Source organism: Dipteris shenzhenensis, chromosome 5, assembly GCF_047967505.1.
Source record: "Dipteris shenzhenensis isolate YYH24624 ecotype China chromosome 5, Dip_SZ_1.0, whole genome shotgun sequence".
Lineage (NCBI taxonomy): Eukaryota > Viridiplantae > Streptophyta > Polypodiopsida > Gleicheniales > Dipteridaceae > Dipteris > Dipteris shenzhenensis.
Window position 1 is genome coordinate 2,795,169 of NC_141600.1, and position 133,731 is coordinate 2,928,899.

General features: G+C 43.0%; 2 protein-coding genes and 1 pseudogene across 3 annotated transcripts; 1 reads left to right on the top strand and 2 right to left on the bottom strand.

Annotated features, from left to right (window-relative positions):
• Positions 1-12,773: 12,773 nt before the first annotated feature.
• LOC147901494 (putative pentatricopeptide repeat-containing protein At3g13770, mitochondrial pseudogene) lies at positions 12,774-16,854 on the bottom strand (annotated as a pseudogene).
• A 35,523-nt stretch (positions 16,855-52,377) lies between these two features.
• Positions 52,378-106,421, bottom strand: TIP1 (Ankyrin repeat family protein with DHHC zinc finger domain-containing protein). Of its 2 annotated transcripts, none has more exons than XM_087374351.1 (13): positions 106,006-106,421; positions 105,755-105,895; positions 79,330-79,442; positions 79,083-79,162; positions 78,602-78,765; positions 78,374-78,512; positions 78,140-78,239; positions 75,736-75,793; positions 62,287-62,364; positions 62,093-62,191; positions 55,265-55,343; positions 54,840-54,988; positions 52,378-53,523 (listed from the first exon to the last, which is right to left on the bottom strand). In XM_087374351.1, the coding sequence occupies exons 1-13, from the start codon at positions 106,267-106,269 to the stop codon at positions 53,119-53,121; spliced, it is 1,869 nt and encodes a 622-aa protein (XP_087230477.1). In that variant the 5' UTR covers positions 106,270-106,421; the 3' UTR covers positions 52,378-53,118. The 2 variants fall into 2 exon arrangements, with proteins under 2 accessions (XP_087230477.1, XP_087230476.1); XM_087374350.1 differs by having other exon boundaries at positions 78,602-78,768.
• Positions 106,422-128,878: 22,457 nt separating this feature from the next.
• PCB2 (NAD(P)-binding Rossmann-fold superfamily protein) lies at positions 128,879-130,375 on the top strand. Its single transcript, XM_087374880.1, has one exon. The coding sequence runs from the start codon at positions 128,900-128,902 to the stop codon at positions 130,097-130,099; it is 1,200 nt and encodes a 399-aa protein (XP_087231006.1). The 5' UTR covers positions 128,879-128,899; the 3' UTR covers positions 130,100-130,375.
• The last annotated feature ends 3,356 nt before the right edge of the window (positions 130,376-133,731 follow it).

The following is a 133,731-nucleotide window of genomic DNA, read 5'->3' on the forward strand; positions in this document are numbered from 1 at the left end:
GATAGTTGTTTCCTGAATAACTATGCATCTTGTTGTACCAAGCCCATGGGGCTTGCTTGAGATCATCATTGCCCTATTTAACTTGCACACTAAATGCTCAAATCCTTTTTCCACAAATCCTTTCACTTGTCTGCTTACAGTTCTCCATTAAGGAATGTAAACTTGACATTCATCTGATGCAAGTGTAACCCCATACTACAAGTAAGAGAAAGAATAAGGACCAAGACAAAGAATGAGGTGGATTGTCTTCATCCTTGTGATCGATGCAAAAGCGTCCTCATAGTCAAAGCCCTCTTATTGAATAGCATACCATTTTGCTATTAATCTTGCCTTATATTGTCTTTATGCTTGACCTTGTGGGTGGTTCCACCAACTCCCAAGCTTCATTTTTCAAAATGCCATTATATTCTTCTTCTAGGGCATCAACCCATTCCTCATTCTATTTCATCTTAAAAGTTGACAAATTCTTTAACCTGTGTCATGCAACATCCATAAACTATTTGCATTCTTCTCGATTTAATGTTCTTGACAACGATTTCTATTTCATCGACTAATTTCTTTGCCCACCTCGACGCTTGTTTGGATGGTGTAGATTCTTGGCCCTACCAGCCATGAAATGCATTTCCTAGCTAAGAATTTGCAAAATATCTAGAAGATGCTCCCCCATTCTATTGACTACTCCTATTCACACTAGGTATCATGTCATCAAATATTCCACATTCTATGGATGTTTGAAAATTTGCATCTCTAGCATTGTCAACCACTTGTTGGTTTGCTCTTCCATTTGATTCCTCATAACCATGATGGTAATATCTTGCTTTAACTTATTAAACACCACATCATAGGAAGCAAACATTTTATGAGTTGCCAGATTGTACGACTTATAAGCTTTATGATCCTCTACATACCCAACCAAAATGCACACCTCACTCTTGGAACCAAACTTACCTCTCTTGACCTTTGACACATGAGCATAGGAAATTGATCCAAAAACTTTGAGATGCTAAAAATTTGGCTTATGTGTCCATGCTTCCTCTAGTGTCATATCATGTAAAGCATTAGTAGTGGACTGCTTCAACAAATAAACCATTGTGCAAACTACTCTACCCAAAAATTGTTAGACATGTCCTTTGTTTACATCATATTCCTTGCATACTCAAAAATGTTGTAGTTCTTCCTTTTCAATACTCCATCTTGCTACTGCTATATTTTAGGCAAGGAATACTCTCTCCATATTTCTGAATGCTTGTAAGACCTATTAAATTATTTAGAGACATATTCTTCTCTATTGTCGAATTGAAGGCATTTGATACAACAAGTAGATTAGGTTTATACCACATAGTCTTGATCTCTTTAAACTTATCAAGCAATTTAGACCTTTGCTTTAGGGTGTAGAATAATATCTTTCTAGTATACTTATCAATAAAAGAGACAAAATATTTGCTACCACCTAGTGATGGCATATTGGTCATGTGGTCATGTACTCTATAATATTACTATGCACCCGCTCCAATCACCTCTTGCCTCTAGTGGCCTAACCCTTGGGAAAATATTCTCTCTTTTTTTTGCCATAAGGTATCCTTCAAACAAATCTCCCTCTCTCATAGAGGGCAGTCCATTGACCATGTTCTTGTGTTCAAGCGACTCGATGGATTTAACGTGAAGATGTCCATATGTGGTGCTACAATTGAGAGTTTGTATGCAATCATGAAATGCCATGCTCTTTGTTGTTCAAAGGTTGCAACCGTCTACTTGTAATGGATGCCATATCTCAATCCATGTCCAATGATCTCTTCCAAGTAAAGAATGCCACCTTCTTGTCATCAAGAGAACCTAGATCTTCTGATCAACACATTGTATAATTGACATCAGATTCATGGCCAAGTCTCAGCACATAAAGAATGTAACAATGGATTTTATGTTGTCATGTGGAAGTTGAACTAGTATGTTACAAATTCCTTTAATTGGAAGTGGATGATTGTCTCCGAGATGAACATCTAGAACTCCTTGATTGGATCATGTGTTCTGACCCAATCACATCGACAACACACATGTTGTGATGCACTTGAGTCCACTATCCAAACATCTTGGACAATTTCCTTTGTTACACTCAAAGCTAGGCACAATTAAAGTCATTGAGATGTCCACGGCCTTTGCATGACCCCATGTTTAGCTTTCAACTTGGTATGATAATCTTTTTCCCCCCCATTAAAATGTCGAGCATATTAAAAGACAGGGTGCCAAGCCCAAAAAAGGCCCTTCTTACAAAAGGTGGCCAACAATGGGCTACCAGCCCTAGGCCAACATTGCACACGGTAGATTTGCCTTGATAGAAGGAGATAAATGCCTATCTGTGATATGCTATGACTAATGAGATCATATTTAGAACCAAAAATCAACTAAGGTCTCTCAAGTTAGCCTTGATTGAGACAAGGAAGTGGAAGGCCAACTGCTAAGAACATGATCTAAAATAGCATGTAGGAGATCTTCACCATCCATTAAAGCAAACTGCAAATGGGACTTTCAATAGAGCGCCAATCTACATGGTGCGGGTTCCAAATATCAGTCTAGTTATTACTTCCTTTCTTAAACATATTACAGGCCCTAGGAAGATCATGCCACACAATTACTTTGCCACTCGAATGAGCAGTTCTACTCTACCCTATTCCTTCCATAAGACAAGCATTTCCATGCAAGCCCCTTTGACCTTTCCATGACAATTAATTTTCCTAGCCGCTACCAAACCAGCCATTACATCTGAATATGCTATAAAACTAAGAAATTTGACACCAGTTTATCATATCAAGATAGTCCTGGCTAGCTTCCTTATTCAATGTTAGTCATAAGAACATAGGGGAAGGTATACAAGTCCTAGAAAAATAGAATTAATAAATAAAAGGTTAGAGAGGATGGAAAAAATGAAGACTAGAGTATATTAAAGCACACAATATAGAGGTAATGTAAGAAAAAGGAATAGGGCAAGGTAACAAATAAAATATGGGTAAATTTCTTTTAATATTATGATAAAATTTAGGCTTTATAAATGAAAAGCTTAGTAAGGGGAGGAGAAAAAAGGGAGGGTTAGAGAAGTGAACATGTGGCTAGAAAGGTTAGAAGTTTGATTAGTAAAGAAGCTAAACATGATATATACAAAAGAGGTATTTATAAAGAGTTGATGTAGTTGATCTAAAAAAAAGTAAAATTATAGGATTTAAATTAAAAATTCCATGGTAGAACCTTTGTACAAAACCTCAACCAGTAATGCTGATACCTGTACCGCCATCCAAAAAGTTTAAGTTAGTACCAAAACAAAAAGGGTATCGATCTCCAAAGTAAAGTAAAAGAATAAATAAGGAAAAAACACATGGATAGGACAAATTCCTAGATCCTCACTCGCATTTTGCTTACAGTACAACATGAACATAAAGGAGAATGTCCACATGTCATAACCATAGATGTGGAATACCATATGTATAAGTGAATATCTCCTAACCCTATCTGTGGAGCATCATGTACATAAAAGATAATGTGCATATAAGAGAATGTACATATGTAAAAGAAGGAGCGTATATAAGAGGACAAGTCATCTTTATGCATATAAGGGAGTATGTCATAACCCTACATATATAAGAGAATATGCCATAGGTTTACGAGAGAAATTCCACCTTTTTTTGGAATGGAAAGCCACATATGCAATCCACCTTTTATTATAATGGATAGGCAATTCTTATATGAGGGGGAATGTTCCACTAATCCATATAATGTTTTGCCATGCAATGCATGCAAAGTTTGTAGAGCACATTTGCACATAAAGGCTTTGCATGAACTCCCATGCAAGGTATATATACCTCTATAATGGACCATCAACCCTATATATAAGAAGCTAAGAGCATGCAATTAGGCTGCTTGTGCCATCGCCAAGGATTATCTGAAGAAGAGGATTACCCATAGTATCCAATGAACATCTCAAGCTCAAGATGGGGACCTAAGATTAGCCAGTGTGTGTACATGCATGGGCTTTTTAGCTTGCCATTGTTCCGCACATCGCTTAAGAGGCGATAATCCCATAGTCCATAAATGTGTTACCTTGCATGGTAGCAAGACCACTCCTACCCTGAATGGCCACCCAGGTGCATCTAGTTCGCCACATAGCCTAAAGGAACACTAGGGAGCACCTTGCTTAAATATTTTAGCAGTGCATTGGGTATATAGAGATTGATCGTGTCAAACGTATACTTGACCACACTATATGTATATAAGAGCACAGAGTGGTAGAGAATTTTGTGGAGCACATTATGGCGCAGTTTGTGTAAGAGGTTGTGAGCTGAGATCTCTCCTGAAATATCACACCTAGAGTTTGAAGTTACTATGCATGGCCTAAGAGTCTCTCAGGTAGAACCCCCATCCGTAATATGTATACAAGCTGGGTTTGGCCTTGAATTTTTGTTAAAATATTATGACAAAAATTAGGCTTTATAAATGAATAGCTTAGTAAGGGGATGAGAAAAAGGGGGGGTTAGAGTAGTGAAAATGTGGTTAGAAAGGTTAAAAGTTTAATTATAAAGAAAGGGGAAAAAGGGGGTTATAGTAGAGAGGGGGGTTGGAGTAGAAATTTTAATTAATGAAATTTATGAAAATAAACAAAAGAGGTAAGGAGGGGTAGAAGGGGGTAGAATTAAAAAGAAAAAGAGGGATAAGTAAAAGAAGAAAAGGGGCGGGGAGGGTAATGCTCAATAGTGAAAGTACCTATGAATTAGTGAGTGGTCCATGAAGGAAAGGGTCATGGCTGATGACACAATTGATGATTATGGCTAGGAGCAGTGTGTAAATGTGGTAGATTTTTTATTGGGTAGCAAAGGAGGAGTGAGGAGTGTTGTGGGCTAGGAAGTGAGGAGTGTTGTGGGAGTAATCAGTCGGGTAGTGGGGGGGTGGGTTTTGGTTGGGTGGGGCAGTTAGAGAGAGTAGTCAGGGGAATCTGAGGGAAAGTAGTGTAGTTACGGGAATTTTAGGAACATAGTTAGAGTGGATGAGGAGTGTAGTTAGGAGTATAGTTAGGGAGTTAAAAGGGTTAATTAGGAAGTAGTTAGGAGGGGGGGTTAGTTAGGAGTTATACTTAAGAATAGAGAGATAGTTAGTTTAGTTAGTTTAAGAGTTAGTGAAGTTCAATGAAGTTTAGAAGTGTAACATAGTTAAGGAGTGGAGAGAGAGAGAGAGAGAGAGAGAGAGAGAGAGAGAGAGAGAGAGAGAGAGAGAGAGAGATAATTTAGTTAGTTTAGGAGTTAGTGAAGTTCAATGAAGTTTAGACATGTAACATAGTTAAGGAGTTGAGAGAGAGAGAGAGAGAGAGAGAGAGAGAGAGAGAGAGAGAGAGAGAGAGAGAGAGAGAGGGGGGGGGGGGGGGGGGAGAGGGAGAGGGAGAGAGAGAGAGAGAGAGAGAGAGAGAGAGAGAGAGAGAGAGAGAGAGAGAGAGAGAGAGAGAGAGAGAGAGAGAGAGAGAGAGAGAGAGAGCAGAGAGAGGGGGGGGGGGGTAAGTAGACAAGGAGCAAGAGGTGAAGAAAGAGGGGGGCTAGGTAGAGAAAGAGGGAAAAATTGGAGAAAGATGCAGAGATAAAGGTTACAATTAGAAAGAGTAAAGGGAAAGGGGGTAAGGATAGAATGTGTGTGTGTGTGTGTGTGTTAGAAAAGTTGCTTCTAACACATGATGACATATACACATGATTGCATGCATGAAATATTAAACATGCATGAATCTATGAAACAATTTAAGCTACTAATGCAAAAGTGCATGCATAATATTGGCAATGTCTCAACGAATGCAAAAGTGCATGCATAATATTGGCAATGTCTCAACGAATGCAAAAGTGCATGCATGCAGCATGATACAATATTCATTTTACACATGCATTAGACATGCAAGCAAATTAAAAAACTCTACTTGTGCATTTGAAAAAACTCTAAATGTGCAATTCCCTTTGGGAGATTCCAGGCACTTGCATCTAAGGAGTAGTCCTCTCTACCCTTACCTTATGGGTACAGGAACTAGGAATCTCTCCTTAGGCTAGGCCTAGGGTAGAGAAGAATATTACCTTTGAAATCAAAAGCAAGTGAAAAGAATTGGTACAGTTATACCAATTCTATCGCCATTGTTATTAGTATAAGTAATGTTGGTACAATGCTTAGTACTATTGGTGGTAATACTAATTTTACTAGTAGTAGGTCTTCATTTATTGGTGGAAATATGAATAATATCCATTGATAATATGCTTATTACTATCGGTAATACCAATTTTAACAGTGGCAGGGCTTCATTTGCTAATGCTAAAGTTCATAATATATGTGTGATAGTTCTCAACCAATTTACTATCAATATTAATAGTTTTATTGGCAATAATTAGACATTTGCCCTTCGATTCTTTTATGTTACCAATAGTAAGAGAACTTGTATTGATGGTAGTAGACAAAATATGTAAAATTGAAAAAATGGCATAGATGACAACCCAAAAAGCAATAGTGTTAGGGATTATGTAGACACCCCTTCTACTGATGGTAGTAAACACTATACATACAATTAAAGAAATGGCATAGATGACAACCTAAAACAAAATAGTGTTAGGGAATATTTACACAAAAAAAGGGCATAGATGATAGTCCATAACAAATACTATTAGAAGACGGTATGAGGAGGTATCAAAAGACTTTAAGGTCCATTTTGGGAGGGCAAATCAAAGGAATTCCACCGTGTATACCCTCATAGCTTTGTCCACTACAACAAAAGTTCTCAATAAAATAGTAAAAATATTTAATATCACATTGATTTGTATGTGTGCCTTATTTGCACTATTCATGGTATATGCGCCCTCCTTCTATTGGAGTTTAACATTTTAGGACATTGCAAGGTGGTGGCAATCCACCTTAACATGGGCATTTGAGTAGACAAGGATCATGTGTGTTTAGATCTAAGGAGGAGAAATAAGAGGCATGGACCTAAAATAGAACATAAAGTAAGGAGATGAGCCTACATGCATGTAGATGCAAGGACTTACATTGTCATGACAAGTGATAGAGGATGCTTACAGCTTAGAAGACGATTGTGGAAGATGATCTTGAGGATGAGGGTGGAACACAAGGATGAATGGTGTTTCAAATCCAAACAAATACTCATGTAGGCTTAGGTAGACCTCAGCCTTACTCATGATGCCAACTACAAGTCATTTGTGCCAATTTCTCTAGCATGATTGTGAATCACTAGGCTTGAATAACACTATGCTTGTGGATACATGCATAGAAACATGCTTATAATCAAGTCCTACCTTAATTGAATGCAAATTATGTAGATATACTCACTTTTATGCCAATCACATTTAACTAGGTTGCTCAATGGCCTTTGATAAAGAACAAATCTTTGATTGAATCATGAGACTTTTCAACTTTTAAGGTTTCATTACATCCCCAAGCAAAAGAGATGCCAAGGGTGGCCCCATCAGGGCCATTGGATTGAGCTCTCATTAAGATGTGGCACTTATATTACATGCATTGAGCACTTGGATGATGTGAAGAAAACAAGCTTCAGAAGGACATGCTATTGTTAGAACTACTATATTACTTTTCTCACTACTAGGTTGCTTCTTGATTATTTCTCACTATGCTCACTCCTTAATTATTGCTCACTATTGACTTGCTCACTAGTAGTTGCTTCTTGATTGTTACCTCCCTAAACTAAGGATGCAAAAGTTCTCCTTCAGGTTCTCCCCCCTTTGGTATCTCATGGTGATATAGCTATATCTAATTGTTTTGTTGCAATTATTTCTAAAGTTTCTAAAAATATTGAGCAAGGGTCCTTCAAGGTATCCCTCTAGCCTCCACTTCACAAAGTTGTGAGAATTATATATGTAAGCTATTAAGAGCTAACGTAATCATGTGCGATCAAGAGCTTAGATAATCTCTTGCATTATCAAATGTAGTCCCATAGCAAAGGAATTGTGCATATTTTGTCGATAAAACACACATTGAAAGTGCTCTAATGTGGTGGATCTCTGCCAAATCTATGTTCACACTATACTTGGTGACTCTCTACATGATTTAAGTCTGCACTATGTGTGGATATCAAGATTTCTTGCAATGACTAAGGTCTTCTCATTATCCTTTTGTAGTTGCTCTATAATATTCATATTTTTAAATGTTCCACGTGTTAATTGTACATGTGAGGGCAAAATATGGTAGATCACTTCACTTTGCAAGATAGCCAATAGGTTGGCGTGCAATAATTATGTTGGCACCTATAACTATGATTATGCTTAAGATGGACAACTAAATTCCACCTACCTTGAGAAATGACATGTGCCACCAAGATGCCTTGAAAGACATGCTAGCATAAATTTGATCAATTTATGCAAAAATTAACTTAAATTTGCAAATGAGGTAGATGATTTGGGCCACAAACTAATTCAAAAACAACATTGAGATGTGAATTTTTTCGATTGTTGTTTGCTTAATCATGTATAAAGAAATTATGCCTCCTTATTGAAAGTATTTATGAAGAAAGTATTAGCAACAAGGGCAATATGTGGTTCTCTTTGTCATCTAACCAAAAAGAAGGCAAAAACAAGCCCCTCCATGAAGGATCCCTCATAACCAAGATGAGCCAAGGATGAGCAATGATTCTTAGGTAATGCAAAATTGCTCTAGTCGGTTAATTCGGCTACTCAATTGGTTTACTATCATTATGATGATTTCTATTATCAATTGGAATTGATAGCAATAAGAATTTATAAATCACATTCTCCTTGTCATATAATTTGGATCTATTCATTCACACCTTGATGTATTGATATCTATGCCCTAGATTTTTTTTGAGATGGGATTGAACTATATTATATGAATCACGTATCAATAACATAATTTGCAAGGTGGTTGATTTCTAGCAAGCTAGCCTAAAATTTAATAGGATGTTGTCAGTCCATCATCGTAAGGATGGGATTCAAAATCATCTAAGGGAAGAATATCATGGATGGTGTGTGTAGGAAGAGTTATTAGTGCCCAAGAATCTCAAGAAAGCACCTATAATACCCCTTGAAGATATGCACGAACGAAGACCTTGGTTTGCAAGAAGGTGGTTACTGTTATGAGAATTAATCTTTACATTGGTTGTACATTTGAGAGTTTTTGTTGGTTTTGATAGAGGACAATGGATTGTAATGGGACTCATAATATACTATCTCAGTTCTCTAGTATGTACCTTTAAGAGCCTTTAGTTGATTTTGAAAGAGCTAGAGAATTGGAAAGTATTTGCTGAATTTTGTAATGAGAATAGAGTACTAGCTCCATTCTACAAGTTGTAAATTTGAGGAATTTTAGTTTATTTTGAAGAACAAAGGATTGCTAGTTGTTATTGTTTTGCAATGAGAATTTAGTACATTTTAGGTTGTAAAATATACATGCATAAATTAGTTGATGCCGCTAGGTAATAGGATCAATTCTACAAGTCAGTCACAATAGAGCTAGCTTAATGCTCCTTGATGACTTTAAGACACCTCCAAGATGTGCTTGTGCGTGTCAATATACATTTTGAAGATTCTTTTGCACTTCTTCCCCCAAAGTACACCTTTCTAAATACATGAAAGGAAACATTGTTTGACCACACCCAGTGTTATCTAATTATTCCTTATACTTGAGTATCTTCTTTTCTTTAAAAAATATAAAAATGGTATGTATGCTTCTCAAAGTTAATATATAAATTGGTATTTATCATAGTATCATGAAGATGGTGTAGGGAATGCTAGTGTACACTTTGTTTTTTTTTTAAATGAGTAATTTTTCACAAAGACACATGTATCAAAGAAACTAGAAAGGCACATATCCTATTTGCTCATTCTTACAAAATGTAAAAAAATTTATACCCTACCTCCAAGGACATTCATTGAACATGCAATACGTTTTTTCCAAATAATGTGAAATCTTAAGTTTAGAATGTCACAGTATATGCAAAATATAATCATGAATCTACATGGGCTAGTTGCCGAGCAAGCTTGCTAAGTTTGTACCACTAGGTCGGTTGTGTAGCAAAAGAAGCAAAAGTAGGCAACCTAAACTAGCTACATGGACTAGATGGCCAACATGTTCCATTTAGTGATATTAGAAAGCGTTCACATTGATAACACACATCTACAAATAAGGCCTCCTATTGTAAAATTCTTATTGATAATCATAATCCTCTTTAATCATAGCCTTTCATTTGCCTCCTAGCTTTGATCAACATTTCTAGTTAAAAACTCATATCCTCTAAGTGTAATATTCTCTGGAGTGATCCTCAAAGATTGCACTAAGTGTAAATAGTCTCGTTATATTTACATGTCAACATAAAAAAACACTTTATTTTATTCAGACACAAGGAATCATTGGAAACCTCATGAAGTGCATATGATCCCAGGTCATCAAAGTTAACTCTAGCCTCTATGAAGTTCTAACACAACCTTGTCAACTCATGATAAAAGTACAACATGGGCTGATGGTTCCTACCTTTAAGAAATTTAGGTTCATTAGAGGATAGTGCTAGTGAAGGTAAATCTCCACTGCCATCCCATACAACAATAGGAACACAAAGCTCTTTTCATACAATGATTGGATTTTTTGTCAAAATACTTTAAAATGTGCACACCACAAGAACATGAATCTACTTCAATTGTGGCATAAACAAAATTCCTCTAGGGTTAGCAAAACTTCCTTTGCTAGAAAAAGTAAGTATATGCTAATTCTAATGCAAGATCACAATCCATGGGACTCTCTTTGCGAAATTTGGGAACAACCTAATAGAAATAGGGTGGCGCTTTTTCACGCAGAAAAAAAGGGGTGGCTCATCACTATTAAATCTATATGTGTACATGTATATGTTTGTATGTATGTATGTATAAAGCTCCACACTTACCGTGGTGGTACCCAAAGACAACCCCATAAAATATCGTTTTGATGATACTTTTACTCACATATTCCAGACTACCATGCTGAAAATCTTGCAGAAAGGCTCCTCTACACGTTACACTTAGTGAGATCTTTTGAAGCCAGGATTGTTGTGACCCTGATGGGTGAGAATTGTAAATTTTATGCCTCACCTATATACCCTTTAAGATTCCTTTTTTTAATCCTTTTAACTTGAGATTCTTTGAGTCCAAAATACCATCAATTCATTACATATAGGACTACTAGAATGCGGCCTACCCCTTATGATTTTGCATGACCTACCTTTAGCGGGTCTTGTAAATTGTTACCATGGCCACTATGCGCATGTGTATGTTTTTGCATGTTACATGTGTATGTGTGTTGCATACACGTATACATATGTGTACGTGTGTGGTAGTCCTAGCGCTTGTGGTAGTTATGAGTCCATAAAAGTCAAGAGTCCAAGGGTGGTAATCCAAGAGGCAATAATAGTCCAAGGGTCCAAGGGCCGCACGTAATCCGAAGGCAATGACAATCCAAGAGTCCAAGCGCAGCACGTAGCATAGTCCAAGAGCCCATGGTAGTCTAAGAGTCCAAGGGTGGTAGTCCAAGAGCCCATGGTAGTCTAAGAGTCCAAGGGTGGTAGTCCAAGTGCTTGTGGTAGTTCAAGGGTGGTAATCCAAGAGCTTGTGGTAGTCCAAGACCTCATGCTCGTCTAAGAGACCAAGGGTAAAAGTCTAAGAGTTTGTGGTAGTTCATGAGCCCATAAAAGTCCAAGAGTCCAAGGGTGGCATGTGGCACCATTTCCTAAGCTCTTCGCCTCCTAGCTTCCACATATCACTAACCCAAACTCGTTTTTTTTTTTGTCCGTGGGTAATTGGTAGGTAGGTAGGTAGATAGATAGATAGATAGCAGCCAAGCAAATCCATCTCCCACTGCTAGATATCCCAAATTCTCCTATGGAGACACATGTAGCTTTGGTTTTAACTCCCCACCTGTCAAGCGATAGAGTGGTCGGTTGTTGACCGAGTGATCATAGGTTTGAATCCCACGTGGGGAGATTCATCCATTTCTAGTAGGATAGAAGATAGTCTAGATGATGTACCTCCCTTCAATAGGAAACTGTTGCGGCATGCAAAAAACTGACGAGTCAAAAAACGTCGCTTCGCGTTCTATTCCCAATCTATGGAGCAAAGCAAAGATTATTGGTTGTATTTTTCTTGCTTCCTTGGCGGAGACTTCCGAGAACTAAAATATAGACAATTCCATCTCCGAAGTAACCGCTGCACTTTGCCTCTAATGCTTTTGTTAGATTCCCACTCCTGAGCTTTGCTTGACTACTAGAATGTATGGTTAATGATTTCCATGTGTACAAGAGACTTCATAAGGGCTCTAATGCTATCAAAGTCTCTGCAAATGTCCCATCCAAGGCAAGATTACTCGACTGATTAAGTCTAACATCTTGTGAGTCCATCGTGCTTGGTATACAATGTGGCATTAGTGTAATCATTGACCTCAAAGATGTGTTTTCTAAATAGGTTACGCACTCTTGTTCTTGCTAGGCAAGGTAAAGCTTTGTGCTCTAGGGTACGCCTTAATAGTTATTTGACCCTGGCTTCTCGGTTTTCAATCAACGCTTATTGCAGTCATTAGAACCGCTTAATGCTGCATGTAATGAATCGACTTCTCATTGAACTAGCTTTGGACTTTCATTACAAAAAAACAACTCCCTAGCAAAATCTATTTCGAGTGTCTCCTTTGGAAGACATTTTTTATAATTGTGGACACATTAGCTTCCATGACGAATCAATGCGCACACTTTTATTGTTGTAGCCCTTTTTGCTTCTCTTATGCACTTTTCAAAAACAAAAAAGCCCTTTGAACAGAGGAAAGGAAAACCTTCTTGCTCTGGCTAAGCCAGGTGAGGCAGCACTTTGTGCTACGACTCAGTTATCTTTCACAGGGCCCTTAAAAACTACATACTGCCCTTCGAGAATGGAGTGCAGCACAAATTTCTGCATTAAGAATGAAGGTGGTTATCGTTTACCAATACTGCTCAGTCTAGGTTAAGAACATAATTTGTTTTTTCTCGAAGGGGAAAGGAAAGCTTTCTTGTTAGCTCAGAAGGTGCAGTTAGTTCTAAGGGCTCAGACTTCTCTGAGGGGCCATCTTTATCCTTGATTGCGGCCCAAGTAAGATCAAAGCTTTTAATTGGTGCCTTACCAACAATCTCCACATGAACAAACACCATCGTGCATATGATGAAAGCGATTGGCATCTCTAATTACAATTTTACGTTCAGTAATTTTTGATATTAACTTGATGGCTGCATGACAGTCTATGCAAATCTGAAGATTCTTGGTTATAAGAAGAGCAGTTCCAGCAGGTGTGCTAAGAAGTCCAAAAGCAATAGCGAGCTTCTCGCTGTGAGTGCTGACCTTATGTTCCTTTGATTCATCAGCATTATAATACAGCAAGTTTGTGTCAGGCACAAACCCAGCCTCCTCCATCTGCGCACTTAATCTCTGCAGCTCAGCATAGAGCTTCTCTTGAGCATGCAAAGAATTGTCTGTAAACCGATGCACACTTCCGTTCACCTCTATCAGACTATGACCACTCTGCATCTTGAGACCCTTATCCCTGAACAGACTCATTATCTTTGCTGCACTCTCCTCCTTCCCAGCGGCAGAATAAATACTTGATAGAGTTATGTGAGCTGCAGCATTATCCGGATCCATTTCAAGTACATGCTTTGAAGCACGTTCTGCTCGCTCTACATCATTCTGGTACCTGCAAGCACCGAGCAAAGCATTGAATGTTGAAATGTTTGGTTGAAAAGGCATGCCATGAATCAAGCGTTCTGCCTCAGCCAACAGGCCTGCCCTCCCAAACAAGTCAATCATGCAAGCATAATGGTTCACTCCTGGTGAGATTCCGTGTTTCTGAGTCATGGTGGAAAAGTACTCACGACCCTCATTCACCAGCCCAGAATGGCTACATGCGGCAAGAATACTGACAAAGGTGACTTCATTAGGCCTGACTCCTTCCCGCTCCATTAGCTTGAAGAGTCTAAGTGCTGTCTTCACCAGCCCATGCTGGGAGTACACTGCAATCAAAGACGTCCATGACACCACATCCCGCTTGGGCATCATGTCAAAAACCCTGTGTGCATCTGCTGGGCTGCCACATTTTCCATACATACTGAGAAGAGCATTATTTAATACTACATCTAGCTCAAATCCACAGTCCAAAATGCAGGAATGCATCCGTTTACCTTCTGCCAAAGCTGCACATGTGGCACATGCATCAAGAGCACAGGCAAAGGTAATCTCGTTTGGCTTTGTTACTTGCTGCATCCGGTTGAACAACTCTAATGCCTCCTTGCCTTGCCCATGCTGAGCATACACAGAGATCAAAGCTGTCCATGAAACAACATCTCGCTCTGGCATCCTTTCAAACACTCTACGTGCTTTTTCTGGGCTGCCACAATTCCCATACATTTTCAGTAGAGCATTCCCTACCATAGCATCCATCTCAAATCCACTGTCACAGATCAAAGCATGCAGCTGTTCACCGTCAGCTAAAGCTGCAGGGCTGGCACAAGCATCAATAATGCTAATAAATGTTCCTCTGTTAGGCTTTATGCCTTGCTGCTGCATTTGGTCAAACAGTTGAAGTGCCTCTTTGCGGTTTCCATGCTGAGCATACGCTGCAATTATCACGTTCCATAAAACCAGATTTCGTCCTGCCATCCTGTCAAATGTTTTCCGTGCATCCTCAATGCAGCCACACCTGCCATACATGTGTACGAGAGCAGTCCCAACAACAGCATCAGACTCGAACCCCATTTCCAGGATGCGCCTGTGCATCAACTCACCTTCTGCAAGTGCTGCACTGCGAGCACAGGCATCAAGTGTACTGACAAATGTCACCTTGTTCGGCTTTATTTTCTGCAATTGCATGTGGTTGAAAATCTGGAGGGCCCTCTTGGCTTGTGCATCACGAGCATACATGGCTATCATGGCATTCCATGAATAAAGATCCCGCTCAAGTAGTTCATCAAATATCTTTTGTGCATCTTCTAGCCTGCCACATTTACCATACATTGTCATAAGAGCAGTCCCAACAATGACATCCCTCTCAAATCCATTGTCCAGGATGCATGAATGAATTCGCTCACCCTCGGCTATTGCAGAAGAGCTTGCACATGCGTCCAGAGCGCAAACAAATGTGACCTTATTTGGTTTGATGCTCTCTCTTTGCATTTGTGTAAAGAGTCGTATGGCCTCCTTGCTGTGGCCATGCTGTGCATAGACTGCAATCATGGTATTCCATGAGACCACGTTGAGTTGACCCATTTTGTCAAACATTCGCCTTGAATCCTCCAGCTTGCCACATTTGCCATACATGTTGATGAGAGTATTCCCCACAGCAACATCCTGCTCAAATCCACTGTTTGAGATGAGGCTGTGCATCCGCTGACCTTCAGCTATCCTTGCACAGCTGGCAATAACATTGAAAATGCAAACAAAGGTGACAGCATTTGGTTCCATCCCTTCCTGCCTCATTTGTTCAAAGAGTTGGAGGGCCTCCTTAGCTTGCTCTATCTGGGCATGCACTGAAATCATAGCTGTCCAAGTAAATACATCCCGTTCCGGCATTCTATTGAAAATTCTTAGTGCATCTTCAGGGCTGCCACACTTTCCATACATTTTGACAAGCGCTGTCCCCACGGTAATATCTGCCTCAAAGCGAGAGTCCTCAATGTGTTCATAGATTCGTTTGCCTTCAGTCAAAGCGGCCGGATTTGCACATCCAGCAAGAATGTAAACAAATGTAAACTTGTCCGGTTTGATTCCTTCCCGCTCCATTTGATCAAAAAGACAAAGAGCTTTCTGAGTATGCCCATGCTGGGCACAAGCTCTGATGATAGCATTCCACACGGCAGCATCCCGTTGGCTCACATTATCAAACGAAGCTAGAGCATTTTCCAGAGCTCCACATCGTCCATACATTTGGACGAGAAGCCCGCCAATGAAACTGTTTCGCTCGAGTCCGCTCTTGATAATATGGTCATGGACGAGCTTGCCTTCACCTAATGCCTTCGCATTCCCACAAGAACGCAGAAGAAAAGCATAGGTACCAAAATCGATTCGAGAGTCGGGACGGTGTAACTGATCTAGAGTCTCCTTCCATGACAATTGCTTGAGAGGTGCTCCTTCCGAAATTGCCGTCACTGCATGCGCAGTCTGGTTTAAAGGAGTGCCATCCAGAGCCGTTGATAGTCTTCGCCCGTGCACCTTGTTTACCATGCCGTCTGTTTGATGGGGTTTGCTGGTTAGGCAGGTTCTGAGTACCCATTTCTCACCCATACAAGATCGGCGTCCTCTATCCCTCTCCTCTGGAGATTGTTCTACTTCCACACGTCATGGTCCCTGGGTCATTTATGACCCGCAAACCTATAAAATTCCAGCAGTCTGGAATTCAGACTGCAGAATCCTAGGTGTTAGCCTTGCAAACATTCCTACATCAAAGATTCTAGGGGAAGAGTTCCCCAAAGGCCATAACTTAAGCAAAGACTTTTGGTTGTCATTTTCAGCAGAAAAGGCTCCCTGGCGCTTGCTATCGAGGACGCTGTTAGATCACACAAGGCAAGATCGTCCGGTAGCTACGGAGGACCATTGTTCCAACTCACTCTGCTCAACAGCCCGCTTTCTACATTAGGCAAGCTCCTTTTCTCGCATGAGAATTGGCCAGCTTCTTCCTGAAATTTCAGCAGCCCCTTTTCGCTCGCTGGGCATACAAGAAAATGCGTCTACACATTGTGATCGCTCGCTTGGCAGTGCATGCGAGCTTGCTCTTAGAGGCCCTTCCCGCACCAGCCAATGGCGCTGGGGAGCCCTATTGGCCATGGAGATTGAGAGCAGGTCCCCCTCCTAAAAGTAAGCAAAGACACCTTGTTGCAATAAATGTGGAATTCCTTTTTCTTATATTGTCCATCCCATGCTCAGCACTAGCGTTACGCGTCAACAAATATGGAGCACAACTTTCCCAAACCATGCAAGTTACTCTACACATCCACCCATGCAACATGTCCAAAACAAACCCTCCTACATAATGAACCTTGAGAGAGCACAAAGGGGCACGAAATGAAACATAATATAGCATTGAAAGGAGCAAATTTGAAATATTCTCTTTGAAACCATCGAATTTTAAACATTCTCTTTGATAAGACACCCATCCATAACTTCGTAATGGTTGAACTAAAACAACAATCATTGCATGTTTGAAATCAGCAATTTTCACATGAATAGCCCCAAAAATCCATGGCTAAAATGCTTTCCTTTCATGGATGTAGCCACACTAACAAAACCACCCCTGTGCCCATTTGCCTATAAGAGTCCATACAGGCTACTAAGCGATCCAAAGTCTAAGCCATATCCTTGAGCCCTACTAATCCTAATAACTCCCCATTGCTAGGCATGTTCTTTCTATCCATCCCTCCCTCCCACTCTCATCTCTTTTCCTTCTCATTGATGTTGCAACTACAAGTATCAAGACTGTACAGTGAACATGAACTCCTTTGTAGCACTAGCACCCATTCATGTTGTAAGTATGAGACTATATAGTGAAAACGAACCCCTTTGTAGCACACATTCTTTGCACCTCCATGCTAATTAGATTCCAAGGGAAGGAGAGCTTGTGTGTGGGGGGAAATCCACATGAGGTCACCACTGCTTTGCATTGCATCCACCCCCACCTAAGTCTCCCCAAGAAGCCTGCCAAACCTACGCCCCTCCCAACCAAAGTTCCCACCCTTGAATCTACCCAACTATCCTCTCCTCCCATTGCTTCCATTTATCTTAAGCTTTTCAATCTTCATGTGTCATGTGCCTCCCATTTCTTACTGGCATTGCTTCCCTCCCATGCACCTACCTGTTCTTCACGCTTGTTGCTACCCACGGGCACTTGAGAATAATTAGCCATTTTTGTTCTTGCCCTTGCATTGCGCTACCCATATCCCACCTTGTCTTCTACTACTTGTACTTGTTGCTACCAAAAGCTTAACAAATTGCATCCTAGGAGTAGTGTTTTTCTACGGAGACCCCCCTTGAAAAGAGCACCTAATTGGGCTATGTTGAAAGTTAGATGAGTGTTCAAGATAGAAGAGGGAAAGATGGAGGATGGAGGACCACAAATGTAGAGTCAACACATAAGATGGCATTGATTATCATCTTCATTAAAGGGAAGGCTAGAAGGGATCCACACAAAGCAAACAAGGTACCACGTATCTTATAGGCTCCCCACATCTCCATAACCTAATCCGAATTCAATCCATGATCCACATCAACCAATCACATTGATGTAGATTTGCAATCCTCTAGTCACCTTGATGTACAAATCTCAACACACCCCTCAATACAAAACGGGTAGATATTGCACTAACATTAGGTGATAAAATTAGGAGGAGTCTTTATGAAATTACAGGCTTATTTGGGTTATTTACGGAGACATGGTATTAGTAGTACATGCGACCAAAAAGAACTAGAGAAATGTATATGACAAAGAAGAACAAGGCTCCCTTCCTCCTTTTTAGTAGTACACTCTCTACTAAAGTGGCCTCCTTTTTAGTGGTACACTCTCTACTAAAGTGGCCTTGCTTGCCATATTTCCACATTTCTTAAGCATAGGGTGCTTCTTGCAGCATTTAGCTTTCGTGTGCCCTTTCTTTTTACAGTAAGAGCATTTAAAAGAAGTGAATTTAGTATAAATACTTCATTGGAGACGTTTGTACCCTTTCTTGTGTGCTTTGTGTGGATCACTTCTAGCCTTCTCTTTGATGAAGGTTATACTCAATGCCATCTTATGTCTTGACTGTACATTTGTGGTCCTCCATTCTCCATCTCTCCCTCTCCCATCTTGTAAGCCTTCTATGTGCTTCCTTGTTGAGAAAAAATGATAGTGCAGCAACTGCTGCCTCGTTTGTCTCTTTTATAATAGTGTGGTTGCTTGGACTTATACACCGCTAAAGATGCATTGAACACCACCTTTCTATCTCATACCGGCTATCTATGCTAAGCCTTTAATCGATTGAGATATTATAAGTTTCAAATGAAATTTGTCACACCTTGGCAGGCATATTTCTCAATGTGCACTACAGTAATAAGCTCCAAAGTTAAAGAACAAAGACAAGCAACAACTTTTGAGTAGCAACGACATTGGACTAGTAGTAGTAGCTGTGACTTTGAGACATTTAAGCACACTAGGCTTATAGGCTTCCAAGCCTCCATTACCCAATCCAAATCTTGTCCATTATCCCCATCAACCAATCATCTTGATGTAGATTTACACCCCTATAGTCACCTTGATGTGTCCTACCATCTTCACACTTGAGAAATTATGGCCTAAAATGGCGACTATGCTCTAAACTTTGTGGAGAAAATTAGTCATAACGCCATAAAATTCTTATTTTGATGCATCTAACTTTATTAAATGATGCAAAAAACATGATCAATATCTAAATCATTCCTTACCATTCGATTTGATATGCTACATGACCCAATTTGGGATTCGTCAATCAAAAGTGATATGTTGTCAAATTTTCGTTGTTTTTAGCAATCAACAAAGATTTTTCACACAAAAAAAGTGAATTGCCATGGTTGCCCAACTTTTTGTCCCAAACCCAAATGAGTGCCTAATTTTCTAAAATTTTCATTTTAAAAAAACACTACATAGGAGCTGCAAGAGTTCCATGAAGGGTCCATAGGGTAGCAAAGAAGGTAATCGACATACCCACATTCTCCTCATCAACCATGTGCTCCATGATTGCACTAGCCACATTGCCCCATGTCCCCCCCTGTTATTACACGTGGAATGCATGGGCTACCCTTTTCATTTGCCAAAGTCTCCCAAGAGAAGGGTCAAGATATACGGCCAATATCCTGCATCCATGATTATGACAATGGTGCATCATTAAGAGAGTGCGTTCGATGTATTGAACTACCACTTCTACTATCAATGCATAATGAGGGAAGAACCCACAAGCAAATGCAACATCCAAGCACCATCCATAGTTGGAGGAGGAGGCACTATTATAATGTTCTTTCAATATGGAAAAGCAAGCATGGAGTGTCTCTACCCATAAGGAGGTTCACAGTAGTTGAAATCTATAAAAACATATCTCTTTCAAAAACTGAGTATCGAGGAAAGGATGGTGGGATTGTTTTTAGAAAAGGTATCCCAACCTATTAATTCAAAGTGGTCAAAAGATTAGACACGTCATAGGATATGCACTTAAGGTCAAAGGTTGTGAGAACACTGCATGATAATCAAAGCTCTTATGTGACACACATTAGTATACCCTTGTAATACATGAATGCTAATGAGATTGGATTGTTAAGGTGGCACAAACTCCAAGATCTTAATGTCATGGAGATAGCTAGAGAGAGATGGGCGTTGGACATTCTCTATTTGGATTTGGCCATTGGTTGTGTCTAGCCAAGTGGCAATTGAAGCATTTCAAAACCCCAAAGTGAAGAACTTGGAGCTTGCTAGCATTGTATCTAGGGACCTAATAGCAGCATGCACAAGCACCAACACTTGAGTTGGTGTCAAGAGCAACGTATGCAATCCCTTATCCCAACACTATTCTAGTTGCAAGTCTCTCACGTGAGAGCATGACATTGTGTGAAGGTGCAAGGAGGAGCTTGCTTGCCAAGACTTTGCAATAGGACACCCAATCAAGAAGCAACCACTATTGGAGATTGGGGACCTCCCTCCACTAGTGTTGGAGGTTGAGGACCTCCCTCTATCAATGTTTGCATTGGAGGAAGGTGAGAGCTTTCTTTTAGTGACCTTTTAGCATTGCAACCATTTGGGGAGGCTAATGATCTCCCTTCAACATTAGCTACAGCCCAATGGAGCACACAAGAGACATGAGCCGTATTGAGTGCACACTTGAGTGGATTTGAAGGGGAATCAATCTAGACCTTAAGTAGTTAGGGTTATGGCCCCTAAGTAGCTCAATATATGTAGTGGCCAACTAAGGCCAATTGTGCAAGCAAAGGGATCCGAAGCAATCCTAGCCACCATGTAAGGGTCCAAATTGGGTGGGGGGTCCCATTCTCTAGTTGTAAATGTCCTTAGGTAGTCCTAGATCAAGGACATGCCAAATTCTAATGACCTACATTACAAAGTCATGTGTTTTCATCATATGGAATGCTTGAGGTGCTTTTTGAGAGCCTGAACAAAAGATAACATGTTGTTGCCACCCCTTTATTTAAAAGGGTATTGCTTCCCATGTTTTACCTTCACTAACATTTTACTTTTAAATTCCATGAAACAATAAGAAATTTCTTCCATACGACCTTAAGATATGTGATAGAGCCACCAACATCACCTTTCAAGGTGGAGGCCACATGTAGCTCAAGTATTGCACATTCTTGGCATGGGATAGTATGTAAGCCTATTTTTGTTAAGGGAGACTACTATCACCAAGAGTCCAAATGGGTGGTAAGTTCAAACATATTTGTCCAAGAAGCCAAAGCCTTCCACACCTATGTGCCTCATTGAATTATGTTTGTGAACCAATGCATTATTCCTACCTCACATAAGACAAATGGATTTCATGGGTATACAAGGTAACTCTACCAAGGTGTCCATCAACACTTGCCCTTATTCATATCCAGATTTTGATTATCATGATCCTACTAGATGTTTTGGAGCCAAGGTGGTTCTTCACATGCATTGATGCCCAATGCTTAAAATTCTGTTTTGCCTAGTTTGCAAGGCAATCTTTTAAGGTCATCACCCTTTACCAAGATGTTTCTCATATTTCTGGGCCATCTTAGCCTCGTTTGACTGGCAATGCCCCTCTCATATGTAATTTTCTTTGCATTTTACAAGGATCATTAGCCGTTCCTTTCCTGAACCACAATGATTCCGTTTTTTTCCTTTTAATTTATAGCATCTAGCCCTTGATTCTTCTTTTTCCCTTTTAATTTACACCATCTAGCCCTTGGTTAACCAAAATAAATAAATCATATGATATTAACTACTATATCACGTGAATGCAAAAATGGTCATTACATTAGATCCAATAAGCTTAATTAGTCAAAACGATTTTTTCCCGAAGGATAAACAATTCCCCTTTCACCGCTTGTACTAATCCTCTTATTTTGAGGACACCCATGATAATTGTTGTTGCATATCATAAATGTCAAAGGTAGGCTGAGGAACAACTTTGCCGAGAATTCACCACCATCTTCCATTATCTAAATGCAATTGCCCCAATTCATCCCCTACCATTTCAAAGCCCTATGACTATAACTCTCGAACAGATGCTTCTAATGTTTAGTCATGAATTCTCTCTCTCTCTCTCTCTCTCTCTCCCCCCCCCCCCCGAACTATTAGATGAGCTCTTCATGTCTCTCCTCAGTTGTCTAGTCACATTGGCCCCATAGATAGCATACGTAGGTCCAGTCACACGAGAGGGGGTGGGGTGATTGACTAATAGACAATTAGGGGATTCTTCTTGGTGTTTGCTCCCCCCGTTGTGGGTTTCTCTTGTAGTTATAGCATGATGTACTACTTTTATTTCTCGTCACAGGCATCAACCTTGGGTAGAGGAGCCCATTTAAATGGCCCTACCCATAGGTTTCATTGTATCTAGTTTCTTTGAGTCTCATAGACCCTTTGGTCTTTTGTAGACATTAATAAACTCTCTCTCTCTCTCTCTCTCTCTCTCTCTCTCTCTCTCTCACACACACACACACACACACACGCGTGCGCGCACACACACACACACACATACACACACACACACACACACACACACACACACACACACACACACACACACACACACACACACAAAACGTCCCTCCCAAGTTGTCATAACCAAGCAAGTAATTTACAATAGATTCAACATAGTCTATTTGTGATTGATTGGTTCAAGTTTTAAACCATGCAAAGAAGCCATGTAGTTAGATGATTTTTGTGCTATGTGCATTCTGTAAAGTAAGAGCCTTTTAAATGCACTAATAGCAAAACTTGTGCCCCAATTCAGCACCTACCATTTCAAAGCACTTGGACTATGACTCTCGAATGGACGCTTCTAATGTTTTGTCATGAACTCTCTCTCTCTCTCTCTCTCTCTCTCTCTCTCTCTCTCCCCCCTCCCTCCCTCCCTCCCTCCCTCCCTGCCCCCCCCTCCCCCCCTGTCTCTCTCTCTCTCTGTCTCTCTCTCTCTGTCTCTCTCTCTCTGTCTCTCTCTCTCTCTCTCTCTCTCTCTCTCTCTCTCTCTCTCTCTCCCCTCCCGAACTATTAGATGAGCTCTTCATGTCTCTCCTCAGTTATCTAGTAGTGTTGGTCCCACAGATAGCATACACATGTCCAGTTACTCGAGGGGGGGGTGATCTACTAATAGAAAATTAGGGGATTCTTCTTGGTGTTTGCTCCCCCCTTTGTGGGTTTCTCTTGTAGTGATAGCATGATGTGCTATTATTTCTCGTCATAGGGGTTAGCCTTGGGTAGAGGAGCCCATTTAAGTGGCCCTACCCATAGGTTTCATTGTATCTAGTTTCTTTCAGTCTTATAGACCCTTTGGTCTTTTGTAGACATTAATAAATGATCTCTCTCTCTCTCTCTCTCTCTCTCTCACACACACACACACACACACACACACTTACTATTCCTTTTTTCCTTTTGACCATACTAATTTACTTTTCCTTCCCTTTATAATCCGTCGAAAACCCTTTTAAACTACCTCTCTCTCTCTCTCTCTCTCTCTCTCTCTCCATATCCAGAATTGTTCCTAATTTACCCCCCTCTCTTTTCTCCCTCCTAATTTTCCCTACGTTTTCCTAATTTCCCCCAAAATTTTCCTATTTTCTGCCCAATTTTCTCCTTATTTGTTCCTAATTTTTTCTCCTAATTTTTTATATATTTTTCCTATATTCCCTTTTTCCCTAGTTGCCTTTTTTTCCCTTAATTTCTCAATTCTCCCTAATTATTTCCATTATTTCCTGATTATTTGCTAGTTTCTTCCTAAATTTTCCGCTTACTCTCTATTTTGTTCTAAGTTTCTAGTTTCCTCTTAAATTTTCTCCTAGTTTCTTCTAATTTGTTATTCTGTATCTTCTTCTTATTTTTCTCAATTTATTTTTCTCGTAATTTCTTTTAATTTTTTCTTATTATGATTTTACTTTTTCCTTGTTTTCCCCTATTTACTCAATTTATTCTCTATTCCTATAATTTATCCTTAATTGATTTTATTACTTTCGCTTATTTTTATTATCCTTCATTTTTTCTATTTCCTTTCTCATTTTCTCATGATTCTTATTATCCTTCATATTTTCTAGACTTGTCTCTCCCTAATTTTTCATTTTCTTCTTAAATTTTCATGATCTTATTTTTTCCTATCATCCAATTTTTTTGAAACTTTTTTATATTTATTTCTCTTCTTCATCCCCTATTTTAATTTCCTTTCTAAATTCCTTTTATTTTCGTTATTACTTTTCCTTTCTTAGTTTTTCCCTAATATCCTTAAATTTTTCTTGTATTTATTCTTATTTTCACTTTTTCCTTTCTTATTTGGTGCCACTTGATTTCTTCCTTTCATTTAAATATATAAACCAAAAATCCCTTTAAAACTCCCTATTTTTTAGTATTTTCTTATATTTTCCAAATTAAAATTTTCTAATCTAAGCCGCTACCTTATAATCCTAATCTATTCCTATTCTATCCCGTCCAAAGCCCTGCCGTTTCATTTCATAACTTTCCATCTTTCTCCTCGATTTCTCCCATTTTCCCCTAACTTTTCCCATTTTCCTATTTCCTCCTAATTTTTTTCGCATTGTCCCTTCTTTCCCGCAATTGCTCCATTTTTAAATTATTCTGAATTGCTCTCCCTATCTAAAACTCCACCAAACCCACCTAACCTAACCCAACTGCCTTTGAGTCTTCCCATTCCTAACTCTCCGACTACCTTGGATCTTTGCCTCCCTAGCCACTCCCCTACCCTTACCTATATAGAACCCCCCTACCTGACTACGTGGCACACCCCCCCTTGACCGCACCCCCCCTCCCTTTGTATTCTACGCAACCCCTTGACTTTCACATCCCCCGTCAGACTAAACCAGCTCTCGACCTCCTCGATTCTCCCATCCCTTTGCTATTTAAACTCCTCTCTTATGACACTTTCCTCCTAAGCCCTCACCATTAAGTGCTCCATCTCTCTTATGCTCTAGCAGTACCTGCTGCAAGCATTGCCTATGGCCTACTTTATTGCTCCCTTGTGGGCTTGCATTGTCCTCTCTGCATCGTTGGGCTTTGTCTCCTGGCTGTACTCGTGTTTCAACCACCTTATAGCTCCCTTAATGCTGAATCCGGTGCATTAACACCAATTGCAAATCCCCTTGCCTAAACTGGATACTGTGTGGCTCAGAGCCCTTCTCCAACACGAACTTCTCGTCCCCCGTGCTGTCATTCTTCTCTCTCCCCCTTGCACACGTGATCCGTGCTAACTGTTAGCTCCCCCTTCATCAACTTTTGCCTTCCATGTCACCACCCATGGACTCTCAGGTTTTTTTTGCTTTCTTATTTGTAAATTATTTCTCCCCTTGCCCCCCCCCTCTCGCTTTCTACTTATTTCTTCCCCCCCTCCCCTTACTTCTCCTTTATATTCTACTTCATACTCATTTCCCTTCCTCGTGCTATTTAAACCCCCCCACCCCCCCTCTTTGTCTTTACCCCCCAGCTTATTTCTCCCTCACCTCTCTTTTTCTAAAGTTTACCCTTATATTTTCCCTCTTGTCTATTTCCCTTTTCTTCCTCTTTTTCTCTTGTTTTCACTTCTTATAATTCCCATCCCCTTATCATTTCCCCGTAAAACTTTGGACTTACTCTAGGTTCCCAATTTATTTCTCTACTTGTGTTTCTCCTATCCCTCTTATTTTTTCTTACAGTTTTGCAAGTACTATTAGCCTAATTTTCATCTTAAGCAATGGATCTATAACTCATTAACCTATTGACTGAACTTTACCATTATTTTTATCCTATCTTATGATTTATTAGCCTATCTACTACACTTTACCATCTCTTTTAGCTTAGCTTATGACTCATCAACCTATCTTTTGCCCTAGTTACCTATGTTTTACCAACCCTCACAATTCTTTTTGGCTATCTAACTAAATCCTTTCCCCCTTCTACCTATGTTAATACTACTACCTAGTCACAGTTTGTCTTACCACTACCTATCACACTCCTCTTACACTGTTCTCCCCATCCACACACCTACATTCTTTTACCCTATTGCCTTATCACACCTTTACATCTGTCTCACTAACTATGTGCTCTATTACCCCCTTGTGTTATTACTTCCACAACTCCATTACCCTCCTCAAACTTTATGGCCTCTAAACAACCCCCCCCCTCCTTTTTTTTTTTTCTTCCATGTTTTTCTCTCCTCCCCCCACTCCTTTTAGTTACACCCTCCTACATTGGTCCATTTTTTCACCACCATAATCCTTAATTTCACTCTTGTTCACCCATACTACCTAATGCCCTTACGTGTATTTAACATAATTGTCCACTTACCCATATATCTATTAAACCAATTTGGTTCCATACTGTTTTACGTACCGCACTCAAGTACTTTTCTATTCCTTGTCCATTACTTTGAATTGCACTTCGCAATACTGCTTTTTCTCTTCGGGTAGATAGTAGGTCATCACACGAGGTGATGACCTATTGTCTCACCTAGTGTGTTGTATCCTACTTGGGCAAAGGTGGGTACACACACACACACACACACACATACACTTACTATTCCTTTTTTTCTTTTGACCATACTAATTTACTTTTCCTTCCCTTTATAATCCTTTGAAAACCCTTTTAAACTACCTCTCTCTCTCTCTCTCTCTCTCTCTCTCTCTCTCTCTCTCTCTCTCTCTCTCTCTCTCTCTCTCCTCCCTCCCTCCCTCCCTCCCTCCTCTCTCTCTCTCTCTCTCTCTCTCTCTCTCTCTCTCTCTCTCTCTCTCTCTTTCTCGCTCCCTCCCCCCCTTCTCTCTCTCTCTCTCTGTCTCTCTCTCTCTCTCTCTCTGTCTCTCTCTCTCTCCCCTGTTGAACTATTAGATGAGCTCTTCATGTCTCTCCACAGTTGTGTAGTCGTGTTGGTCCCAGAGATAGCATACATACATCCAGTCACTCGAGGGGGGGGGAGTGATCGACTAATAGAAAATTAGGGAATTCTTCTTGGTGTTTGCTCCCCCCTTTGTGGGTTTCTCTTGTAGTGATAGCATGATGTACTATTATTTCTCGTCACAGGCATTAGCCCTAGGTAGAGGAGCCCATTTAAGTGGCCCTACCCATAGGTTTCATTGTATCTAGTTTCTTTTAGTCTCATAGACCCTTTGGTCTTTTGTAGACATTAATAAATGCTCTCTCTCTCTCTCTCTCTCTCTCTCTCTCTCTCTCTCTCTCTCTCTCTCTCACACACACACACACACACACACCCACACATACACTTCCTATTCATTTCCCCCTTTACATTTACTTTAACTTTTTTTTCCCCCTCCCCCCCCCCCCCCCTTTTTCTTTAATGTTTCCCATTAGCATTTTCCCTTAATAAATTTTCTCCTATTTTTTTATTTTTTTTCTCCCTAATTTCCTTTTTATTAATTAAAACTCTCCCTTTTATTCCTTATTTAATTCTCTTTGGTTTTTTCTCACTCTTTGATTAAAGTTCCACCCAGTTAAAAAACTCCTAAACTATTCCTAACCCCCTTTAGTTTAAAGTCCCTAAACTCAACTAAATTATCCATTAACTACCCCTAAAAAAAAAACCCCCTCATTTTTCCCTTAAAATTTTCCTAAATCTCCTAATTTTTAAATTTATAAAAAATTCTCTTACTTTCCTTAAATTCTCTCTTATTTTCCTTTAGAAAAATTTATTCTTTATTTTTTTGGTTTTATAAGCCAATTTTTCCTTTTCTCTCATTTGTTCGCTTTTTACTCTCCCTACCTAACTCTACTAAACTGGTCGAACCAGCCCTCCCCCCCCCTCCCTCTTCCCCCCTTCCTTAACTAATTTACCTTGCTATCCGAACTATTACTCTTCCCCGCCCCCCAAACCATTCCCTCTCTCTCTCTCTCTCTCTCTCTCTCTCTCTCTCTCTCTCTCGCTCTCTCTCTCTTGTCACTCTCGTTGCCTTCTTCTCATCGCTCTCTCTCTACTACTCCCAATGGACCCTAGCAAAGAAGCTCGGATAGCATACTTGGAGGAGCTGTACCATCAGTATTATGATATGAAGGATGGGTAGGTAGATGTACCATCACTCCTTGGGGCGCATTTGTGTCCCTCCACACACATCGAGGGTGAGGATCATTCTGACTAGGACAAGACCAATCGTAAAATCCTAGAGGATTCTATTGAGGAGATGCTGAGCTACATGTAAGAGGAAGGCCACATGCCCAAGGAAGCTCCTTGGAGTAAGGAGCAAAAGAAAAAAGAGGTGAAGGATAAGAAGAATAAGAGAGATGACATAGGAGAGGGTAGCACTTCATCTAAGACCAAACGATGAAGAATGCAATTACAGTTTATAGAGTGCTCCGATTTGGAGAATGTAATTACAGCTTCTAGTATATAAGAGGGAGCCCTCTCTTGGATATTTGTTGTAACCCCTCTTGGATATTTGTTATACTCTATGATGACATTATGTTGTATCCCTCTCTTTGTTATTTGCTATGCTGTATGAAAATAAGAGAAAGAGAGGGGGGAGAAAGAGGATGTAAAAACAAGAGAAAGGGGAAAGAGAGGAGTGAAGGAAAAGAGAGGATAGAAGAGGAAAAGAGAGGGGAAAAGAGAGGATGGAAGAGGAAAGAGAAAGCATGTGAAAATAAGAGAAAGTGGAAAGAGAGGAGTGAAGGAAAAGAGAGGATAGAAGAGGAAAAGAAAGGGGAGAAAAAAGAGAAGAGGTAGAAATAAGAGAGGGCAAAAGAGGGGAAAGAGAGGTAAGAAAAGAGAGGAGAAAATGGGGGAGAAGAGAGGAGAAAAGAGAGGAGAAGAGAGGGGAGAAGAGAGGAAATAAGAGAGGGGAGAAAAGAGAGGAGAAAAGACGAAAGAAGAGAGGAAATAAGAGATGTCCTCCTTGCAGCTATTTTCCTCCTCCTTCTCCAGGTTTGTTTTTGCGAGGATTCGATCCAACATCGTTTTCAGATAGAACAAAAGGATTCCAAAGCCTTTTGGGTATGCCATAGATTCGTAGTAGGTGGATCGGTTATAGAGTTTGGACTGGCGTATAGAGTTTTGGGGCTAGATTTTGTAATGGGCTCTTAGTTGTGTCTGCACTACACTTAAATATGGAGAGAGTTCATTGAGCCCAACCTTCTCATTCTTTAGTTTCATGTTAGTTGTCTAATCTGAATCTTTCATCTCACATTAGTTGCCTAATCGAAATCTTTTGTGGTACAGTAGTTCACTAATCGAAATCTTTCAGTCTCACATTTTGGGATCGAAGTTGTAAAGCCCATGGAGTTTATCGTGCCCAGCTTAGAGTGCCATCGGGAAAAGGAGCTAAAACTAGAGGTCGCTCATATGAAGTGGCAAGTCATACAAGAAGCTAAAGCATGTCAGGCCAAGGCAAAGAATGTAGGACTTATATCTATCTATAAAGAATCCTTGGAAGGGTTACACCCCATGTGAAGACCTAACCGTTGCTCCCACAAGGGTGTGAATTGTGCAAGGAAACCATATGTTTAGCCCATGCATTCATTGATCCAAGTGCCATCCATAATCTAATCTCCTATGACATGTGCACTCAACTCCTGACCTTCAAGGTAACCCTAGAACCCAAACCTGTTATGGTTCGTGCCATAAATGGAGAGATTTTCCCCGCTATTGATTATCTTGAAATTCCCTTGTCCGTTAACAACCATTGTGTGGCAAATCAATTTTATGTTATACCAACAAGTGCCATGGATGAATAGGTAATTCTAGGAAGAACATGGTCTTGGATAGTTAATTGCCAGATTGACTGGCAAGAGCAAACGGCAACCCTAACCTACAACGACCACACCTTGGTTATTCCAATCGATGCCAAGGCTTCATCTATGTCACCCTATGAATAGAGAAAGGCAGGAGAGCAGCCGACGAACCCCACGGTTCCACGAGCTATTCCCACAGCAGCCTCATCCAAGAAGGATGATATTCCTAACCAAGTAGCATCGAGGGCACCTAGAGGAAGGTGCTCACTCTGGCTCTCGAAGGACTCAAACTTCGATTCCTCTTCCCAAGCTCCACCAAGAAGGAGAAAAGTTCCACCACGGGATACCAACTCTCCTATTACATCCGCAAAGGCTAAGGTTGCATGCCTGAAGAGAAATAGGACAAGAAAATGCCAGCAACCAAAGGGTCAACAAAATCACCACTCTAGATGGATATTGAAACAACTATTGAAAGATCAGGGATTCTATTAGGGCAACACAAGAACCTACCCCTAAAAAAAGGGTAGTGCCACAAGAACCTGCTGCACTCTAGGCCGAGATTGAATATCAATGGGTTCTGAGGCACCCCACCACACAATCAACTTCAGCATCAACATTTACAAAAGCAACATACATAATGGATCCATTAGATACATTCTACAACACTAGCATCTGTTGCACACGACAATGCTCTCATCGAGTCACCTAAAAAGCAATGGATTCCTCATGTCTATGCCAAACTCCACGTAGTGCTCCAATCAGTGGAAGCTAATACCAGCGAACATGCAACACCACTTCTATAGCCTTCCCGCACAGCGCTCAGAGCAAATACATCATCTAGAGGGATTCTAGGTATTTCTTAGACTTAAGGATGCAGTCCACCATCCATGCATAGGGTCTAGGTGAGAATAGCAAGTCTAAGTCCTAGGTGAGAATAGCAAGTGTGAGTCTTAGGTGAGAATAGAACAAGGTCAAGTCGGTCTTCCACTTCCATAATTTCATCCACCACTTCATAATAGGCAGTCCATCACGGCTAGGTGATTGGGCTTTATTTGTCCACTCGCACTTCAATCACTAAATCTGTCACCTGCCGACACGTGGCCAAGGACATAATACACACTTTTCGTCGATCAAGATTGTCCACACCACATCCTTGCATGCTCCAAGGTGAAGTCCACACCACATTCTATACTGCAAACACTAAGGTGAAGTCTAGCTGCAAAAGGTCCCACAATCATCACCAGGGTCTTCAAAACTGAGTCACTGCTATAATCTTAACACAGCGTGACTGCCCCACCCATTGTACTAAAAAAATAACGCCACCCTTTGCACTAAGAAATAATAGCAGCTGTCGCTACCATAAATAACCCCACACATTACTATATGGATAAAGCACCCACCTCTAACAAAGCCACTTTAATAATGCTTACTCATTGCTTTAATCATGTTTATTCACTACTATGAACCTAGATTAATGCTAATTGTCGCAGCTATAATAAAGCCAATCGCTATGCTATTTACCAAGTGCCCTATATAAACAAGCTACCTCATTTCAGAAGCTCACTTTCTGTTGTACAAAAACTTTGCAAATTTTTCTTCAAATTCTCACAGCTCCCAAAAGCCTCCGAAATCACTCTCGCTCACCATTTTCATACATATCCACACTCTCCTCCCACTCCATATCTGCTCACAATACTTTTTGCATCGAGGAGCTCATTAATGTCACTTTTGCCCTCCAGCACTTAGTTACACCCTCCTCCTCCCACACAATCTCTATTCCACTACCCAAACAAATGGACCAATAGCAGTAGCAAGAGCCGGAATCATCCACCTAGCAATCTACCATGCGTACCCTCTGGAAAAGGCAGATACGAGATAGTGAAGAAGTGCAAAATTTCTTGGAACATGGGGTCCAAGTTACAAGGTTCTCACCACAGTTAGGCCAAGAATGGCTGGAGCAGCTATAAAGGATCATCTTGCACTCGCAGTTCCAGCATAACCTTAAAGATCACATATTATATTACCACAACACAGCAACATACATGGCCTTACAAGATCCCGAGATAGAGCGATACATCAGAGCAGTTGGGCTACAAACAGTGGCAGCAAAGCTCCCATGGCACCTCAATCTCTGACAGGTTGTGGAGTTGGTAGCCAACTACAACAAGGCGACAAGCACCACGACCTAGTTGCATGCAAACGGTCAGCTTCATTACTACCACTTTACGATGGAGACCATCCAGAGGGCGTTCGACCTACCTGCAATGTCCCAACCCTACCAAATACTAAGAGCCATGGAGGAAAGGTTGGCACATGTGGCACCCTACAACAGCAAAATCCATCGGGGAGGGGTGCCACTCAATATAATCTCAATTCTGCAACTCACAAAAGTTGCTTGGGTTATTATGTTGCTAGCACAAATCTAGTTGACAGAACCATATTCCATCATACTCCCAAACTTCTTGCTGCAATTATACAAGCCGGAGCCCACTAATTGTTCACTAATAACATTCAAATTTCCAGGCAACGGCCCATGTCCATTCATCTTTCTATATTGCAACAACATGATGAATGTGAGATTAAATGCTAATTGGATAGATCATATCTTTTATAATAGTACGTCTTATGCTTTTAAAAAGAGCATAGCAAAAGAGGTTCCTTCTTGTTAAAAGAGCATAGAGGAAAGAGGTTTCTTCATGTTACATAAAGGCTTCCTTAGAGCCGAACTCTAATAACACTAAATAGCAATTTCAATTTTGGAAGCCTAGGATTGGCACACACTCCATGGCATCAAACTTCTAAGCTTCTCTTTTGGCACGTAGCCAACAAATAATTTTTGGCAATGTACTAAGAAAGGTATTTGCTCACCTGTAATGTACGTCGAACCACTTTACGATGCCCATGGAACAAATAATGGCCATAGCATTTAAGGATGGCACCACCTCCTCACCCCAAGTGACCTCGTCACCATGAAAATATAATATCTCTCTACTGGGCAAGTATCAAAGATGAGGCAAATCGTCGATAAGGTAGAGCGCAAAAACAATTGTAGCACTCCGGCACAGCTTACCAAATGGGTTTGGGGCTTCAACTGAAACCATGTCTGTTTGCTGAGAGGATAAACAACAAGTCAATGCAAACACTAATGAATGGGAGCGCGAACTCTTGTAGCATTCAACTAGACTTTTCAAAAAATAACTCAAAGCACTCTTACATATTCCAAGAAACACTTGTTATACACATTCTATGTGTCATTTGCAACCAAATCACACGAACTTTAACCCACACTAGTTGCTATTTCCACTTGTAGTTCATTGCCAATCCCATGGAATATACATGGAATATATTGCTATTTCGACCTATACCTCATTGCTAATTACAAGGAATATACATGGAACACATAGCATACAAACTCTACGAATATATGGAGAATCTACATCAAATAATCACACAACTGAATTTATGTACATAGTCCATAAGTAAACTTGTATGCAAATACTTGAAGGCACATGAAATGCACATCGGGATGTTGCAAGTGCGTATAAAATACATGTTGACTCACATGACCTAAAGGAAACATCTAAGTTACACATGTGTAGATCTCAAAATAACTATGGAAACAATGCACACTAATAACATGCCTAAAGCAACACCGTTTATTCCAAAAAACAAAGAACATTAATGAAATGTATTCCATATGCCATTTGTGCAAGTCCTTGTAGGAATAATCAAAAGCACATGGAACATACAGTCCACAAATCTCTCTTTTGACATTAGGGAAGTTATGGCAGGACATCTTAAAAGCACGCAGCAAACAAGTTCATGCATCAACAAACAAGAATAAATAATGTTTTCTCTGAGCATGGTTTCAACATGAGTCCGTAGGACTGCTATCTTGTGTTGAATCGTCGCGGCGAGGAGCGGTGTTTACTGGACCTGCATCCCCCGTGGGGATGTCATGGTACTGTCCGTCAGCCTGCTGACAGAGTTCAGCGTGCAAGGATGTAGAGGAGCCAAGGGATCTGAGTGTTTGGTAGTCGCAAACACTTATGCTTGAAATCGATTGAAGTTTCATGAGCGGCTAACCAATCACAACCCGGAATGTTGAACAGTTGTCCTCCCAATTGGAGCTGAACATCTACACCATTAGAACTTTCGACTGTAGTTGGGTTATCACTGAACGTTATACGGCTTTTGGGCAATGAATAGAGGGGAATCTTTTGATCAGAGATGAATGGTGTAAAATCAGAAGTAATAGAGCTACCTGAGTCAACCAATGCCAATAACAGCTGATTTTTATATAGAGCCTTGATGACGAACGTGATTGGTCGCGGAAGTTGCTTCCTGCTGTCCTTTTCCCGACACCAACAATTGATCCACGGCTTGATCATTTTGGGCGTTCAGTAGCATCCGGGAATATCTCTTCACATGGCCATTTCGATTGTAGTGAAAACAACGTGGGCGACCTTGGGCATCACTATCCGAAAGTTTATTGCGTTATGTACTGGTGGTCGTTTTGGGTCGGAATTGGCAAACCACTCCTTGAGCATTTTGCGTATGGACTATCTCGGTGGTTTGGAACCAGACTTACTTGTGGTGGTGAACTCGATACGTTGCACGCCTCATGGAGAGTTTTAGGTCCTTGATCTTGGGTCCGCCTTGAGATGTCGGAGTTCAAACGGGACCATTTAAATTTAAAAAAAAATGTAATCCGCCACCATCTGAGGGTCAATCCAGAGCAGCAAGTGTGTCAACTTCACGCCAAATTGACAGAACCGACTAATTCGGAAGATGTTCGAGGCTCTGTAGCTCTGTGAGTGCATCGTTCACGATGTCTGTGTTTCCAAAGACAGTCGTGAGGGCATGCTGCAGGTGAGGCCAAGAGTTCTTGACACCGTCGTCAAGCTAGCGGTACCGCCAGCCCCTGGAAGGACAACTTGATCTCTTCAACTTTTTGCGGGTCTGACCACCTATGGTATTCGGCCAGATTATGGAAATGATCCATCCACAAGTAAACGTCTTCTTCTGAAGTACCCGGGAACGACTTTGGTCTAACACGAGCATCATGTCCCAATATCGTGAAGTCAGATGTGTCGTGAGATTCGCGACATGCATGTTCGATTGGACGAGTTCTGATAGTAACGTTGCCAGCATGTCGGTAGGCTGTTGTGATCTCGCTAGTGAAGATTGTTCTCGCATCTCAACGTCCATTGTGCTCGGCATCTCCACCAAAGTCGATGCAACGACCCGGGAACAAGACAATGGACAGAGAAGACACAGATTTGCAAGCAAGATGGACGAAGGCAGGCCCAACGAAAAAGCTATCCGACCGATTAGTTGTATTCCCATTTATTTATAAGTAGAGTGCTTGTTACATCGAGAAATGCCAACGTCTCTCTTGGCCGTTAACCATCAAGACCTGGAGACTCTTCTTGTGAAACCTCCAACCTTCGTGGCTGCCTACCTGGCCGTCTGCCCCGTCACGTCACATATTTTTGATTAGCGGAAACATCAATGCCACCTCTGCACAAATAGCAAATTCTACAACCTCATGCCTACTTAGCCAAATCCCTCTTGCAGAGACTTCCAATGTTTCACACTCACGGCTTCATGAGCCATATTGCTCTCCACTCTGTGCATTCCACGAAGGTCCATAAGAAAATATAGATTTCAAATGAGAACATCAGTTCCACCTCCACACAAGAAGCAAGTCACGTTTTATTAAGGCATTCCATGCATGGCTCTCGCATGCTCATGGGCAACATGGCGGAAGAATTGAAGGCTATAGACATGCAACAAATAGGCGTTGCGCTACAGATCTTGCATGCCAAGAATCTAATCCACATGCATCTCAAGCCCGAGTTTCTGTAAACCGATTTCAGTGGCCAGAGAAGAAGACGACTTCGAGATGAGACGGAACAAAGATTGCTGAATGAGGAATACAAGATATGAAAGAAGAACATTCCTTCCCTCTACGACCTCGTTATCACCCATGCCCTCGAACGGCCTTCTCTCACCGTCCATTGGTTGCCTGATAGAGTCGAGTCTCCTGGCAAGGATTATGCGCGTCAAAACTTATCCTTGGAGCCCACACATCCGACAATGAGCCTAATTATTTGATGATAACCGAGGTGCAACTTCCACTTGAAGACGTGGAGACTCATGCTCGTCAGTACAAAGAGGATAGAGGCGAGACTGGTAGATTTGATGCTGCGTTTGAAAAGGTACAAATTATCCAGCAAATTAATCATAAAGGACAAGTTAATCGTGCTCGCTACATGCCACAGAACCCAGTTATCATTGCAACCGAAACAATCAGTGCAGAGGTCGACTGCACCAAACATCCATCCAAACCATCCCAAGAAGGTCATTGCCTACCGAACCTGAGGTTGTAAAACAGAAGGTTTGGCAATAGTGGGTGGTTGCCACCTTCAATTGATCGCCAGCAATCTCTGCAAACTTTCGCAATCATCACCGCTCCCAATAATTTAGGGACCATGCTGCTGGTAATTGTTACGTCTTTTTTGAGTGGGAAGGTTTAAGCTTTTTCTATTGCCTGCTCTGTATATTTATGGGTGAAGAGTTAATGCTGCCCACTTCCGTTTGTATCTAGCCCGGGGGTGAGAAATCATGTTGCTCTTAGTAAATAAGCTTTAGAGATGATTTGCTGCAAAAACTAGTTTCGTACTGGAAAATCTGTTTTGCTTCGATGACTCAATCGCTTTTCAGCCACTTATACCTCCTCGGTCTCCCTGTCGAAGTCCACCTCGGAAGATCAACTAGAGACGACGCTTGCAGAGATTGCTAGCGATCAAGGAGAGATGACGCAGAAACTGAGGAGAATTAGGAGACTTCACGATCGAAATAGCGATGCAAACTCGTCGTGCAACGCAAAGTTCATGCACGAATTTCGCATGCAATTGCTCAAAATAACGTAAACACCGCTCAAATTAACTCGAGTAAAGGCAAAAAAAAACTACCACATAAACCATACACTACTTGGCTCAACCACCCCCAAATTCCTTCCTTAACGAGTGACTCTAACGAGCCACTACTAATAAACTAAAAACAGATAGGCAACAGTGAACGGTGTCAAGCCACGGTGCTACTGTCTAAGGAAGAGAGACTACTTTTTATAGTGTGCCACGTGGCTCAACGAGAGGACAAAAAGGACGTTTGATTCCACTATGCCCCCTACCTAAAGAAGCAAACCCACCATCTTCTTTTCTATGCACCTAAGATCTACAACCAAACATAGATGACTGTTGTATGTACCTAAAGCTAACCACACAATTAATGCTCGTTCCCTCCTTTTCTCTCTCTCTAATGCTCTTGTCCATTATTGTTGCTCGCATTCCTGGAACGCCAACTCAACATGTAATAATCTAAGGTATGGGAAGACATGGTCCATAAATAATATGTATGGATTTCCTTAAAATTTTTCAAATATGCAAGTAAAAAATATATAAATTTCATGTCCCCCCTCCCATAAAATATAAGGTATGTATCTTAAAAAATATGCAAGATTTCAAGATTTGTACATATTTTTAATAGTATGTGAGACCCAATTAGAGAGGTCTTTTGGATGAGGGATTTTAAAATACACTCATCCTCTTTCAAATGAATATAACTTTTGCATGTGTTACCCAAATTTCAAAGTGTAAAGACATATTTTTAGCTCTTTTAATGTAGAGCACAACTATGTTAATTTGAATAATTTCTACGCATGGCATATATATATATATATTTTTTAAATTCATCTCATACTCAAGATTTTAATAGGTTTTCTCACTAAAGGGAGTTGGCACCCCAAGCCCGCATTATTCCACCTTTTCTCCCTCCACCTCCACACTTGTCCTCTTCCTTTTCTGCCCTTTCTTTTCTCCACAACATATTTTCCAACTTTGATATTTTGTTGAGTAAGGAAACATACTCAATTCAATGTTTTATGTGCGTAGTCATGCATAAGGCTGCAAACAACCATAGAGCACATGGACAAAAGTGCATTCAACAATGATTAAATAGCTCAAGTTATGTATTCCTTACCCCCCAAGATTGAATAATGTAAAGCATAAGGCTCTCCCTTCTAACCGGCCTTACCAACCTTACAAGGCATGTTCGTTTCTATGCTTCTCACAAAATACTAAAGCCCCAATACACATTGGCCTTGGATTCGAAATAGTACCAAGTTATCACACACACGAGAGTTCATGTATCTTAAGAATCCAACCCACAAAAGACATGTGACAATTTAATCATCAAATATCTAAATGCTTATGAAAAGCAAAATCAACAATGAAGACAAAAGGCTTAACATTTGAGTTTTAAATCAGATTCAGCTATGCTTTAGCGTCTCTGAAAAAATTATCAAGTTCTGACTACACATCCAGTTCACGTGAAATATAATACGAAAACTTTGAATGCTTAATTTTTCTTTTCCTTTCTTAGCTGAAAGAGTAAGGAGGGAGACATTTTGAAAGTGTTACCACCAAAGCAAGAGTTTGACTCACACAATGACTAGAGCCAAACATATAAAGGTAGCTTTGTACAAAATGATTATAATTAGCAAAATACACAAAAAAAGAATAGAGACCAATTGTGTGATATTGCTTGTCATAGTAATGATTGGACAAACTAATATAAAACACAATAGGTCTAATAAAAAGAATATGAAGATTGAACTGCATGTAGATGCTTGGTACATTTCCGTGCCATAAGTGAAGGATCTGTGAATAAATCGACCACCAAACAAAGAGTTTCAATTGCACAAGGACTAGATCCAAACCAATGAAGACAGCTTTGCCCAAAATTATTCAAACTAGCAAAAACTTCTGTAGTAGTTTTTGGCAAGACCTATGGAAAAAAAATGTCAAATGGCATCACAACGGTTACAAACGTAAAATTTGGACATTAACTGCTTGTAGATGCTAGGTACATTTCAGCTCCTGTAACAGACTATAAAATCGGTTTGTCAATGTCCAAACCACTTTGAAAAGGGTCACTTTTACAAGGGATCTTAGCAAGTGGTGCCTACTACAGAAACAAGCTGTGGTGATAGCTAGCTTCTGTTCTCTGCTCAATTAAATAAAGACACGAGGAGACCGACCAGGGTGAAATACAAAAGAGGTTACTGGGAGGGCACTAACACATCCCAGCACTCTTGAAACCTCTGATCTGCAAAACAAACTCACACAACGTGAGAAACTGAGCAGGCTGCTCACCACCCAACCATGACATCTACGGGATGTGATCCCGAATCAGGAGATGTCCCCTCCGAGCCACGAGCTGAGCTACTGGCATGAACTCCCTATCAGATCCAAACCAGCCTGGTGTCCCATACCACTAGGTGGTGCTGTGAAGCCTGGGATCTACCAGATCCAAACCAGCCTGGTGTCCCATACCACTAGGTGGTGCTGTGAAGCCTGGGATCTACCACTGGGCCTTGGGCTACGCTAAGATGCAGGCACGCATCCGCGACTCAATCCAGGATCAGACCTAGCACCTGGGAACGAAACTTGCTCCCATCGGCACACTGAGAACTGAACCCCCTGGGCCCCTTTTATAGACTTGGGCCCCAGCGCCAAAAATAGCGAAGACCTATAAATGGTTCGTACCCTTGCCACTCAACTCGAGAATCAAGCCTGCCTAGCTCTAAGCCTCCCCAGGCTACCTGAGCTAGTCTTGTGTACCCAGTACACGTCAAATACTAATCCATGCACATGACATACTCCCCCTCCTCTAAGAACTCACTCCTGAGTTCGCTAAAAAACCCAGAAATGTTCTTTGGAGGCTCTGTAATGTCTCCCATGTTGCATCCTCCTCAACACGATCCTTCCACTTGATCTTGTATTCCGTGATAGATCGATTACGAATCTATCTGTCACGAAATTCAAGAATACACTCAGGTTCGTGTGGAATAAAAGTCAAATCAGTAACTTCTATTATCTCGTGAGGAGAAACAAGTTGATCATCCGCACCCAAAACTTCTTTCATTCTACTGACATGAAAGACTGGATGGACTTTAACATCAGGAGGCAATTCGAGTCGATATGCAACTGGTCCAATTCTTTTAATGACCTTGAATGGGCCATAGTATCTGGGGGATAATTTCGGAACCAAACCAGTACTTAGGCTCTTGGATTCCTTAGGAATTCGCAAATATAGCATCGTTCCTTCAGAGAACTCTCTAGGTGAACGATGTCTATTAGCATAAAATCGGTCCCGATCTTGGGCACTTCTAATAGACTCCTTGGCAAACTACAACATTTCCTGCATGTCTAGCAAGAAGTTCTAAGCAGCATCATTTTGAATTCCTTTTAACCCAACCATAACTGGTGACTTAGGTTGAAACCCGTACATAAGCATAAAAGGACTGTAACCAGTACTAGAATGCTTTGCACTGTTGTAAGCAAATTCTATCATAGGTAGATAATCTTCCCATGAAGACTGTCTCTTAGATACATATGCCCGAAGCATGTCTTCAACCAACTGGTTAACCTTCTCTGTACTGCCATCGGATTGTGCATGATTCGAGGAACTCATACTTAGAGTAGTTTCTAACTTCTCAAAAACAAGTGTCCAAAAGTTACTTGTAAACTTTGAGTCCCTGTCACTGACTATGTCAGATGGCAAACCATACAGCTTAAACAAGTGGTCCACAAACTCGTGAGCCAGCTGAACAGCTGAAATAGTTGTTCTAGTAGGTAAGAATCTAGCCATTTTTGTCAAACGGTCGACTATGACCCAAATGGAGTCATGACCCTTGCGCGTTCGAGGTAAACCAGTAATAAAATCCATGGAAATACTTTCCCATTTATTACCTGAAATCTATAATGGTTGTAATAAGCCCACGCTTCTAAGGCGTTCTGCCTTAGTAACCTGACTAACCCGACAACCTACTACATAGTTCTCAATAAATGCACGCATCTTAGGCCAATAAAAGGTATGCTTCACAAGAGACAGAGTCCGATGTATACCCGGATGTCCAGCACTAGGAGCATCATGGCACTCCCAGAGAATCTTGGATTTAAGGTCCAGAACATCTGGCACACAAATCTTTTCATTCTGGAACAACAAGCCGTTCCTAATCATCCACTGACCTCCCGCCGCCTGTACCATAGGTGGCACAATCCCTGAGTCCTGGTCAACCATGGAGCTCCCATCCTGGACTCTCTGCCAATAAGAACTGAAATGACTATTAGTTGCGTATAGCCCTCTCAAGGATTGAAATAGGTATGAGGATATTTCCGTAAATGACAGAGCATTTACAAGCTTAACTCGACTTAAGGCATCTGCCACACTATTCAATGAACCCTTACGATAACGTATTTCAAAATCAAAATCTTGCATTAATTCTGCCCATCTAGCTTTCCGTCCCCTCATGAATTCCGATCCGTCACACACATACTTAATTGACTGATGATCAGTCAATACAAGGAACTTTGAACCATACAAGTAGTGTCTCCAAACCTTTAGGGCATACACTACAGCATAAAGTTCCTTCTCGAGTGTGGGCCAACGATATTGAGTGTCATCTAGCTTCTTACTCTCGAAAGCTACAGGTCTGCCCTCTTGGAATAGAGCTGCCCCAATCGCATAATCACTCGCATCGGCCTCTAGAACATAAGGCTGGGTAGGATCGGGTAATGCAAGAACAGGTGCTTCCTTGATAGAGAACTTCAAGGTTTCAAAAGCCTTGTTCATTGCATCATTCCAAGAGATCGACTGGGTAGACCTGCGTCCGCGACCTTTCAATATGTTTGTCAAGGGTGCCATGATATGTGAATAATCACGCACAGACTTCCATAGAAATACCGTAAATCCTAGGAAAGAACGAAGTTGTTTTAACAGTCTGAGGGATAGGCCATTCTAAAACCTTCTGGATACGATCCAGATCAATACTAATACCTTCAGAAGAAATCTTGTGTCCGAAGTAAATGATCTCCTTCATAAAGAAGTCACATTTACTCATCTTGGCATAGAGCTTATGATGTCTTAGAATAACTAAGACAATCCGGAGGTGTTCTATGTGATCCTCAAGTGTTCGACTATATACCAAGATGTCATCTAAGAACACTACAACAAATTTTTCCAGATATTCCCGAAACAAATCGTTCATCATCTGTTGAAATGTGGCAGGAGTATTGGTCAAACCAAAAGGTAATACCAGAAACTCGTAGTGACCATACCTAGTTCGAAATGCGGTTCTATCTATGTGTTTAGCATAGATACGGATTTGGTGATAACCCGTACGCAAATCAATCTTAGTGAAATAATTCGCTCCAGCCAAACGGTCTATCAGATCATCGGAACGAGGTAGAGGGTATCGATTCTTAATTGTCACTTTATTTAATCGTTTATAATCTATACACATTCTCCAGGTAGAATCTTTTTTCTTTCTTAAGAGGACACGGGCACCCCAAGGTGATTTACTTGGGCGTATATTGCCCATATTCAGGTAATCCTGGAGCTGTGAAGCTAACTCATCCTCCTCTACCTAACTCATCCTATAAGGTGGTACACTAATAGGTTGAGCCCCTGGGACTAAGTCTATGTAATGATCTACTGCCCGTTCTGGAGGTAAACCTTCCGGCAGTTGAGCAAGGAATACATCCTGAAAACTATCTAACAACATTCTCAATTCATGGTGTTCAAACACACTTAAATCATTTTTGTTTATTACAGAGACAAGAAATGAAGAAAGCGGAATCAAAACACACTGATAGACATCATAATGAGAAGTGTTTAATATATTCCGAAGCTGCATCGCAGATACAATAGGTCCCTGAGAAGAGAGAATTTTATCACACTGAATACAAAATTGGGTGTCCTTATCTACAAAAGAAAGTGTATGCTTCGTCCATCCAATCTGAATATTGTGGGTTTTAAACCACTCTATTCCGATTAACAAGTCTACATGCTCCAGGTGCATAACATAACACGTAAGAGCCCCTATGTAAGCTTGAATCCGGATAGGAAGCGCTTCAACCTTGCGATCCCAAAACTGCTTCCCAGCTGGAAGCTGCACCTCATAGGTGTGATCGCTAGGTACTGTGGACAGCCCCATCTTCTGCACAAATTTGTAATTAACAAAGTTGTGAGAGCTGCCCGGATCAAAGAGAATGTGAACCTGTTGGTCCATAACTTCTCCATAAACTCGGAAAAGATCATGAGAACCAAACAACGAAGTATTGAAAGTGCAATTACAATAAAGTGGGCAGGTAATGACATTTACAGAAATACCTGTCATCGAAACTTGGTTCGCTCCCTTGGCTTTGGTACCTAGACCCGCTGGAGCTTCGGTCCAAGCACTAACTTTTGATTCTTGCGCTTTGGACATTCATTCTTGGTGTGGCCCCGCTCCTCGCAATAGAAGCAACGTCCTTCTTTCTTAAGCTTCAATGTGCGAAGGAAACAGGCTCGACCATTCTTTGCCTGAGTCAAGTTTTTCTTGGAGGCATTGTCCGTAGACTTCGTCTCCCTGGTACCAGTCGTAGGCTGAAAGAACTTGCGTTTGTTCTTTCCACTCGTGTCGGAAACTGTAGTTGCTTTTGGACCGGCCATGGTATCATCATAAATACACGCGTAGTTCATGGCCTCTTGCAACGTCGTGCATTTATTGTTCTTTATTTGCAACTTGTACGAATCTGGCAAACCATCCACAAAGAAACCTAACGAGGTCACTGGATCCATCTTTGTGGCCCTGGTCTGCAGATCTCGAAACCTTTGAAGATAAACTTCAAATGACAAGTTCAGCTTTGACATATCGAGGGCTTTAAGCTTGCCAACGATATCATAATCGTCCTCCTCCTTCAGGAACTCCTTCCTGAAGACCCCTTCGAAATCTATCCATGTATCCGGCTTAGGTTGGAGTTCCTTCCACCATAGCAACGCTTTACCTGACATGAAACCGGCTGCAAGCTAGATTTTCTTCTCATCTGGGTACGGGTGGAACTGGAAGTGTACCAGCCACTTGTGTAACCAAGTGTCAACCACCTCCTTAGTTCGAGACTTTTGATCTCCTGAAAAAGGATCTGGAGTTATGTTCGGACCTAGCACTGAAGCCATGGCATCCACATGCGTGAGTGCCTGCACAGTGCTAGCCAGAAGGGTGAGTCGCCTGAATCCCTTGGAGTTGCTGTGTCAACCCCGCTCGATTCGCATTAACCTGCTCGAATTTTCCATCCAGAGTAGTGGTGAATTCACTGAAGGCCGCATTCGTAATCAGATCGTCATAAAGACCTTGGTCTTCCTCTCCCACAGGAGTGTAATCCAAATCCTGATCTCCCATGGTGAACTCAGGATTTGCAGAATCAGACATATCTGAAATCTGATTTGAACGAATATAAACTGAGAGAAATAACTAAGGGAATCGAAACTGAAAGGAGAGTGGAGCAGAGAAAAACCGTTCCAACAGATGCTGACGGAAGAAGATGCTGAAAACTGGCAAACCGCGGGCGCAATAAACCTGGAGACTTCCCCTTACTGAATTCACTGGAGGCTGCAATGTACGGAGATCTACAGTATCCGTACTGTACGGAATCCTCCTGGCCGTACAGGTGACGCAAATTGTACGGATTGCTGACGTGGTTGTACGGTTGCTGACGCGATCCGTACAATGGCTGACGTGGGCGTACGGTGGCTGACGCAGGTGTACGACAGCCTGATGCAGGTATACAACAGCCTGACGCATGTGTACGGCAGATGACGCGGGCTGTACGACAGCCTGTCGCAGGCTGTCCCGAATCCTGATGGCGCAGTCTAGACGTTAGGCAAGGAGGGCTTCTCGCAAGGCTGTGGTTGAGCTTGGAACCTTGTCCAACTATATAGGGAACAGGGCAGCCAAATTAGGAAGCCCTACTTCCAAAAAAGGCTCATCCTCCCAACTTTAGAGGGTGGTGCTTTTTCGAAAAAAACAGCACCTCCCACAGGATGGCCGCACCCTGTTCCTGCCCCTTGCGCCTCTCCCTGCCCTGGCCGAAAATCCTTCCAACCATGGCGCACCAACACAACCTCCACCTCTGCGTTCTCGATCCCCACGCAGCCCCGATCAGCCTCGATTTGCACACCCGCCACTCAGCTACTTTATCGCCTCTCCTTCCTACACCTCTGCTCTCTCCCAGCTATGCTCATCCCTCTCTCACCTCAACCCTTCAGGAATTCCGAAATCTAGACTCTCTCTTTCTCCTACCTTTTTTCATACATCCTGACCACCCCTGATAACCCATGAACCAACCAGAATTTGCAGCAGCAAGTTTTTAAATTTAGGACATACCTGGAGGAAGAAATCGTCCAAAGTACTCGCATCAGAAATTCCTACCTCAGGAGCTGGCTCTGATACCAACTAACACATCCCAGCACTCCTGAAACCTCTGATCTGCAAAACAAACTCACACAACGTGAGAAACTAAGCAGGCTGCTCACCACCCAACCCTGACATCTACGGGATGTGATCCCGAATCAAGAGATGTCCCCTCCGAGCCACGAGCTGAGCTACTGGCATGAACTCCCTGTGAGGGAAAGAGAGAGGGAGTGGAACGATGGAGACAGAGAGAGGGAGTCACAAGAAGTGTGGGTGTGTCAAAAAATGTGTTGAGCCACACCACAAACTCATAGGTTTTATTAGGATTAGGGATTCACCCTATGACTGTCTTAAGACAGTCATAGGGGTCATAACTTTTAAAGGGTGGCAATGTGCCTTTACCCCAACAACCTTCCACCTAAAGGCCAATGTGCCTAAAGGGGAGAAAAGAATAAAAATTACAGCAATATACAGTTACTGTATACAAGACCATAAAATAAGAATGGTCTCATCCTAATCCCATGATGTGGCGACAATGTGCAAACCGCTCTGTAGGCAAGCTCTTAGTGAGCAAATCTGCAGGATTATCATCAGTATGCACCTTCACAAGCTCAAACCGCTTGTCTTCCAGTACCTCCCTGATGAAATGGTATTTCACATCTATGTGCTTGGTCTTCTGATGAAAGACCGGATTCTTTGCCAACATGATAGCACTCTGACTATCACAATGCAAAACTAGCATATCTCCTATAATGCCCAAATCTCCCACCAGCCGAGTAAGCCATATTGCTTCCTTGCAAGCCTCAGTGGCTGCAACATATTCAGCTTCAGTGGTTGACAGTGCAATGCATTTCTGCAACCGAGACACCCATCATATAGCACCTCCTGCAAATGTGAAAATATAACCGGTAGTAGACTTCCGGTTATCTGCATTTCCTGCATAGTCTGAATCTGTAAAACCATGCACCAATGCGTCCTGCCTACCATATCATATGCACAAGTCTTTGGTACCCTTGAGATACCTCAAGACGCCTTTCACTGCTTCCCAGTGCCGCTTGCCTGGATTTTCCATATACCTGCTGATGACTCCCACCGCAAAAGCAATATCCGGACGAGTGGCAACCATGGCATACATCAAAGAACCAACTGCAGATGCATACGGAACCTTGGCCATCTCAGCCTTATCATCATCTGATCTGGGGCTGTCCTTACTGCTGAGTTTTAAATGTGGAGGCAACGGGGTACTAATAGACCTCTGCAGTACTTTGTCAATGTACTCCTTCTGTGACAGAAACAAAAGTCCTTTGGACCTGTCACGAATAATCCGCATACCAAGAATATGGTTTGCATCACCCAAGTCTTTCATGTCAAAAGACTTATGCAGTTGCTCCTTCAAAGCACTAATCTCCTGCTTAGATTTGCTGGCAATCAGCATGTCATCCACATATAGAAGGAGTAGCATCAAACTGCCATCCTTTGCCCGTTTGGTGTACAAGCAGTGATCAGTCTCACACCTATGATACCCTTGGGACTGCATGAAGGCATCAAACTTCTCGTACCATTCCCTTGGCGCCTGCTTGAGTCCATACAAGCTCCTCTTGAGCTTACACACAAGCTGCTCTTTCCCTTTAACAGCATATCCCTCTGGCTGACTCATGTAGATCTCATCATGGAGATCTCCGTAAAGAAAAGCAGTCTTCACATCCATCTGACATAAATCCATGTCCTCATGAGCAACAAGAGCTAACACTGCTCTCAAAGTAGTCATCTTGACTATAGGGGAAAAGATCTCATCAAAGTCAATGCCCTTCTCCTGCTTAAATCCCTTGGCAACCAATCTGGCCTTATACCTCGGTAAAGCATTTGAATCCACTTTGACTTTGTAAACCCACTTGCATGGCAAAACCTTTCTGCCTGCAGGTAGCTGCACCAAGTCCCATGTATCATTTTGAAGTAGGGAGTCCATTTCTGACTGCATGGCTTTCTCCCACTTCCTTTTCTCTATTCTTTCCATAGCTTCCTTGAAGCTGGAAGGCTCACCACAATCTGTCAGCATGATAAAATCAGCCACATTATTGGCTCCTGGAACAAACCTGTCAGGAGGCCGTTGTACACGGGTGCTCCTCCTAACAAAAAGCTCCGTATTAGGCTGCTGTCTAGCCTGTTCGTCATGCATGACGAGTCGCTCTACCACCATATTTGGCTATCCTACAGCGCCATTTGCTGGCATATCTAGTGGTGCATCATTGGCAAAATTGTCTGGCTAATTTTCAGCCTGTATACCCTCTTGAACAGGGTTATCTACAGCATCCTGCTGCTGCATATTAATGGGCATTCTTTGCTGTCTGACATCATCTTAAACAACCCTTCTGTATTCCACAGGTTGCACGGGTTCTTTGTGTACACTATCCTCTTTAAAGATGACGTCATTGCTGCGTATAATCTTCCGTTTGATAGGATCCCATAACCTGTACCCCATTTCACCTTCGTCACCGTAACCCATGAAGATGCATCTGAAAGACTTTGGCTCCAGTTTGGTGCGCAATTCTTTGTGTACATGAGCAAAGCACTCGCAGCCAAACACACGTAAGTGCTTATATGAAGGTGGCTTGCCAGACCACACCTCCTCTGGCACTTTCAACTCCAAAGCCTTGTTCGGCGACCTGTTAATTAGGTGAACTGCTGTTTGCACGGCTTCTACCCAAAAGCCATGGGGCAATGCAGCATAAGACAACATACATCGAACTTTCTCTTGAATAGTTCGATTCATCCGCTCACTCACACCATTTTGAGATGCATTATGAGGGGCTGTGAGTTCCTGTTTAATGCCCTTAGCTTCGCATAACTATACAAAAGCATGTGACACATACTCACCCCCATTATCGGATCTGAGGCATTTTCAGCCTGCGTCCTGTCCGATTCTCAACCAGAGCGACAAACTTCTTGAAGGCATCTAAGGCATCGCTCTTATGCTTCAAGAAATAGACCCACACTTTGCGTGTGGCATCATCAATAAAAGTAATGAAATACTTTGCACCCCCTAGTGATAGCTGTGGCATCTCACACAAATCAGTGTGCACTAGATCAAGCGGTGCTCTATTCTAGGGAGTTCTCCTCTTATGAGGAGTCATAGAATGCTTTCCAAAAATGCAATGATCACAAGTAGGCAAATCTGAAAATGAAAGAGACAGCAGATAACCCAAACATGACAGTTCTTGCATTCCTTTAACGGACATGTGTCCCAACCGGCTATGCCACAATGAAACCTTCAGCAGCTCGGTTATGGCAACAACATGATTACCTACACTGGAAACATAAAGAGGGTACAAGGTATCACTCTTATAACCCTCAGCCACTACAACCTGGCCATCAGTAATCACCCAGTTGGAATCTCCAAATGTGGTGTGGTAACCACTGTCATCCAACAAGCCAGTGCTAATCAAATTTTTATTGATTTGCGGCACATGGCGAACACCATCAAGCATAAATATGTGTCCATCAGGGAATACTATCTGTATACTGCTAATCCCTGCAATCTGACATGCATAGTTCCCAAGGTGAACAACTCCATGAGTACCTATGTAGGAAGTAAACTACTCCCTATGAGGCGTAACATGAAAAGAAGCACCTGAATCCAAGAGCCAGGTGTGCATGTCATGGCCATCAACAGCCAATGTATGTGCAATTACAGCAGAAGAACATAATACATCATGTCTGTCACTGTCACTGTCCTCTGCTGCAACATTAACTGCATCCAAGTCATCTGCCTTGGCCTTGCCTTTGCCTTTGCTTCCACTGCCTGCATCCTTTGTCTCAGCCTTCTTGGCTTTCTGATCCCGTATAAACTTGAAGCACTTGGACTTCACATGTCCCTTCTTGCCACAGTAAAAGCATTCAATATCCTTTTTGCCACGGGACTGACTGCGGGATTTGGACTTGCCAGCAGATCTCCCCTTCTGCTGAGTCCTACCTCTTTCCTGTACCTACAAAGCATTGGAAGACTTGCTGCCCGCATTATTCTTCCTGCTCATCTCCTCCATAAGGAGAGAGCTCTCCACATCAGCATACATAAGAGTGACATTTGAATTAGACAGGGTTGTCTTAAAAGTGTCCCAACTCTCAGGGAGGATACACAACAAGAAAGTAGCCTTGAACTCCTCATCAAGGTTCAATCCCTGTGCGATAAGCTGTGTAAAGATGGCATTGAACTCACTCAAGTGTGAGGTCATAGCTGTACCTTCCTTCATGCGAAGGTCGACAAGCTTCTTCAACCAATAAACCTTATTGGCTGAACTCTTTTGGGCATACAACTCTTCTAGCCTCTGCCATAGGCCATAAGAGGTCTTTTCTGCCTGAACATTGAACACGAGAATCAGTGAGAGTAAGCATGATAGCAGCCCTTGCGGACAAATCAAGCTCCTCCCACTCATCATCTGCCAACCGAGATGGCTTGACACCCTTCACCCTTATGGGCTTAGAAATCTTCTTTAGCAGAAGTACATTCAAACACTGTTCTGCCCATAATGCATAATTGTGTGCCCCTTCCAATTTCTTTATGTTCAGTATTGAAGATTCACTTCCCCCTGATGCCATATCAGATAAGAAAAGTGCCTGACTCCCTGTAAGTCAAAAATGACTAAATAAAATTCTGATTTCTCAGAAAACCTGCTCTATCAAGAGCCAGGAGCACTCACAATAGTGTTGTTTTTTACTGTCAAAAAATCTGCAGCAAAACAGAAAATTTTTCCTCCAATCACTGTACCTTCTGACACACTGTACCGTGCTCAAATAGGCATAAAACAGTAACTACAGAATGCTACAGCTGTTCCACAAGTGCTTTATCAGTGCATCATCATTTGACGAAGCACAAAACACTGCTGTCCTGGACACTTCTCCCACCTCAGATGAGGTATTGCACTGATTTTATATGCATAAACCACTTGTCATACACTGTTTTGTCCACTGAAGAAGGCTCCAAACACCTCAGCCTGCTGTCACAAAACCTGCAACAAAGTATGGGACAAATCCCAAACAATCACCCTTCTGCCAAGGGGATAAAAGACATCTGAAGTTCTCAAACAGTAACTCAAGTGCTCACAAGCAAAATCTGGGCAAAAGCCCCTTGATTTGACACCTGTACCAAGTGAAAAACACCTCAATACTAAGGTAGCATACAAAATACAGTTCTCTAGCACAATCACCTGATAATGTGATGCATAAACTGCCCTGTGTACACAGTAACAACACAGATCCCAACGTACAAACACTGAAGAGAATCTTTTGAGCACTGTCAACAATGGACAGTTAGGGACCGAGTAAACTCGATGCGCCCTGGCCAAGCGTGGCTCAACTGAGATTTTCAAAGTGTCGTACACAAAATGTGACCTGCAAGAAATGTCACTGAGTACACTGCGGAAACAAGACCAATGTGAGCACCCTGGCTCCACACTGCCTCAAGGCATACACTGCATACACTTCCAGGCAAAAGCCCTTTGAAATTGTCACCCGAAAACTGAGATTTGCACTCCGCAAAAGCATAAAAGCCCTCTGCAAATTAAGGCATCTGACCTTCCCGAAACAAAATAATTGTGCAACCACCACACATTGTGGCACTAGTCACCTCAAGCACGAGGGACACGAGTGTACTTGCTGTACCTCAAACACAGTTTTAGAACTGAAAAATTCCAGGAATGCCGAGCAGAGTGCTCTTTTCCTTCTTCCAAAAAAAAAAAAAAATGTGCCTGTTGTACCTTCTCTACCTGCGCAGGGTACCTGCTGTACCCTGTACCTACAAGGGCACGGATCTCCCAAAAAAAAAATTTTAATTTTTGTACCTGCCTGTCGAGGCATCCGTACAGCCGCGTCTGTACAACTGGTACGGTACGATTGCCTGTACGGCTTCCGTACAACCGGTACGACTGGCCGTACCTGTCGCGACTGCTGCCTTGCAACCGATCGACTGGCTGCACGCGGCCGGTGCTGTGCGTTACGCGCGCTGGCTACGCCCGCCTGGTAGGCTGCGACCGCTGGGTAGCGGATAGCAGCTAGCGACACTGCTGCAGCTATGGCTGCCCGCGCAAATGCTGCGTGCGGCTGCTCCTGGGCGCTGCTGCCCTGCTGGCTGTTGAGGGCACGAGGCCCGAGGGGAGAGGAAGGGATAGAGGGAGGGGTAGACCGGAATGAGAGGGAGAGAGTGGCTCTGATACCACTTGTGAGGGAAAGAGAGAGGGAGTGGAATGATGGAGACAGAGAGAGGGAGTCACAAGAAGTGTGGGTGTGTCAAAAAATGTGTTGAGCCACACCACAAACTCATAGGTTTTATTAGGATTAGGGATTCACCCTATGACTGTCTTAAGACAGTCATAGGGGTCATAACTTTTAAAGGGTGGCAATGTGCCTTTACTCCAACACTCCCTATCAGATCCAAACCAGCCTGGTGTCCCATACCACCAGGTGGCGCTGTGAAGCCTGGGATCTGCCACTGGGCCTTGAGCTATGCTAAGATGCAGGCGCGCATCCGCGACTCAATCCAGGATCAGACCTAGCACCTGGGAACGAAACTTGCTCCCATCGACCCACTGAGAACTGAACCCCCTGGGCCCCTTTTATAGACTTGGGCCCCAGCGCCAAAAATAGCGAAGACCTATAAATGGTTCGTACCCTTGCCACTCAACCCGAGAATCAAGCCTGCCTAGCTCTAAGCCTCCCCAGGCTACCTGAGCTAGTCTTGTGTACCCAGTACACGTCAGATACCAATCCGTGCACATGACAGGCACAGAATAGGCACGCCAATGAGACCAGGAAACAAAGGCGTAGAAAATCTAGAGCCTTTCTATTATTCTTTTTCCCCGTTTTTTTAGATGACTCTTTTATTGTTTTGGGGGAGGGGGTAGAGATACTCAAACCTCCCAACGGGCACAATGGTTAGCAAACTGTATTATTCAAATTTTGCACACAAATTGAGTTTTCAAATTCCTTCAAGTGATACACCATCTTAGTTGGTTAGAGCCATCGTAAAAGAAGTCCTTGAATTATTTCATGTTGCGAGAAGTACAAATACATTAATGAATAATTTACACAATGCGAAAATACATTTCAGTCTTCAAGAGGTAAGGGATCTTGCTCAAATGAGCTTTGGTGCCTTACCCTAAAATCACACTGTCAAGGGTCCAAAACACTATGTAGAGGACCACTTTCACAGAGGCCTTGGTAAGGAGTACCACAAAAAGAATTGAAGAGAGACCATAGGCACATAGATAAGGCATTACAATAGCAAATAGAATGAGAATAAACAGGAAAACTGCATGCGTCAACAAATATGAAACCGACACCTGCACAAAGGGGCTTAATAGCTTTCATCTGACGAGAAAAAAAAAATGCAGGATGGAATATCAGATATCAGAATGTCTCAAAAAGGGGTTGTTAATTGTGTCTTTCCGCCTTGTTCTGACACTTAACAACCCCTTTTTATTGATAGTGGGCTGTAAGAGAGAAAGAGAGAGAGACTCTGGCATCATGCTCTCTGTGCAACACATCACAAGGCCACATGAACAAATCAAGGCCGGTTGTGGAAAGTAAGGGAGGAGTTCCTATAACAAGGGACAATGATCATATCATACTATGGACAAAGTATGAGGTTGTACTTTCCTTCACGATGACCTTAGGCGTCCTGTAGGCTCCCACCTGTGACACTCGGTAGATTTGATGTAAAGTAAAAACTTCACCAAAGTCCAAAAACCCAGAAGCTTACGCTAACATTAGAGCATTAGTGATACATCATAAAGAGCAGTGTGGAGCAATCATAACATCTTCCCCATTCCATCAATAGGCAAAGCCATCAGATTGCATTTGCCCTGCAATGGCAAAGGCATCATCCATAACACCATATCTGAAATTCAATCTCATGTTGGACGTGTGTAATGAGAACCTGGATTATTACGCATCAACCCCAACCCTAGGCCTACTGGTGTAGCACCATTTTGTCCATGGGTGTTGCTATGGTTACATCCTGATGAATGTTGATGACCCCTTGCACCACCTGGGCTCACTCCATTCGCAGCAGTGGTATCTTGATTGGATGCACTAGAAGGCCCAGACCTTTGCATCAGCTGCACCGTACCCATCCCATTCTGCTGTAAGGGCTGCCAGGGAACTTCAACATCCTCATTATATCCATGTAGCAGGAAATCACTGCAATTCTTATTTAAACCATAATCATACGGGTTGTAAAAACGGCCATCTGGACCCTTCAGGTAGCTGTAGCGCATGGCATTTGTCAGCTCATTGGTGGTGATGTTTCGGGCAATCTGCAGGCATGGGGGAGTGCATTAGTTTTAAATGAGGTTTAAAATATCCAAGTAAAATACAAGCAGAACTGAAATACATCAGTTTAAAACTACTAAGAAAGCCCAATTGAACTAACGTCCATCAAAATTTTCCATTGATACTACCATTTTAAAAAAATCTGCTTGAATAAATTAAGGTCTCGGAGATTCATATTTCTTGTAATTGGCACATGTTAATGCCTTTCCCAACTTTAGGACTCTTTCAGCACTTGAAACAAACACGCTTATGAACCACTTTTTGTTCTTAATACAGTAAGCGGATCCCTGGAAATGATACGGGAAAGTTATCCCTTACCAGGAAACCTTAATGATGGACACAGATTCAGAGCATAAAGCCGCCATACATACAACAAGAAGTACGTTATGACGTTCCTACTTGAGTTACCAACTCCCAAAACACATGTCAGGCTGCATCATAGACATGAAACAATATACTATTCTTTTTGCTATACATAGACCAACATAATCAGTTCCTATCATTCTCTGGAGGCCAAGGGAAGACTCCAATAGATGTGTATGAATTGGGAACTGTGCCCAAACCCACCTTGTAAAACTAGCACAAATGGCTTGACCTTCGTGTTAATCCCCTCGAGGATGTAAACTATGGATGTACACAACGCCTACCTACTATGACATCCCCACGGACTTGGGCAGTGCCCAACAGTAGCAAAATCATTCCATTCCCATGAGCACGGGCCCACCAAAGTATGTGTATACAAACACAGACACAAACACGTGCATGCATGTTCATGATTTTTTTATCATTGGATGCATCCCAAGCTCCCTCACTCAGTTAAAGTCCCAACAGTGAATCTGAGAGATTTGAATTATTTTCCAAGGCGTCTTTTGATTGGGTAGGGCTTAAATATGACCATGTTTGGATCTCACAAAAACACTTGATGATTTCAAACCTTTCTACGGAACTACAGTCAAAAGTCATCTGCAGTTTTGCTTGCATTCATTGGATATGAAGTAGACTGAGTCACCCAAAAAAAGGGAGCATGGGTGTCCACTAGCACTACCTTCAGGTTTTCAAGGGAGACAACCCAAAAATAATTCAAAACAAAAAAAGAAAACAAGACATCCAATAAGCATCTAGATATGCCAAAGCATTCAAAATTAGAAATGCTTCCAGATCAAATGAGCCATTCGATTGCAATACCACTACCTAGAAGTTCGTGCTAATACACATAAAAACTGCAATACTAGTAATGCCTCATGCTCGTGTAAAAAAGCAATCACGTATCAAAGTGTATCATGTCCCATGAAAACTTTACCTGTGTTGCCTGCATTCCTGTCAATGTTGCCACACCAATAAATATAAAGACATCAGCAATAAGAAATGCTAATGCGCCAGCATGATGAGTTGCAACATAACCAATCCATGCTCCAAATGAAGGGGGAGCATACGGGTCAGTCCACAGCCCTGCAAAAGTACAAAAGCATACATGTCCACCTTAAGTTCATGTGTTGCATTGCTTTGAAAGGAACACCAAAAGGCGGCTTGTACAAAGATAGGATATGATATATTCCACTACACTGACAGAATTACAGCCCCACTGGTCCACTACATGCCCCCTCCCCCACCCCTTGAAAAAAAGAGCAAAATTTTAAGGAAAATATTGAAATGCTAAAAGTTAAAGTGAATACTGAGAGAGAGAGACAGAGAAGCCACATTGGGGAAAAGCATAAAATGCCGTACTTTGAATAGTTATAACTCCACTGAGAAGCATGGCAGAGCTCTCCAAACAAAGAAAAATGAAAAATTCCCACTTATTCAGCTGCATTCAATTCACAAGGGCAAGTTAGAACCAGAAGATATATTTGCAAGTGCAGCCCAAGTAATGCAGACAAACACTTGATAATGCTAAATATTCTTGGTGAACGAAAGGTTAACAGTTTTTCATTTTTACTTTTTTGTGGAAAAAGAGAGAACTTATATGAAGTATATACCTAGATGAATCCAAGACCATCACGCATAGCAGGGACTAGCTACTATGGCATCCCCACTGACGTCATCAGCGCCCAACAGTGGGTGTAGACCATAGTATAAAAGTATGCTCTCACACATACAAATCCACACACCCACACATACTTGAGCATCCATTTATACAAAGTCTTCGTACTGAGTTTCTGTCGGCACTCCGGAGGTGAAGGGCAAACTCAGCCATGACGAAGGCTAGCACTAAAGGAGAAGGCTAATCAAAAAGTAGTCCAAATCTCTTCATTCAAGCTACAACTGCTTGTCAAGTCTAAACGATTTCATTTTAGTCTCTCCCAAACGAGCATCTAAATCTAAATCTAGCTGATAGGGCAACGCACCATTTCAGATAGAAAGAATTATCGCAATACCAGCAGGCCGCAACTTGGACGAAAACTTCACAAGGTGAAATTTGCATGTCCGCTAATACGGCAGAAGCATATACCTAGATGACTCCAAGAACATTCCCAAACTCATCCTCTAAAAACACAACATAGTGCAGTTTCAATCTCACAAGAGTCACTCATAAGATTGAAAACCATAAACTCCATCACGCATAGCAGGGACTAGCTACTATGGCATCCCCACTGACGTCATCAACGCCCAACAGTGTGTAGACCATAGTATAAAAGTATGCTCTCACACATACAAATCCCCACACCCACACATACTTGAGCATCCATTTATACAAAGTCTTCGTACTGAGTTTCTGTCGGCACTCCGGAGGTGAAGGGCAAACTCAGCCATGACGAAGGCTAGCACTAAAGGAGAAGACTACTCAAAAAGTAGTCCAAATCTCTTCATTCAAGCTACAACTGCTTGTGAAGTCTAAACGATTTCATTTTAGTCTCTCCCAAACGAGCATCTAACCAAAAAAAGAGAACCAGGATAAACTCTTGTGAGAACCTCATACAAAATGATGCAGTAACAAAATGTCACAACCAATCCAGAGAATAGAAATGCCATGAAGCCCTATGGCCGCGTATGTGAAAAATGAACTGTGGTTCCTCTTCCTCATAAAGGATGCTCTCCTGCCCACAGAGAAGCCCTGAATCCTACTTCAAGTGGCCATGAGAAAGGTTAAGTTTCACCACCTGCCTATCAAAGACGAGAATCCTAGTATGCAACACCCCATCGCATCTATAGGAGACACCCAACTCTATGAGATTTTTGCTATTAACTTGCAAAAGGTCTCGCTGCTTGTATTCTATTCACTAAGGTTTGATTCAGAATCTTAGATGCGGATGACTCTCATGCGTGATTCCTAACATATCATAGGATTCCCGTTCCTGGAAATTGACCTTTTCCTGACCCAATAAATGGACCGAATCCTAGGGTCTTTTATGCATACTTCTTCAGGCTTCCACCAGATGATATACACTAGTAGGTACTAGCAAAGGCTGTAATAACCCTATCATATCATAATTCGCTTTTTGAAGATCGTGCAAGAGTTACCATATGAGTGCACATCTTTCCTTATTTGTGGCCAATAGAATCTCCTCAAGTTGAGCCAAAGTTGTTCCTCTATAGCCTACAAAAGGTGAATTATTCCATTTTTCTAGTCACAATTTCTTCTTTGGTTCCATAAATAACCAACCCTGATATAACAATATTTTTGTCCATAAGCTTAGCCGAATTGTATAAAATTTGAATCATCCTTGTAGCATCTTTCATCCATTCTAATTTCTCGTGCAGAGGTGCTTCAATTGAAGTCATTTGAGATCTTGACGAAAAAGCATCTGCAACTTTACCTTTCCTTAATTGTGCTGAATCTAAAAAGTGAAGGCATTCAGTTCCAATGGCACCGGATCACGGAAGGTATATCATTTTTTGGATGTGAGATTTATAGATCACTTTACTAATCTCCATTTCACAATTTGACAATGAAAGGAATGGTTTTCAAATGAGGGAACAAGGAAAAGCCAGATAGCGCCCCTTCATTTCTTTGCCTTGTGCAGCACTGTGGACACTCGAGAGTTTCTGGTGTGGTAAGATTCTATGCCCGTATGAATTCTTGCCTGTCCATGGATTGTAGTTGGTAAAGATCTTTCCCATGTCACGCAAAAATGACAGGTTCTACCACCGCTGAGCGTAAATTAAGGCTGCCTGTAATTGGCCATAGAGGCTGTGGAACAAACAGAATGTGCAGATTGGAGCACCTGTCTACAGGCGATCAGTTAAAGAGAATACTTGTTTCTTTCAACTTACCAGCTGACTTCAAGGCAGACTTCTTTGAATTTGATGTTCAGGAGATGAACAAACTGTTTTCTGCAATGAAAACTGATGGATTCTTGTCAAAGTTTAATTGTGCCTGTGTTGAACTCTCCTGATTGGCTTGCAGGTCACTCAAGACGATCATCCCATAATATTTCACGATGATTTGATCATTGTAAAAGAACAGGTCTGTTCTCCGGAATTTTTTGCAACAGATTTTAATCTTCCCCTTCGTTGACGAAGTTAGCTAACTTAATGCCTTTCTATTGCAGGATCAAACGTTCTCTTGGCATATTGGCAAACTGACACTTCAGGATTTCTTGTCTATAGGCTCTCAAAAGAATGAAAAGACGGTATGAAGGTCCTGCCATCTCTGCTGCAGGTTTCAATACCTTTGATCATGGTGTATAAGCGATGTTCAGATTTCTTCATAGATACTCAAAAGTCAACAAAGTTGTGAAAAGAGGCATTACAACAAAGTATTTTAACTGAGTTTGTAGGGAAGCCTCTTATGCCCTAGCTATATAAGTTGTGAGCTTTCTATTCTTCCCTCTCCGTGGCTTGCCCACGGGTTTCCCACTAGTACTAATGATCACCTGTCATTTGCATACATTGCATCCCCTTTGCTGCATTCATGTAGGCTGCTACTTTAAAAAGTCTTCTCGTGAAAAGGCTTCTCATGCTATGAAAACATCCTTGCCCAATGGCTGGTGGTAACGACTCCAGGCCCCTACATCCTAGATTTTCAAGCGGGATTGCCATTAGAGTACCCTTAACTCAAGCAGCCAAATTGGTCAACAGGCAAAAAGAAGACATTTCTTGTTGGGATGTTTCTTTTCTCAACAGTTACTAAGAGAATGTTCAAGGAAAATATCTTGCATATTTCCTTTATTCGATGCTTACTGTCCATGCCAAGGACACTGGCATGGCCAATTTAATGTTAACAATCCATCTTACTCAACAGCATACCACAAGGACCACTTCCTCAGCATGAGATTCTCCCATGATTCACACCTCATATTTATGTACAGGTATCTATCCAAATTCGTTGTACCTTGTTTAAGACTTGTGTTTTCAATATCACACGGGAACAGAAACAAAATTGACAAATTCTTATTGGAACTAACATAGAAAAAGGTGCCAATTGGATGTTATGCATGCCTTACTTGTCAACCTATTACCGACTTTTGAGCACATATACTTCATCCATGCGAAAAGGACATGAAGACAGACAATAGACAAGTACAACACTATATAGTGTGTCACTAGACTCCAGAAAGTCACAATGTCTATGGGATATCTCCCAATATGACACGTGGCATGTCTAGGACACACTAGACTATAAAACCACTCCTAGACCACCTAGAATACTCATTTTAGACTCACTTTGGCTTCATATTGCAACAAGACCTACCTATCCATACTTCCATGACTTGGGACATATGTCATATCTTAACTCCGTCACTTTGTTTGACACAGGACACAACATAGTGCAGTCACCCAACCAATTTGGGACATATGTCATATCATGAATCAATCACTCTGGGCGGAGGACACAACATGACACAGTCACTCGCCAACTTGCACAATATGGCATATCATTACTCAGTCACTCTAGGTGCAACAGAACAGCAATCACCGTACAAGCTTTGGAACACAGACATCTCATGACTCAAGTTGGTTTTCTACCCATGTGGCCAGAAGACGTTGAAAGAAGACGTGTGTCAATATCCACACTTTCTCTCTCTCTCTAAATGCATCCTCTCTCTAGACACTCTCTCTCTCTAGAAAACTTTATCTTACTCTCTCTAGAAAACTTTCTCACCCTCTCTCTCTAGATGCACTCTCTCTCTAGACACACATAGTCTCTCTAGACACACACAGTCCCTCTACTAAAACTCCCCTCAGGATGACGAAGAAGGAGAAGCGAGGATGACGAAAATGAAGGTGCAAGGAAGAAGGAGAAGGCCTCCTCATCTCCACTCCATACACGAGTTGTTAGACCCGTCGTAACGACTCGTGTATGGAGTGGAGATGAGGAGGCAATGACATGGCAATGCCACATCAGCGAATGCCCCTTCTAGGCGCTATCTCAACCCAACCTTAGTTTTTCAAGAGAAACTCTTGCAGCTTCATCTTCGTCATCCTCCCTTCTCCTTCTTCCTTGCACCTTCATCTTCGTCATCCCTTCTCCTTCTTCCTTGCATCTTCATCGTCATCCTCCCTTCTCCTTCTTCCTTGCACCTTCATCTTCATCATCCTCGCTTCTCCTTCTTCGTCATCCTCCCTTCTCCTTCCTCCTTGCACCTTCATCTTCCTCATCCCCCTGCGAAATCTATGAAATTGATTTCAGATGATTTAGTATTTTCATTCTTGATGTAAAATGGTTTAGAACTAAACACCTGTTCAGGAAACACTTTTTCCCAATACATTGCTTCAAACTACAATTATGAATTCATGTCACCTTCAAATAATCTTTTAGCTTGGACACAAACTTATCTTCATTTCATACACCTAGATGAATCCAAGAACATTCCCAAACTCATCCTCTAAAAACACAACATAGTGCAGTTTCAATCTCACGAGAGTCACTCATAAGATTGAAAACCATAAACTCCATCACGCATAGCAAGGACTAGCTACTATGACATCCCCACTGACGTCATCAACGCCCAACATTGGGTGTAGACCATAGTATAAAAGTATGCTCTCACACATACAAGTCCACACACCCACACATACTTGAGCATCCATTTATACGAAGTCTTCGTACTGAGTTTCTATCGGCACTCCAGAGGTAAAGGGCAAACTCAACCATGACGAAGGCTAGCATTAAAGGAGAAGGCTAATCAAAAAGTAGTCCAAATCTCTTCATTCAAGCTACAACTGCTCGTGAAGTCCAAACGATTTCATTTTAGTCTCTCCCAAATGAGCATCTAAATCTAAATCTAGCTGATAGGGCCATGCACCATTTAAGATGGAAAGAATTATCGCAATACCAGCAGGCCGCAACTTGACGAAAACTTCACAAGGTGAAATTTGCATGTCCGCTAATACGGCAGAAGCATATACCTAGATGAATCCAGGAACATTCCCAAACTCATCCTCTAAAAACACAACATAGTTCAGTTTCAATCTCACGAGAGTCACTCATAAGATTGAAAACCATAAACTCCATCACGCGTAGTAGGGACTAGCTACTATGACATTCCCACTGACGTCATCAGTGCCCAACAGTGCGTGTAGACCATAGTATAAAAGTATGCTCTCACACATACAAATCCACACACCCACACATAGCTGCTATGACATCCCCATTGATGTCATCAGCGCCCAACAGTGCGTGTACACCTTAGTATAAAAGTATGCTCTCACACATACAAATCCACACACCCACACATACTTGAGCATCCATTTATACAAAGTCTTCGTACTAAGTTTCTGTCGGCACTCCGGAGGTGAAGGGCAAACTCAGCCATGACGAAGGCTAGCACTAAAGGAGAAGGCTAATCAAAAAGTAGTCCAAATCTCTTCATTCATCTTTAACATACACGAGTTATAGTTCAATTGTGTACTTATATATCCGTAAAATACAAGACCTAATTTTCCTTGTTATCTATCAACATCGTCTTTATCTCCCTGAGTCTCAAGAGGCGGAGCAACTGGGCGATGAGATGGAGACGCATCATGGGGCCTTTTCTCAGTCGAGGTTTCTTTCCGACGCAGGGTAGGAGGATAATTCCCGATCAGGAGCAACTGGCAGTGCTTCCTATGATAAGTTATACGTCCATCTACATATTCATGAATCTAGGGACTTTCACACACGTTCGAGTACCAAAGAATCAGTCTCAGTGAGAGATAGACACTTACTAGATAAGTATATATATGTACTGGTTATACGTTCACATGAGTACTCTAACAGGGCCATAGTGAGATAAAAAGCTATGGCTGGACATTATATACAGCACTAATCTGTGTAGAAACCCAGTTCAAAATAAACTTATAAAAATTCACTTCAATAATCATTTTAAACAAACCTACTGAATAAATACCGCTCTCAATGGAAGGCCAGACTATTTCATGCAGAAGGCAAAACAGTACTCGTGCAATATTCAATGTCTTGGAGGATGCTAATTTCACAAACTTTATTAGCAAATGTGTTCACTCTTTTGACTCAAGAAGCTCCTTGAGACACACATCAGTCACGTTGTGCGATCCAGAAACCAGAAAATACAACATGATTCTCTAGATCTCTGGTACTAAAAAACCTGACAGCTTTTCTCTTCATTTCCTGAGACGTGCATTACATCAAATGACCATCCACAAAAACCTTACCTTACCAACACAATTTGAGATCCATGGGCAGTGATGGTCGAATTGTGCTACACATCTATTACACGAGGAGCAGTGCTTGGACCGTAGAGGCCTTACTATCTGTCCATTCAGTAAAAATGCATGAATAAACAATGACAAAAGACATAAACTTGCACTCTTGAATAGACACAAACAATTTCATGGCATGGAAGCACCTTGCAAGTTGGACACAATTGAGACCAATGCCCTGCCCAAAGAGCCGGATTGCTCAGTTCACTTTTCAACAAAGGTTGCTGTAATAAATAAAGACAATATCACTTGTAAGCAAGAAGTCTATAGCATCCACTTCATATCTCAATTTCAAGACATTCCCATAGCACAATCCATGGCTGTTTCTTTTACCAGCCTGCAATGAATCTGTTTGTCAAACCCTTGTAGACATGAAACTGAAAATGCAGCAAGTAACTGCAAATGCACAATGGCTAAAATGAAAAGCATACAACTGAAAATGCAGCAACTAACTGCAAATGCACAATGAAAGCAACTAACCGCAAATGCAAAATGAATCCCAAATAGAATAAACCAACTCAGGAGGTGTGGAGGTGAGGAACCAGTGGCTTCTCATAGAAGCCAAAGCTTCAACCCCATCTTACGTGGCACACTGACATAATGTGCCCAATCACAATGCACCAGAGATATGCACTAGATGCACTAGTTGCATCCGATTGCTTGCCCTAGGGTGAGTGAGATGGTGAGTGAATGTTTGTGTGGCACGTGGCAAAGCCACACCAAATAGACTAATAGGATGGTGTCATGTGGCAACAATCCCCCTCATCCATGATGGCTGTGTGTGGGGGCTTGCCACATCATGTGATGTGGCCCCTAAAAAATCTCTAATCCTTGTCCATGACATAACATCATGGATGTCCTATCTAGGACCTAAGGTCTACCTACCACTCCTTTTGATCTTTTATTAGTCCTAACCCAAAATTACCCTGACAATCATTTAGTGAACAAGTCCATAGTTCATCACTTTTTCCAACATCCAGATAGTGATGAACCTATTAGAATTATTATTATATTCTAGCAGTGACCAATGTAATGTAATAAGTAGGTTAGGGCCACTTTTTCCTTTTTAGAGGTTTTTTTCCCTAACCACAGTTAGTGAAGGATAAGGTTTTGTCACTTAGACAAAACCTTTCCCCACTTCTTGTATAACTCACTCTTTCTATTGCAAACTAAACGTTCAGCTCTCTTGCTCTCTCACTCTCTATTTCTAACATTTGGTATCAGAGCAGCAAGACCCTGCTCCAAGCTTCCTGCCCAGCTCCCTACCCCTTGCCCGCAAGCTCCTCCTGCTCCCAGCACCCTACTCGTAGCTCTCCAGCCCGTCCGTACAATCTGTACAGACTGATTCTGTATAGCTCGTACATTCGTGCCAGCCCGTACAGTCCGTACCATCGATTAGCCCACCAGCATTCCATACATCTGCGCCAGCCCGTACAGTGTCCGTACATCGCCACCATCAGTGTTCGTACAGCATCATACGACGTACGGACTGTCTGTATTCCGTACTACCAGCTGCTCTGTGCCGTACTGCGCCGTCCATACACAGGCGTCTATACACAAGCATTCCATATGCAATCGTCTGTACTGCGTGTCGCCATTCCGTACCTGACAGCGCTGGTTGTCCATACTCCGTACAATTATCTCCGTACAGATTGCTGCAAATCCGTACACAGTATGGATTTCCGTACATTTTGCATGCCGCTGTACTCTTCGTTGGCGTCCGCACTTCTGTGCAGGTTTTATTCTTGCAGGTACTCTAGCAGCTGGTTTTTTGGCATGCATTGTTTGCAGATAGCCATTGTTTGGCTTAGATCTTGCAGAGAATTTGGGGCATTCTGTATTTGTGGGCAGACATTGCAGTTGGTTTGCAGGTTGTCCAAAAATTTGGGGCTTTTGCAATTACATTGCAATTTTGCACTGAACATTGGGGCTTTTGCAGGCAGAGTGCAATTTGTGCAACATTTGGGGCTTTTAGATCATCTGCCCTCTTTTGTATGCAATTTCCCACAAGAAATTGGGGCTTTTGCATTTGGGTTGCAATTTTGCAGGTAAAAGAGTATTTTGGAAGTTTGCAAACAGTTTTGGACTCAATGTGAGTCAATTTGCAGACTTTTGCCACTTTTTGCAGATTCTATTTGCAGATTTTTGGGCATTGAGTAGAGCATTGTGGTGAGTTTTGAGCCTTTGACAGGCTGTGACAGTATTTGTCACTGTGGGCATATTTTTCTTTGCAGATTTTACTTGTGCATTTTATATACCAGGAAAGGATTTCACTTGGTCACTGTTTTTTTTTTTGAGATTATCTGGTGTAAATGGCTCATAACAACTCAAATGAGGTGTTCGGAGTTCTCACATAGGAGGATAACTTGGATGGCACCAACTACTCCTTGTGGAGTTTCATGGTTCGCAATATCTTGGTTGGCAGACATCTTTGGGATTATGTCAATGGAGATGAAGAAAGACCAGATACAGCGATTACACCTGTCACTCCTACAGCTGGAGGCAGGGGTAGAGGTACAAATACAGCACAGGTGATTGGAGCAACCGCTCCAGGAGAGATGCACAAGCTCTTTTAGTAATTTCTCTCTCTGTCAAGAGGTTAATTATACCTCATATTCAGTCATGCAAGACATCTATGGCAACTTGGGAAATACTAGAGAGTATGTTTGCAGCAAGAAATGATGCTAGAGTTTCCTTTCTAAAGCGAGAACTTTCCCATACACATATGGAGGAGGGAGATTCCATGAATTCTCACCTCACAAAGCTTCAGGACCTCAGGAAACAATTGCTGAATATTGATGAAGTCATTCCACACATATGGAGGAGGGAGATTCCATGAATTCTCACCTCACAAAGCTTCAGGACCTCAGGAAACAACTGCTGAATATTGATGAAGTCATTCCAGATTCAGAGATGATCACCACCACTCTAAACTCTCTTCATGAGTCCTATCTCGGTTTCCACACCTCGCTGAATTTGTCATTGAGGGGGGGCAGCAATCCTCTCCCCTTTCACGAGTTGGTAGGACTTCTATTGCAGGAGGAACAAACTCGCCGAAATATGGCAACCCGGGCTTGCGAGCATGCTATGCTCTACAAGTTCAAGCCCAAGGGTAAAGGGCAGCAAAAGCCACATGCCAATCAGCCCACACATCAGCATAAAGCTGATTCTGGACAGCCTTCTTATAAGGCAAAGGGTGATACAAATAAGCAGAAAAAGAAGGGCATCTGTCATTATTACAAAAAGCCAGGTTATTATATTGGAGAGTGTAAGAAGCGCATAGCCAAAGAGAAGAAAAGGGATTCCGGTATGGCTGTGTCAGATGCATCAGTTCCACATTCTCATGATGGAGGAGATGTTGCAGCCAACTTGGTTGAAGAGCACTATGCCTTTCTGTCTTGCACTTCAAATTTTTTAGTGGGTAGTTCAGATACTACAGCCACTAATGATGATGACCCATATGCTTTCTTGACTTGCAGTTACGATCCTTCAAAGGATGAATGCTCTTTTAGTGTCGATGAGACACTACATACTTAGTATTTTGATAGTGGTGCTGAAAACAAATCACTTCCAAGAAAAGTCTGTTTGTAACTCTGCATTCTTCACCTACCAAGAAGAAGGTAACTTGTGCGAATAATTCTTCTTATTCAGTGTGTGGAGTGGGAGACATTATTCTCACATCCACTAATGGCACAGATTTCAAAATTTCAGATGTACTCTATGTGCCAAGGATAAAGAAGAATTTGCTTTCAATGTCCTCACTCAATAAAGGAGGATTTCAGGTTGTTTTTTATGATGACAAGTGTGCACTCAAAGACAAAGAAAATGACTATGCTTTGAGGTTGTCTGGCACTTTTCTATCGGGGACTTTTTCAGCTTAATCTATATGAAAAGAGATCTCATCTTGCATTATCAGTTAGCACTCCCACTGCTGCGATGCAAAATGCAGAGTTATGGCATGCCAAGTATGGGCACATGAGCTATGGCAGCTTAATGACACTTCAGAGGTATGATATGGTTGATGCATTGCCTCCTTTGGAGTCGCCTCCTCCTCATGCATGTGAAGGCTGCATTCTTGGTAAAATGCATAGACTTCCCTTCAAAAAAGATGGTGCAATAAAAGCTACAAGAAAATTACAGCTTATTCACAGTGATGTCTGTGGTCCCATAAGGACACCTGCTTTTGGGAGTTATCTCTATTTTGTTACATTCATAGATAACTTTACCAACTACACTTGGGTCTATGGTCTCAAGGCAAAATCAGAAGTGTTTATGCATTTCAAACACTTTGTGGCTATGGTTAAGAATGAGACAGTACTCAAGGTGCAAACACTTCGCACAGATCGAGGGGGGGAGTATATGTCTCATGAATTTATGACATTTTTGAAAGAAAAAGGCATCATGCATCAGCTTACAGTGAGGCTTACACCTCAACAAAATGGCAAAGCTGAGCGGAAGAATCACACCGCCATGGAAATGGATAGATGCATGCTCACAAGTAAGAAGTTGCCTCACAGATTTTGGCTGGAAGGCCTCATGTGTGCCAACTATATTTTAAATCGGGCTCCTACAAAGGCTTTGAAGACAATCACTCCCTATGAGGCATGGCATGGGAGAAAGCCTTCAGTGGACCATTTCAGAGTTTTTGGTTGTGTTGCATATGCCCACGTGCTTGTGGAGTTCAGACACAAGTTGTCAGACAAGGCACTCAAATGCATTTTTGTGGGATATAGTTCACAGAGCAAAGACTATCGTCTCTACAATCCTGCTGCACGCAAGATTTTTGTTAGTAGAGATGTTATATTCTCTGAAAATTCAGCACATACGCATGCTGAATTTCAGATTCCAACCTCTTCAGATGATGTGTTTGAGGGGATGCTTCCTATAGCATTTGGTTCCCCCGTTGAAACTCAAAATTTACAGCAGCCTCCGCCAGATCCACATGTACAAATTCAGCCCCTAGCTAAATTAGTACAACCTCAAGGTGTGGATGAAGTTGTCAGGCAAGAAATTCAAGAGAAACACACAGCCAAAACAGTCCCACATTGGTTGCTTCAAACTCTCAGGGAGAGTAGGCTTAAGGCTCCATTGCCTGGCAAAACTCATAGTGTAGTAAGGCACATGGGGGGGGCTCTTTCCATTGAATCAGCTTATGCAAGTACTCTTCTTGATGAGGAGGAGCCTGAGACATTTGAAGAAGCAAAGGATAATGTGCATTGGATTAATGCCATGCACGTGAATTGCAGTCCATTCATAAAAATCAGACTTCGGATGTCGTGGATTTGCCACCAGGTAAGAATGCCATATGTACACGTTGGGTTTTCAAAGTCAAAAGAAAGCCAGATGGGTCCATTGATCGGTACAAGGCAAGGCTGGTTGCAAAAGGATATGCTCAGAAAAAGGGCATAGATTATGAGGAGACTTTTGCTCCTACATCCAGGATGACCACCATCAAGTCAGTTATAGCAATGGCTGCAAATTTTGAATGGAATGTTCATCAGTTGGACATTAAAACAACTTTCCTTAATGGAGACTTATTGGAAGAGGTAGGTATGCAAGCGGAATAAAGCTTTGTATGGGCTGAAACAAGCCCCACGTGCATGGTATGCCAAAATTGATGCCTTTCTAACCAGCAAGGGGCTGCACAATAGTCCAACTGAGAGCATCCTCTAACTCAAGAAGGATGGGGGGGATATTTTGGTCATCATTCTTTATGTAGATGACATGCTGCTCACCGGATCAAATGAGGAAGTAATTGCAGATTTCAAAGTCCAATTGAAAGCTACATTTGATATGTCAGACTTGGGCTTGTTACATTTCTTTTTGGGGATCCACTTTATTCAAGAGAAATATGGCATTGTTATGTCTCAGTCCAAGTATGTTCAAAAACTCTTGGACAGATTCAACATGCATGATTGCAAGCCTATGTCCACTCCCATGGAGCTGGGGCTGAAGCTTACAATGCATGATGCGGGTGAATCAATTGATGTCACACTCTATGGTCAAGCTGTTGGATGCCTTATTTATCTCTGCAATACACGACCTGATATTCAGTTTTCAGTTTCTCAGGTGAGCAGGCTGTAAAACGCATCTTCCGTTACTTGCAAGGTACAAAGTCTTTTGGCTTGATGTTTCCTAGGGGGGGTGACTTGCAAATGCATGCTTACAGTGACTTAGATTGGGCTGGAGACTATGATACTAGGCAGTCCACCAGTGGGTAGGACATGCTTGCATTTCTTGGTTGAGCAAGAAACAGTCTACAGTGGCTACCTCCTCATGTGAAGCTGAGTACAGGGCAGCGTTCACAGCAACAGTTGAATGTGCTTGGCTGCGTCGTTTGTTTGCTGATCTTCATCTTTCATTGGAGGGTCCTTCTCCGATTCTCACTGATAGTCAGAGTGCTATAGCAGTGGCAAAGAATCCTGTGTTTCATGCTCGCACGAAGCACATTGAGGTTTACACAGTATGATCTGTGTCAACACATGACAATGTTGTAGACATCTTCACCAAAGCACTTCCACGTGAAAAGTTTGAGGCATTTCGCAGTGCCCTAAACTTATCACCTTTTGGTGATTGATCATTTCCTTGTACATGACATTGGCACTGCAGGGGGGTGTTATAATTATTATTATATTCTAGCAGTGACCAATATAATGTAATGATTAGGTTAGAGGCACTTTTTCCTGTTTAGAGGTTTTTTTCCCTAACCACAGTTAGTTCACTAACTACGGTTAGTGAAGGATAAGGTTTTGTCACTTAGACAAAACCTTTCCCCACTTCTTGTATAACTCACTCTTTATATTGCAAACTAAACGTTCAGCTCTCTTGCTCTCTCACTCTCTATTTCTAACAGAACTGGTCCTCTCATCCTCTCTGAGGTCTACAACCCAAAAAAGACCTGCACATAGGATGGCTTCAGGTTCACGTGCTGGAAATGTGCCTAGAAGCATTGTACCTCCGATCTCGCAAGTGAAACGTGCTCTCTAGTCATGCTATTTGCAATGCCGGTTTCATTGTGAACTAAGGACCTGTGAAGATGCATTTCAAGTATCCATCAGATCTGACTATCTCCACCAAATCCCTGCAAGAGTGAACATCTTGCGTTGAAGCTGAGTGTCATTTGGTGTTGAAGATCATGACCTTGGTTTTACACAAGTTGACCTTCATGTCTCGGCTCTCACAGAATATCAGCAACGCTATTGAATACATCTATAGTCTGATATCTCCCATACTATTGTAGTACAATACCTCCCATAATGGGTGACCGTGTACCCAATCTGTGTGTCCTCTAACCCATGTCTAATGTTATGCTCAAGCTGAGATAACATGACCTTAGAAGGGTTAGTCCGCATTTTCCCTTTCGAGGAGCAATTGTAAATAATCTGCACTACGCATTATGTAAGTGGTCAAAGGGATTCAATGTCAAGGTCATTGGTGAGGGTGATTTATGTGACTATGTGGGTCTAAAGGCTCTAGGTCTAGGTGTTCCTAGTTATACATTGTGACAAGGGGCAAATGGTTTAAAGGAATCCAAAGAAGGGGTAAAAAGGAACATCTATGGCAATCTAGGCTCATCTAGGGAGATTGGGGACTCTACATAAGAAAAAAAACATGTGGAATGATTCGTATTGTGAGAAATCGTTGTAGAGCATGGCTAGGAGGAAAATCCTGCAGATCACCCGTGATTCTCTTGCTTGTGTCATCAGAATTTGTTTTGGTCTTTGTCAGTTGGTATCAGAGCATCAAGTTGGTCGATGGAAAAAGCTTTTGGCTGTGTGAAGCGATGCTTTGCTCAGGATGGTGAAGGTGATGTCTAAATCCTCTTGGTGGAGGTCTTGGGAGATCATCCGGTAGTAGAGGTGTCAACAAGGAAACTTGGCGGAACCGTTGGTGTGGTCTACATTGTGCGATGACCAGATTTATCAGAAGGATAGAGGCAATGCAAGAAGAACACATGTACGTGATGCTTGAGAGCTTGTTTTTTTCAAAGAAAGGAACCTTCTATTAATACTTGAAAAACTTCACACAAAACAGCAGCCCCGAAGGTGCTCCAGAGAAACCCAACTCACTGCCTAGGGGATCTCTGGTACTAGGGCTAACAGCCAGGTGGGGGGACTATACAACCAGTGAATCCCTCGCGGAGTGAAAATGTAAAAAACTCCTGCATGCCAAGCCTTGCAAAATCGAGCACGCCTCACAACAGTCGCCCTAGAGCTTGGGATCCCACACTCCCAGGTGGAGCGGAGGGTGTAGATGATATCCTACCAGATGGCAATAGAGGTAGCTGAGGGTGGAACCGGATGCTCACCCATCACCAGACTACAGCAACCAACCCAAACATTCCCCACAGTGATACTGGCTACTACCTCCCAAACATTGTCCTCCGAAGGAGGAGGAGGAGCCAGGCTATCAAGGGGGACCGTCTCATGGAGCTCTATCCTCTGAATGCTTTGACCCTGTATCTAATAAGCTGGGTAGATCTCATCAATCCGAAACGCGTGTCCTCCCTCAGTCAACCAGGCCACCATCCCCCAAGCGTAGTCCCTCTGAAGATTCTGCATACGGGTCATAATCCTGAGGGCTCCCATCCAAATCATCAATGCGCTAGGACAGCTCCAGAGGCAGTGCGGGATCGTCTCTAGAAAACCAGCAGAGCAACAGTGACACTTGCTCCTCCACCCACATCTGCTCCAACCACAGGCCGATGGGCAAGCCTCCATGAGCGGCCAACCAAAAGAAGTAGGATATCTTCCTCACCACAAACTGGACCATAACCGTGTCCAAAACTTGGAACGCACATCTCAGGCACTCTCTGGGCCACCCAATGCCTCTCCCTCGAAGGGGTCCACGTCAAAAAATCCATCCAAAGCCTCCTGCCAATCCGTGTGGTGTAGGAAAAGAAGGGCACCTTGTCCACCTGCTTGGCAAGGCCGCCCCTGGAGGGCCAGAATCACTCTCCCGAATCACACTGGACTTCCCTCAAGGGCCTACCCTCCCAAAGCCGGAGGCGCCATCTGGAGGCATCCTGCTCTGAGATACTGGGAGGGTCAATGTGCCACTCCTTCCCCAAACGTCTCACCACTCTGATCATCTGCCAGTGAATCCCATCCAGACTCCTATCCAACTCTGGGTCTCTCTCAGTGAGTGCCTGGAGTAGGCCTCCAGGTCCTACTAGAAAAACACCGGACTGCGTACTGCCTCGCTGCATCATCATCCTCAATGGAACACCAGTCCGAGAAAACCGGCCCAACCATCTGCTATCCATCCACACGCGAAGTCTCTCCCACCAGGATTCAGGGATAGCTATGTCAATCTCTCTCATCCTCTACCCTACCCCTCGCAGATGTGCTACGGCACCAAGTCTCACCTCTCCCTCCATGCTTCATCTGCCAAAGGATCCAGCCGGTCCATTGTCCCACTGTGCCCAACCAATGTGAGTCTGCTATCTGAGCATACGTCCCTCTTGATCTCGAATCTCTGGGTGCCAAACAAACAAGGGGCTGAAGCTCGAATTGCTCTCTGCATCTAGGCTGAGCTCGAATAAGGCCCCGTGCTAATCTCTGTCAGACCCTATGGAGGCTCCTCATCAAGGGGGAACCCTTCCTCGTAAGGCGGCCTCTAAGTAGATCCATCTGTGTGAAAGCTGCCACTGCCCCCCAGTGCGTGGGGTGTTCCTGAGAAGCCCTCGCTGTAAGAGGAGCTTCTAAGGCTCTGCACTTGGTGTGAAGCCGCAAACAACCAACTTGCCTAAGAGGGCTCTAGTCTGCATCTCTGGATCGATGATACCCAAGCCTCCTAGTGCCTGCGGCATGATCACCCTCTGCTAAGCGAACCGAGCTCTAGTATTCCTCGTGCCGTCCGAACCTGCCAAAAGGAAGTTCCGAACCAACCGTTGGAGCTACCCAATGCATCCGATGTGAAAACACTAGCAGGAGGCAATATACCAGGCCATGGCAAGAAGGACCTGGTTTGCTACTAAGGCACGACCTGCTAGGGAGAGTTTGGCCGCGAGCTCCAGTGGAGAAGCTTGCACCGAACACTCTCAAGGACCGGGGTGATCTGTTGCTTTGCTGTAATGTCAATACTAACCTGGCATCCGAGGTTGTTGAACACAGAGCACACAAGTTGGATTTGCATTAGGAAGTTCACGTCCATTGGGAGATCCAATGTTAAAAGGCTCAAAAGACTCAAATAAGGATCCATGATGTTTGAAAAGAATGCAACTACGTGACCAGATGTGACCAGTGGAAGATAGAATAGTTTATGGCTTTGTTAGCAGAACCTGCTCAAAAAATTATTGTTTTTGAGATTTTCGTCAATCATCGACGGAATTCTGTTTTTTTCAGTCAAAAAACGGACAGAACTAGACAAAACTTGAACGAAAATCAATTTGGAGGCGCTTTTGTGGGGTTATCACCATCCTTGAACGCCTGGGCGTAAAATTGAAGCGATGTGGAAGCTGCACATGGACTAAATCGAACAGGGGATCTTTCTATGTCCTTTTGAATTCAGTTTTCGTTTATGTTAGTTCTTATAGCCTTACGAAAGGCATGGCATTCCAGCCATTGGTTGAAAAAAGCACATTTATCAGTGATGGAAGTTTGAAAAACTCATGAAGAGTTTTTGTTTCTTTGTAAGCATCGATAGAGTCAATTGATGGTCCATCAACTTGCATTAACGCTACCCAAGATGGGGAGCTGGCCAAAATGGCAGATCGGATCAAAGAGGAGTTCTCTGATTGTTTTAGGGATGAGTTGCCTTATGATTTACCTCCAAAGCGGAATGTTCAACATAATATTAAACTTATCACGAGGGTAGAATCCATAAATAGGCCTTAAGTTTTACAGAAGAAGCTAAGGTGTGAAGGCAATTGAAAGAATAATGATATTAAAGAAGAAGAAAGATGATACCTTTCGTCTCTCCATAGATTATAGAGTTAAACAATATCACTATTGAGCACAGGTATTCGATGGCTCGAATTGATAATTTGCTAAATGCATTACATATAGCCAAAATTTTCAGCAAGATAGACCTTAAGAGTGGCTACCAATCAAATCCGGATTAGGACCAAGGATGTGCATAAAACCACTTTCAGAAGTAGATTTGGACATTACGAGTTTTTGGTAATACCATTTGGGCTTACCAATGCTCCAGAGACCATAGCCTTTTTTATGGCGTTAAAACTCTCTTGTTGATTTTGTCCCCACACAAAACGTGCTTTATCTAAGGTCAGCTCAATCAAAGGTGATACTATCTCGGAATGTTCCTATTGCAGGTGCAATAATGAATCCTAAATACTCAAGTTACACCATGCATAGCAACATTTTCTTTCTATTCACATAAAGGCTTGCTTTCCTCAAAGTTTCAAACACTTTTCTTAAGTGTTTACAATGCTCAACAATACTTTTGTTGTAAACAAGAATATCGTCAATAAAATTTACTAGAAACTTCCCATAAGTTAATCATAAGCATGACGAAAGTAGTCACTCCAGTGTTAAAATTTGTAGCTACCCAGAAATTGTTTTTCCTAGAAACCGATGCAAGTGGCATTGCGCTAGACTTCTTTTATTTCCAACGAAACAGTCCTTTTTTTGGTTCCTTGAAATTGTGGAAAGGCCCCGTGTTGCCTTGGAAGGCCTCGTGTTGCCTTTGGAAGTCTTTAGGGACGGTTCCTCTCCAAGAGGAAAAGCCAGAGTTGCCTTCGAAAGCAAGAAGATTTCTCCCATTCTATCTTTGTGAAGATGGCTCACTTCATTCCGACTAGGGAGTCTACTAATGCCCAACAAGTTGCGGATTTGTTTATTAAGCATATATTTCATCTGCATAGACTATCCAGATATATAGTGTCGAATAGAGATGTTAAATTTACCAATCATTTTTGGACTACAGTTTGAGACACTAAGGACTGAGTTGAAAATGTAGAGGAGATCATCCTGAAATGGATGGTTAAACAAAGATAGTCAACCAAATCTAAGGATATGCTTAGAGCATATGTATCATTGAGGCAACACACATGGGACAATTGGTTACCATTATTAGAGTTTGCTTACAATGATAGAAAACATTCCTATACAGAAATGAGTCAATTCGAATTGAACTATGGTTATAGACAAGCATATCCAACCACAGTTGAGATACCTCAGAAATTACCTAGTGCCATGAGCTATGTTGTTCAAATGCGGGAGATGCTAGCACTTGTGAGGGCTAACATCCGCCAAGCTATGGATAGAGCTAAGACATATGGGGATGAAAATAATATTTTAAGAGAATTTAAGGAAGGTGAAAAAGTTTTTCTCTAAATTTGCTCATACTCCAAGGCTCTGACTGAAGAAGAGTGTGCTAAGCTGTCAACCCGATATTGTGGGCCGTGGTTAACTCTTAAAACAATAGGGAAGGTAGCCTATAAATTGGAATTATCACAGGGTTGTAAGGTGCACCCAATGTTTCATGTTTCTCATTTAAATGGTTTTTGCACCCAAGTAACTCACTAATCGAGGGTATTGTTTTGTTTCTAGCGATAGAAAATAATGCCATTCGCAATCAGTTGCAAGGCTGCTGGGTGCAGCCAAGAAGATTCGTTTGCTGATGCAGGGCTACCTGGTGCAGCCATGAAGATTTGTGGGTTGCCAGAAACTACCAGAAGGATTTCGCCTAGCTTACAGTATCCAGGTGACAGCAAGGGACTTGGCATAAGTGACAGCCTGTGAGAAATGTGTGGCTGAGTTGGGCTGCTAGTGACAGCTCTGGGCTGTGTGCAGGCCTTGTGAGTCTAGGAATTGATGCCATGGCAGCCCAAAGAGGGTTATTTTTCATTGAAGGTTCTTGTGGATTTACAGAGCACAGAGTTTCTGTACTGAAGTGGATGCTTTTTTGCCAGGAATTGGCTAGAATCAGGTAGTTGGATGCCTGCCAGTTTCAGAAGTCAGTTGACCTGGTTTATGACAGGTGCAAGGGAGTTTATCCTTGCTGTAATTTTGTTTGTTGTATCTTTGACTACTGAATAGAGTCGACGCAATACAACCCACATATTTCAAGTGCTAAACAAGGTGGATATGGCGCACAGAGAGAGAGAGAGAGAGAGAGAGAGAGAGAGAGAGAGAGAGAGAACTCAAGTCCTTGGTGTGGTTATAAATACTTGCAGAATTGTACTACCGATTACTTATCTAAGTCAAGATTACTCAGCCAAGGTTGATAGAATGCAGGAAGTATGCACAACTTATACTATACCTACCATAGAGAAAAAAGGATCGTCAATATCGTTTAATATATGAACTGGTCAAGAAACTTAAGAAAGTCATCAGCCCATCATGTTGGAGAGACACTCAAGCTTGTAATAAAAGTTCCACAAGACTAAAAATCACGAGCAACCGATTATGGTATGAAAAGGCAGCCCAAAGATGCATAAGACAAAGGAGTAAATCTTACAGACTAGCTTAGTTGTAAGAAATTAAGAAATTACTGGAATGAGGCTCTTTGTTTTTATTTAGAAAAAGAGCTTCAACCATCCTTCCATGCCCAGTTCAAATCTTCACATAGACAATGACAACCACATCGTTTTACTGGAACGCAAAAAAGGAGTGTCAAGCAATACTTACATTGTCCTTTTGCTCTTGTGACAAAACTTCGTTGGCTTTAATATACCCAGGATCCTTGCTACAATCACGTAAGGATTTTAGTTATAATTGGATTTCATAAGAATTGACAAGAATACTTGCTTTTGCAAACATAAAGGTAACAAACTCCACCCTCCCCCACACACATTAAAAGTAAAACACCACCCAAACACACTACATAGAATATTATAAGACTCTGTAAACTAACACAATCGTTGAAGTTGTCCATCAAGGGAAAAGAAAGTATGAACAGCTTAACAATGCTACAACTATTGCAACAAGCTGCAGAAACAAAACTTCGTTGGCTTTAATATACCCAGGATCCTTGCTACAATCACGTAAGGATTTTAGTTATAATTGGATTTCATAAGAATTGACAAGAATACTTGCTTTTGCAAACATAAAGGTAACAAACTCCACCCTCCCCCAATCACATTAAAAGTAAAACACCACCCAAACACACTACATAGAATATTATAAGACTTTGTAAACTAACACAATCGTTGAAGTTGTCCATCAAGGGAAAAGAAAGTATGAACAGCTGAACAATGTTACAACTATTGCAACAAGCTGCAGAAACAAAACTTCGTTGGCTTTAATATACCCAGGATCCTTGCTACAATCACGTAAGGATTTTAGTTATAATTGGATTTCATAAGAATTGACAAGAATACTTGCTTTTGCAAACATAAAGGTAACACACTCCACCCTCCCCCAATCACATTAAAAGTAAAACACCACCCAAACACACTACATAGAATATTATAAGACTTTGTAAACTAACACAATCGTTGAAGTTGTCCATCAAGGGAAAAGAAAGTATGAACAGCTGAACAATGCTACAACTATTGCAACAAGCTGCAGAATACCACCAGCATTTTTTGAAAAAGGAAATCCTAGGGATAAGAAAGAGATCGAGTAAAAAGGTAAGGGGGAAGGAAGGGTGAGTTGCAGTAGGGCAGCCATGACAATACATAAACTTATAAACCTTGTTTATGAATCACCTTTATAATTTAACCTAGGTAAGATATAAATCAAATATCATTGCACCATTAGAGGCGGATTTATATGTTACACCATTTCTCCAAAACCGTGGCTGTAGTAAGATACGTTCAGTTAGTGCACATCTCCCAACCAACTACAATGTTAGCCAATTGAAAATGAGGTCAACTTGTAGTTATTATACTAAGACAAAAGAAAATGATCCTTAATGTATATCTAGACGAATCCAACCCGTCCTCTAAAAACACAACACAGTGTACAATTTCAATCTCATGACAGTCACAAGGTTGAAACTCATCAGCATAGCAGGGACTAGCTACTATGACATCCCCAATCCTCAATGGTGCGTGTAGACCAATATTATAAACATACGCTCACACATACATATCCACACACCCACATATTCATTTATAGAAACTGAGTTTCTGTCAACACTCTGGAGGTGAAGGGCATACCAGCCGTAAAGCTAGCATTGAAGGACAAGGCTAACAAAAAAGTAGTCCACATTCAAGCTACAACTGCTTGTGAAGACTATACAAGTTCACTTAAGTCTCACCCAAACGATCATTTCTAAGCAAAAAATGCTTAGACAATCTAGCTGATAGGGCAACACACATATCAGCAAGCTGCAACATTGATGAAATCTTCACAAGGTGAAATTTGCATGTCCGCTATATGGCAGGAATATCTTCTACATGAATCCAAGAACATACCCAAACCGATCCTCTGAAACACAACAGATAGAGCAGTTTCAAAGGGCCAGAGGTTTCCACCGGTAAACTTTGTATCAGGAGAGAAGATGTGAAAAATTAGTCAAAGCCTACCTTGCTTTGCCTTAGAGAAAGCTACTCCTGAAACAGTCATTATGGTTCTCTCAAGCTTCATACAAGCTCTGAAAGCAAATTTGCAGGTTGCTCTAAATCTTTGCTCCAAAAGTAGATGGTGTTTATCCTGAAACAGTCATTATGGTTTTCTCAAGGTTTATAAAGGCTCTGAAAGCAAATTCGAAGGTTGCGCTAAATCTTTGCTCCAAAAGTAGATTGTGTTTCTCAAAAAATAAATAAAGTTTTTACATGCACCCACATCAGTTTCATATCTTGTAGCTTCCGTATGGGTATGACCAACAACATGACAGTATGACCAGAATGCAATAGCATAACTACTTGTGTTACATGACGATGAATCATCCTGGCAATGCAGCGCATGGTAGAATTGCACCTCACTGTCAGCATCTGCCTTTAGTCATGAGGAGGCTTGGATTTTTGCTTTACAACCATAAAGTTGAGGGTTTTGATTCTATATAATGGTGTCTTCTGGTGAAAGAGAAAGGTCACCTAACCTATGCTATCCAAATGTTACCAGAATCCATTAACTTGAGGGTTACCTGCTGCATCTGTACAGAAGCGCAAGTCCACCTGATCCAAGAAAGAATGCCAGCCATGCCCAAATTTTAACGACAGCATGTTTTCCAACAAAAGTAGATGCTGCAATAACCCACGGAAGAATCAGTGTCTAAGATGAACCTAGCAACATGCAGTTTGGATGACATGGTATTGCAACTGTGGTAGTACATAAGGCCAGTGCTTGGAAGTACGAAGGCTAGTGCTTGTACACCTACAAATGATAACAGATTTGGCATAGGTGATGAGCATGGCGATGATGAAAAGCCACAAAACTGGAACTAGCCCCAGCTTAGTTATCCTCCCTAGCCGGCTCTTGCTATCCCCACGATTATTGAAGATTCTTCTTGCATTTGACTGCATTAATACAAAGCACCAAAAAACATAAGCCAAGATCACATGGTTATCACACATAAACAAGCCTATTACCATTGATAAGTTCTTACGAGGAAAAGAGCCACATGTCGATGGCCTTTGTCGGAAGCAAGCTGAGCTGGAGTACAACCAGTATTGTCTGCCACCATCAGGTCTTCCTTTGTGCCTGCTTGTACGAGCACAGTACAAGCTTCTAGATTGCCTCTTATAGCTGCCCAATGCAAAGGAGTGCAGCCTGCTTTTCTCCAGCAGCAAAACCCAGAATTCAAAAGTGAGTCTATTCTTTACCAGTCATTAAGGTACGGTGAACCAACAATTCTCAATCCTCACATTAAAACAAAAGTACACAAGTGCACGTGCACTGCCTCCTAGTATAGTGGTAAAGCAAGCGCTTTTGGATGCAAATGAGAAAGCAGACGATTTTTTACAAAGGCGATAGGTTATTAAAAGGCAATTTTTGTAGGATAATCTCCATTATTATCATTATTATTTAATTAAAGTGGTAATAACGTGGTAAATATGAGCTCATTATCCTGAGCATCTCCAATATACCTTCTCTATCTTGCCGACTCCGATACGCATCCATGAAGAGGAGCAATCTTACACAATCAACAAAACCTTTGTATGCAGCCCTGTCATTTTACAATTTGACAATAATATTCATAACATTACATTCAAGTGATTGGTTAAGCTTGTCCTTAAAATTCACTACGTCATAGACAAAGATGATAGAAAATGACACTTTGAAAACATGCTCTGCTGGCATTGCTGTACACTATGTTATGGAAAGGTGCGATACCAATGAAGTGGGCTTCTACCATCATTATCAGGAGCATCAATGTCTGCACCCCACTTGGTAGCAATATGGTACAACAAAGCCGTTTGTCCATACTGGGCTGCCACATGAGTTGCCTGGAAAATAGAAACAAGAAAGAGTGATCCAGTAAAACCCACTTAAACTTACCAAAGTACTGCAAAGACGATATCATTTGGCAAAATAATAGAATGTTGTGATCCCACTACCTTTTCACATAAACTAGCTCTTTGAAAGAAGAGAGCCATAAGAGAATCACAAAAGCCATTGAGAATGCAAAACGATTCCAAATCACTTACTGAGGGCCTAGCGCATGGACATGACTAGGCTGGGATTAAAATGGAAATCCAACCGTCATCATTCCCATCGTGGACCAACTGGTTTAGAGTGGGATTAATCAACTTTTCTCCCACCTTAGACCATAGGACTAGAAAACAATCACCTTTTTTTAAGATGGAATGATGGCATGCCACATCAAATGATGCCATGTGTCCTCTCCCACCTACCTGTTGGAATAATATCTGAACACGTATGTCCAGCTCAGGTCCTAGCCTTCGGGACCATGTTAGAACACGAAGCAGAGAATTGCATCGCCATGAGATCACACCTAAGAACTCTGGATCCTTGTTGTACTCAAAGTTTATGGCGACCCACCAAGAGTCACACCTGGGTCACGTCATGGTCACCTCAGCAACATGCCAAGTTGTTAGACCTTGGTCATACCTAGTCGCAGCGTGTTCACATATGTTCACATCTTGGTCACTCTGGAACAGACTTGGACATGACTTGACATGGACATGACTTGGACATGACTTGACCTGGACATGACTTGGGTATGACGGAAGCAATACATGATTGAAGAGTGCCAAACCTCAACCTCAACTCACCATGGTCAAAGTCGATCAGAGGGAAGTACTGGCGCAATGGTACCCGAGATACACCTGTTGGTGCACATGGGAAGCAGTCCAACAGTTAAGAGGTATAGGTGGTGCACCAACCCTCGCAACCAACTAGTGTCAGGAGCGCATGGAATAGACAGGGGAACACATGGAGCACAGGATTCACTAACCCAGAACAGGCTGGAGTGTTGCAGAAGCCATCAAGGACACAGCGGCCCACAAACGGTGGAATCGCTAAGGATGGCTAAGGGTGCAAGAAGACATCCAATAGGAAGAAGGAGAGGAGATTGGCAGCGGGGGGTGGAGCAGAGGAGGAGAAGGTGAAGAGGGGGAAAGGGGAAAGGGGAAAGGGAGAGGGACATTCTGGCAAGGGCGAGAGGCGTGAGTGAAGGAGTGAGAGGCTAGAGTCAAGAGCTCACCTCGTGTGTATCTTCTGGGGGTGTATCAATCATCTTGCTTTCTAATGAGTTATGCTACTCCCCATCTCTGCTCGCTACTCTAAAATCTCTTTCCGTTGTGTTCTCCTCCCCTCCTCTCCCTTCACCTGGTACAACGGACCTATGTCATGTGGTTGAAGTTCTTTGCCGTTCATGTTGAGGGTTGGCTTTCATGATGTTGTTCCGCTTTGGTCTTCTTCTTGCTCACATCACTTCAGCACTTGTACCACTTGCACATAGTTGACACCATCTACCGCTTGCACATAGTTGACACCATCGACAAGCACTTGCCTACGTACCATCAATGACACTTATGGCATGTCTTACTCGCTTCTCGCACTAGTGGTCCTAGGCCTCCGGTAATACTTCCGGAAGTGTTAGGAAACCCCCCCCCCCTCAGACAATTTATGGCGATCACAGTGGGACACTGCTGGTGTTGAGTAGCACGAGTGAGGTGGTGATCTAGGGTCCTAGAGAGAGGTCTTATGCCGAGTAGTTCTGAAACATTTGAAGGAGCTAGTGAGAGAACTAGGAGGTACTTGAGGAGAGTGGAGAAAAGACTTCCGGCAGACCAAACTAGGTACAAGAAGCATTACGTGCCACGTAAGTTTGCGAAGTCCTCAACTCGAGCACAAAGTGAGCCCATTGGAGCAGCAGCCAGAGCAAGTAACTTCATCGACACTCTCATTGACTTGGATCAACAGGAACCCTGGTGGTCAGATCTGGACTCCGGAGAAGAAGAAGTGCAAAGCGGAGAACAGGTGAAAGAAGAGGGTACTAAGGATGAGGGCTCCTCAAGGACTCATGAAGGTCAAGGCAGCTCCTCTCCTCCTCCTGCAACGATGTCTTCATCAACCACCTCTTCTACCGGAGTGGTAACTCCATCTGCTCCCGCCTCAACCTCTTGTGGACAAGCTGCTACCTCATTTGTTATGCATAGCTCCGGGCTCCTAGCTAATCCTTCTTCTACATCTATCCCATTGGGGGGTACTTTTGCTCCGGCCATGCCTTTACTTGCCATGATGGTTTCATCTCCCTTTCCATCCACACCGGTGTTGCCTTTTCCACCACCTCCTTCCTTCCCTTCTGCCTACTCCATGACTTCAACTCCGTCCCTCTCTTTCCCAAATGCTCTCCCATCCTCTTTCACCCCCCCATCTTCCATGTTCTCACCCTTTCCCTCTGCAACACCGAGACCCCCTACTTACACCCTACCATCTGGGTACACTTCCTCTATGACTACATCAGTAGTGACTTCTCCATTGTGGTCCTCCACAGGAGGAGTTGTCGCGGTGGTCTCCTCCTTGGGAGCACCAACACTCATTACAGCCCCATTGGGAGTCCCTCCAACCTCTCGGGTGGGGATGGCCGTTCTGAGTCCTCCAGACAGAGCTAGACTTCTCAAGCTACTCAACAAGGTCCACGTGAAGACTCAAAAGTTCAAAGGCCACCTCCATGAGGATGCGGAAGCTCATGTGAGGAAGTTCCTCACAGCATGTAGAGCTAAAGGTGTGGAGAATGAGCATGCGTTCCTTCACATCTTTCCCTCGTCATTGGAGGATGCCGCGGATGTATGGTACAATCAATTTCCTCCGGACCACTTCCAAACGTGGACAGACCTAAGGGAGGAATTCTTACGCAGTTTCAAGTTGAAAAAAATTCGAACACATGATTGTCCAAGAGTTATCCATTGACACCATGAAGCCTAGAGAAAGCATCTCTGAGATGTACACAAGGATGAGGGTCTTGGCGGCAAAGATGTCGGTGCCACCCAATGACGCCGTCATGAAGGGGTGGTTTTTGAAGGCTTTACCCTCCACCATTGCTATAAGGCTGGTTGACAAACTCCCTAAGCATGCCTCACTACAAGAATTTTTTAGGGAAGCGGTGAAGATGGAATGGTCCCAGTTAAGTTTCGCCTCAACACCCGCCCAGACTGCCCAACTTCCGAGAGAAGAGGGCTCACAGGCATGGCAGCAACTCAAGAAGGAATTAGAAGAAATCAAAGAAGGTCTGAAAAACAAAACAAAAGTGGATGGACCGTCACCCTTTGAAGCTCAGATAAGAAGTGGTCTCTGGTGCACCGACTGCAAGGGTTCTGGCCATGGCTACTGGGAATGTCCATCGAAGCGTAAGGTACCCACCCCGACCTCCTTTTGCACATTTTGTGAAATTCATGGACATGATGCCTTCGAGTGTAGGTATCTTAAGGGGTTGAGGAAGCTTCTACCGGAGTATCCAATTGGAGAACCACTGGTGGCTACAATCAACAAAGCTGCACCGACCACTTCAGGGCCAGTACCCCTAGCTTCAGCCCCTGTGAAGGCACCTGAACCACCCACCCATCCTATCATTCCACCTCCACTACTTCCTAATCCTCCTTTGCTCCAAGCTCCTACTCCTAGTGAATTTGGGGCTCCATACTTCTATCCTCCCCCCCACTATGCACAATATCAACCACCTATGTCAGGGGGTGGATATGAACCCCCTTATATCCGCAGTCGACGAGGTGGATTCCGAGGTGGACGTGGAGGTAGAGGTACCAACTTTCGCAGGCCCATCATGTGCTATAGATGTGGCGAGTACGGCCATTACCAAGATGATTGTACACAACCATTCGGGGGACCCTCTTGTACACAGTGCAACATAAATGACCACTACACCAGAGATTGTCCCAATGGCAGAAGGGAATCAACATCGCAAGTCAACATGGTTGATGTAGACAAACCCCATTTGATTGGTGCAGTGTTGGGAGCTGTGACTAGGTCACAAATGAAGGGTGACAGTAGTAAGGATGACTCAACATCAATATTGGAGGCCTCATCAACAACTGATACCAGCTCAGTCACTAGAGGAGCATCCCCACCTCCTTCCTTCAAGGTGGACAGTGGGCACAGGACTGCATCACCCTTATCCTCTCCTGTAACTGGATTAGAAAGGACCCGAAGGGCCCCACAGCCATCAAGACCTATCAATAGCTCTAAAACTACCTCAGCTCCAAGTGAGCAATCTATGCCTTCAAGGTACCAGGAGGTAGTCAAGAGTGTCACCAAAGATCTTCAATCTAGTTCTAAAGATGAAGGCGTCACACCTCAGTTCCCTTCCCGCAAGTCCATAATAGTGAGGTTTGCAACGGAAGTGACAACTTTAGGGCAAAAACGTGAGGAGTCACAGGCAGGCCCATCCACTTTCCACTCAGGAAGCACAATGAAGCAAGAGAAGGAAAAAGGGGTGAAGCCTAGTAGTGCCCAAGAAAAGGGGAAATGGGTGATGGGAGAGTCACCACAGGAAATATTGATTGAGAATCCGGAGGCACCTCCTCTCCCTCGCGTGAGCTTCGACCCTCGGCCAGAAGCTCGACGGATGAAGACACAAAAGGCTACTGCTACTGTCCAGCCCTATTCTTTGATGGATGACTTGATGGATTTTAGGCCCAATATCACCTTACGACAACTCTATCAATTGTCTCCACATATCAAGCATCAGACTATTGCATTTTTGAATCGCATGCCAGGAGGGCGCCAAAGGGGATCTATTCAGGGCGGGCCCACACCAGAGACAGTAACAGTTCAAGATGGAGTAACACTATACAATTGCTCAGCCTATGCTGCCCTCACATGTGAACAAAGTCCCAAGCTCGCAGTGGAGATCAATGGGGTGGAGCTGAAAGATGTTTTCTTGGATGGTGGGGCAGCAGTAAACATCATGCCGAGAGGTACTCTTCAACAACTAGGTTTGAAATTGACAACTGACGTACATTTTCAAGTACGCATGGCGGATCAACACAAGGTGAAGCCTATGGGGACTGTCAAAGGTGTTCACATGAAGATTGGGGGAGTTACATTCCTGTCCAATTTTATTGTACTTAATATAACGGAGGGTGAGCACAATTATCCTCTACTTCCTGGTAGACCATGGTTACGCTCAGCAAAGGCCATTCAAGATTGGTCAAGTGATGAAGTTCGACTGCCTTTGGGATCCACATCCTTAGAAATAGACATGGTTACTGGAAGGGCTCGTCACCAACCTATGGAACTTGGGGAAGAGGATTTTGAAGAAGAAGAAGGGGTGGAAGAGGAGCGATGGGCACTTGGGGATTGGCCCCTACAGAAAGAAGAGTTGGCCTATGTGGAGGACTCACCCTTCCAAGGTGAAACCTATGTAACAGCAGCACGAGATGATGGGGAGAGCTTGACGTACTTGTTGGAACATGCTGGACCTGATGAGGAAGAAGCTGTCATCTAGGATTGGATGGGGGCCCTGGGATCCTTAGCCATCAACATGGTGGAGTTGTGTCCAAAAGAGGATCTTGACGCACATCTTGGTACTTCACGGAATGCGCAAGAGGTGAGCCAGGAAGCCTCTCCACCACCTGGTTTGGCTGATCTCATGTATGAACGGATGCCTTTTGGTCTTCTTAATGATCCCCACATGTATCAGCGAATGATGTCCGCAAGTACCAGACCAAGTGGTGGGGAGGCCACCAGGGTGACTCAAAGACAAGACCATGAAGTAGCAATGGAAGCAATGGAGGCACACGACATGGATGCCTCACACCAAGAAAATGACCATGGGGTCACAACAGAGGAGGAAGAGGATGCTATGCAAGAAGATGATGAGCTGGCAGAGCATAATGATGGTACTGAAGAGAACACTCATGAATCTATGGAAGAAGAAGATGACCACATAGATCATGGGCTGGCTGATGGTATTGGAGAAGACACTCATGGATCTGCAGAAGAAGAGGATGACCACCTACTTACTGATGTCATTCAAAGGCAGGCGGTGCCGGAAATGACTCTTGGCAGGGTTATTGAATCCATTGTGCAACCTAACCAACCTAGGAGGGGTCAAGAGACCGGACAACTTGAAGGAGCCGTCCACATTCACACTGGAGTCTGGAACTTCAGACCTTCAAGGCAAGCCCACAGCATACAGGGAGAAGAAGATGTCGCGGACCTTATTCTACTCGACTTATATATGTCAGAAGCTGACCCCCCAACGACACAGGAGGTTCCCGAAACTACATACGGGGTGGTTGGACTACCATACAGAGGAATGCTCAAGCAAGCACAAAAAGGAAAGAAGAGAATGGGCCCAAGTGCTGCCTCTACATCTCAACCATTTCCAGAACACACCCAACCGTCCTATCCGAGCTCTTGGATGGAAGAAGTAGTGGGGGATTTTTCTCTGGATGATTCTCCTGCGCACCCAGCAGTGGGAGTAGAAGAACCGAACAACTCCACATCAGGAAACATACCTCAAGTTGACCATGCCAGGGATTGGAGGTATCTTAACATTGGGACAGAAGACCAACCACGACATCTTAAGGTAGCTAGTTGGGTCTGGGAACATGACTATCTCCTTATGTTAATGTCTTTACCTGGTCATATAAGGATTTAAAGGGAGTACCCACTCATCGCATCAATCTATATCTGGAAGCAGAGCTGGTGATCAAGGGACCATATCGCATGAATCCTAACTATGGCAAGGCTGTCCATGCTGATATTCAAAAGATGGAGCAAGCAGGGTTGATCTACCCTGTTAACTACTACTCCGAATGGCTTAGTGGCATCGTAGTGGTGCCCAAAAGAGAGACTGCAAAACTCCGAGTTTGTGTCAACTATAGGAGTTTGAATACCGCCACACATCAGGAACCGTAGCTGGTCATGCTCTCTACTCCTTCATGGATGGATACAGTGGGTATAACTAGGTTCGGGTGCGAGAGCAAGATCAGTTAAAGACTACCTTCGTCACCCAATGGGGAACTTATGCTTACCGGATGATGCCTTTTGGTCTATGCAATGCACCGGCCACGTTTCAACGTCTTGTCACCAAACTCTTCCAAGAGAACATCGGAAAGTTCCTTGAGGTATTCTTGGATGACTTCTCTGTGTTTAATGGTAAGAATGCTTCTCACCTCGAACCTGCTATTCAGACTGATCACATGAGTAAGTTGAGGTGGGTTTTTAATAAGTGCAGAGAAGCTAGGTTGTGCTTGAATCCGGACAAATGTTTCTTCCTCGCCTTGCGAGGGGTTCTCCTTGGCCACATCGTCTCGGCTGAGGGAATGACCACGGACCCAGCAAAGGTGGAAGTGATATTGACCTTGCCTATTCCTCGCACACCCAGAGAAGTCAAGTCTTTTTTGGGACATGTGGGTTATTATAGAAGATTCATCAGGTCCTATGCCGACATAGCGGTGGCGTTGACAGAACTCCTTCGGCAAGAGCAGTCCTTCAACTGGTCGGCACCTCAACAACTGGCGTTTGACAACCTCAAGGATCATCTAGTAAAGGCACCCATCTTGCGGCAACCTCAATGGGATGTCATTTTTCATGTGCATGTAGATGCAAGTGGGCTGGTGATTGGGGCGATATTGGCCCAACCAGATGCAGAGCACAAACTCGACCTACCTGTGTACTTCGCAAGCAAACAACTCAATGGAGCAGAAAGAAACTATAGCACCACTGAACGCGAGGGCTTGGGCATGGTCTATGCCATGACAAAGTATCGGGACTATCTCTTGGGCAGTAAGTTTATCATCATTACTGATCATCAAGCTCTTAAGTACTTACTGCCCTTTCATCAACGATAGCAGCCCCCCCTCCCCTCCATCAGCGAATTCTCCTGCAGCCCCCCCCTCCCTGCAGCCTCCTTCCATCAACGATAGCAGCCCCCCCTCCCCTCCATCAGCGAATTCTCCTGCAGCCCCCCCCTCCCTGCAGCCCCCTTCCATCAACGATAGCAGCCCCCCCCCCTTCCCCTCCATCAGCGAATTCTCCTGCAGCCCCTCCATCAACGATCGCAGCCCTCCCTCCATCAACGAATTTTCCTGCAGCAGCTCCCTCCATCAACGAAATCTCTTGGCAGCTCCCTAGCAAGAGCCTCTCCTTAGATCGCACCAACCAGGTGCAGCGCAATCTCCTTGCAGCCCATCTCGCACCCTCTTCTTGGATCGCATCACTCCCAGCAGCACCCTCTCTTTGATCGCATCTCTCCCGGCAGCCCTTCTTCCAGTTGCGCCTCACTTTCCCTGGCAGCCTGCAGCAAATCGCCTCTTCCTCGTGGGCAGCCTAGGAGGGTCCTTAGAGCGCTTCTCCCTCTTGGACAGCCTGCTGCAAATTGCCACCTTGCTGTCCTATCGAACTCAGCTCCTTCTTCTAATCTGCCCTTCTCTGCTCTACTCCGTGCTTCTCCATCAGCTCCCCTTCTCATCACCATCAGCTCCCCCTCTTGTTATCACCCGCCCCACTCTCTCGTTATCTCTCAGCAGGCCTTGCCAACACCTCGACAGCAGCTCCCCTTCCTCGTCATCAGCTCACCTTCCTCGTCATCAGCTCACCTTCCTGCTTCAGCTCCCCTTCCTCTCATCATCCCACCTTCTACTTCGTCATCAGCTCCCCCTTCCTTTCCTGCTTCCTTTCTAGCCTCGTCATCAGCTCACCTCCTGCTTCAACATCAGCTCCCCTTCCTTTCCTGCTTCCTTTCTAGCCTCGTCATCAGCTCACCTTCTACTTCGTCATCAGCTCCCCTTCCTTTCCTGCTTCCTTTCTAGCCTCGTCTTCAGCTCACCTCCTGATTCGAAATCAGCTCCCCTTCCTTTCCTGCCTTCCCTTCTTGCCTCGTCATCAGCGCCCCTTCCTTTCCTTTCCTTCTTGCCTTGTCATCAACGCCCCTTCCTTTCCTTTCCTTCTTGCCTCGTCATCAGCTCCCCTTCCCTTCTTGCTTCCTTTCTTGCCTTGTCATCACTCACCTTCTGGCTTCGTCATCAGCTCCCCTTCCTGCTTCGTCATCAGCTTCTACTTCACCTCTTGTTTCTTCTTCATGCTCAAGAAGAAGCCCAAGTATAAGCCACGGTTGCCCAGAGAAGCTCTTCACCCCTTTCTATACCGCCATGACGTCTCAGGCAGCCTCTGCAGTGCACATGACCTCACCCATGCCTACAGCCTCTACAACAGGGCCGACTATATCAGCTAGGCCGACTTCATCAGCAAAGCTAACTTCATCAGCAAGGCCAACTTCATCGGTAGGGCCGACTTCATCAGTGATGCATCCCCATCATCACTATCATCTCGGATGGAGAGCCACTGCAATCAAGACAGCAACGGGGGGTTCTTTTCCACTCTCAGAGCTCCAGTGCCTCTTCTTCCGACCATGGGGACTCAGATTACACCCCCTCTGCACGGAGACCACATTCAGAAGGGTTGGGTGGGCTAACAGAGATACAGAGCCCTTCGATAACCACTCCTCTCTCCCACATTCAGGTTCTGTTTAAACCTCTTCTTGATGCAAACCTCAAACTATCCTCGGTGTTGACATCTTCAGAGATCCAGACCCTGTGTCTAACTGAGTTCCACAAGGTCATCTTCCCTCCTGTGGATGTGGAACTGTGTACAAATTCATCAGATCTTATGACTCTGTCACAAACACTTTTGAGTTCATGGGCTCCAGGCAACTTCTCACACCCAATTTGGTCTCACAGTGCATGGGGCTCCCTGCTCTCCCTATTCAGCCTCCTTCCGACGATTCACCACATCTCCTTTCATTCCTTTCACAGTGCAAACCCAACAGGAGGGGATATGATTGCAAAAAGGCTTTGGAAGGTGGAAGCAAAGAAGCGGTGATCACACGCTACTTCTTAACTCGCTTCTATTCAGCACCTGGGCATTACTACATCACGAAAGGTATTCGTCTTACTCTCAATGCTCTCTTCACCATCACTCAGTATGATTTTGCATCCCTCTTCTATTCAACATTCCGGGCCACTGTTCGAAATCGCACACGCAGAGGCACACACACCTATACTTGTGGACCTCACCTCACCTACCTCTTGTAAGAAATCCTAGATTTACTATATTTAGAAATGTGCTAAGGAACAGAAAGGAGACTGAGATAGCAGAGAACAAGGAATAATTGTATTGCTTGAATGTCTGTAGGGTGGAAATAGTGTGTCATCCATACAATTGGGCCTCTCTTATATAGAGAGTGAAGAGTCACACATGAAAAGGTATGTACTCCAAAGGGTATGTGCATGAAGAGGTGTATACCCCTTGTGAAGGGTGTGACCCTTGATGAGAGGGTACATTACAATAGGATCTTCAATAGAATGTCTCTTGTGAAGGGTTGTGCCTCATTAGGAAGTGTCCCGTCGAAAGGGCATACCCTTCCACAAGTGTCCATTCATCAAACCATCCATAAGTCTAGAAATAGAGAAAGGAATACGTCACAGATCGTGACATCCCCTCCCACTCAAAAGAAGACCCTGGTGGAGATAATGAACTGATGTAGAAAATATCCCTGTAAATTCTGAAAATACTGCTGTAAAATGTCAGGGTACTGCTGTAAGTCTTCATCAGACTGCCAAGTAGCGTCGGAGTCGTCTAGATCTCGCCAAAGAACAAGGAATTCCGTGATAAGTCGATGTCGAGTCTCTCGCTGTCGATGGTCCAGAATACGCTCAGGAATAAGGAGAACATAATCGTCTTCGATTTCTGGGACATAATCACCTGTAGGAGGAACTGCTTCATCGCCTAGAATGTACGTCTTTAGCCAAGAAATATGAAATGTTGGATGGATTTTACCCCATGATGGTGGTAATTCCAATTTGTAACTTAAAGGTGAATTTTTCTTGACGATCCGGAAAGGTCCATAGTATCTTGGTCGCAACTTAGGAAACACAGACTTAACCATCTTATAGCGATGTGGGGCTACAAATAACAGCACCATGTCACCAGTGTCAAATTCCAAGTGACGTCTATGTTTGTTGGCAGACCGTTGATACCGCTCTTGCGCTTTTCGCATATGATCCCTGACTTACAGTAGAATGTCTTGCATTTCTTGAACCAGTTGATCAGCTAGGGCCACTCGATGTTGAAGTACAAAATTCGTTGGTACAATCGGAGTGTGTCCATAAGCTGCTTGGAATGGAGTCATGCTGATGGCACCATGGAAAGAGTTATTATAAGCAAACTCAAGGAGTAGATACTCTTCCCATGCTGCTAGGCATGACTGAATATAATGTCGAAGCATTTCTTCCAGAACTTGGTTGACTCTTTCAGTCTGACCATCTGATTCTGGGTGGTAGGCTGAACTGAACAGTAGAGTTGTACCCAAAGATTCGAACAGTGAAATCCAAAAGTGACTGGTAAACTTAGGATCTCTGTCGGATATGTTATTCTTTGGCAATCCATGGTGTCGGAAGATGTGTTGTATGAAAAGTTTGGCTATGTCCGGAGCCTGTGCACTACTTTTGCAAGCAACAAAGTGTGCCATTTTGGACAATCGATCAACAATTACCATAATCTGAGTGTTACCTCTGGAGGATCGTGGTAGTGTTGTAATGAAATCCATGGAAATACTTTCCCACCTTTCAGTTGGAACTGGAAGAGGCTGAAGAAGTCCTGTTGGAAGTCGTCGGCTTGCTTTCATTTGTTGACAAGATAAGCAAGATGTAACCATTTTGATGACGTCACTTTTCATATGAGGCCAGTAGTATGTTGAACTAAGTAACCGATAAGTCTTATTGATGCCTGGATGGGCAGCATAAGGAACTACATGATGCTCTTTTAACAAAAGACGCCGAACATCCTTGTCATGTGGTACACAGACGCGATCTTAATAATACAGAGGGTCATCCGTATAAGAATAGGATGAGAAAATCTTCTGTTCGGAAGTCGAAGGTTGATCTTTTGAAAGAACCTGTACTCCTGTGCCGAAGTCTTTATCATTGAAATACTGTCCTTTGAATGAATTCGGAACATCCACAGATAATATAGAGATTACCATAGCTGATGCTAGAGGTAACCTGCTGAGAGCATCTGCAACTACATTGCGTAGTCCTGGAATGTACTCAATGGTCATGTGAAAGTTGGCCAGAAACTCAACCCAGCATGCTTGTCGAGCGTTCATGACTAGCTGAGTAAAGATATACTTTAAAGAGTGATGGTCTGTCTTGACCACAAAGTCGACTCCCATGAGATAATGTTTCCAACAGCGATAAGCATGTACAACAGCAAGAAACTCCTTATCATAAACCGGGTATCAGGTTTGGATATCAGAATGTTTATGGCTGTCAAAAGCAATAACTCTGCCTTCTTGCATCAAGACTGCTCTTGTAGCGATGTCGGAAGCGTCGGTCATGACCTCAAACGGAAGATTTGGGTCAGCAATAGCTATAACTGGTGTGGTAGTGAGTGCTTGCTTGAGTTGTTGGAAACTATACTCTGTTTCGGGAAGCCACTGAAACACAGCTATGCTTTTCAATAATTCGGACATAGGTGCTGCGATTTCGGAAAACTGATAGATCTTTGTATGGTAGAAGTTTGCCAATCCGAGAAAAGAGCGGACATCATGAACATTCTTAGGAGTAGGCCAGTTTCGGATTACCTCGACCTTCTTGGGATCCACAGAGATGCCTTGAGCTGAAATAACATGTCCCAAATATTCGAGTTGGGTCTTGAAGAACTCACTCTTCTCAATGTTGATGTAGAGAGAATTTGCGCGGAGAACTTCAAAAACTTGGTGAAGATGTTGTTTGTGCTCATGTAGGGATCTGCTGAAAACGAGGATGTCATCGAGGTAAACGATGACGAACTTATCGAGGAAAGGCCTGAGGATGTCGTTCATTAATGTCATGAATGTGGCCGGGGCATTGTTTAACCCAAAAGACATGACCAAACATTCATAGTGTCCATACTTTGTTCGAAAAGCTGTCTTGTACTCATCGCCTTCTCGTATGCGAATTTGATGATAACCTGAACGAAGATCAATCTTTGAGAATTGTGTTGCATGTAGAAGTTGATCGAAGAGGTCATCGATGCAAGGCAATGGATACTTGTTTTTGATAGTGAGCTTGTTGAGGGCTCGGTAGTCGATGCAGAGGCGCATTGACTTATTCTTTTTTTCCACAAGTAGTACAGGAGATCCAAAAGGGCTGCGACTGGGCCGAATGTGACCTTTGTCGAGTAGTTCGGTGACCTGTCTTTGGATTTCTTCATTTTGAGTGTAAGAAACCCAATAAGGAGGTTTCGACGGTGGATTACTGCCGGGAATAAGTTTGATTGGGTGATCCACTGGTCGTCGAGGTGGTAACTGCTTTGGCAATTCCTGTGGAAAAAGGTCCAGATAGGGCTGGAAAAAAGGTTGATTGAGGTATTCAGGAGGATCCTTTGTTGGTGTCTCTTCTACTCCCGAAGACAAAGCGCGATCCTTGGAGGAGTGCTTATGTTGGAATCCAGCATATGATTTCTGAATCTTCTGGGGATCTTGAGACTGTCGCTGACCTTGATTACCGAAGTTTTTTCGAAACCTGGTGTTATCTTGAGGGCGAGCACCTTTGGCCATAGGAGAGTTCTGTGTGCGATTAGCACTCTGCTTCCCTGTGTTTTGGAAATCTGTAATGCGCTCTGCGTAAGCAATAGCGCCATCTGTGGTAATGATGTTTGCTTTAAGGACATCAATGCATAACGAGGGATTTAGGCCTGAGATGAAAGCATGAAGGCGATCATCCTCAGTTAAACCATCAATCTCCAGCACCAATGTGGTGAACTGAGAGATGTAGGAAGACAGGGAACCCGTTTGCTCCAACTGTCGGAGTTTTGAACGTGCTTGGAAGTCCGCATTGGCAGGTATAAACTGCTTACGGAGCACGTGTTCAAAACGTTCCCATGTTAACACGCTTTTGCCGTCCTTTAAGCGTCTTTGCCACCATAGAAAAGCTGTATCCTTAAGGAGGGAGGCCGCCAAGGCGATCTTTTTGCCTTCGGTGAGGTCAACAGTATCAAAATACATGCGCATTTTTGCGAGCCATTGGTCAACTGTTCGGCGATTGCGTTGACCAGTGTAGGCTTCCGGAAGTTTAATGTCAAGTCTTTTAGTTTTGGAAGCTTGAAGTAAACGGTAGAGGGCACGTAGTTCAGTGTTTTCTACCTCTGGTGGAAATGAATCCGCATAGTCATCTGGTTGCGTCACGTCATCCTCTGTATGTGTAGTACTTCGAGAATCTTGAAGTTGTTGAACTTTCTGGACCAAGTCGAAGATGCTCTCCTGAAGCTGGGAAATTGAAGTTGCAATAGTGATTCGCCTTGTACGTTGACTTCAGGGGTCTTTTTTGGACTTGATTCTTTGATCTCTGGAAAGGCTTCACGCGAGCGTTGCGACATATCGGAGATCCCTGTAAGAAAAGCGTGAACTTGCGCTCTAGTTTGTACCATTCCTGGAAGAAGATTCGGGCTGCTCCCTGAGGTTGCTCATGTTGGAGGGGGCAGGCGAGGCAAGATGGAACCACCCGTGGAAGTCTGGTAAAGGAGGTCCTGTCTGAGGTAACACTGGTGATGCCGAAAGTGGTGTTACTGCTCGTGAGAGGACACGAGTAGGTTGCAGAGTCCATGGATCTGAGAAGGGATAGGGAGCTGCTGTCGGAAATGGAGGATATCCAGGAGAAAAAGTGCCTTCAGAGTGTAAATACTGACTTGGAGAAGGTACAACCTGTAGAGGAGGATATCTGGGAGCTGAAGGAGGTGGAGAGTACCCTAGAGATGCCGAAGGTGAGGGGTAAAATTCTCTCCAAAGATGGACAGCAAACTCTTGAGGAATATCGGGTTCTGGATATCTTCGTTTCTCGTGGAACACACCCTGTACTGTGCTGAGGGAGTAATGTAACTGAGGTGCCTCACGCAGAAGGTAGAGGATGTGGTCCAAATCACTAGGAGGGCACGTGACACAGAAGACCCAAGATGCAAAGGCTCCGAAATGTGCGGGCTGTGCAATTTGAACACGATATTGTGTGGTAGCTGATGCCTGAGGTGTCCTTGAAATGCCGGGTGAATTACCAGGGGTTTCCATGCTTTAAGGTAGATTCCTTCATTTGCTGGAATTTGTTAATGGCAAGAGAATCCTTAAAAGCAGATTGGAAAGACTCCACCAGGCAATAATTTAATCTGCCAAATTGTTGCGTAGAAGGCGGCTGCAAATCGCTGTCCGGAGATCCATGTTGCAGTGTTTTGCGAGGAGCGAATCGAGGCTGGTCTGGTCCGGGCTATTAACAGGATGTCTTCATCGCGCGAGGAGCTGCAACTGGTGCTGATTTGGCAGGACAAAGATGGCGAAACAAGGGGGGGGCTGCAGGCTGTCGATGGCGAAGCACAAGGCAACTAGTTCCCAGGGCTGTTCTGCGCAGGAAAAGGCAGGAGCGAAGGCTTGGCTGGCAAGGACTGCGCAGGAGGGGGCTATGTGCTGGAGAGGCCAAATGATATCGCAGGGGGGGGGGGCTGGTGAGGCCAATGATTTGCGCAGGGCTGGCGTGCTGGAGAGGCGAGGCTGCGCAAGGGCTGGCGTGCAGTATGGAGCAGGGCTGCAGGCAGTACGGCGCAGGGCTGGCGGACTGTACGGCACAGGGCTGGCAGACTGTACGGTGCAGGCTGGCGGACTGTACGGCGCAGGCTGGGCAGGCAGTACGGCGAGGGCTGCGCAGGCAGTACGGCGAGGGCGAGGGCTGGCGCAGGCTGCAGGTAAGTCCGTACGGTGCAGGCTGGTCCGTACGGTGCGGACTGGTGCTGCGCAGGGCTGCCAGGAATTCCGTACGGTGCAGTTTTCGTTGGGGAAGAGGCTGCGACTTTTCGTTAGGGCTGCCTAAAAGGGTTAGTTGCCCCAAAAATTAAATGGGGGGTTTAGTTAACCCTAGGTAGCTAGGGTAATCCTGAGGGTAGGGGATGGGTTTTTTTTTTTTTTCTTTTTACCCCTCTAGGTACCCTTTTGTAGGTACTTGGGGCCTAAAAGGTGTGCCTATTCGAAGGGGTGTGACCCTTGGAATAGGTGCACCTTTTCATGAAGGGGTGTGTCCCTGCATGAATAGGTATGTCCTTTTGTCCACGATGGGGTGTGTCCCTTGAGTGAGGAGTCGAGACTCTCGTCATCAAAAGGTGTGTCCCATGGTGGAAAAGTGCGTCCCTTGGTTTTGGGATGGTGGAAAAGGTGCGTCCCTTGGTTTTGGGACAGCCCAAGCACCTAAAAAGACACGATTTTTGTCGTGTCCATTCACATCAACTTGTGATGTGTGGGAGATGGAGAGGCCATAGATGACTTTGGGCAGGGTTGGCGCTTAAAATTTTTACGCTCATCCTCTCCATCTCTTCCATGCACAATGTGCACGGAATATCCTTCTAGCGGAAAAGATGTATCAGATCGGCGCTAGAAGGTGGGGGGCATTTCCTACAGGCAGGAGCAAATTTTGCTCTGATACCACTGTAAGAAATCCTAGATTTACTATATTTAGAAATGTGCTAAGGAACAGAAAGGAGACTGAGATAGCAGAGAACAAGGAATAATTGTATTGCTTGAATGTCTGTAGGGTGGAAGTAGTGTGTCATCCATACAATTGGGCCTCTCTTATATAGAGAGTGAAGAGTCACACATGAAAAGGTATGTACTCCAAAGGATATGTGCATGAAGAGGTGTGTACCCCTTGTGAAGGGTGTGACCCTTGATGAGAGGGTACATTACAATAGGAATGTCTCTTCAATAGGATGTCTCTTGTGAAGGGTTGTGCCTCATTAGGAAGTGTCCCGTCGAAAGGGCAAGTGTCCCGTCGAAAGGGCATACCCTTCCACAAGTGTCCATTCATCAAACCATCCATAAGTCTAGAAATAGAGAAAGGAATACGTCACAGATCGTGACACATCTTGCACCAGTGGCGGGCTGCAACGCCTGCACTTTTTCCTCCACCTTCACATACTTCATCTTCTCCTCACCATCCACCTTCCGCCCCTATGATCCCCCACTTGAGATCAGCTCCACTAGCTCTTAGTGCGGCCCCAGCATCCTCGGCCTCTGCTGCATTAGTCTCTGTCCTCTCTTCCTCTCCAATTTGCATACCCACTCTTGCTCCACCCACATCTGTAGCACAGGTTTCTAAGCCATCCCCTCTTGGGCCAGCCTCTAGAGCTTTGTCATCCGTTGCTCATGCACGAGTCGCCTCTCCATCCATCCCCTTCAAGGCAGATTTTGATTTCCCTGATGATGTTCTTCCGGTCACTCCCCTGCCCTCCTCAGGTCTCACCCACCATGGCATGACATTACCACTTACCTTCCCCGCAGTCATGACCATTCCCCCTCCGATCATCTCATCAGGGTCAGTAGGGTGCAAAGATACGCACATTGGCCCCACAACTCAGGGGGATCCATCGACAAAAGTTATGGCAGCAAGGACCTCTGCCTTGGGATCTCGTGATGGAGAGGCATCAAAGCGACACAGGTTATTGAACTTAAATCTTACTTTGGGAGCCACTGGTGACGCGAAGACACCACCCCGGGTGTCTCGACGACTGACCCCTCAACCGAGTATGGAGGGTGCTGAATAGGACCTACTGCTGATTGTCCTCCACTTCCTCAAAATGATATGTTGGATACCTACTTCACATCCTCCTCAAGAGATCTATTCACCCATGAGGATACCTACTTCACATCCTCCTCAAGAGATCTATTCACCCATGAGGCCCAGATAGAGGAACAGAGCCAGGAACACAAACGGCTACTGTATGCATTAAAGCGGAAGCGGTCTCCTGTTTGCATGGAGGAGGAGGACCTGGACCAAATTTTCACACTTCCCTTGCAAGAGAATCGCTTCCAACAAGAAAGTATCCCAAGCTCCAAGCTGTTACCTAGACATCGACACACTGGCTCTAGTGGCAGCTCTCGAGGACCCAGAGCAAGAAGGGATGAAAGCAGCCTTCGAGGAATATGGCGAACTCATTGACATGGCTGATCGGGACAGGTATGCATGGGCTAAAAGATCCCTTCATATGGCTCAGCGCATTATAGATGACAGCTTCACTCAGATGGGTGCCTCCCTCTTTAATACTACGGGTCAAGTTTGCAAGCTTCTGTCACAGAAGCAACACCTCTGCTTGGAACATGAGAAGCAGGTAGCCAGCATGCATAAAGAATGGGATACAACATTGCAGGTGAAAGAAGCGGAGTGGGGAGCAACTCTACAGGCAAGGGAGGCTGTGTGGAAAACTCAGCAGGACAAGTTTCAGCAGTGTCTTGCAGCGAAGGAGGCTGAGTGGACAGCCAGCAAGAAAGTTTTGGAGGACAATCATCACCCCAACAGGCTGAGATCCAGAGGGAGCTTGCAGCCCTACACGACAGATACACCTCACTGGCAAAGGATAAGCATACTGTGGATCAACAGGTGGAGGTGGTGCGGAGTCAGATGAAGCAGATTCTCGAGGAGGAGGACCATCTCCAAGTTTCACATTCCAAGTTGCAGGACGACTTCCATAGGCTGCAAGCTGAAAATGCTGCTCTCAAATCTCGATGTGATCATTACAGGTCTGCCTACCACAGATTTAAATCCAAATACGAGGACATCCGCAACCTCATGGACACAGTCGAGGAAGAGGCAAGGACCAGCCCCGGAACATCAGCACACCCACCACACCCACCCCCTCTCCCTACCTGATCTTCATCCAGCAAGCAGTAGCTCCTGGATCTTTCAGTTCGGCATTTCTTTTTGCGAGCTCTGTACTTTTGGATTCTACAATTCTCATGTAAATAAGGAATTTTGGAGTTGTATGGCCATGAGCCAGTTTTTTTCAGTTTTACAGTTGTGAGGCCATGAGCCCTTTCTTTTCAGTTTTGGGATGTCAACCACAAGGTCACTTTCTTATTTGTAATTTATACTTAACTTTCTCTCACACAGACCCTCAATCATTCACCGGGACGGTGAATGATAGTGGCGGGGGATCTGTTGTACTCAAAGTTTATGGCGACCCACCAAGAGTCACACCTGGGTCACGTCATGGTCACCTCAGCAACATGCCAAGTTGTTAGACCTTGGTCATACCTAGTCGCAGCGTGTTCACATATGTTCACATCTTGGTCACTCTGGAACAGACTTGGACATGACTTGACATGGACATGACTTGGACATGACTTGACCTGGACATGACTTAGGTATGACGGAAGCAATACATGACTGAAGAGTGCCAAACCTCAACCTCCACTCACCATGGTCAAAGTCGATCAGAGGGAAGTACTGGCGCAATGGTACACGGGATACACCTGTTGGTGCACATGGGAAGCAGTCCAAAAGTTAAGAGGTATACGTGGTGCACCAACCCTCGCAACCAACTAGTGTCAGGAGCGCATGGAATAGACAGGAGAACACATGGAGCACGGGATTCACTGATCCAAAACAGGCTGGAGTGTTGCGGAAGCCATCAAGGACAGAGCGGCATACAAACGGCGGAATGGCTAAGGATGGCTAAGGGTGCAAGAAGACATCCAATAGGAAGAAGGAGAGGAGATTGGCAGCGGGGGGTGGAGCAGAGGAGGAGAAGGTGAAGAGGAGGAAAGGGGAAAGGGAGAGGGACATTCTGGCAAGGGCAAGAGGCGTGAGTGAAGGAGTGAGAGGCTAGAGTCAAGAGCTTGCCTCGTGTGTATCTTCTGGGGGTGTATCAGTCATCTTGCTTTCTAATGAGTTATGCTACTCCCCATCTCTGCTCGCTACTCTAAAATCTCTTTCCGTTGTGTTCTCCTCCCCTCCTCTCCCTTCACCTGGTACAACGGACCTATGTCATGTGGCTGAAGTTCTTTGCCGTTCATGTCGAGGGTTGGCTTTCATGATGTTGTTCCGCTTTGGTCTTCTTCTTGCTCACATCACTTCAGCACTTGTACCGCTTGCACATAGTTGACACCATCGACAAGCACTCGCCTACGTACCATCAGTGACACTTATGGCATGTCTTACTCACTTCTCGCACCAGTGGCCCTAGGCCTCCGGTAATACTTCTGTGCACACATACATGGCAATGTCAACCGCGCTCAGATCTAATTTTTCCCTTCTATGGACCATGAACTTGGCATGCTTTCCTCTTGCTCCATGTCATCTTTTTTCCCCTCCTTCAATACTTTGCCTTCCTCTTGCTTTGGCCCGAAATGCAACCCAGGTTGTACTTCCTCAAGGATTGCCAAGCCATTCTCTATCCTTTGCTCATCAGCATAAGCACCGGGCACTTTTCCTTCTGTACTGTTGTCAGGTTCCTCCTCATCGTACTCCAACCCTAAGGCATTTCCAGAATTTGCGACCCTTTGCTTGGAAACTTCTGCTGGCACTTGAAAATAACCTATATTCACGTCATCATAAAGGTCTTCATAGTCCTCGTCTGGTTGCACGTCATCATCTGCAAGGGCAGATATGGCTGACCCAGCCTGGAAAGAAGCCAGCGTTGCATCGCGATCGCCCAGCTCCTCTTCCCTGTAGTCGAGTTCATCGTCTCCAGTATCCATGTAAGATATGACAGCAAGATATGACAACCAATTCTTTTATAAGAACGTCCAAGAAAGGACCCAAAAATGTATTACAAAATGGTGCTCTCACAAACCACAAATACATGGTCACAAGGGTGCTGCCCACTCTAAGGCCACACAATGTTGCTCTAATCTACTGCTCTCTCCTTCTGCGCCTCTATTGAGGACATCAGTGGTTATGAAAGGAGCCAAAAACTCTCTTTCGGTCAGCCAGCACCCTTTCTTCCCTGAGATGGTCTGCTCACTTCCTGAGCTCTTCACATAGGCTAAGGGCTGCTACTGCTGCTGCTTTTCTCCTTCTCTAGTACTTCCTGAGACTGGAGCTGATAGTGGACTGCTGCACATTGCTGCTTCCCTTTACTGCTCTCTCCTAGTGCCTTTGATCCACTCTGGAGACGCTCTCTGCAGTCTGCAATGCTGGCTGTCTGAATACTTGTGTGGCCCCCCAATGGGGGCCTTATTTAGGGCATCAAGCCCCTTGAACCAGGCCAACTGGCCCTAATCCTCGCCGACCCAAGCCTGGGCAACTGGCCCTAATCCTCGCCGACCCAAGCCTGGGCAATACTGGCTGGCCGACCCAGTCTGTGGACTCGCCAAACAGACCAGCCCTTGGAAGCCCCTACTGGCTGCCTTCTTTGCCATGTCTTTGCCCAGTTCTAGAACCCACACAATGGGCCCTTCTGCACCCCCCACATGGCTGTGTGCAGCCCCATAAGTGGGCAGCAGCACAACAGTCCCACAGTGGACTAATCTGCCTTGTAGGGTGGGGTCATAAATACACCTAAGAAGAATAATCATCTGCTGTCCACGTGGCAGCCTGTGTGCTGCCCATGTGGCAGCCTCTTTATCCCTCTCCCTTCCCCTTCTTTCAGTACAGGTCACTCCCCCATGCTCTCCTCATTTGGGGGCTTACAAACACGCAACTCAGAAACACTTTCTCTGCCATGTCTAGGACTGAGAGTAGAGAAAAAGTGTTTACTGACTCTTTCCCCCATCTCAACCCAGAAATAATTCCGTGCATGATATGAAAGCTTGGCTCTACTATGCAAAAGAGTCTGTTGGAACTTGGTGAGCAAGGAGGAAGGTACTCCTAGAAATTTGAATGTGTTTTCTGTTTCAGGCTGCCAACTGCTAACAAATGGCAATCTCTTGCCTAAGCATATCCTGTCTCTTGGTCCTGGCAATGAAGTGATCAAAACCACTAATATCAGAAAGAGCTGCTGCCAAAGTGTCAGATTATGAGTAGTATGGTGTGAAAACACCCTTGAGACACTTTCCCTCAGGAGGGGTTTTCACTGGGGTTAGTATTAGGGCTAGTTCCTTTGTAGATATTCTTTGTAATACAACTCTTGCATTCTGCGTTTTGGTGTTCTCCTCTCATCCCCAAACCCAACTTTTGGTAACAAAACCTGACATCTTCCTTTCAAGGAAAAAGCTTAACGGGTGAAGGCGAGCTAGCCCAATGTGCAATGGAGTAAGGATGGGAGTGGCTTGTGGTGGTTCCGGTTAGTAAAACATATATAGACGAAGAGTCGTCTGTCTCAAGTCAGTGCACCTTGCTCTATTCATCATCTGAAAGCCGCCCGTCGTCACTCTGATGGACCCTGTGACTAATGTGCCGCTTGCAAAACGGTCTGTCTATGCCTTCAGCTCACCCGTGTGCCCCTCATCCATACATCTCCCCGCCGTGCCGCTCATCATTACAGCAAGCCCATTCATACACCATACGAAATGTGCATCTGTACAGGATATGCCATGCGAATCTGTTCATAAGTATTCACTGTACAATGTTTGCCGTCCGGCATTGTATGCTCTTCTGCTTGTTGTACTCGTTTGCTTCCATATTTGCAGACAGACTCAGGCAGTTGCAGCATTGTGCCTTGTTCGCATTGCAAATTTTTGGGCTTCTGGCAGATTTCAAACAGTTCTGCAGATCTGGTCAGCTCTGTAGATTAAATCACCTAGATTGGGTATGAAATTTTGGGGCTTTTGTTAATTTCAGGTATATTTGTCTGTAAAATTTGGGGCTTTTGCTTCAAATCTGTTTTTTGCAGACACATTTGCAAAAAAGTAAAATGTAGAACCCAGTTCTAAAATGTGGCAGTGCCATGGATTTCAGAAAAGACCCGAAACCGTGCCGTTTTGGCACTGTTTGTTATCACCTACTCTACTTTGAGCCTTCTCTCAGCCCTACCCTCCTCTCAGCCCTCTCTCAATCCCTTTTAGTCCTCTCAACCCTCCCTCCGTCCTGTCCCCTCATATTCTGGAAAGTTTAGAGCTGTAAAACATGATTTTCTTTCATATTCTAGTGTATTTCCATGTGATTTAATGATGTCTCATATGACATGTCATTTCCATTCCAGGTTCACATTCCTCCAACATTTATTTTTTTTGGTCCCGGATCAGACATTCCCAGAATGTTATCTTTCCATGGTAAGTATGGTTTTGGCACAAGAGGACAAGTTGGATGGCACCTACTTACACCTTATGCAGTTTTATGGTCAAAAGTTTGTTGGTTGCAAAGAATTCATGGGGATGAGCTTCATCCAGTTAGATATTGCACCTACCACACTTGTAAGAGGTGGACAATAATCAGCTAGAAAGCAAACTGCAGGACCTTCAGCTCCCACACAAGATCAAAGGAGAAGGGATTAACATTATGCTCAAACCCTAGCTGTGATGTCTATGTCTTTCAAGAAAGTCCTTCCTCACATCTGTTTATGCAGGACTTCGCAGCATGCATGGGAGATTCTTGAGACCATGTGTCAGGCCAAGAATGAGGCAAGTTCCTTTTCTCAAGAAGGAGCTTGAAATTTTGGAGATGCATGAAAGTGATAGTATGACTCGTCATCTTACAAAGATCCAGGATTGAATCAGCTCCTAAATATTGATGAAGTATTCCCTTAAGTTTGAGGAGTTAGTGAGTTTGTTTTTGCAGAGGAACAACAAAGAAAGAATAAATCTTCCTCAATGCGTGGAAATGATCAGGCATCTACTACCCACGACAAGGCAAAGACAGAAATTCAAGTGCTTTTCAGTCAAAGATTGCTTTAGGACAACAGTCAAACAAAGCAAAGGTTGATGCAGGACAGTTCGAGAAGAACACTACTGTGAAAAGCCAGGTCACTATATAAGCGAATGCAGCAACAGCTTATCCAAAAAGAAGAAGAAAGAATTAGGTTTGGCTATTGATTCCTCTACTGCTGCTGCAAATAAAGCTGATGCCTCAGCAACCTTTGTGCTTGTGGGGTGGTCCCCACTCCACAAAGTATGCACCCTAAAGACCCAAGGAACACAACGAAGGCGTCTTCTATGTCTGGTCCAAACACCCGTAGATCAAACATCAGCATCTCCTCTGTGATGGCATGTTCCACGCATCTAGAAACTGCTCTGCATCATCCACACTCAACCTGAGTCGTACTTGGTAACTCGTCCATGACGTCCGGTAGCAACTGTCTGACACATTTCTTCGTGGAAATCTACATCCTTCCTAACTCCAGAACAATGCTCCCTGTCAGATGTGGATCCTGAGTCTTCCAAGGTCTCATCCATACTCTCCTTGTGTCTTCCGCTCCAACATGAAGTCATTACTGTCGTGACCAAGCAAGTGAAGCTCTTGGGAGCACTAACAATGCAAGTTGATTTGTGTCGACCTTCTGACCTACCGTTGCCAGCTGATCCCTGACAACCTTATGCTCATTTACCGGATATCTCTCATTGTAAACAATTGATTCTGAAGTGTAAGAATCTGGCGAGTGTTGTTTGTCTCATACCAGTCTTTGAGTATGGTCAAGGCCTCCGCCAAAGTATTCGCCAACTGAATGTGTGAAAATCACTGCATCTGATGTTGTCGTAAGGATCAGAGATAATGCCTATCTCGGTCAGCATATTTCACTACCTTTCCCACAGCATCCACAAGATTCTTGGCTTTCAGCTCTTCACCTATGGCAACCTTCCAAATCTTTATAGCCACCATGTCGCTCTTACCTTCACCTTCCAGATCTGATAGGAGCTCCCATCCAGCTTGCCACTATCCCCAAAGGTAGGTAACAGCATCTTTGAAGCCATCGAATCCTGAAAGACACTGGCACGTAAGCTGACGGATAGCAAACTCTGCTTACCCTTTCCTTTTCTTAAAACACCCGAGTTGAACTTTCGATTCACACTCTTGCTTCAATCTGTGAGCCTAGGATCTCAATCGCCTTTCTTGGCTCTTACATCTCTGAATCATGAACTGGCTCTAATACCATGATGGAGTAATATCTGAGCATGTACATCTACCTCAAGTCCTAGCCTTTCGTATCATGTTAGAACGCACAGCGGGAAATCAAATCGTCCACGAGATCACACTTGAGAGCTCTAGATCCTATTCGGGATGTGCACACATATATGTAAATGTCAACCACACTCAGATCCGGAATAAACAGCAAGATATGACAGCCAATTCTTCAATTGAAATGAGGACCGAAAAGTATTACAAAATGGTGCACTCACAAACCACACATAGGGTGCTGCCCACTAGTACTGGATCTGAGGCCACAAATCTGCTGCTCTCTCCTGCTGCTGTGCGCCTCTGTTGAGGACTTCAGTGGCTATGGGAGGAGCCCAAACTCGTCTGTCAAACAGCATTTCTTCTCTAGTGCCATAAAGCACTTCTTGAGGCTGAGCTGATGGACTGCTGGTTCCCTTTATTGCTCTCTCCGAGTGCCTTTGATTCACTCTGAGAAGCTCTAAACAGTCTGCATGCTGACTGTCTGAAAACTTGTGTGGCCACCCAATCGGGGCTTTCTATAGGGGCTTGATGCCTTGAAGCAGGCTGACTGGCCCTTTTACTGGCCGACCCAAGCCTGGGGACTGCCGACCAGTCTGCTGGCTGGCCGAACCAGTCTGACTGGCAGACCAGACCAGCCCTTGGGGGCCTGTAAACCCCTTATTCGCTACCTTCTTTGCTGGGTCTTTGCCCAGTTCTCAAACCCACATAATGGGCACCTATGCCACTCCACATGCCTTGGTGTGCAGCCCTGTATGTGGGCAGCAGCACAACAGTCCCACAGTGGACCGATCTGCCCTGTAGGATGGGCCATAAATACACCTAAGAAGGATAATCATCTGCTGTCCACGTGGCAGCCTGTGTGCATTTGGCGGTCCACAAACAGGGAGTTGACCCTTAATCTCAGACACTAACCCATCCTAATTCTTTTGGATATTAACACATGGTGGGATGGGAATAGAATGGGAGTACATTTGAATAGGGATGAAACACCTTTTCCCGTTTCCATCATACTTCCTCCCATGTACTAAGACCCCAAGTCACGTCTACTTGATCAACTAGGACACTTGACCTCCCAGAAATACCATTGTATAGTTCAACGTGCTTGAACTTGTGTACATAGTCATTTGGCTCCACACGCATGAAATCCGCTCTGGCACTTATGTGGCGTTAACCTATGAGAACACATGTAGTCATATTTGTGATCATACTCTTGAGCATTGGATGCCGCCAATTTGGAACAACTTGACTTCCTATGAGTGCAGACGCTGTTCCTCACTGTCCACGTCGTGTGAGGAAGGAGGATAGTTTCAGCAAATTCTTGTTCCCACGTGAATAGAAGTGCAAAGCTTGACAAATCTTTGCAAAAGGTTTCCTCTATATTATAGAACGTTTATGGTATTGCGATCTTCAAAATTCCCCAATTTTTCACAAGGTACGTTTTAAGTTCCTGAATGCAAATTGCCCAGGAGGAGGGGCAAGAGCTACAATACCCGATACCCATGGGAGTCCGCGCATTCCAATAGAGCACCATTCTGTAGTAGCAGCTCGGCCACTTGATTTGAACCACGGACAGCCGTCCAGTGCAACGCCGTCTGTCCGGTATGATCAGCCGCATTCACGTCTGCTCCGTGCTGTTGCAATTGAGGTGAACCAACGCATTAGGGAGCACAGATCGGCGTGCACTTTCTCAAAATTTGGCAAAGCTGTGAAGCACCAGAATAAACGTGGCAAGATTGCGTACCTCGATGATGAATTGAGCTGCAGCAACACGATTGTTGAGAGCGCTCCACTGCAAAGCATAGTAGCCCGCAGCGTCAGGTTCGGACACAGCGCAACCGTCCTGCTCAACCAATCTGTGCAGCTTTTCCAAGTCACCGTAAGCGGCTGCAGTATAGACGTCGTTACGAAGGGATTCGTCGTCCTCGGGTTTGAAAACAGAACCGTTGGTAGAAGGGGCAGGGGAGTCACGACTTTGTTCAGAGATCACTTCGATCTCGGAAGCCATAGCCGAGAACTTGAAGGAAAGACCGAAAAGCTTTGGATATGAGCTTCTAAGAGGGGATCATTTTGGGGCAGAGAGGACCCATTATGAGGTTATGAAGCAAATTGCTGTTTTACCAGACTACAATGCTTGTGCCGGCCCATAGGCTTGGAAAATAAGTCATTGCTTCGTTACATAGTTCCTCCTAAGTGGCTCTTACCTTCACCAGGTTTACCTCCATAGGTGCCGAGGCACGTGACCCAGGCACGTGACAATGACACGAGAGCCACCGGTGGTCTCGTTTGAGCACCAGAGGCCTTGTCATTGTCACGCACCTAGGTAGCGTGGAAACAGCTCCATGTAGTCCCCTTTGAAAATGCATCCCAAAGTTAGCTCCTCCTCCTCATCCCCACTTGGTGCATGTAAGCCTCTAGGACATTCGAGTAGGCATGGGTTGGTCATTGGCATCATGCTAGTGTAATGCTAGAAAACAACACACATGAAGACTATTTTATGAGAACCTTATATCTTAGTTCTTCATAAAGTCTTTGATATTGTCATTCCATAAACATTGGCCTCAGTGACATGAGGAAAAAGGTTGACATTCGTGTGACACAAAGGGATCCCATCAAATATAAAGGTGGTTTGGCCTTGAGTACATGGATAGCTTTCATCCATCCTTCTTTGTTGGTATTCTGATCGTCAAATATATTAAATTGGGGAGAATCTACCTCATATTGAATCTATTGATGTATTATCTGCTTTTGACTTTTCATGTACTAACCAAGGATGGGCTTTTGTGAGGAGAATAAGTTTGGTGTTTGAATTGTTATCTCTAAATGTGAGCTCAAATTGTGCCATAGTTTAAGGGCCACCCCCTAAGAAGTTCGTCAATAGCAAAACCAAAAGGTGTGGCTTCTACCATGTTAACCCATTGGTAAGTGATGGACCCTCCTTGCATGGGTGTTTATGGGTATTCAAGTCCCATCACATGACTATGTGACTGGCATCACCCAAATCCTTCATGTCAAAGGTCTCATGTAACTTTTTCTTCAAGGCATCCATATCCAAAGTAGATTTCCCAGCAATAAGCATGTCATCAACATATAAAATCAAAATAAGAAGGCTACCATCTAATGCCTTCTTTGTGTGGAGGCAATGATCTGTCTCACTGCGTGTGTACCCTTGGGATCGCATAAAGGCATCAAACTTATGGTACCACTCCCTAGGAGCCTGCTTCAGCCCATAAAGACTTTTTTGAAGCTTGCATACCATCCGTTCTTTGCCTTGCATAACAAACCCCTCTGGTTGCTATATATAGATGTTCTCATGAAGATCTCCATGTAGAAAAGCTGTTCTTACATCCATTTGGACAAGTTATGAGACAATGTTAACAATAAACTTCAATGAAAGAAGACAAGTGACTTTGATACTCCCTCAAACCTATAATTTGATGGGCTGATGTTATAAACTTCAATGAAAGAATGTGAGTGTGTTTATTTAAGTGTGTTTTTAATTGCTAACCCTTGCTTCCCAAGAAGTCGTCCACAGTAATGAGATAAAACTTTGCAAGTAACTATTACATAAATGGTTTCATAACCAACTATACTTTACCCCCAACAAGGGTTAACGTTATCCTTACACGGAGAATTCATATGCAAACTTTGACCATGGGTCTCGTTTACTTTAATGTAAATTGAATCAAGCATCTTTAATCCATTGACTTGCTGAAATGATAAGACCATATGCAAATACTACGAGCATCTATATGTGCAACAGGAATGTTATGTAGTGCCATGATGGGTACTTGATCTTGAGCATCCCATAGGAGAATTCAGGAGATGAGGTAGAGAAACGAGGAGCAATGATGATGGGAGGACACGTGAAGGTGTGTACTCTTTCTTCTATGTTCTCCCTTGGTTTGTTTTTTGTATTTAGGTTCCTGCTTATAGAATAATACATAAAGAATCAAGAGTGTTGAAAAATGTGGGCTTTTGCTAAAGACTAGCATGAGAAAGAGAATGACTGGAGTCATCTTACCTTCGGGTCATGTTGCTTTTGTAGCTCTGAATAAGTGCAATACAGTCTCCATGTTGGAATTCATCGAAGCAAACTATATGTACGAAGAAATGTCATATAAAGTAATTTGGATTTGTCTACTCAAATAGACTATGAGTATATACAATTCCTTTAGTTCATACACAAGAATCATTTCTTCTTAGAAGTATCACTTCTATGGTCACACATACAATAATATATTGATTTAATACTCTTTTAATGTGATCTCATGTGTTTTCCTTGAGATGGAAAATTTTTCAATGTGTTACATTCTCTAATTAATTCTTTTTAAACACAATAATTTAGAGCTTCTTGTGTTTTGCAATCTAGGCTTTAAAGGAAGTATAGAGGTTCCTACAAACAACAGTAAGATTAATAACCCATTAGTATGCAAGAAGAGTATAACAAACATAGGGCCTTGTAGGTAAACTAACGATATTGATTATTTTAGCCATTTGAACAACTACGAGTTAAAATAAGTTCAAGATTATTATACATTGAAATCTGAAGGTAATAAATGTGATCACATGGTTTACTTTCCAAAGATGATAAGTTATTTGTAATCAAATCTCTTGATTTAGTTGGTAATTTTATGAGTTCTAAGAATAAGAAATATACCTACTCAAAGGGTTTATATGCTCATAGTTTATTTGAGTAGATGCCAACATGGTAATCAATAATTATTTTAGATAATAAAATGATTATTGCCCGATACATGTGGTATGCTTTTATGAAATTATTCTATTGAATTGACCTGATACATGTGGTATGCTTTGATGAATACATTATTGAATTGACCTAAGTTGGAGAAATTTAAAGAGAAGAGAAAGCATACGATTACATAATGACATTTATACTAAGAATGTTAGCTAGAAATAACTTTCACTTTTGATAATCTCTTTGTGATATCGCATTTATGGATAATGAAAAATAGTTGGTATGCTATATACTGTCTTGTATGTATTTTCTAGCAATTAAAGCAAATACATATTGGATCATTACTAGTTATCAAAGCATTAAGTTAATGATTAGACAATGATGCACATATATTTATGTACTAGTCATAGACTGATATATTTCAATTATTGCTACTCACATTACAAGAAAAGTATTTAAGCATTGTATTTGCTATTTTTCTCAATGTCATATTGGTATGGGATGGTATAGATGTCGAGGAGTTTGACACATATAATGCTTGAACCTATACCAAACTAACATGAACAATACATTGATGTTGAATAGTACAAGAATAAGAATAACCACATTGCCTTAATTAACGAAAGTTTAATATCTCTTAAAGATACTTTTTGACCATATCGATGATACTTGATGAATATCCAAGAGAGTCTTCATATCTATACTCATTCACTAGGAAAGTTGAATATACAACTACGATTAGCTACAATGTAAGCAAGAGGGATGTCATGAAAATTATATTTTTGACATTACTTTCTAGGGGTATTATTTGGTTCTATAGTCATCTTGACTATGGCAAAGTATTTCAGAGGAGCACATTGGATGCAACGTGGGTCCTACTAGATGCTTTGCATGGTTTAGTTAGGGGTGCCTAACTTGACTTGTGTTTTGTCAGGCGAGATGGTTGGTACTATGGTTGATTCCATGTTAATACTAATGTCGCTAGTCCCACTACTATTATTACTAAAATGGTTGACAAAGGCCATGTTTCGATATTGTAAGAATGATGAATATTAAGTCGTGAGCTAATTTATTTCATTAATGAGGGCATATTAAGCCTTATGATATTTTGAGCTCATGAAGCTATGTTCAGTAATCCCTCCAAGGGGTACTTCTAGATGTACTATTATGGGCCCTTTTCTTTTTGGAAAATACAATTATAAATATGCTCGATGGGGACCAAAAGCTACCATACAAAGGCGACAGATTGGACCCCATGCTCCATGCTGTCTTCTCTCTCCCTTGTTCCCTTTGTTTATGTTTTCCTTTTTTCTTTTAGTAAACTACGAATTAATGGTATGGTTAATCTTTGTTTTCATAACAAAATCCTAGCCACAAGCTAAAAGGAAAAGAATATGTTATGTTGCACCAAACATGTGACAAAATATGAAGAGGGGAGAGGAGGAGAGAGCGGCATAGCTAGAGAGAGAGCACACCACAAATGATTAATTATACACTAGATTTAGTTGAAAATGTAGAATATATATAAACCCTTTTAGGGTTAGGGTTTCTAACCCTTTCCTTTATAGCACTCTATTGGGTTAGTGTTATGCACATGATGTTGGGATGGTTCCTCAACACCTTCCCTCAAGATTGGCATCACGAAGTAGGCCTTCCCTCAAGATGATGATTCTGGGAATCGAAGAAGGACTGAGCATTACATTCCATCACACCCCTTAATATGAATGTCCTTCCTCTGAGTAAAACCAAGAGCTTGTCGGTGCTTCTCGAAAAGCTCTTTGGCCCGTGGTTTGGTAAAGATGTTTGCAACATTTTCTTTGCTATCATAATGTTGCAATGTGATGTCCCCAAGTAACATTCTTTCTCTGATGAAGTGCTCTCTGACATCAATGTGCTTGGCCCTAGAGTGATATACTAGATTCTTGGCTAGTGCTTGAGCCGATTAATTATCATAGTATATTGTTATTGGCTTTGATTCATCAAAGTATGGAGTGATATACTAGATTCTTAGCTAGTGCTTGAGCCAATTAATTATCACAGTATATTGTTATTGTCTTTGATTCATCGAAGTAATCTATTTCTGACAATAGTCTTTTGAACCATATGGCCTCACATGCACCTATAGTGAGTGCTCTATATTCTACTTCTATTGAAGACAGAGAAACACTTGGCTGTTTATTTGACAACCATGATATACAAGGAAAAATGCATATCCCTGTGTGGATCTCATGGTCTCATGATCTCTGACATAGTCATTGTCACAATATCCATGCAACCTGGGATGACTTCTTCTGTATTCTATTCCAAACTATCTTGTACCTCTAATGTATCTCAAGTCTCTTTTGGTTGCATTCCAGTGAGACTGTTTTGGATTTGCTATTAACTGTGCAAGTGAACTTACTGCATAACAAATAATCGGCCGTGTGATAGTCATATATATAAGAGATCCGATGAGCTGCCAATAGTACCTATCATTGACTGTAGGCTTTTCCCAATCTTTTGTAAGTTTCAAACTCTGATCCATGGGAGTGGCTACAATCTTGCAATCTGTCATATGAAACTTCTTCATGAGACTCAACATGTTGACTCATGAAGGTATTGTTTGAGTCTCTCCATAGCTCAATACCAAGACAACAGTGCATAAGTCTAAGATCTTTCATGTCGAACTCTGTTAATAGTCTTATTTCAACTTCTTAATGAAGCTACGATTGCTTCCTATCACAATCTGATCATCTACGTACAAAAGTGCAATAGTGATGTCTTCCCCTTGAACTTTGTAGTAGAGAGTATGATCTGCATTGGATTTCATGTATCCCAGATTAGCAAAATACTTGTCAATTCTGTTGTACCAAATTCTGGGTGTTTGCTTTAAGCCGTAGAGACTTTTCTTGAGATAGCAAACTTGGTTCTCTTTCCCTTGTTCAACATACCTGTTGTTGCATGTAGACTTCCTCATCTAGGTAACCATTGAGAAAAGCATCCTTGACATCTAGTTGGTACACATTCCATCTGTTGAGTGTTGCTAGTGATATCAAAAACCGTACGGAATCCATCCTTGCTACTAGAGCATAAGTCTCATGATAATCTTGACCATATTGCTAGCCTATGCAAATCCTTTTGTAGCTAGTCTGGCTTTGTATCTTTCAATGCTTCCATCTAGATTGTACTTCACTTTGTAGACCCATTTGTTTGCTATGGTCTTCCTTCCTGGTGGAAGGTCACATAATTCCCAAGTATTTTTTTTGTACAAAGCTTCCATTTCTTCAACTACGTCTTCAAAGTACATTGGCTCTTCTGTAGCCATGATGGTTGTCATAAGAACATAATTGGTAGTTTCAACCTAAATTGCTTTTCCTTTCTGAGCATATGCCAATCTGGCTGGTGCTCTGCTTTCCCTAGTAGACCCTTTGAGTTGTTGTTGCTCTTCTCAGGGTGCTTCTGGCAATTCTTGTTCTTCATCAACCTTTTCTAGAGGTGACTGAGTAATCGATGTGTCTATCTCCTGAGCATTTGAGGTATTCTATTCTGATTCCTCATCAAAGATTACATCTTTGGATATAATTACCTTTCATTTAATGGGATCATACAACTTGTATGCTTTGCTTTCTTCATTGTAGCCAACCATGAGGCATTTGTGTGACCTCGCATCCAATTTTCTGCGATGATTGTCATGTATGTGGGCATATGCGATGCAACCAAATATGCAGAGATGATTTGTACAATGAAGTCCCAAGTGAATAAAATGTTCTCCTCTAAAGAGGAAGATCTAGTATGCATACAAAAAATCCACTGCTTAGAGGAGAGAAACAAAAGATCTAGTATACTCAGAGGAGAGGAACAAAAGCTCAGATTCACTGATCTGATCAGTAGTGCTTTGATATCACGCTCTACTCCATTTGTTAACAATAAAAGTTGCTTTCATCCCTCATCTTGAGACCCAAAAAAAAAACATTTCTTTGCCCAAAATAAAAAATAAAAAATAAAACATGCGAAGATGCCCAATGCGTGGCTTGTGTGGAGTGAATGCTTCATAAGGTGTCATATCCTGAATCGGTTCAATCGGAAGCCAATTAAGTAAGTAGTTTGCAGTGGCAATTACTTATGCTCAATATTGATTTAGAAGATGCTTCTCACTGAGCATTGTAGCACTGTCTGCTAAAGTACCATTCTTCATTTCAACTTTTGTATTCTGCTAAGGAGTATCTGCACGTGTGAATTGTCTTCGAATGCCATTACTTCTGCAAAAGTTAATGAATGTTGAAGACATGTATTCACCTCCTCAGTTCGATCTCATAACTTTGATCTTTCTGCCTATCTGGTTTTCAACCATGGCTTTGAATTCTTAAAATATGGAAAAGACTTCAGATTTCTCTTTCAGAAAGTAGACCCAATAATATCTATTGTAGTCGTCAATGAAAGTCAAGTAATAAAGTGAACCATTGATGCTGTGGGTCAAGGCATAACCCCATACGTCTGTATGTATCAAAATCAAGAATACATCTTGCTTGAGAGATGCTTCTGCCTAAATTGGTTCGCTTTTGTTTACCAAAGCAACATGCTTCACAAACTTTTCCAAGAAACTGAAGCTTAGGAATTCCAATTGCCATATTTTGATTTTAAAGCTCTATTAAGCTTTTAAATTGATATGTCCATATCTCTTGTGCCATATTGCAGAAAGTGGTATTTGTTGTAGTTGAGCTGACATGGCATGCAAATTTGGTATTGAAGCTAGCATTTTGAACGAGTGTCCCTCCTTGACTACTTTTCCTACCAGCTGGTATCCTTTGGATTTGTCTCTAATAGTGCATTCATCTCCATCTAAGATGACTCGATAGTTGTGTTCTATCATACTGACAATAGGTTTTTGTTGAGCTTCGAAACATAGAGTACATCTTTCACCAATCCTTTCGTACCTATGAAATTATTCATAGGGACAATGCCTTAATGGAACCTATGTGTAAACATGATGAAGAGAGTGCTCATGACATGTAACTCAAGTCAATTAGGTTCTAAGATAAATTAGCTTGGACTCATAAATAGAATCTTGAGTATATGTGTATTTCTCTACTCAACAATACATGATAGGCCTCTTATATGAAGAGTGCCTTTAGAATAGTCAACACTTGTGGGATCCTTTGATCCACATCTCTCCTTGTGGATGTCCTCGATCCACATCCTCACATCATGTAGTCCACATCCTAGGGTGGCTACTTTAATTCTTTCCTATACCATACCTTAGCACTAATATGTGCTCATGGCACCATATCTCAACACCTCCCCTTGGTGCCATGATCTATTGGCTACCACAAGGTGGTCAGATGTGAGTTACAAATCCATCACCTCCCCTTAGTGCATACATTGCTACTTAAGGTGGTCAAGTATGGTTTTTACATGTCTAACCTCCCTTGAGTGCTTGCATGGCTACTTGCAAGTGGTCAGGTTTGATTACAAGAATATAGGCTAAAGGTGGAAAGGCTTTTGCTTCTCAATTCATGTTTTCTATGGTGTTCTCTTCTTTGCTTGATGTAGGTCATCTCATACACTTGTGCTTTTGGCATGCTTTTTGCATTCATACATTGCTTTACCCCATTTGTTACAAAGCTCTTACCATGAGCTTTGTTTTGCTTCAATGGCGGTGTCTAATTGCTAGCAATGATTTTGACTTGATAGGCACGTAGAGCTCAAAAGGACGATCAATTTTTCTTTTTGGAGCATGTGCAAATTCTTCTTGGATTGGAAGTTATGGCTTGTCAAAGTTTCTGTGAAGAAGAGGCCTTTGATGATGTGGCATAGGGGTTCATATGTTGCACACACACAGTGCTTAGTAAGGGATTATTGTGCCTAGGTGGCACTATGCCACATGGCATAACTTTGACCAAACTGAAACTCAACCAACCTGTAACTAAACCAAACCCTGTGTAACCTAACCAAACCCTTTGAACTCAAGGTTAACTAAACTTTATTATTGTGCTAACATGGTTAGAATCTATTTGCCATGTGGTAAGAGATTGATCAAGCCTCTGAACCATGGGTTAAATTCACCTACTAACCTTGGTTAGATGCTATCTGCCACGTGGAGTGACAATGAATAGGAGAATCTATGAGAGGAGGTCTGTTCATGGCGATGGAGAGGAACCCCGCGTGAAGTCTCCCGTTTATCATAGGGGCTGGCAGTGGCAGACTTGGTGCAAGCTTAGTGGTTGTGAGTCTTTGAAGAAGGTCATCCAGGTGCAGGAGTCTTTGGAGCCTGTGTGCATGTAGCTAGCTAAGTCGCCAAGCTCGGGTGTCATCGAAGAGAGAAGCCTGTTGAGAGGCGTCTGAGTAGTTGAGCGGGGTACTACATTGCATGGTTGAGGGAGTCTAGCCGTTGGAGATTAGAGTTGATGTGTGCATTGAGATGGGCTAAGCATGGAGATGGAGAGCTGCTAGAGGACGCATTGCCATTGCTTGGTGCTGTAGTGTTCTCATTCGTGTCTGACTGTGCGGGCCTCAGCAACGCAGAGATGAAGAACACAGTTTCTACAGTCTTCCTCTTCCCACCCACAATCGCCTAATGAGAGTGATCATCCACCTCTCGAAATCCAAAGTCTATGCATCTTTTAGCAAGTAGTACTTCCGTCTCCGAATCGCTCACTGTTGGTCTCACCTTACACCTGTATTTCACATAGCTGTAATGAATCACAGGGATGTAAGATTCGACTTGGGGTCTAAGCTCCCACAGATGCTGAGAGTCACTTGTACTTAAGCATCCATTCGTCTTTGTATTGTGGTGGCAAGTCTTTCTTGCATTGGAAGTTTGCTGGCTGCAAGCAGTAGAAGCATATGGTTGAGTTGGTCATTCGATGCTGCACTCTTGAAGCCATTGAAGGTTGTGGTCTATTGCAGGCCGTTGATGTTGAAGTTGCCTTGCTTTGAGATTGGCCATTTGGTTGGACAATCTGGTTTCTCAGTCCAGACTCCACGAAGCTCATAAATAAAAAACTTCCAATCTCATAGTTCCACTCATCAAGATAAAGGATCGCGCAAGAAGAATGCTCACTCCAAAATCTCTCTCTCAGAATGAATCTCTCTAAATGAAGAACTCTCGAGATTTAAAACTAATCTTACATTTTGAAACTAATCTAGGAATGGGAGCAATTCTAGTGAACTACTAACAAGCTAAACCTATGCTCTAATACCATGTAAAAACATGCATGCCACAGGATCTATGGAGCGCTCTAAGGTGGATGGAACCTATGTGTAAACATGATGAAGAGAGTGCTCATGACATGTACCTTAAGTCATTTAGGTGGATGGAACCTATGTGTAAACATGATGAAGATAGATTAGCTTGCACTCATAAACATAATCTTGAGTGTATGTGTATTTCTCTACTCAACAATACATGATAGGCCTCTTATATAGAGAGTGCCTTTAGAATAGTTAATACTTGTGGGATCCTCTGATCCACATCTCTCCTTGTGGATGTCCTCGATCCACATCCTCACATCATGTAGTCCACATCCTAGGGTGGCTACTTTAATTCTTTCATATACCATACCTTAGCCTCTAATATGTGCTCATGGCACCATATCTCAACATGTTTGACCCGTTGTTGGATGCATTCCCTCATCCTTTGAATCTTCCTCTGTTGGAATGATTTCCTCCTCTGGGTTGCTAATGATGATGCTAATGAGGATGATCTTGATGTTGATTTTCCTTATGACTTTGTTGTTGATGATGACCACTTCACTGAAAAGTTCTACCTCTACCTCTACTTCTATCTGAAGCTTTGAATGCTTGATCATTGGAATGACCTTTGTGTGTGTGAATGGCTTGCATCCTAAGTGACTATAGCTCTTCTAGTGTTGGAATTTGTCGTTGAATGACAATACTGTGGACTAGATTCTCATATCCCTCTCCTAGTCCATTCAAGATGACTTAAACCATTTCTGCACGATTCATAGTCTCTCTTGCTACTGCGAGTTGATTGTTGTAATCCTTGATTATGAGTACATAAGCATGATCGGCTTCATTGCTATTGTAGAAACTCTGGTTGATTTGGTTTCTCAGTGTGAGAATCATGGAAGTGTTCTTAGACTCGTATAGAGCTGCGAATGCTTCTTTTCATGTCTTGATTGGGTTGAACTGTCCTAGCATGACATCTTGCACATTTTTCTTAATCAAATGATATGCATATTTGTCTTGCTTGTCCCATTCTGCCTGTGCTTGGGCAATGGCAAGATCTGCTATACAGGTGAGGACATTGGTGGTGCAGCTGTAGATCCTACTGTTGGTGCTGCGGCAATAGGTGAAGTAGAGCTATTGCTGGTTGGATTATCCAATGGTCTAGGTGTAGACCCATCAACATACTCCCATTTGTCTTGAGGTACAAGAATGGTCTCCATTCGCATTTTTCAACATGGCTGGAAGATATTTAAAATTTCCAATATGTGGGGAAGATGTTTAGAATTTCAAAAAATATATGATGAGAAGGATCCTAGACATGCCACTCCAGTCACATACTTCAAAAAAGGATATGATGACAAGTAGTTTGGGCCATCCTAGACTGCCACTTCACTCTCTTACTCCAATGCAAACACACTGCGACAACTAGTCTCGCTCGCTCTCTCTCTCTCTCTCTCTCTCTAATTGAGGTTACTAGTTGTAGACATGGTGCAAGAAATGTACTCAAAGTGCTGTAAATCATTGTCTGAATCAACTGCAATACATTGATTGTATCAATTGAAGTTTGAACTCTGTCGGGGAAGATAGAACAACAATATATAATCCAATCTGTTACAAGGCTTGTGGCAAATGATGTTGGGAATAGCCAAGAGGCTTTGCAAGGCTTAAAACAATGTGCACAATGGCAAAAAATAGCCTATAAGGCTTCACAATGATGACATGTGTGTGAAAAATCAAATCATGTGCAATTTGCCCTCTAATCAATCGGTCAATGCCTCTAAACACTTTGAAGTCTGCTCACTAAACTGTGGAACATCAAGTTTTAAGAAATGTAATGATGTGAAACCGCATGTGATGAAGGGACTGATTCCGAGTAGGAACTATTTAGGAATTTTTGGGCATGGCTTCGATTGGCTTTTATGGATTATCTCTTGTAAGGATGATCTAATCTACTATGATCTAGATTTAGACCAACCGTCGAGCGATGCAAATAATTCCTTTTCTTTGTTCGTTTTAGGTGCTGGGTCAGATGCGTATGGCCATGTAGAGACTGGTGTGCGTGCAAGAATGGATTTGTCACTGAGGCTCAAAAGTGTGTCACTTGCATCAAAATGTGCATGTGATGTGACAAGCGCATAGAGCATGAAAAATCGAGCATTTTATCTTTTTGGAGTGCCCTCAAATTCTTCCTGGGATCAAGAGATATGGCTTGATCTAGGTAGAGGGGAAAAAAGGGTGCTAATGATGATATAGTAGGGTGAGTCACATGCATAGCCTATGCTTAGCAAAGAGGTGTACCTTTCAGACACTGCTGAGGTGTCAAGAGGTTCAGTGTTCACTACTGAGGTGTCAAGAGGTTGCAGGGTACACTGTTGAGGTGTCAAGAAGGTGCACATGCAGTGTGTGCAATGTTCCTATAGAGAGACTGTGTGCTTGACAGGGGATGGCCACGTGGCAATAAAGACGTAGCCAATCCACATGGCACTTTGACTTTGATTGGGATACTGAGGTGTCCTGTTGTGACTGTACCTACTGAGGTGGTAGGTGATGTGGCTGATGATGTGGATAGGGTGATGTGGCAAGTGATGTGGCATGGATGATGTGGTAGACATGATGTGGCCATTGATGTTAGCGTGCTGATGTGGCAGGGTGAGCCACATGCATAGCCTATGCTTAGCAAGAGGTGTGCCTCTTGGGCATTGCTGAGGTGTCAAGAGGACAGTCTGTGTAGTGTTCATGTAGAGGGACTGTGTGCTTGACAAGCAGATGAGGTGGCTAATCCACGTGGCACTTTGACTTTGATTGGGATACTGAGGGGTCCTGTTGATTGTACCTACTGAGGTGGTAGGTGACATGGCTGATGATGTGGATAAGGTGATGTGGCCATTGATGTGGATGTGGTAGAGATGATGTGGCCACTAATGTTAGTGTGCTGATGTGGCAAGGTGAGCGACATGTATAGCCTATGCTTAGCAAGAGGTGTGTTTCTCAGGCACGTGTCAAGAGGGTGCACATGAAGTGTGTGCAGTTTGTCTTGGATGATGGCAGGTAAGTAGACCTTGACCTCGGAGCCTAGACTACTTAATGGATTCGACACTGTTGTACTGATTCTTTGCTTAATTTTACAAACTCAATATAATGAAAAATTCCATTTCCATTCCTCTTGTTTTCTGTACCTTTTTTTGCATTACAATATTATCAAAAGTTATTTCAATTTAGTTTTCTTAAAGAATTCCAATCCATTTCTCATATGCATCTTTTTATAATTAGCCAAATGATTGAATTAATTGTATGGTTCATTCATTGATGGGATTATTAAATCTAAACACATACACTAATCTCCCAACTAGCCTTTGGTCGAGCTAGTACCATACAATTAATTCATAATCATAGGATAATTTTAAACATGGTCAAATGTTTGTCATTTGAATTATTTTGTGTCCCTTTCCTCTGATAATAATTACTTTTTATGTGCAGAAACGTTGACTCTAGAAACTGGATTATGCATCTAGTGATGGCATTGCGCTTTATATCACTTTTTACACTTATCATAGAGATCCATTTTTTTTACATTTACTTTTAGGTGGGGAGTAAGTTCCACATGGTGGGCTTACTCCCCACATGTGGTCTTACCTCTAGGTTGGGGGTGATCTCTCTCTCTCTCTCTCTCTCTCTCTCTCTCTCTCTCTCTCTCTCTCTCACTCTTACACACACACACACACACACACACACACACACACACAAACTGCATCTATAAGCGCATTTAATAGCACATCTAAATACGCGTGTAATTGTGCGTCTACGTACACAGAGCAGATGCGGTTTTAGACACGCACCACATAACAGATAGATGCGGTTTTAGACGCGTCTTCATATGCGCCTTAGAGTTTTAAATTTAAATATTTGAAGAAAAACAAAATTTTTTGGGTTGTTTATTTGTAGGATGTCTTCATCTTCAACAAGTAGCTCTAGTGAGGATGAATCCCTCCGTATCCACCATCGCGAAATGTGGTTGGAGCAAAAAATCAAATGTATGTGTGATCGATGTCGAGGAAACATGTATCGTGCATGTAGGATTACACTCAATCACATCTCAAAGTATGGAGAATGGGATGCGATCGTAAACATGGTAAGTGTTAAAGAGTTAAGGTTGATTGAGATACCTATGGGTGTTCATATGTTTGAGTTATGATCCCGTTTTAATTTGATACAGAATGCAGTGCCACACCCGCATATGTTGCCCTATGCTTGCTGTGAGGAGGTGAAGCGTCGGCGATATGAGGTGGGATCTTCAGGAGGGACCGTTACGGATGCATGGAGTGATGGTGATAGTAGCCCTCCGCCATTACCTCATGAAGCCATGGAGGAGGAGGTGTTTGATGATATGGTGCAGGATTTATATGTCCATCAATCCGAAGGGAGGGATGATAGCATGGAGCAAGATGATCTTTTTACCGCAGCATCGACTCCACTATTTGAGGGGTGCAGTTTCTCTGTTCTACGTGCCTCCCTATGGGAGTAGGTGTTTAATGTCTTTTTTTCTTATGAGTTTTCACTATTTTACCATGGTAAATTCTCTATACCACTATTGGTGGCATACTTTCCTACATGCTAATTCCAAGTGTCTCCTCCAATCTAAGCTTGTCCTCCCTATGTATGTCATAATAAGTCATCAAATGGGTGACATCCAATATCTATGGATGACATGCTTTCCTTTCGCATGATATGCCTTCCTTCCTATGGCTTTTGGCATCAATGAGCCTTCTCAGTCACGTCTATTATCCTTGATATTAGCTAATTATATAAGAGAATTATGCTTGTGTAGTACTAACCTTTGGCAAGCTAAATTTACCCCTCATGTAAGCTAGTCCTCTTATGAAAGAGCCCTTTTGAAAGGGAGCTCTTTATTACACTACTCTAACTTAAGGCTTGTCATTACTTATCTGTGGGAAGAGGCTGGATCTTTAACTATACGTAATCCTCTCTATAAGTGAGTAATCCTTTCTTAACCTCGATTTCCTTGTTATTGCTTGGCAAACCATGTCCCTTGGTACCAATTTATGATATGTCCTATGGTTGTGTTTCCTTTAGAGTATGGGGAACTCTTAATCCCTAACTAGGAGATCCTCTCTGAAGGATCCTTGGGATAGTAGCATGGAGCCAAAAGGCCATTAAGTTTTTTCATACTTCGTAAAAGTTGAGGGCTAAAAGACCATTAGTGTATGTACACTCTTGTGTACCTTGGAGCCATCCCTTGGATTCCCTTTTGAACAAAGAGCAGTATGGGACATGGTATATCAAAGCATAATGCCAAAAGACTTAAAGGTTGTCCTTTAAAGCATGTAAATCTTCATTCTTTCATTGCAAGAAAAGCTAGCTAGAGTCGCCATTCTTCTTTCATCCCCGAATCCTCCTTTATTAATAGCCTACTTTGGTAGGTTAATCAGGTACATCTTCCCTTTCTTTGCAATTGTGATAGGCATGGCCTCACTTTTCCTCTCATTTCTCTCTGTGTTGCCTGCATAATCTCCTCTCATGTGAGCTCAGTTCCTCTTGGGATCTTCCATTCCCCCCTTTCTTCATTCCTCACTTTTCTCTCTGCAATCTTCCAATGGGCTCAATGCATCTCCTACTCTCTTCCCCTAGATTCCTCCTTTCGAGCTCTATGAATGTCCCACTCTCTCTTGTTGGGGTCCTCCTTCTAAATAGGCCGTCCTCCTCTCTTTCTCTCTCATAGGTCCTTGGCTCTTCTTCCTCATGTGGCTTTCCCTATGGGTATAGAGGCTCCCCCTTCTTCCCCAACCATGCTCCTTGTAGTTCCTCATCTCTCCACCGCTGCTGACTTGAGGGACTACCCTTCTTCTTTCATATCCGATCACCCCCCCCCCCCCATCTTCATTGTTTGTAGAAGCCACATTTGTTTTGCATTATTTGGCCCTTACCCTACATTGCTTTCTCTGCCCCTTCCACAAGACTTTCTACAAGAACAACTTGACGTCCCCTAGTCCCAATCCCCTTTCCCTACACTCTTTGAAGCTTTCATCCCCTACCCTTTCTATGAATTCTGCTATCTCCATTATCCTCTACACTCATCTATCAACAGAGATGGTTTTCTTGGTTGCCATGACTAGTCTCTCAGAGATGGTTTTCTTGGTTGCTCCTTGATTCCCAGGCTCTCAGCTTTTCTCACTCTAAGTGGATGATGCATCAACTAATTACGAGCGCTTGTGTCTATTCTACTCTTAATTCCCCGGCTATGGAAAAAAGGTAAATCTTGGTGTTCATCATCTCTTATTGCTCTAGTTGTGGCGACCTAGTAGCTATGATGACTCAGTAGCTACTACAATGGTTTCTAGCACCGTGCTTTTTTACTTTGCACCTTGGATATGGAGAATTATTGCACTCTCTAGAATCTTTTCACTTGACCCCTGGAAGCTAAGTTCATCTTCCTATATCGATTTGGTTTTCAATTCTTGACTTGGTTTTTTCCCAGTTTGGTCATTGCATATTTGGTTTACATAGGTGTTATCAAGATTTTGTGAACATACACTCTTTAGGATTCCACCTCCTTTCTAGCTCTTGTTCATCTTGTCAACCTCCTTAACTCTGATGATGTAGATTATGCTCAAATAAGGATAACCAATCAAGAGTAAGAAAGCATTGTTGTGGTTTTAATTATATACATACGAAATGATTTTGTTTCCATACTTTGTTTTGCGAACCGGTTTTGCAGAATTTTTCTATAACTACAATCATTGAATATGCGTATCTAAATAAGTATCAGAAACACTTTTTCTTTCTAACAGTCCTAATTATGCTTCAAAAAGGACTTATGCTTGGAATTATTCCACCTCTTTGACTTACAAGGAAGATGGGTCTCTCTAAGCATCCTTCGGTAGCCTAGGCTCCATCATCTCCTTGCTTTCATTTATGTTGATCTGTCAATTGTTATGGCTATGATATGGTTCCAAAATGCTATGACAATATCTATAAGTTTGTTTTAGGCCCCAAATGGAATTTCCTTCATAATTTATGATCCACTCAAGTCCCATAAACCCCTAGCTTCTATCGGCTCCTTGGCTAGGTCTACTAACGTACATTTCATAACATTATAGCGTTAAAGAGTAATCTGCAAACTATGGTGTGGATACTCTATATCATGACATGGTTTTAATGGTAGCTTCATGTGACCTTGTATTGGCTGTTGTTGCAAGATGTGCTATTTCCAAGCATCTTGAAATTCATGGGTGCTGCTAGCTCTCTCTCTTCTATTGATAAAGACCATATATGAGTGCTCACTGCTGCAGGTGGTGACCTGCCTTTGAATTATGTACTTTGTTACATGTTGAGTTTACAATGCCAGCATTTAATTGGGCTGATCCAAAATCCATTTAGAGTCATGACCTATTGCTAGAATAGATCTTGCAAGGGTACTAGTTTTGATCTCTACCCTTGTTATTTGTTGCTTTGCAAGGATACAAATGGCTAACCGCATTATGGCATGGTTGGACAAAAGATTTTCTTTTCAAAGTTATGTTTTTGCTAGATCTCTTGGTTGACTATTGGGTCGTATTCTTGACTGTGATAACAAACGGTCAGGGTCTATGACACCTATAGTCCCAAGTTAGAAGTTGTGTCTGTTCTAACATCACCTTCTCTTGGATGGATGCAGGTAACAGTCCCTGACATTGGAGTATATTTCTAGTATAGCTACCAACAAGATCAATGCCTTTCTCTTATTACTCTTCATCTCTCCAACTAGAGAGTGTAAATGCTAACGGTTCTCTACCTTTTATGTATTTTTTACTTCATTCCAATGCAAAATTGTGTTTAACATTCTGCAGAACCACTACCTGTTCCCAGGGCGGTTTCCTATAAGCCTAACACACACACACACACACACACATGTGGATGACAAAGTTCACAACTAGCACCATTTATTATCCACCATTTCAATGTTGATGTATTTTCAACTAATATGCAACAAATGTTTATAAATCTTCCGTACATCTCTACTTAGCTATCTCATTGTGGCATTTAGTAAATGTAGTATCCTAAGAATAGGCTCAAACCACCTTATGGAAGTCATTCATGACTAAAGCTATCTTAACATGAGTTTTGTAACTTGGGATTAATTGATCAAGCTTAGGTTTGACTAGGGTTGATAATATGGCAAAAGACTCAAGTTTGTTGATGTTGATTCAAATTGGGTTTGGCCAATTACGTAGATTGTGTGAAGATTTTTCAATGTTCATATTTCTACAGCTTTAAGACAAACTTTATTGAGCACTTATTTTGAATATTCAAGAGATATCTTGCTTGAGTGCTTACTCGTTGGATGCTCTCAAACATGAACTCTCTTTTGTAATTGATTGTAGCTCTTCTTAAGATTCATGAATGTACTGTTTCATGCTCCACTCAGTGAGAACATTTCATGAATCTCTCATGTGCACTCAACTCTCCTCGATGTTCATGACTATAATGTTTTGCTAGGATTGTGTATTCATGTAATCATGGAGCTTTTCTGTGATTTACATTCGTGTATGTCTAGACTTTTCATGAATTCACTCAACAAAACCTTACTGATTTAAAAAAAAGTAGAATTTGGCTATTTATTAATGATTCTAACATCTATCGGTGGTACTAGAGATTGTATCACTGATATAAGGGCTTTTACCACCAATAAATAGTACTATATCGATGGTAAAAGCACTACTATCATCGATGAATTCCACCAAGGGTGCTTTTGCATGTACCAAGGGCACAATGTGTAGTACTACCGAAAGTGCGATGGCTAATACTGGAAGTGGTATTTACCAATGGTATAATGCATAAAACGATTGGTATTTACCAATGGTATAGTGTGTAGTATAGCTAGTACTGCAATGGTCACTACAATAGTAGTAGACCTACTATCAATGCTACAAGCCTACATACTAGTGGTACTAGTATCACCACACAAGCACACATACACTCTTACACACACACCCATGTGTGTGTGTGTGCGACACGCTCAAAACATCAACTTTCAAAATAAAAGAGCCAAGAAAGCTTTAAAATATAATTTCCACTTTCAAAATATATATTTCATTTGTCAAAAGAGCCCAAAATATTACTTGACTTTCAAAAATCATCAAGACTCTAACCCTAAGAGTCATCATAAACTTGCTCATCATTGCTATGGTTTGGAAGGTTTTCCTTATCCTCCTCCTCCTCTTCCTCATCATTCTCATCAATGATGTCGCCTTTTACCTCTTACTCCTCCTCATTATTTGGATTGTTTTGATAGTTTTCATGATGGGAGTAACCTCAGTTTTCATGATGGGAGTAACCTCTTTGCAAGGGGTGGAATCGCGAACGATATCATGCATCCATTTTGGAGGTTGCTCCTCATATTCCACATCTACAAAGGTAGCTAGATTGTCTAGGAGTCTATTCTTAAAAATACTATGGACATACTTGTAGTGGCTCCAGTTCCTTTCAACACTTGAGTTGGAGCATGGTTGTGCTCTCCTTGAATATAGTGTTGTGCCAGGGACTTTGTATTCATATAATCATGCAGCTTTTTTATGAATTAGCACATGCAATGACAACAAAACCTTGATGATTAAGGAAAAAAAGAAAATTTAGCTATTTATTGCAGGTACTCTAACATCTACCAACAACACTAGAGGTTATACCACCAATATAAGGGCACTTACCATCAGTAAATAGTAGTGCACTAGTGGTAAAAGTAATACTATCATTGAATGAAATTAGGCACACATTCCTCAGGTGGCATGTTTGTATTTACCAATGGTACAATGTGTAGTACTACCAATAGTGCGATGGTTTCCACCGCCGGTAGTGGTATTTACCAGTGGTATAGTGTGTACTACCGCCGATAGTAGACCTACTACTGCTGGTACAAGCTTGCATACTAGTGGTACTACTATATAATGATGCCACTGGTTTATTTTGTAAAGAGGGAAATCCTCTTCTCTTATCTTAAGCCCCATGCAATGGCCTAGCCAGCAAAGTAGTCCATGGCCCTAGTGCTCACAAGGCACAAGAGCTAGATGGGACCACTCTTAGAGTGCAGGTACCTTTGCTCTCTCAAAGAGGGAGATGGTTTTTGGCATTGTTTATTTGAATGCATGTTGCTTTTGGTTTTGCATGCACATAAATTGGAATCTAGCTGTCAAAACAAAACACACATGCAATCTATATCATATTGCATGCTTTAAATTGTGAAGTGTTACATGCTTGAGTTAGTGATATTAAATTTGTCGTTATGCCTAAATTTATATATGCAAATATCTTGCTTGCATCCACCAATATCTTTACATAGCATCTGCCTTCTACCTTCACACAAGCACATGCTACCCTTTGCAATGTTAGGAGAGGAACCACATTGAGATGGTGAGAGAAGCTAAAGAGTAGGGAAGAGACCGTTGACATGCGAGGAGACTGAAAATGGGATACTATGGAAGAGTAGCTCCGGAGACTTCATGATGAAAATAAGGCTGTTTTTGAGGAGAACCAGTGCTTACACAACACAATGATAGATGAAGTGGCCTACAACATTGTGATGCCTCTCCAAGCACAATTGGCCAGCTTAATAGAATTAAACGCGAGTCTTCAACAAGACTACATGGAGCATAGAGCCTCTTTTTGGTGGTGTGATTGCATGCGACTGACACAACAATTTGTTGGCATCCTATAAACCGACACTCATGGAGCCTCTTCCTAAAGGCAGTGAAGATGCATTACTATGTCTTATTTGCCAGGCATTTTTTGATGCATCTACCAGGTCCTATGTTACACCTTGTAGCCATAGGTTTCATACTATTTGCTCGTTTCAAGCCATGCAAGCATGTAGGGTGCGCCCACTTTGTCGGGTTGAGTTTCTAGTGTCTTTGTACATGATTTTTGGGATTGGTAATTTGATACCCCCACAATAGCTCATGGCTCATGAGTCCTAGCTGTTATAAACTAAATACTCTCGTAGTTGGCATCTATTTGAATATATATCATCTTCATATTTTAATATACAAAAACATATTTCAAGTTCAATATAGGTTGTGAGTGCTAACTCTTTAAATTACTATTTTCAAGTTACATACATAATGGTGCATCAAGCAAACCCATCTTCATACTTTAATATACAATAACATCTTCATAATATACAATAACATATTTCAAGTTCTATATAGGTTGTGAGCACTACTCTTTAAAATACTCTTTCAAGTTACATATATAGTGGTGCATCAAGCAAACCCATCGAAGCAACCCATCATGATTGAAGCAAACCAATTAAAGTAAGCATACAAACAATCATCAACACATATGTGCTAACATTAAACCAATGCTAACAAATATGCTCACAAATAATCATTAACACCTATGGACTAACAAATTTGTATATAAGTGAACTTTAGTGTAAATTTTAAGTCATAACAAATGAGAGAAATTTGCAAAAGGAATGTGGTGTCACTGATGTGGAATACACGGTGATTCTTGGATTTTTGGTGATGAGTTCACTCATAAGAAGGAGAGTTTATGTCATCGCTATGCTCTCTCTCTCTCTCTCTCTCTCTCTCTCTCTCTCTTTCTCTCTTATGGTCCATCTTACCCCAGCAAGCTAAGTGCAGGAGCTATGGATTATAACCTTGCCGAATGAAGAGTGCTCAACGCTCTCGCAAGTCTTTTATAGGCAAAAAATGGGTGGGAAAGCCAGTCAAAAGTATCACCAGTACATGTAGTGACATGCCATTATTGCTCATTATATCAACATCGTTTATCAGTGTATTGTTAAAGTACCCCGCCAGAATTTGGCATTTTGTTGTTGGCTCATGGTTTACTATCGTGGGCATTATACGTATTGTTAGCGATGTATTTATTCGATTCATCATGCAACAAGCCTAGGCGGGCAAATCCCAAAATCACCTGAGTTGTTGCTGCTCTACAACACATCATTTGATCCCATCTTTTAATGACCAGAGTTGTCTATTGCCTCTTTATAGCCATAGATTTTTTATTTGCTGTCGTTAGAGTAAGCCCCCATGCCAAGTTGGAGGGGTTGCAATCTCTATCTGCCCATGATTTGTGAAATGAGTTCCCATTGATGCAATTTGGAAGGTGACAATCCCCATATGACGCAAGGGATCAACCGAGCTTGGACTGGCATTGCTTGTCCACGCCACATTGCTTGCTACTATCCGTGGCCAATGAAGGGTGCCCTAGTGGAGTTTTCTGGTAGTTTCGGGGGTTTGAGGGGCTTGAGCACAAAGACAAGACAGCAGGCTCCAAACATCCATTCCTTGGGTGCATGGAAACCTACTATTATCTACGTGGTTAGAAACCTTGTCTAGCATGGGAAAGTAGCAAAATTCTTTGATATCACTCGACTATTCCTCAAAGATTTGCAAACTTCACGGAGCTCCTAGGTTGAAGGTGAACACCAAGCTTTTTGGTGATGTTGGCCTTGAAAACATGAGTTTTGCAAATGTGGCTTATTGTCCTCAATATTTCTCGTGCATCACCCATAAAAAAGGGAGACAGCTTTAAGAGGATGACAACAAAACATGTTCTCAAGTGTCTTAGGCTGAAAACAATATACTACCGTCTAGGTCCCGATTGGCAAAACCGTTGATATACCGACGAAATGGGCAGCTGGTAGCTAGCTTGAGACCTTGATGTAGGGAAAACTCCCTTGGTGGGAATGCTCTCTTCTCCCGAAGGCCATTCTGGAGTGGCCTCTCCACCATTCCATTCATCTTGATATCAATTCATGGCTGCGTCCGCCATAGCCACGCATCTGCCATGGCTCCCTCTCCCCCTCCCCGCAGCTCGCCTCTGCTCCCCGCCTGCCTTCCCTCTCCCCATCCCCAGCATTAGAGCTTGTTGTAGCTCCCCTCGCCAGCTCCTTGCTGTCTGCCTCGCACAGCCCCAACCTCCCCGCACTCCTGCCGACACCAATGTCTTGATCGTCGGCGCTACCGGATATATTGGGAAGTTCGTCGTGAAGGAGATGTTGAATAGAGGCTTCAACGTTGTTGCAGCTGCCAGAGAGCGCAGTGGCGTCGGTGGAAAGAGTGACCCGGAGCGTACCAGCCAAGAGCTGCAAGGTGCCACCGTTTGCTTCGCAGATGTCACAAACGCCTCCTCGTTGAAGGCGCAACTTGCTAGCCTCGGCATTCCCCTTCATGTTGTCATTTCTTGCCTAGCGAGCAGGACAGGTGGTGTTAAGGACTCCTGGAAAATTGATTATGAAGCAACCAAGAATTGCTTAGAAGCTGGACGAACCGCAGGTGCTTCGCATTTTGTCTTGCTTTCCGCTATTTGTGTGCAGAAGCCACTCTTGGAGTTTCAGAGAGCTAAGCTCAAGTTGGAAGCTGAATTGCAAGCTCTGGCAGAGGCAGAGAGCGGTGACTTTACTTACAGCATCGTCCGGCCTACAGCTTTCTTCAAGAGTTTGGGCGGTCAAGTCGAGACTGTAAAGAGTGGCCGACCTTATATCATGTTTGGGGACGGCAATCTCTGCGCCTGCAAACCGATCAGCGAGTCTGACCTTGCATCTTTCATCGCCGATAGTGTAATGGACGCGGACAAAGTGAACCAGATTCTACCGATAGGAGGCCCTGGGAAGGCGTTGACACCTCGGGAACAAGGAGAGTTGTTGTTTCGCATCTTAGGCAGAGAACCAAAGTTCTTGCAGGTTCCTATTCAGATAATGGATTTTGCTATAGGTGTGCTGGATTTCCTTGTCAAGTTTTTCCCCTCTTTGGAAGATGCGGCCGAATTTGGGAAAATTGGAAGATATTACGCAGCTGAAAGCATGCTTGTGTATGACTCTGAAACGGGGAAATATGACGCAGACGCAACACCTAGCTATGGCAGTGATACACTAGAGGCCTTCTTTGAAAAGGTGGTGAGGGAGGGCATGGCAGGACAGGAACTCGGGGATCAGGCTGTGTTTAGGAGTTCTTGACTTGGAAAGTTCCGAATTGTATAATGTTACGCTCTGGGAGTGAATACAAGTTTTCCTCTGTAACCTTTGGAAGACACCAAGAAGGTTAGGGAATTGTACGCATAAGCTCATCTGCTTTAAGCCAATCCCTTGTTAAGGCTACAATGGTGGCTCACCTTTCACGGCGACGTCCAGGTCGATAAAAAGGTCAGCCTATACAGACTTTTTGGCACGTTGAGCTTACATCGAGCCACGTGTCATTGAATTTGTTTTTAAATTTTTTTGGAAGTTAATCATTTGAGAGCAAGAATGTGCATGTTGCCTCGTCTCTCTTGCCTTCTCTACCTTGATCTTCATCTTGCTTTGACGTTCGCTAACTGTCTGAGAGCAAAGCGTTAAGTGCAGAGCGCCCACTCTCTGCTTATCATTTGAATTCCCATCCTTGGTTGACTACATTATTGCTCTGCCATTTGATATTGCATTTTAGCTTCTGTGCAGTCTGGTGCGAAGTGCTCCATCTGTCTAGTATTTTACGATTTCTACTGGTGCTGTACCGTTTAATCTATTGTCTTTTGTAAACTGTGCTTTCTATCGTAAGAAAGAGTGGAACTGAGAGAGAGAGAGAGAGAGAGAGAGAGAGGAACGATGAGGCTGAAGGGGAAGGAGATGGAGCTCGAAGTAGATTGAGGATAATGAGTCAAGTCAATACATGGCACATTGGAAAAGGGATGTGATGCGTTTATAGTCCTCCCTGCATCCTCCCACTTGGTCTTCTTTAGCTAAATGTTTGCCTAATGCTAACCCCTCTTGTTAGATACGCTTTCATACGGCCTACTCCTTGCAGCTAAAGACAGATTGCCCACGGTAGCATAACCTCTAAAGAGAACACTCAGTATGTACACATGCCTAGATGTGGACCCTGGACCTCAGTTATGCTGCCTTCTACCTCTTCTCAGGCTTTGTCGACCTAGCCAGCTGGCCAATCTGTTCCAATCCAACCAGCACTTCTCTTGCCCTATAATGGGGCCTGTTGCTGGTCTTTCTGCAGCCCCAGCCACCCTGCCCTATTCTAGGGCCTCGCAGAGCCTTCTGTGCTGCCCTTTGCAGCAGCCCTACAGGTCATACTTGCTGCCGGCATGGCAGCCTGCTTGCAACCACGTGCCAGACCTCTTCTTCCTCTTCCTTAGCCCATGTGGCATCTCTTATCCCATACCCTGCTGCAAGTCATCCTTTCCCATGTCCTCCTCATATGGGGGCTCACAGGTTGAGAGAGGTCAAGTGACATGTAATCCTCAAAGCCTCAAATTAGCTTATTGTTCCCCTTCTTAACGTACGTCCCTTCAATTTGGCTTCAAAATTACATGCGCTGGCTGCCATAAGGAGCATCTAAAGTACTGAATGCTGCTCATTGATATCTTTCAAGCAGTGGGGGTGCTGCTGCGCAATGCTCTTGGGCTGCGATACTGTAGAGAAGGAGGTAGGGACAGATTTGGAGAAAGGGGGATAGAGGAGCAGAAGGGGGAGAGAGAGAGAGAGAGGGGAAGAGGGAGAGGAAGGGTAGGAGAGAGAGAATGAGGTAGGAAGAGAGGGAGAGATTGAGAGGGAGTAGGGAAGAGAGAGAGAGAGTGAGTGAGCGTAGGCAGGAAGGAGGAAGGGGTGCTGCTGTGCAATGCTCTTGGGCTGCAATACTGTAGAAAAGGAGGTAGGGACAGATTTGGAGAAAGGGGGATAGAGGAGCAGAAGGGGGAGAGAGAGAGAGAGAGGGGAAGAGGGAGAGGAAGGGTAGGAAGAGAGAATGAGGTAGGAAGAGAGGGAGAGATTGAGAGGGAGTAGGGAAGAGAGAGAGAGAGTGAGTGAGCGTAGGCAGGAAGGAGGAAGGGAGAGTAGATAGGATTAGATGTCACATCAAAAAGTGCATAGTAGTGGGTGGATGGAGACTTATATAGTCCCTCCACATTTTCCACCTAAAGGGCCTCTAACTTGGCCTCTTTTTCCCCTTCATTACAGCCATCCCTTCCCATAGACTTTTGCCCTCAATATTTCATATGCGGGCTGTTAAATCGGTGCAGCAAATAGCAAATAATAATCAGCCCGGTAGGAGATAGGGATTGTCCTGGACAATGCTCTCTGGCTGCCATGAGTTCTCATCCTCAGGGAGTCCCTGCCATTTGATAAGATACTCAGTGTAGACTTTGTTTTGGAGTACGTGATCCGTGAAACCCATGATGCGCTTTGGAACATACAGAATGTGGCCCTCCTCATCCATAGGTGGTAGCTCAGGAAGGACTTGGACATGCTGTCCGACATGTGGCTTCAGCAAGGACACATGGAAAACATTATGAATCATGGAGGTCCTGGGTAGCTCCACAACTCATACGCCACCTCGTCAACTTTGCGGATGATCCTGTAGAGACCGTAATACCTGTGAGCAAGCTTTCTCTCTCTTCAACCTCATTGCTCGTGGAGAAGTTCACGGGGGAAGGCTTTCCTACTTGGAAAACCAAGGTGTAGCTGCTCCTCGTGAAAGAAAATGTATGGGATGTTATTGAGGATGAAGCTACCACAACGGATCCTCAACGAGTCAAGATATGGAAGCAACACAACTCGAGCTATTGCTATTTTGGAGCCCCAGTTCCAGAGATCCCCTAGGCAGTGAGCTGGGTTTCTCTGGAACAGGCCAGTTTTTCTTTCAGCCTTTTCCGGTTTTTTCCATACTCAGCACCTTCGGGGCTTCTGTCTTGTAGTTAATCTTTAAAGCATTAATAGAAGGTTCCTTTCTTTGGAAAAAAAAAAAGAGCTATTGATTGACTTTGTTCACCCTTTCTGACTATCCATCCGTCTCAGGGTGGTAAGCAGTGCTAGGTGTAAGAGAAGTACCCACTGCTGTAAATAATTCCTGCCAAAGTGACCCATAAATTTTGCATCTCTATCGTTGACAATCTCCCAGGGAAACCGTGATGCTTAAAAACATGCGCGATGAACTGCCAAGCAACCTGTGATGCTGAATAATGGGTCTTAGTGGGTATGAAATGGGCCTGCTTTGTCATTCTGTCGGCCACCACAAAAATGCTATCCCATCCTCGCTCTGTGGAAGGCAACCATGTGATGAAATCCAAAATCCATAGCAATGTGAGTCCATTTGCCTTCTGGAATAGGTAATGGCTGCAAGAGACCCGCAAGTAACCGGCTTTCCACTTTATTTTGTTGGCAGGGCAAACATTCACTGACAAATTTAACTACCTCCCGCCACAAGCCATCCAAGATAAAACTTTTCATATGTCTTAGTAATCCCCGCACGTCCGGCCATAGGATATGAGTGCATTTCCTGTATGACCAGCAGTTGATACTTTGAATCTGGCACCAAATAAATTCTGTCCTTGCACCACAACAGCCCATTATGCAGCTTAAATTCAGCATGCCCCTGGCTCGATGGCCTCTGTAACTTCACAAATATGGAAACTGCCTTAGAATCCTGCATGTATTCATCCTGAATACCATGAATCCACTTCTGGTAGATGGTAGAAATGGCAGACAAACTGCAAGCCCACATACGGGATAAGGCATCTGCAACCACGTTTTCTTTCCCCTTCCTGTACTCGATGTCAAAATCATAAGACTGAACCTTGGCCAGCCACCTCTTCTGCTTCATTGAC

Excerpts from the sequence above, each read along its gene's own strand:
- TIP1 (XM_087374350.1), bottom strand. The coding sequence starts at position 106,269 with ATGGCTTCCGAGATCGAAGTGATCTCTGAACAAAGTCGTGACTCCCCT. Across the intron at positions 79,443-105,754 it reads CGGACTCCCATGGGTATCGG|GCAACTCATGTGGCAGCCCA; the intron begins GTATTGTAGCTC and ends TCTATTTTCCAG. Across the intron at positions 75,794-78,139 it reads CTTCTGTACAGATGCAGCAG|CAAGGATCCTGGGTATATTA; the intron begins GTAACCCTCAAG and ends ACGTGATTGTAG.
- PCB2 (XM_087374880.1), top strand. The coding sequence starts at position 128,900 with ATGGCTGCGTCCGCCATAGCCACGCATCTGCCATGGCTCCCTCTCCCC.